This window comes from Pararge aegeria, chromosome 23, assembly GCF_905163445.1.
Source record: "Pararge aegeria chromosome 23, ilParAegt1.1, whole genome shotgun sequence".
In the NCBI taxonomy this organism is placed as follows: Eukaryota; Metazoa; Arthropoda; class Insecta; order Lepidoptera; family Nymphalidae; genus Pararge; species Pararge aegeria.
Genome location: NC_053202.1, coordinates 8,563,511 through 8,707,689, shown reverse-complemented (window position 1 = coordinate 8,707,689; position 144,179 = coordinate 8,563,511). Strand labels below are relative to the sequence as shown.

Here is a 144,179-nt window from a genome sequence, read left to right as displayed (position 1 = left end):
AAATTATGTATCAAATTGGTACTCCCGGAGACACACGCCACACCACTACACAAATCGACATCTAGCCCCAAAGTAAGCGTAGCTTGTGTTATGGATACAGATGACTGAGGAATATATTTATGAATAATATATATAAATACTTATCATATACAGAGAAACACCCCAGTCGCTGAATCACAGAAACACTCAAAAATTTTCCAGTTGTGGGAATCGAATACTTCGTCGCAAGGTTGCCTGCCTTTTGGTATTCTATAGGATATATTTTGGAGAGTGTGCTCAAGAACTATTTGATCTAGTTCCCCCTGGCCTTTTTACCATTGATCCGCGAGGCACCGTAAGGATCTGCATCCTTACGTGGTCGATATACCACGGACGCGTAAGAAGCGCTTCGCATCTTCGTTTCTGATCCGCACCGCTAGGATCTGGAATGCCCTACCAGCTTCCATATGAGTACCTTCAAATCAAGAGTGAATAGGCATCTTTTAGGAAAGCGCGTTCCACATTAGGCTGTATCATCGCTTACCATCAGGTGATTGCAGTCAAGCGCTCGTCTATAAACATAAAAGAAAATAAACACTACTTTTCAGGCTACATCACAGTATGGTATAAACTTAAAAATCACGTAAGAGCAAAAGTGATTCGGAAATAATTCTCGTCGCATTTTAATTGGCTTAGATCTCTTCAATTTGTATTGTGCACGCTATAGTGTGATCGTGGATTATGTTTCAGCGGAAATTGATTCGATATGAGTCTTTAAAATTAGATTTCCTGATTACATAACGATTATAGCTTGGAAAAAGAAATGTTAGTATCGGATAATGCAGCATTGTTTGTAGACAACTGGATAGACAGACCACTTTAGAAAGAGTTGCAGGTCAGGTCGTAAGCATGGAGATCCACATGGGGTCACTCGTGACGGATCGTAGAAGGGGGAATTCGGAAGTGATATCGGAAACGAAAGATTGTACGCCATATTAAAGGGATTTTGAAGATTGCATGCAACATGTATTGCATGTACACTCGTGTCAGTCGTGAACTCTACCGACGTCGGCACAAGCTACTGGCACGAACTACTAGTGCGAGCAACTTTTTTTTTTATTATGAAAATACACACGTCGCCGTCTAGCCCCAAAGTAAGCGTTGTGTTATGGGTACTAAGATAGCTGACGAGTATTTTTGTGACACATAAATACTTATAATATACGGATAAACACCCAGACACTGAAAAACATTCAGGTTCATCACTTAACACAAACATTTTCCAGTCGTGGGAATCGAACTCACGGCCTTGGACTCAGAGAGCAGGGTCGCTGGCTAAAAATTGCTCTAATTCAATTGAGACAAGTTCAAATGTTCGTTCAACAGACAGGCTCACAATGTCTGTTCTATTTTTAAATTTAAAATTTTTATCTAATATAATTAATGAGCGACCATGAATCGCAGTAACTCTGGTGAACGATATACCAACATGATGGTTATCAAAATTAAACAAAGTCAAAGTCAAAGTCAAAAATATCTTTAATCAAGTAGGCCTATAGGTGGCACTTTTGATGCGTACATAAGAATCTTAAAACTAAAGCTACGAGGGTTCCAAACGCGTCCTGGTCTAAGAAGAAGCCCACAACAAACTTAGCCGGGTTTTTTTTTGTTATCACCATCTCACAATGTCATTTTAAATTATTAGAAGTGCAACCTGGCTAGAGCAATAATTGACACCCAAGCTTTATTATCGATTACGTAGTCCTTTATACTATAATAGGACTTTTCTATAAGCTTACTTTTAAGACATCTAAACATGTATTCATGAGTTTTTAACCAATGTTCAGTTATACATAAAATATTAATATTAAACTGATTTAAAAACAATTCGATCTCTAATTCCTTTCTTTTAATACATTGAATATTTTGGTGCACCAAGTTGATATGAAAATAATTTATTGTATGCAATTCCTTACTATAATTTGTTGTATTTAAGCAAGAGGATAAAACAGGACATGACAGGAGACCCGTGCTTTATAGTGAGCAGTGGCGTGCATAGAGGGTATGCGCAGGGTATGCAGATGATATCAAATAAAGAAAATATCCAGTGTGAGCTATAAAAACTTTAAGGTGGGCTTTTTCTAACTCTTACAAAGCCTATCCCTAAGGTTTTCATAACTCGTAACGGAGATTTTTTAATTTTATATAATCTGCATACCCTGTGCATACCCTCTATGCACGCCACTGATAGTGGGCAGGTAATGGATTGATATAATGTCTAGCGTTTCCAAAAGTTTAATACAATGACGTAGTATGGAACTTATAGAAAAAAAAAACTATGTCTTGTTGTGTATGCAATGTATTACTCGTGAACATTTGCCATAGTTATTGAAAGGGCGCGGCAAATAACCCTAAAAAAGCTTATTATTTTATGTTGTATTCGATGTCAAAATCTGGCACATTTCTTATAACTGGCAAGATATCAAACTTATTCCTCAGTTCATTACAACAACAATGAAAACATTGTTTTGTATACGTATGGCAGCCGGCGCATGCGCAAATATAACTTGGTCCTACCATACATCCAAATTAAAATCCACAGCATTATCCAAACCCAATGGACACAAACATTTACAATAAAATCCCGTAACATATAAGAGAAAAAGAAAATATAAAACACAATCAACATAATCTATAAAACACGACTTGCTGTAGAAAGCTTATTATAAAACAATAAAATAGCCTTTATTTCTGGAAACATGCGTTAATTCCAATTTTAAATATTTCAGTCAATATTAAGAATAGAGAGACATTTATAAACATAGTATAGTAGGTCATGAAATAAGCAAAACCTTTAGTGATAACTCATTAGAAAGAGAGATCGTACACCAGCGAACTAGGTGCTTCCATTTTTGGCGGCCGATTGGGGCAGAGGGCAACGACCATGCTTTGTGAGGCTGGGGGTTCGATTCCCACAACTGGAAAATATTTGTGTGATGAACACGAATGTTTTTTAGTGTCTGGGTGTTTATCTGTATATTATGAGTATTTATGAACCTATAATAATAAAGGTCCACCTATAATGTGGAATGTTGAGTGAGAGAGACAGTCAATGGTCTTCTCGCGAAAAGCTTTGACCAACATCTTAAGAAGCTTTCGCTTGGTAGTTGGATCAAGGGTCGGATACAGAAGGCAGTAGTGCTTGAAACGGCGCGTATTGTGAGGAGGTTCCTCACTCTGGAGCCCTGACCGCTGGTTGCTTGGGCATACAAAAGCAAAAGCAAGCGGAGGCTGGATTTTTTTTTTTCTTATAAATTTTTAATAGTTGTGCCACTGAACTCTTTTATAAAGAGTTCAGTGGCACAACCCACGATTTTACTCAGATTACAATCCGTTAAAACAAAAAATAGTCGTGTAGGGGCGCCTGCCAGATTTGATACATCAAAGAGGTGTGTAAAATTTTTAATAAAAAAAATATTTGTAAATTATCGCAATACAATGTTATGATGATAATCATTACTTACAATCCGTTAGGTGCCTACTACAGAACACGGATCTCTTCCCAGAATGGGCGTATGGTATTGGGGTATGGGGTATAGTCAACCACAAAATTTTTAAAGAACTCAAGTGGGAACTGTGTGTTTTCCTGAGCTTTTACTCTCTGTCCTTTCAATGAAATCAAAATTAATGAATCTTTTATCTTGAAACGAGCAATTCTTGTATATATAATTAATTGGAATCTCGGAATCGGCTCCAACGATTTTCATGATATTTAGTATACAGAGGGTTTCGGTGGTGATAAATCGATCTAGCTAGGATTGGAATCTCGGGCAAAAACTGCAATAAATATGGTTGCTTAATTAGGGCGTAATGGGCGTTTTAAGTTTTGATGACCTCCCTGGCGCAGCGTTGAGTGCGAATTTTTAATTTCAGTATTTACCCTGGTCTGGTATCTAGTTACCACTCTAAAGACAAACGTGCCGCTAAGTGACTTAGCGTTTCAGTACGACGCCGCGTAAAAACGGATAAGGGGTTTGGGGTCAATACTGATGAAACTGCCAAAACCCTAACAGGTTAGCTATTTTTGTAGTTGAATTAAAAAACAAATAATATTAGTAAGTATTCAGCATGTAAACAGTCACGACAGTAAATAGAGCCAGTACAGGGTTTTGTATTAGATAGACTGAACCCAAAATCGGTAAACGTTAGTAAAAAGCAGAAGTAAGTATTACGCCGCCAAGCCATTCTTTTTTAATCTATATATATAAAAGAGGATGTTTGTATATATGTCATCGATAAACTCAGAAACTATTTGACCGATCATTATGAAAATTGGTATGCTTATGTATTTTTTCACGGAGAAGGTTTATATGCTATGCCCATTGATGTAACTCCCCACCAGGCGGCGCTGTCAAGTATCGACTTCCGCCCCGTTCAACCGATTGTCATAAAAATTGGTATGACCATGTATTTTTCCACGGAGAAAACGAACATTCTATGTCCATTGATGTAACTCCCCACAAGGCGGCGCTGTCAAGTATCGACTTCCGCCCCGTTCAACCGATTGTCATAAAAATTGGTATGACCATGTATTTTTCCACGGAGAAAACGAACATGCTATGTCCATTGATGTAACTCCCCACCAGGCGGCGCTGTCAAGTATCGACTTCCGCCCCGTTCAACCGATTGTCATAAAAATTGGTATGACCATGTATTTTTCCTCGGAGAAAACGAACATGCTATGTCCATTGATGTAACTCCCCACCAGGCAGCGCTGTCAAGTATCGACTTCCGCCCCGTTCAACCGATTGTCATAAAAATTGGTATGACCATGTATTTTTCCACGGAGAATGTAAATATGATGTCCATGTTATTAAATATCATCATCATATTCGTAAGTAATAATTTCGATAAAGAATACAAATTTAAGTAAGATTAATTATAAGTTACAGTGTAAATAGTTTTATAAAGTAATAATGACATAATAGGTTTTGAGTAAACAACTTCACACTTCTATTAAATATAGAGTATGAAACTGAAATAGATTTTTTTTTATCAATATAACCTGTTTTTGTCTTTATTATTTATAAATAAAAATAACATAAATTAAGCTGTCATTTCAAGCTGAGAAATTATTTTAATCGATTTTTAATTAAATATAGCTACAATTTTAATCTACATTTAATCATTTATTATTCACATTTCTTATTTACAATAACCGTTTTATTTTAATTCATTTTTTTTAAATATAAATTTAATTTTATCTTATATTTTTAGAAAGAAGTTTATTTTATGAAAAATCCCTAATTTTTTTGTTTTAATTAAATTTATCTTTTAAAACATTAATTACATCTAAACGCGAGTGATAATATCATTAATAATTACCATGTCCAAGCTATTGGTTGTACAGGATATTGCAATAGTTGTCTCTGTTTCGTCAACGTAATCTTAGAAAATATTTTTTTTTATTTCATACGCACTTCATCGATTAAAAAACTAAAAGTTATCATTTTTGCTTTAGTACTCACCGATTACTTGATTGGTAATTGTATATGACCAATTTTTTTCACCAAACGCATTATCAGCATAACTGCACAAATTTTCGAAAGTATACCTAACCTACCCTTTTTGCGTAAAATATTTATTGAGCAGCTGATAACTTGTATATTATCAAAATATATAAAAGGTCACTGACTGACTGACTGATTGACTGATCTATCAACACACAGCTCGAACCACTTGACGGATTGGGCTGAAATTTTGCACACAGATAGTTATTACAACGTAGGCGTCCGCTAGGAAAGGATTTTTTTAAATTCCATCAGGGTTAAATATGGGATGAAAGTTTGTAAAAAATTCTTCATTTATCAATTTATTTTTCAAGCTACATCAATTAAACTTTGATTTTAAGTTTTCGATTTATAATAAAGAAATACGTATTTCATAGGGGATCAAAATTTATATGAAAGTTTCTGATTTTCTAAGTAATTTCCGTTCATATTTTTCTATAAGCAGCAAGACCTTTTTTTAACCCTTTGTAGTAAATTTAACAAATCAAAAATAAAACTTAACGTGAGCGAAGCCGCGGGCAAAAGCTAGTAGCAAATAAACTACAATTACGCTTATGAGAATTGTCACATCATAATTTGGAGCCAGAAAGCGAGTCGCTTCTTTCTAATAGCCACGTGAAGCGTAAATCCGCTTTTCAAGTGGCTTTGAAAAGCGAAGGTGGGTAACTAAACATAGCCCACTAGATAAATACCCTTATGCCCGTTTTCACTAACGACGTATTAGGCATTGCCTAAGTAACTTCTTATCCAGTTCGGTGGGCAAGAACATCGCCAACCCCACGACAATGCTTCTCTGCTCGGCATACTTGATGGTGCATGTCAACTTGCACTAGTACTCTAAGTTGATCAAGAACGCCATCAACAAGTTAGTATTCATCATCACATATAAATCTAGATACTAGAACTGCCCTTTAGCACTTTAATGCCCCTTTTCACGAAAAACTAACAAGGCAATGCTTCAGTAAGCAACGAACGCGTAATCAAAGAAGATTCCTAGGCATTTAGGAACATTTAGTAACATTTCTCCAATTTTCACTAGGTAACTCACATAACCTAACTTGTCTATGATTCTTGCCAGTATATAGTATTTTGTGTTTTTATTATCTTATTTTTCATTTTTCATATGCAATTTAGGTTATATTATAATCATCCGCTTTTATTTTGAATAAAAGAGGATTTTTATTTTTTTCATTTATCAAGTGAAAGTCCTTTTTACAAAGGTTGCCTGTAAGAGATTGTGTACGGCAATAAGGCCGCCTTTGCATGTCTACATTATTTTCTGTATACTCCTTAATGTTTCTTTTCCTGTGTGTTTACGTGCAATAAAGTGTTTCTTCTTCTTCTTCTTCAAGTGTTAAGTAGCGAGTTATCTAAACATTACGCACCGCCGAATCGGTGTCGTAACTTTAGATAGCGCCTCACGTCGTTACTCATCATCTAAGAGTTGGTGAAACGGTTTTTTACCCTACGCATCCAAATCATTAAGCATCAAATTTGAGCGTTTGCTAGGTTTAGTGAAAACGAGCAAAATTTATGTTATAGACTATCTCATAAGCGTTTGTTAAGTAAAAAAAAAACCGTGTGGTGATGCCAGATCAGAAAACAGTTATCACTACCCCTTCTCTTCCCGCGGGTGTCGTACGAGGCGACTCAGGGACTATAACGGAGAACAGACAGATGCTTCCTCTTCCTCTATATTTCCAACAGGACAGCAGTGGACTTTTATGGGCTATTTATGTTGATGATGCAAACTGTTTCCCATGAACCATGTTGCTTTGGACAATATTGCCATGTTATTTGATTAGGCACGTACTTATCTCAGCTACCAGAACATTTAAAAGAGAATGCCGGATGAAGTATGGGATTTGGTTTCACATAGTATTTATACGGTGCCTTCGTGGAATTTATCTCATTTTTAAGGGTTTAATAATTACAATGCATTACCAAAAACTCTAGTTCGCCGGATTTCACAGTAACAAGTAAATGAAGTTCGTGAATTACCAGGTTATTTTTGATACAAGCGATTATTGTACCTACCTATTGATGGTACTGTTCACAATATATATTTTTCGTTTTTTATTGTTTTGACGTACACAAGTGACGTACCTCTTTTGATTTTTGCGAGTAGATTTAAACAAGATGACAAAAAGAATAGAACCACTAATTTATTTCATTAAAAGATTTTTTAACCGTTGAAGTTAAGGCTTGGGATTTGAGAGGTTTTTTAAAAAAAAATAAAAACTTAATTTTTGATACCAATTTGAATGACTAAACGAAACCGTGTTCCGCCATTCTTCTTTGAATTTTTATTTTTTATATAATTAACTAGCTATCCCGGCAAACTTCGTACCTCGGATAATTTATTTTTTATGAATGTTATATTTTAATACTTATTATCCTATTCCGGTGTAAGAGGAATCCAAAAAATCAAATTTCATAAAAATTGGTCCAGCCTTTCTTGAATTATAAATGGTGTAACTAACACAACTTTCTTTTATATATATATAAGATAAATACGACAATACACACATCGCCATCTAGCCTTGATTGGCCGGATACAAGGTATTAAGTAAGAGTGGGTAGTAGTTAAAAACGGGTACAGTAGTGCCCCTGTGAGTTTAGTTTCTTATGAACTTGACCTTTTCACTGCAGTGCGCTTGGCTATTTGTCAGTCGTATCGGTACGGTGAACGGTATCATCATATTTGCAGTGAAACATGAAATTGTAAGTAAGTTTTGACGCATGACTGGTCTTCCTTTAAACCAACATTAGGAGCTACGTGACAGGTTTCATCAAAGCTCTGTAGCCTTAGTACAAAATTTCTCACCCATGATCATCGGAGTAAAATAGATCTTATAAACATCATTGTAAAGCTTAAACTAGAATTCCTTAGCTCGGACTTTTGACGTTTGTGAAATAAAAATCTAAAGTACAGGATTTGCGACTCTAGCTCGAGTTATATTAAGTCAATTTTACTTTGACAATACAGTGTTTGATATGCGAAAACAATTCCTCGATTGCGAGCGACTATATTGCTACGTCACATTAAGAACTCGAGAGATTGTGCCGTGTGGTGACAGCTCGTAATACAGTTGTCACCACCACACTTCTTCCCGCAGGTGTCGTACGAGGCGACTAAGGCATTATAACGAAGAACGGGCAGCAGCGTCCTCCGTGCTACTACTACCATCTACTGCGATCACCAGCGTAAGCCAAAGCGTGGTGATTATGGGCAAACCCTTCCGTTGGAAGAGGCGTTTAGTCCAGGAGCTCGGCGGTAAAGTTTTAGCGCTATGCTTATTTCTGCAGTTCTGTTCTATTCTATTCGGTTCTATTCTATTCTGTTCAATTCTATTCTATTCCATTCTGCTTTATTCTGTTCTATTCTATTCTGTTCTGTTCTATTCTATTTTCTTCTATTCTGTTTTGCTCTATTATATACTATTCTTTTGAAAAAACAGAACAGAATAGCACAGTACAGAAAAGAATAGAATAAAGCAGAACAGATTATAATATAATATAATCGAAAAGAAGAGAAAATAACAGAACAGAATATCCTCCCCTTCACACTAATTTGCACGTATCTGTCTTGTTAGTCTATTGGTTAGTATATTAAACTACGGTGCACGAGGTCCTGAGTTCGGTCGATTTCAGAATCGGAATTGTTATAATTTTTCCGTTAACATTTCTCAGTAGAAACCTTATTGCTAGGATATTGGCGTTCGGCCGCACAAATCCACCCAAATGTCTCGGGGTGTCACGGGGTGATACACCTTCTCTCTTATAGGAGTGACTTCTTACTATGTTTATCCTATCCCTATCTTACAATTAAAGCTACATAATAGTAATGTCTTAATTTCAATCTGTCTATGTATGTTCCGGGGGCGAGGGCTGGTTATCCTTAACACAGATAAAATCTAGCCAGGGTAGCCAGTTCGTAAACTTATTATATGTGCAATTTTTATGAAAGAAATAAACGATATTATTATTATTATATCCGAAAATTAAACCTAGGTTAACTCGTGATCCGTAGGTAGTCCGAACTGTTTGACTACGGACAATCATTCATTATAACAAGTATAAATTTGGGTAAACATTAAATAGGAAATCTAAGTAAAATACCTACTTAGGTTATATAGTGCCAGATCAGTAAGTCAAAATCGTACCTACTTACCTGCCTACTTTAACAGTCAAATACAATAATACAATTGTTACCGAATAAAAGTACCTAGATCCAAGCTCAACAGTACAAAAAACTTTATCTATCGTAACGGTTAACACGTAACATTGAATGAAAAATAACAAAAAAAACATTATTTCTAATGAAAGAAAATTATTTAAGATGACTAGCCGATTGGATTTTGGTCTTTGCGGACTTTCGAATAAAAAAAGAAAAAAAAACAGCACACTCTAGCGGCGAACGTTGATTTCATTTTGTTGTTCGTTGTTTTGTATGGTTGTCGTAGTGTTTGTTGAAGCCAACAATAGATGGCGCTGATCACAAAAGCTTTTTATACACCGTTTCTTACACTAGATGCCGTCAGCCGTTATGTTTGTAACAAAACGAAAAAGAATAATTTCACTATCGAGACGTGAATGAAACCAATATATTGTTAATCAAAAAGCTGAGTTCTTTGTATAGCTATGTTTATTTAGTTTGTACTTATATATTTCAACAAAGCATTTACTTTCTAGGGCACTTCTAAAAGTAGGTAGGTAAATGGCCTATATTTTTACGCCTCTGCAGTGTTTCTATCTATATCCTAGATGCATCTAACGGTCTAGTTATTAGCATGTACGATGGTCACGAGGTCCAGTTCCTGGGTGGAGTTGTAACTTGTTAGGTTTTTATATTAAGGCATTTATTTATATTATGAGTACGTAGGCACCAGTCTCGAGACTCCATCACTATCATGTTGCAAAATCTGTAAAAGCCTGTCAGCTAGTCTCTTGCAGCATGGTGGGTTTAAGCTTTAATTCTCTCTGTATGAGAGAGGAGGCTTGTGTCTATCAGCGAGACATTAAAAGATTGAGAATGATTACAATCCCTTTTATTGATTTGAGATAGCCCAGCAATCCGAATTGGAGCAGCGTGGTGGGTCTATGCTTAATAACCGTGTCCATCAGCAGTATTTTAATAGGTGCATGAAAACGACTAAAGTGCGTGAATATAATCTTTATTTCAAGTAAAACAATGGTAAGAGTGAGTAAATATATCTTTCCAGAAATGCTTAAAACGATATCGTGTATAAAAAGCATTCAAGATCCAGTATAACAATTATTACAAAAGTCCTCTTACTTCGCTTGCATAATAGAAATGAGATACTCAAAAACTGACACACATTTTAATCATTTCGAAATGAACTGTATATCTACAGTTTTAAGGTTGAAAATGCATTGTGTGTGAGTAAAAAGTGTTGGTAAAAATGAAAGTTTTGAAAGTTTACACCTGCAGTGTATGTAACCGAAAATTTGACTTGTCGATGTTTATTTATTGGATACTAGTTCTTATTCGTGACTAGAACTTTATTACCTAACCAGGCGACATCGTTAGTAAATACTTATAATATGACCAGCATTGGACAGCCATCGTTTGATGTTTTTTTATTTTTTTTTACTGTTATAATGAAACAGTATTATATATTCATCATCATCATCGTATCAATCCATTACCGGTCCACAACAGGGCGTGGGTCGCCTTCCACAATGAGAAGGGGTTAAGACCGTTGATCACCACGCTGGCCTTTGCGGATTGGTGGACTCCACACACCTTTGAGAACATTATAAAGATCTCAGGCATGCAGGTTTCTTCACGATGTTTTCTTTCACCGTTAAAGCAAGTTATATTTCAATTGCTTAACGCACATAACTTTGAAAAGTAAGAGGTTCGCCGGGATTCGAACTCGGCCCCACGAAAGTGAAGTCGAAGTGCTACCCAATAGGCTATCGCCAATTCTTTATATATTTGAAAAAAATATATTTAAAAATCAATAAAAATTACTTGAACTTAATATAGCCACTTAACACTGAAATAAGGAAATTAACGCCCTCAAAATTTCTCTTTTGATTTTAAAATATATATATGATAATAATTTTAAATATAATAACATATATTCATTTTTATTTGTGTACCTATATATACTTTTGAAAGGATTATAAAAAGACCGATTTGGTTATTGTTTTAGTTTGTTTACCAAAATTCAAAGTGTGTTTAAAAGAAAATTAGAAAAACCCAAAGTTACAGTGGAAAAATTGAAAACCTTTGGAACGGCAATTGCTTCTTTGGTTTTCTTTCATACTTTTACTGGATAAAATTTAAGAAATATTTGTATATTGAATGTAAGTTTTAGTTATTTTAGGAGTCGATTGCAGCTGGTAATGCACGCGTTGAAGTCTAATGTACTACGATAAGAAATTAAGTATATTTTTGGTCATATGGATTTATATTAAGTACACAGTTTCAAAATTAGGTATTACTATTTAATAAGTTTATTTTTCAATGTAATACTTAACCTAAATATAATCTTATTTCTGGCGGAAAAATGTACTAAGCGTCTCTTCCTTTGCCAGTTTAGCTTCGCGATTCGTGGGGCTTTCTTTAAATATCTAGGGCTATAGTTTAAAAATACAATTAAATTTATTAATTACTATTATTATTTTAAAAAGAGTTTAAGATATAAAAAAGTGTGAAGTCTACCGAACCGCACTTGGCCAGCGTGGTTGACTGTGGCCATAGCCTTCTCATTGTGACACACACGCACACACACATACCCACATACACATACACCCACACACATGAAGTAAATTAGTTTATCAAGAATGCACTGATTTTAGTGCCTAATCAATATTAAGGAGGGTAGGTCGCTGATGCCTATAGCACAGGGTTACCTAAATAAAGCAGCAGATGCCGTCCATACTTTTTGTTTGTGTATTACTAAATGTAATCTTGTTGCCACAATAAATCGTTTATAAATTTTTTTTTCTTAGTGTTAGGAGGCCCTTGGCCTTCTTAAGTCGGTAATGGATTGTTAATAATGATAAAGACGTGGTATGATGTTACGAGCATTTACTTGTTAGAATAGGTGCGAAGAAAATCATCGTTAGTGAAATAACAAACTGCAGATAAGAAAACTCTCGCACGATATGATATTCACATACAATGCGTACAAACCATGTCAGTAGGCTTTGCATTCCAATGTACACCCTAAATACATAAATACATAACCAACACGGGAAAATCGGGACAGATGTTACAGCAATTTCAATCTTAAACTCTCACAGATACGGGTTACAATCTCAATTGCATTTTGAATCGTATACTAGTAGAAATACGGCGGTGAGTTTTATATAGAAAGGTATTTGTGTTTTGCCGTGAAAGTGCGTTCTTGACTTCCGTTTTGAAGATCATTGCTAATGTTTACCTGAGTATTAACTTGAACTTTATTATGGAAGCTCAAACAGATGTTAAGTTTGTACACTGTTTTGAATCATGTGTGAAGTATATATTTTATTCATTTTAATTATTGTTATTCAGGGCTCCCCTTTCGGGGGGCCGAGTTCGAATCCCAGCACGCACCTCTAACTTTTCGAAGTTATGTGCGTTTTAAGTAATTAAAATATCACTTTCTTCAACTTTGAAGGAAAACATCGTGAGGAAACCTGCAAGCCTGAAAGTTCTACATGATGTTATCAAAGGTGTGTGGAGTCCACCAGTCCCCAGTGGGTGGACTACCGACTTAACTCCTTCTCATTGTGGGAGGAGACCCGTGCTCTGTAGTGGACCGGTAATTGGTTAATATGATGATTATGATATTTGGATTATTAGTATTTATGTATATTTTTCATAAAAATATTCATCATTATCTTAGTAGGTACTGTATATAACATAAGCAACGCTGACTTTGGAGTTAGTCCCACAATTAGGTTAAGGCCGTAGTCCATCACACTGGCCCAGTGCAGATTGGTGGACTCCACACACCTTTGACAACATTATGGACGGCCGATTGGCGTAGTGGGCAGCGTTCTATTCCCACAACTGGAAAACCTTTGTGTGATGAACATGAATGTCGTCAGTGTCTGGGTTTTTCTGTTTATATTTATATTATAAGTATTTATGTATATCATTCATAAAAATATTCATCAGTTATCTTAGTACCCATAACACAAGCTACGCTTACTTTGGGACTAGATGGTGGTGTGTGTATTGTCGTAGTATAATTTTTTTTTTTTATGGACACATCATTAAAAATTTTAATAATTGAATAGTAAAATTTAAAACATGACTGTCAAAAGAAGTGGGTACGTCAATTGTAACAAATATCATTTTGTTGTAAAAAAACCATAAACAGTATAAAAGTTCTTATACAGTAAACATTTTTAGAGTTAAGGACTAAATTGTATCATTGGAAGTACTTTATTGTTAGTAGTACGTAATTGAATTTATTTGTCTAGATAAAAAATAAGAAAGTCACATATGCCATATGGTTAATAGTACTAAGTAGTTGGATATCGTGTAAGCATTCAAGTAAAATCTCACTTCCGCGAGAGTTGCTACTCCGTCCGGGTTCAAGAACCAACTCTCACCGGACCGATGTGTATAACGCCATCGGGACATGAGCTTAAAATCATCATTAGCCAATAAATTTCCCAGTTTTGGGCATGGTAATGGTGCTAAAATATAGTATTAAAAAAAATACGCACACACTTTCGGATGAAGGTAATCGTATTTTTTTTATATTATGTTTACAGCGTGTAAATGAAAACCGAAATATTATTTCACAGGCTTCAGAGGTAAATTATGTATTATCGCTGAGAATTATTTTTGAAAGCGAAAACCTAATGGTTTAAACCCTGCCATAGTTTTTACTGATTGAAATCAGATACAGCCCACAACACATGCAAAATTAAAATCAAGTGACTCCTGTCAATTTATTAGGTACACGTCGCGTAGTGTACTATGCACGTGTCGGTCTTTGATCTTTAATAGGGTTGTCATAAATAAACAGTTGTGATGTGAATTTTTTTTTATGGAAAAATAAATATACTTCTTTTGATTTTATATTTTTACATGGTGATTCCTTATGAAATACTTATGCATCCTCCAACAGTATTTCGTAATTTAGTTTAACGGTGTATACATCGACATATTGATGTCGATGTATACACCGTTAAAGGCTATTGAGCCTTTTAAAGTCCACTACTAGACCAAAGGCCTCTCCCAACGGGAAGGTGTGTAATAATCTAACCAGACGGTCTCTGCTGCCCGTTCTTCATTATATTCCCTAAGTCGCCTAGAACGACAACCCTTGGGAAGTGGAGTACTCAGGACATAATATGACTTGCAAGAGATTATTCTCTGAAGATTTGGTTTGAGTTCACGGACCTACTTTCTCTACATGCGAATATTACAGCAGGAGTAGGACTGTTTTAAAAATATCAGCTGTTGACTTTTGGCTGTTGGTTCCGTTTTTTTTAATACTGCGGCAACCTTCAAGTTTTCCCGGGATTAAAAGTATCCCATGTCAAATACAAGTGATATTTGTGCATTGATCTGTAATATCGTTTATCTGTAACATATTATGCCGCTTTTAACTTATCAGGGGTGTGTGGATAATATAACTACCATACCCCTAAGTTAGACTCTAACATCATTGACCGCATCATTACTTAAAAGCTAGTGACTTAGTCAACGTCTAAGTAGTATTGGAACAAAATAAAATAAAAAACACATTTTCACATCGATAATATAAGTAGGTAATTTTATTGTAAAGGCAAACATAATGTAATATCTCAAATAGGCGTGAATTATTTTCAGATGTAAAAACATAATAGTCACAGCATCGCAGCGGTTACATCACGGCTTGGTGAAAGTCGGTCCTTGAACCCGGACGAAGACCAAATTTTCTCGTCTAAAAAGTGAAGTGACACTTAATTCACTTTTCAACTGACTTTAAAAAAGTAGTAGCTTGTATGTTTGACTGTATGTATTTTTTTATTTTGTTTCTCACCCTTTTCTTGTTCAATTGTGGCTCTTTTTGAAAGTGCATTATTCCTTATACAGCGAGTTATCTTAAGGCGGTACCATAATCACCTAATCACCGTCACGATATTCTGAGAGGATTCCGTGGAAGACAAACAATCATCATAGTCAAACGCAGTGCGTTGCGTTTAAATGTTTTATATCACATGAAACCTACAAATATAATAAGCTGTAAGCTGTAGATGGGAAACCATTCATTAGCTGTAATTTAAAAACCGTTCATTTATGAAATTCCACGGGAGTGGTTCCCAGGTACTTTTTCTAAAATTACGAACAGTGCGTGTTGCCAGTGATGGCTAACGTCTCTGAAACTTAGTCACTTTAAATGGGCCTAAGAAGAAGGCTTAGTCACTCAGCGGGCGATAGAGAGCCATGCTAAGAGTATCTCTACTTGATCAAATCAGAAATTAGGAGATCCATCGAAGGACTTTAGCTCAATGAGTCACGAAATTGTAGTGGGAATGGGCGAGACACATAGCTTACGGAGTAACGATGGACGTTGGTGTCCCAAGGTGCTGGAATGGCGACCCTGCACCGGTAAACGCAGCATCTGTCGACCTATAACGAGTTGGATTGATGACATCGAACGAGTTGCTGGGAGCCGATGGAAACAAGCGGCCCTGGACCGTCGATTTTGGAACTCCCTACAACGGTCCTATGTCCAGCAGTGGACTTCAATCAGTTGAAGTTATTATGATGACAACTCTACACTAACAAGTAGTGAAAAAATTGTTTACATGGATTTTAGGACTCCCTACAGAAGTTCAGCTGATGACGATGACGACGCGATACATTTCGTCAACAGTGCAGTGGTTTAGCCGAGCATAGATAACATAATTTTTAAATACAAGTATGTATTGAATAATCGTTCAAATACAGCGCAATACCACCTCCCAGTCCACGGTACAAATCATTATAGAATCGAATACTCCGTACACAGTAGGTATCCGCAAGGCCAAGCCGCGTACTTTCACCACTTTCAGACGCTTTCACTCGGACATCCGGCTGCCTGGTTGCGAAACGGTTGACGAAACGAAACATTTACAAGTTCTTATGTAATCGGGTTTCACTTGTTTGGGAATTGAGACTGGCTTTTAGTTTGTAGGTGGTATGTTACGGTAGGTATTTTCGAATGTTGTTTTATACACAGTGATTTTTTTAACGTCGACCCTTTCATGTTATCCAATCTACAGTTACTCTATGCAATATTTAAAATAATTAAACTTTACTTCAAACTACTAGTGACAAAAATTAAATCGTTAATGCCTGCATTTACATATTCAAATTTTTTTTTTTGCGGTTTGAGGCAATTGAAATGATACCGATGCCGCACCGCGCCCCTTTCACTCCATATAGGATACTTCTTACTCTTAACTATAATTTTAATTTATTTATTCTTCTTCTTTTTTACTTATGAATGAAACAATATACATTGGGCGAATTAATGATCGGTTTGTTTTGGTTTCGAAAAATATTTTGACTGTAAGATATCTATTACAATATAGTGTAAAACTTATAATTATCAATATCGTCCCATTGCCAGTCCACTATTGGGCAAGGGACTCCACTTCGGATGTAAAGTATTTAGGCTGCAGTTCGACACACTGGCTAAGTTCGAGTTGGTAGACTTTTTGGTTGGACGCCTTTGATAACATTATGAAGATTAATGTTCTCAAAGGCGTAGCAAGGGAAGGCATGTAGGTTTCCTCTGGATGTTTTTCAAAGTTAGAGGTGTATATCGGGTATAGAACTCGGTTCGCCCCGAAAAAATCACCGAAGTTCTGGATTAGGTTTACGGTGGTTCTGTTAAAAATCTAAGTACCAGTTTGAAGTTCAGAACTTCATGTGCACGCTAAGCCATCGGTCCCGGTGATTGTCTGTGTGGTTTAAAATGTGTTTTAAAATAATGTTTAAAGCCCAAAAATCCGCATTGGATCAGTATAGAAGATATTTGCTCAACTTAAGTGATACTTGTTATACAAAATAAAATAAATAAGTATAATTTAAATTGCTTACATCTTGAATCGTTTTTGCGTTAGGTAGTCAGTTCATTAAGAAATGTGGTATAATCATACAACGATCGAGTGGATTAGGTTGAATCCGAGCAGCAAGACTAATGCCAACCCAACCACACGGATCTGAAACGTGGTGGCTTACTATTGGCCTGATAAGAACGCTCAGAGTCATTCATTGGGCGATGTAGAGAGCTATATTACGAGAGTAGAGATATCTACGTATCAGAAATGAGGAGTGAGGAGATCCGTAGAAGAACCTCAGTTATCATCACCGAGTCGCAAAGCTGAAGTGGTCATAAGCGGGTTACACAGCTCGGAGAACCGATTGACGTTGGTGCCAGCCAAGGTGCTGGAATAGTGACCTCGCACCGGTGAACGCTGCGTTGGTCAGCACAAATGAGTCGCTGGAAGCCACTGAAAACGAGTGGATTTTCGAACTCCCTCCAAATGGCGTATGTCCAGCAGTGGACGTCAATCTTCATGTGATGATGATGATAAAAGTCAAGAACCCATACGACGCATTTAAACTTAAAAGTATCAAATAAAAGAAAACGGTTATTAGAAAATTACCTTACTATTTACTCAATCAAAACGAAAACACCTGTGCCCATTAAGTAGGAAAAAAAAAATCTATCGCCGCCTTGGAATTTGGGCCCCTTTCTCTTTGCTTTCTCAATGATCAAACATAGCAGCACAGTATAATCTTTGTTTAGAAATAACGTAAACAGCATAGATAATCCAAGGGATTTTCATCTATATGATTTTGTGAGTAGAGACGATTTTCCTGGAACTGTTATTCGAGTTGAGATGTATTATTAGGTGAAAGAACGAAGACGGGACAGGTGGTAACGAAGTTTCCATTTTTTTGTGTTTACATCGAATTTAGATTACACTCGGCTTATGTACGATTTCCATATGAATGAAAGCAGTAACATAAATAATAAGTTAATATCTAAATATCTTCTAATAAAAAGGATTTAAATATTAATGATATCAAAGTGTGATAGATATAAAATAATGTTGGATGGTGGTAATAATAATAAAAACAGAAGAATTTAGTGTGCCCACTCATTTTAAGACCAATTCCTGTTATGAAAACTCTTAGCTTTAATTTTAAGGTATAGGTTATATTAAATTTTAAAATATCAAATCTACAGAAAAATATCTATTTATGCATGAAAACTCCCTAAGGCATCATTTAAAAAAAAATACTGTTGGCTTAGTTTGTTGTGGGATAATATGAAAATTTATCAACACTATAGAAAATGTAGTTATGTTTTAGATAATCAGAATTTTGTAGCCTTTGCGAAAGCCTAGAAGAATTGCAAAGGAGGATATGGGTGGAAGCTAATAAAGATTTTCACATTCCTTCTTTAAGAGCGTAATAACGGAACCGAACTTTGTATATTTTTTTCTGTGAAGAAAATATTACAAAGATTTTGTCGGAAGTATGGTCAAGAATAACATATTATTTTCACTGTTAAGGACAACATAGATTTAATAATAGTATATGTTGTTTGAGATTCAATGTAAAACTGAGCATCTTAAGTTTGTTCGAAAAATTTTAGGTTGGTAGATTCATTGGTGAATTAAAACTTAGCTATGATGTTTCATTTGATGTTCTTAGTTTGACATTGTATATAGTACGCAATATTTCTAGGTGTTTCTCGATAATTTGATGTTTGCTACGTTCCAATGAAATCATGAAAAATCCATATTTGGCATATATTTTTTTTTGTATTGGATCAATAAACTGGTAACAACCAATGACGTTGTCATGAGAATACCATAAATAAAAGAGAAAGACAGGAGATTGAAACCTTCTGTAAATGACCACAGCATGCTTAATTAAAAATATATCTTAATATATATAAATCTCCTGTCACGATGTTTGTCCGCGATGGACTCCTAAAATACTTAACCGATTTTAAATTAAATTGGCACGCTGTGAGCAGTCCGGTCCAACTTAAGAGATAGGATAGCTTAGGTCTTTAATTATAAAATTCAGAATTCATTTATTTCAAGTAGGCCTAATATAAGCACTTTATAGTCGCAATTTTATTTTATTGCAAATTGTTTGTCTATGATTAATTGACAGTCACAACTCACATGTTATATAGGTATAAATACTCATTTAAGGCTTAGCGATACTGAATACTTTAAAAACAAAATCAAACGCAGACGAAGTCGCGGGAAACAGCTAGTATGATATAAATTCTTGAATCTGACTATCCTATTTAGCAATAAAGTTGTCATCATCGCTCCTGTTACCGCAGGTGTCCTTTTACCTGTATGTGATGATGCAGTCTAAGATGGAAGCGGGCTAACCTGTTAGGGGGTGTGATAGTCATACCCCTAATAAGTTTCTACGTGACATCGCATCGGAACACAAAATCTCTTAGCGACACGTCTTTGTCTGTACGGTGGTAACTAGCCAGAACAGACCAGACAAAATTCAGAAATTATAAATTCCCAAACTGCCTCTTCTGGGAATCGAACCCGTAATAGTCAAGAAATTGATATGATATGCTCTTTAGTAGTTTATCTATTGATAATTTATTTTGGATTGGAGGTTATGCATATCATGAATTTGTTATATTTGTCACGTATAACAAATTCATCGTATGCATATCTTATGTCGAATTTTCCTCAATAAATATTAGGTGCGTTTCATTTACTTAAAGGTAGGTATTACAACAAAAACAAGTCATAAAAATACAAAGTAAGTGGTAAAATATAACTATAAAATGATAAGGAGTGAAAGTGTCACACACACTTCGATTTTGTGAGTGTAGTGGTAGAGAAAGTTGGCGGCTTTGGAATGCGCTTTAGGAAATGTATGGAGTCGAAGTTTTAAACATTATATGTAAAGAATTTATTTATAAACTAAAGTTAATAGAACGTTTATATATTATTTATTTGTAATTAAGATAATATTTAATAGATCCACTAAATATTATTGAATACATGTAGAGTTATGTATTGTATAAGAACAGTGCTATTATTCATAGTTATGGTAATACGCACTTCGAAATAGTATTATATTTATTATGAAAAACTATTTATGTTGCATCTAATACAATGTTCTAAAATTAGAGCTCATTTTGATTTTTAACTTCTTTCAAAATGCTCCGTTCTTATTTATGCAAGTACCAGTCAAAGTTTTATTGGTAAATTGATGTAGAATAAAATACATTATGATATTAACTTAGGCAACCATGCTTTTAGAAAATGAAGAAACCATATTATTCTCAAGTTAAAAGTTCTTGTATTTTTTTTTATTCAATATTTTATTTCATAGGTACTTGATTGAAATTAATGTATACTTACTAAAAGAATGGCTTTAATAGACATTGATTGCCATCTCTACCAAAAAAGTAAATTTATCTATAGACAAAGGAGCTCCATAGCTTCTATGTGCTAAAGAATTATACGCTAGTGTGGGTAAGTGAAAGGCGCATACATACACTCTCGTACTCACGCAAAGCGAGAGTGTGTGAGTGAAGATGCAGTGCCACTCTTTTTTTACTACGAAATTCATTGAAAACCAGTATAAAAGTGGGTCTGTACGTCAATGGTGCTTAGTTTCTAAATTGATACAGGACGAGCATGTCATATGTTTTTTAGGATGAAACGTTTTAATTAATACCGATATGATATTTGATATTTGATACTATAAATATCAAAGCTGTACTTTAATATTTAAGTATGAGAAATCTATACAATTTGGAATAATTACTCATCACTACACATAAATAAATAAACAATGAATAAATATACTAGCTCGAAAGTAAGCTTGTGTTATAGATACTAAAATAGCTGATGAAGCTATAATATATAAAAATATAATGTATAATATTTTTTATGTCATCATTTGGATAATCAGTTTGAATTACTAGAATAATTTGGCGTAGTTTAATATTGATTTCTTACTTAATATTATTTTATTACTTCGAATACTTCTGGAACCCATAATATTAATAATTATGATAAAAACAATACGAAAACTTTTAATTACTTTATATTATATGACTATAGAATCAAAATTAAGAAATTCCTCAGAATATTTGTAAAATGCATAGTCATAGTAACATTTGTTTTAGAGGGAATTTTGTTTTAAGTGGATAGTGAATGGTGTGATAGATTAAAAGACTCATACCTCTTTTAAGTTTCTACGCGACGTAGATTAAAAAAAAAAATTGGTTATGGGTTTGGTAGGGGTTTGTTGAATTTCCAAGGCTAAAACCAGCCGTATATCACAATAGAGTACTGTAATTTATTATATTCTACCTGTTTCCCTGTGCTTCAATTTATCAAATCTTTAAGACTAGGGTACAAGGGATATTTTTACGAGGTTAAATGCTTTTTAGTTCAATTATAATAATACCTCTGCACCTTTTAATCTGTCATTGCAATTATTTGGGTAAAACGAAAATTCAAGATTTTTCCATTATAGTTCTGTTTCTAGGGATAGGTGTTGCGATGCTTTTTTATTATATTAATTAATGTATTAAACTGATGACCCACCTGATGGTAAGTTGCATTAATAGCCCTTTTACAATCTACCTGAAGTGTAGATTTTAAGCCACACGTCTCTGTAAATAAACCGTCAACCACGCCCTTCCGATATACAGCAATACTACTTGACTTTATTAGAACAATTTTTGTATTACTAGACAATTTTCAAGGCCTCTGAACCATAATAAAAATATAGTTTCTCCGCAATTTACGATTCAAAGTTATAGCTTTCCAATAAATTGGTGATTTTAAAATGGGAAAACTAGGCGAAATAACTGTTAACTTTCTGTAGAGTATCATTTTATTATATTTGAACCCCAAACAGATATCATCTTAAGAAGTAGAAAGCATAGTCACGTCAAAAGGTCTATATAGGTACGCAAGACGCTTGGAAAAAAATAGTTTCAGAAGAGTTCCTAATAGATGGCGTTACTTGTAACATTGTTCGGTTTGACAATCATTCTGCTACTGGAGGTTTTTAAAGTAGACTGCCGTAACAGCGACAAATAGCGAAAACGCAACCGAAGGCTAAGCTTGAGTCGGATCTCCACACAGATGGTTCCGTACAAGTTGTAATATGAAACACTACGTAGTACATAGTATTAACATTTATCATCATCATCAAATCAACCGATAGACGTCCACTGCTGGACAAAGGTCTTTTGTAGGGAGTTCCAAATGCCACGGTTTTGTGCCGCTTGAATCCAGCGGCTACCTGCGACGCGCCTAATATTGTCCGTCCACCTCGTCAGGGGTCGACCTACGCTGCGTTTACCAGTACGGGGCTGGCATTCCAGCACCTTGGGACCCCAACGTCCATCCCTCCTCCGAACTATGTGCCCTACCCATTGCCACAACATTTATCACGAAAACATAAATCACGTTTCTTCATTTAATTCTCAATTTTTGATACGTTAATAAAAAATTGTTGTAAGCGATTTTGTCCACCTTTATTTGAGGCTTTTAAAAATCCCGCAGGCACTTTTTATTACCCGGGATAAAATATTTCCGATGGCAGTCATTATGGTGCAAACTAATTATGTATTAAAAATGTCACCGAGGTAAGTCAAGGGGTCTCAATAAATATACTACGACAGTACACACATCTTCATCTACGAAGATTGCATCAAATGGCAAACAATTACCTCTTATACGAGTTATATATCAAGTAGGCAGTGCTTTTATATGCGTATGAAGTGCACGCCACTGTTTGATATGATGCTATAAAAATAGAAGCCTATGAATATGGAGCCTCTTCACACACCCGTTCTGCGATCTCCTTCTAAGAGATGACTCCTTTGCAGAACTCGGCCATAGCTTCTCGAGACCTTTCGCTGCACAGCAAGCACGATGTTCGGCAGCCCAACGTCCTAGCCGATTGCCCCTTTTTTCTGGCGTGGTTTGCAGGACGGAGGTTATTTTTTTGGCGTGGTGGAAAAGCTTTATTGCTACCTCCGCCCCTTGGGCAGGACGGAGTTTATGTTGGACTCCCCCAAAAGCCTAACCCCTAAGTAAAAACCACCACGGCATATTCCTCTTCTTGGCTTTGTTAGATGCCTGGGGAACCCGTTGTATACCTCCCGGACATCTACCAACCACCCCAACCGATTGCTGGGCTGGGCTGGGCTCCCACGGTAACGAGGAGGGGATCGTTGCCGATTGCCCTATCTACGGCGCTGCGGGTTCAACTTGCTCAACACTCAAGGCACGACTGTGTCGGTTCCCTTCTCGCGACTCAGTTCAGGTAATGTCCAAAGTAGCCGTAGCCGGTCATCACCAGTATCGCGACCACTGGCCCAGGACCCGAAGAATGGCTTCTCTGGGTCGTTAGCCATAGAGAGGATATCAGCCAGGCTCACTTTCACTTTGCAGCCATCTGCAGCACCCGGCTGAAGTCTTCGAGAGACGGTCTTTCCCCTCTTACCCAACCCTCTGCTATAGCGCGGTGCATCTCGCTTCCAACTCCCACGGGGGAGTTTCACCAAAACGTAGGCAGCCGCAAAGGCAACAGTGGTATAGGCCCCGCAGATCCCGTTTGCCACCACCCTTTGCGGCCTCCGCAGAAGGGGCCCTGGACATAACCTGCCATAACAAGCCTTCTTCTCACAAGCCCTCAAAAACTCAAATTCACTCGAGGAGTGAGTTGAGGGTCGGAAAGCTTTACCACTTTAGGACTAATTTTGCTCCACTATCAATAATAATTAAATATACTACGACAAAACACACATAGCCATTTAGCCCCAAAGTAAATGAAGCTTGTGTTATGGGTACTAAGATGACTAATGAATATTGTTATGATTTTTTTTAATATACAGATATACACCCAGACAATGAAAAACATTTGTTCATCACTCAAACATATTCCAGCTGTGGGAATCGAACCACGGCCTTGGACTCGAAAAGCAGGGTTGCTGCCCACTGCGCCAGTCGGCTGTACAAAAGGGCATTAACTTTTTCAGTAGGCTTTTTTGTAAAATAACAACAATATAAATTTATTCAATTTTATTTCTTCACTGTTAAAACATAAAACTAGAAATACAGTCTTCTTTTATTAATTAAAAAAATAAACGTAAGCTTAGTTTAGTTCACAAAATGACACGAATGAACCCGTAAGTGATAAGAGGAAAAACAAATATAAAAAAATCTAAAATCTATTAATAAATACATCAAAAATGCATGCACTACCCTATAAATAATAAAGAGCATAGAAGTACCTTATTCTGACATTATCAATTTTTTTTTAAATTTTCATCGTCTTGAATGGTTTTTTTTTATTAAAACCTATTAAAAGGAAGAAGGAGGAACTTATGTTATAAAGTTTTATTTAATCTTAAATCTTCAAAAAGATCTTCTTTGAAGTATTAATTCTTCCTTATTTATACCCTGTTATTTCCAAAATGTTTTCATATTTTTTTATATTAAATTTTGTTTAACACATAAAAGTAATAATTATTAAATATCTACAAATAGAAAATAGTAACCATTAAAAATATTAAATAAAGTAAATTTCAAAGTAAAGAAAACGTGATTGTTTCAAATTATATTAATATTTGCACCATAAAATTCAGCATCCTAATTAAAAAGAATTAATTAAAGCTTAAAATGCACCTATTATTATTTACTAAATAACATAAAATCTACAGCAGGTATAGATATTTTTGATATATCAAACAAAGAATATATTAAAAATATCTTATAGCAAAGATCATTGGAAAATTCTTGTGCCATTTTCACACTAACCATTTTATTTTTTTATTTTCATTATATTTTCGTCTCACTATGCTTGTAAAAAAAGTTTACATTATCAAGCACTGGTCGTTAAAAATCGATAAATACATCGTTAATTTACTATGGCCTAACACCAAAATCTCTAAACTATATTCTGCACAAACTTCGATTTAAAAATTAAATTAAAACCGACTAAAAAATTTAATATCCTATATTTTTGACGCATTTTCATGGACTAAAATGGAGTTAAAATTTAATTTTCAGCAATATTACATTACTGAAAAATTAAATTTTACTATCATTACACCACCAAAATATTAATTATTTTTTGATAAAACACTATTATTCTGGAAAAATTATGATAGCTTTTTAAATTTTATCTGGTTTATCCTACCGTAAGTTTCTGACGGGTAATGAAATTACTTTTCCTTTAAAATAGCTGACATAGTTTGCAAACAACCTGGTTACATAAGAGTTTATAATATAAACTCTCATACACATATATTAACTGACTTCAAAAAGAAGAGCAGGTTCTCAATTCGGATGTTTTTTTTTTATGTCTAAACGAAATTTGTTCGTATTTGTTTGTACATTATTTAATAGGCTACTTATTTTGTTTCCGTTAATGTAATGCACTAATAACATCCCCGGTACTTTGTTTAGAAATTCTTATACGCGGTGTTGTTTCAAACGATTCTTGATAATTATCTATACTTATTAAAGAATGTTAGGCAGTATGTTACTATCAATATCTGTTCCACAAAGTATATTTAATGTTACTAAATCTTTAAGTCGGTTTAATTTAACTAAATTACATACCTATCCAGTAACCATTGAATTAAGAATGTACAGAATCCTCATTCAGCCATTATTGTATGCAGTGCATTGTGTCTAAAAACAGTGAAAACGCCTTGTGCACTTCTCACTTTACACCCGTGGAATGTTGCTAGCTCACAAATATTTTTGCCATTTTCCCATATTATGGTGAACGCTTAGAACATTAGTGGTATGTAATCACTGTCAACTGCTAAATTGTATGAAGTGACTAACCGTTTTTTTAGAAACCATTCTAAAGTGGAGTGGTTTTTGATGCTTCAATATTAGTGTACACGGTTTCTGTATGTTCTTAATTCTGTGCCAGTTACCTATACTAAACACTAGGATTCGTGGATTTAGGAAGGTATTTGTGCTTTATATGCTAGGTCGTTCGCGTCTTGCGCGTTTACTGATCTGGCGTAAGGGTACGTCGCCGCTTGCGCCGTAGGGGACGTCCACTGCTGGGGCGCCGAACCAAACCCAGAAGCCTGTGGGAGAATAAAGACATCATGAAATTCTTAATCAGTAGTCGAGAATTTTGACATATTATTTAACGAGTTATTGCCCGAGTTCTTTTCCCGCGTCTGATACGGTTTTTTACAAATCCCGTGGGAACCGTTTACTCATTGTTCTGGAATAAAAAGAAGGGAAGAAGGGGAATTTTACTCTCCGGCTTTTCAACTAACTCTGAACCAATAACCAAGTTCATTAGTTGCTTAGTTAGGGCGTGAAGGAAGGACAAACAAACAACCAAACACAATTTTAAAAGTAGAGCTTTTTGTGACCGAGCTCTTCCGGGGAAGTATATAGTACTTCCCCGGACATATTATTTAACGAGCCCGGAAATATTATTTAACGAGCCCGGAAATATTATTTAACGAACTATTGCCCGAATTCTTTTCCCGCGTTTTTTACAATTTTCGTGGGAAACGTTCACTAATCTGGCGATGGATTAAATGGCCCATTTTCTAGTTCGTCAATAATACAGTAAATATGACAGTACAGTCTTAAGAGTGACCGTGGAAGACACATCATTCATACCGGATCATTCATACATTCATACCTGATAACACTATTGAAACAACAACAAAATATTAGTTTGTATTACAACATATTCATCATCATCATCATCATCATCAGCCATTGTGCGTCCACTGCTGGACATAGGCCTCTTTCAAGCAGCGCCAACTTTTCCTATTTTCGGCTTTCCTCATCCAGTCGATGCCTGCCACTTTTCGGAGGTCGTCGCTCCATCTAGTAGGGGGGCGTCCGACACTCCGTTTACCGACACACGATCTCCACTCGAGAACCTTTCGACTCCAACGTCCATCGGTCCTCCGACAAACGTGACCAGCCCACTGCCACTTTAGTACGCTAACACGAAAGGCTATGTCAGTTACTTTAGTTCTTTGGCGAATCACTTCGTTACGGATCTTATCCCTCAAAGAAATACCGAGCATAGCTCTTTCCATAGCACGCTGAGCGACTTGAAGTTTGTGAATTAGCCTCGCTGTCAGTGTCCACGTTTCGGCACCGTAAGTCATGACCGGCAGGACGCACTGATCGAAAACTTTTGTCTTCAGGCATTGCGGTATGGGTGACGAGAAGACTCGGCGGAGTTTGCCGAACGCTCCCCAGCCCAGCTGTATTCTTCTATCGATCTCCTTCTCGAAACTGTTTCTATCCAACTGAACGATTTGTCCAAGATATGTATATTCTTTAACAGTTTCGAGAATTTTACAACATATTAGTCTTTAAAAACAAAAAGTGGATATAAACAGTTGACTTACAAGAAATGGTTATAAATTAGTGACATCTGCATATCGTCTGCGAAAGGTGTAGAGGTCATTTGTGGGATTGAGTATACGCTTTTATAATGTGATTCCTAAGGTAATTTTTGACCTACCAATGCATAAGTATAAAGAAAGTGTTAAAACACATTTATTACAGGGAGGTTATTATACAATTGATGAATTTCTTAATGACAAGGTTGCTTGGAAGCATCCGGCTCCGCTTACATCTCTCACAAGATACAAAAATGAATTTTAAAATGTAAAATGTAAATTGTTGATATTGTAAAATGTAAATTGTTTGAAATTGGAAAAAAGCAACTGCTGAGTTTCTTGCCGGTTTCTTCTCGGTAAAATCTGCCTTCCAATCCGGTGGTAGAGTCATTACACGCAACAGACTTGACGTTTCAAAAGTGCTTATATTAGGCCTACCTGAAATAAATGAATATTGAATTTTGATTTTTTTTAAACATTCTACTACGAGCTATTTGAGCACTCCTAAAGTTACTAAAGCCTTAATCAATAGAAAGTGAAAAAAGAGTTATCTTAGTAAATTGAAACTAAATTCATACCTTGCTTATACTACCGAAACCTTCTCCACCAAGGTATTTGTGCACTCCTAAGGCGGTTGCAGCGAGGAACGCCAGCTTGGCCACCACCAGGGCCTTGGTCACCATCAGAGTTAGAGCACCGAATAGCAGACCAATTACCGCTACCACCTTTACGCCAATACCAGCGAGGAGCGGTGCATACTTCTTAATTTTGCCTCGTGCTGGAAATTATTAAATAAATTTATCGTTATCCAACCACACTATATAAACATGTTTAGTCCTTATACAGGATACGGGTCTTTTTTTCGAAGTTATACATCTTTTGGCGCGTTAGGGAAAAAATGGTGAGAGTAATTATTTACGATGCGCGCGCACACCGTCACAAAAAACGACACCATGAAGTAAGCTATAGTCAACATTTTAGTTTTTCAAAAAAAGGTTTGACAGTTGACTTTCAATAATTCAAACAATACATTTTTTCTATTTTTGGTGCCATTTTCTCTACAAACGTAGAATAACGTGTAAGATACAATTTACATTTTTATCTTGTTACGCAAATGAAATGTAACTTCTAACGCGTGTACATAAATACACACAGGTTTATTTTTATTACACTACAAGTTAGCTCTTGACTGCAATTTCACCTGGTGGTACCCATACCGTTAATCGGTTTTTACGCTACATCATACCGGAACGCTGAATCGCTTAGCGACACATCTTTGTTGGTAGGTTGGTTGTAGCCACGGGCAAAACCTCCCACCAGACCAGACCAGAGAAAATTCGAAAATATTAAAAAATTCCAAATATCCCCCGAAACCGATCCCGGGATCTCAAACTTACAACTACAGCGCTCATCGCTGGGCCAATGAGGTCTCTTCCCTGAATGATAAGGATTTGGGCTTTAGTCCAACGGACTGGCCCAGTGCGGATTGGTTGACATAACACACCTTTGAGAACATTGCGGAGAACTCTAAGGCATGCGTCAAGATGTTTTCTGTCACCGTTGTTTCTGTAACCCCTCCATCTAATTGTGGGAGGAGACCCATGCCCTTTAGTGGGCCGGTAATATGATGAAATACTTAAATACTTAAATAAATATACTACGACAATACACACATCGCCACCTAGCCCCAAAGTAAGCGTAGCTTGTGTTATGGGTACTAAGATGACTGATGAATATTTTTATGAATTATATATACATAAATACTTAGAAAATACATATAAACACCCAGACACTGAAAAACACTTAATGCTCATCACACAAACATTTTCCAGTTGTGGGAATCGAACCCACGGCCTTGGACTCAGAAAGCAGGGTCGCTGCCCACTACGCCAGTCGGCCGTCCGTTAAAGCTTGTGAATATATTACTATTTATCCTAATAATAAAGCTTAAGAAATATTTCTTTCATCATCATCATCATATTACCGGCCCACTACAAAGCACCCTCCCCTCTCTCTCTGGTCTCCTCCCCTCAATGAGAAGGGGTCAAGGGTCGTAGTCCGACACGCTAGCCAAACCCAATGCGGACTGGTGGAATATGGAAGTAAAATTCAAAATTGATTTATTTCCAGTAGGCCCAGTTATATGCACTTTTGAAACGTCAAGTCAGTATGTATGTATTCGACCACCGATTCGGAAGACAGATTCCACCGAGAAGAGCCGACAAGAAACTCAGCAGATTGCTCTTTTTCAACATCATTTTGCAGTTAAAAATCTTTTAAATTCACTATCTCAAACTCAAATTCGAAATTCTTTATTCATGTAGACCTATAACAGGCACTTATTAATCGTTCAAACATATATGTTTACATAATTGTAACAGATGGTGATAACTTCGTTCGCCAACTTAAACCTAAAGCTACGAAGGTTCCAAACGCGCCCTAGTCTAAGAAGAGCCCACAACACACTTAGCCGGGTAATTTTTTTTTTATTTGTTATTACCATCTCAAAGTAAATTTATATTAAGCTATGTAGCTAGAGCAATTCACACCCAAGCTTTTTTATCGTTTAAGTAATCCTTAATATTATAATAGGATTTTTAGATAGCTTATGTTTTATATAAACTTTGAACTTAGTGAGATCTATATCTTGTGGGAGAAGAGAGCTGAGACTGCTTCCAAGCAGCCTTGTCGTTAAAAAATTCATCAATCGTATAGTAACCACGATTTATTAAATGTGTTTTGACACAGTGTTTAAACTTATGCATTGGCAGGTACAAATTATTACCTTGGGAATCATAGTTAAAAATGTTTGTCTTGGTATGGGACAAATTTGCTTATTAGACGTACGGGGACGATGAAATGTCGCGTTTTCTTTTTGTTTGTAATTTCACTTTCTAAAGCCAAGTTAACTATGTAGGATTTCTAATTAAAAATCAGTCGTATTCGTGTGCGAATTAATCGAACATGTGTAACAAACCAAACATATCATATTTGGAATAATTAGTTTCTTTTTTACCACGCAATTTGTGAAACGAACCTAATTAATTATCTCATTCATTGCATTGTTTCATTTGTCTTACTAATCTCACTTAATGTGGTAATGACAGATTTGTTTCTTTTTTTCTTGTGATATTCGATGAGAATTTATCGCTTTGTTTATTACTTGTAAGTGACGATGTGATCTCAGTCGGTAACTCATCTGAAAGGGGTATAGCAATACCTACTAGACTACAGAATTATGTTTCCGTAAAGTGATAAATCGGCATATAATATCATTTTATTAATATCTGACATCCAAAGTAACATAATATACACTATGATACTGTGAGAAAGGCCTCACATTGGTGGCCTTGACCCACAATGAGCGCTACGTAATACTGGCCGTAATATGTAGCCTGATGTAACAGGGCATTGACCTTTGAACAGTTTTCATTCTACGTACGGGCATCTCGCGTGTATGTGCGTTGATATCAGAAAATAGTTAATGAGTGATATAATCTTTAAGTATTGTATTATTTTAATTTTGTTTTTAATAAATAAAATACAATTAAGAATTTACTTTAATAGGATATTTTTTTTAATTTATAAACTTTGTGCTTATACTTTGCTATCTCAGATATCAGTGTTTTTATTTTAAAATTAAATTAAATAAAGTAATATACTCGTAGGTTGATAGCCAAGTGGTTAGGGTTTGGACTCCATTCCGAGGGGACTGGTTTCGATACTACGTTTGAAAAAACACTCGCTTTAACGGTGTAGGAAAATATCACGAGGAAACATTATTGCCTGAGAGTTCTCTTTATCCATCTTAAAGACGTGTGAAGTCTACCAATCCGCACTTGGGCAGCGTGGTGGACTTCTGCCTGAACCCGTCTCATTCTGCCCAGTAAGTAATGGGCTGATGATAGACGATAATCGTAAATATCGTCGTAATAGACGATAATTGTATCAATGATTTATAAATATTTGGCAAAATTTAAAAGCAGGTCGGCTACTTCAAAGACTCGGCACGTACTAGAATAGTACACCAGCATTGTACATTGGTGCATCACGATATGGAAGATTCCGATGAATAATACTTGGCATTATAATTTCCTTTATAATAACTTTCATAATATGTCCATTAATTTATCTACAAAAAGTTTCCAGAACAGCGTGTGGATTTACTGGAAACTATTTGATGAGACGTAATTTAAATTGCGACTAGGGACTATTACACAGTAAGTATTTAGAAAAAATTACCTTCTTCAAACGTTCTTGCGGCCTCTTTCAGTTCACCAGGTTCAAAATTAACCTTTATTTTTTCATCTCCTGTTGAATCTCTGTAACAAAATGAAAATGAAAAAAAAAATCAATAAATACTTACTAGCATGGCTACTAAAAAAGAGCTTGTAAAATATACAGTCATTCTCACACACACACACACAGTCACACACACGCACACACACACACACACGCACACGCACGCAAACACACAGAGTCACACCCTAACGCCGATACTGCAAGTCACAGGGTCGTGACTTGAAATATCGACTCTAAAAAATTAAAAATGATGGAATTTAACCAGAAATTACCTTGAAGAATAAAAGGCAGTACAATGAAACTGAGCTGATCCAGCCAAAATGCCAACGGTCGTATAGCGTAACGTGTAGCCTAATTAAAATTAATAATGATGGAATTTAACCAGAATTTATCCTAAAAAATAACATAGCTAATCCAGCCAAAATGCCAAAGGTCATATAAATCGCTGTGGCATTATGAAACGTATCAAGTTACAAACAATTCTCAATGACAACAAACACCGCCCATACAAAACTTATTTAACATACAAAGAGACAAGCTTTCACTGTAATTGTATTATAGTTACAAATCTCAGATTATCTTCAGTCATATTATAACAGGCTTTTTATTCTTTAATTTAATTCTTTAAGATCACCAGTCATTAAAAAAGATAAAGACAAGTTTCTAGAGATTAATGCTGCAGAAGACATTGCCCCGTCATTGTTCAGTGAGGGATGGAAAATTAATGTGTACTTATTAACAGTTAGTAGTAGTGGTATCTCTATCGTCTAATCTTTAAAGTCAAATAAAATTCACACTATCAAACTATGTCCACTTTAGGAACGTGAGCCCTGTCTTTTTTAGTGACTCTACCTTTAGCCAGATTAGCCGGCAAAAGGCTCACCAGCGGCTATTTCAATAGCCAAATAACATTCCAACATTCAATTTTTAAATTCCGTGTTATATCTTCTGAGAGATGAAAGTGAAGTCGGTGGCTTCCAAGCAACCTTGTTATTAATAAATTAATCAGTTGTTTTTTAACTGCACTGTAATGGTAGGTAATGGATAGGTTTTTAATTTGTTTAAATTTACGCATTAATGGCTTGGGGTTGGGTTTGGATCGTTTTTACTAACGACGCACAAGGTATTGCCTGAATTGCCTGAGATACCTAGGCACTAATCAACCGTTCACCAATAGTTAACCCCGTTGAGTTGGTGAAATGTTTTTTTTCCATAGACATCGCTTAATTCATTAGGCATTCGAGTCAGCCTAGGTTTAGTGAAAATGGGCATCAGCGGCATTTTGCTACCTTGTTGTTTTTACCTACACTTGGAGGAAATATCAATTTTTATAAATTTAAAATAAATATAAAAATTTTCAGAACCGACTGGATTTGAACCTGCGACTCCCTGGCTCATTGTGTAAACTTTCGCATTACTAGGTTCTTTTCAAATTGGATTTTTTTTAATAGTCATAATGCATGACCAATCAGATGAGCTATAGTGATAAGTGTTAAACCATCGCTTCTAAACTAAGCCACAGTTCGCAGGGATGCAACTTGCAAAGGAAACGTCCTGCAGAGTGCAACACTGTTCCCATCAAACTGAGGAGTCAGTGCTAAGCCCGGCAAACAAAACACAGCATTGAAACACTGCTGCTTAGCGGCAGAAATAAGCATGGCAGTAGAACTTCTCCGGACTAGCTCAGACAATAAACTCTACAACTACTAAACCAAATATTAAAGCATATACATATAATTTATTAAAATTTCTAGTAAATATTGAAGCCGAAGTTATTTTGTGGAATTCTATTTGTTAACATTTAGCTAAATTTGCTATACTCCTAGAAATACAGGGGAATCTATAGGACGGTGTAATTTATAATTTCTTCTCTATGCTCTACACCAAATAGATCTTATGCAATGTACTCTCTACGCACGTTTCTCTCTCCAGGTACTAGGAAGTTTCAGACCGTAAGATATCGCCAGCTTAGGTTATCTTACGCCTCAGCTTTGTGTTCCAATTCTAGGCATAGACCTACTATGTCATAAGAGAAAGGTTTCTACTACTATAAACCGACCCCAATTCTTCAATCAGGATAGCGGTTTTTACCGATTATTGCTACATCTAGTTGATAACCTGGACTGATAGCTTAACATTCTCTAGGCACGGAGATAGAAAACGAACAGAGGTCCGTTCCAGGAGGTGCAGCGCAGCATATCGCTTTTTTAACTTAGATCATCAATAAATAGTCTATAACAGTCCACTGCTGGACTCGCGCCTTTCCCAAAGGAAGGAGTTTACACGCTGGGCAAATGGGTTGTTTAACGCAGTAGATAGAAGTTGTAGCACAGAGGATGCTCCCCTTACTCTGTTATATTCCCCTTAGTCGCGTCGTACGTTCACCGCCCGAAGAGCTGTTCTGATATGCCGTGACAGACGGCCTGATCATTACACATAATTATATGGTACAAGCTATGTCAAAGGAACTCCACAGTACAAAGGTATGTTTGTAGAAACTTCTGTCCATGTGTCACCCTTTAGAGTACACTAGTGTGACGGAGCCATTGTTTTGTCGGTTTCTCCGTAACGCGTCGGAGCATGAAAGCAAATTTGTTTAACATGCCCATGGACTTGAAACTGTTCCTATGTCATATTATTACTGTTTTGGGTTTGATTTTAAGTGAAAATCTATGAATATATTGTGGCCTTATATATACTAGTCGGCCGTGGCTAGTTACCTAACGATTACTATACAATTGAAGAATTTCTTGATGACAAGGTTGCTTGGAAGCATCCGGCTTCGCTTTCATCTCTCACAAGATAGAAAAATGAATTTTAAAATGTAAAATGTAAATTGTTGATATTGGAAAAGAGCAACTGCTGAGTTTCTAGCCGGCTTCTTCTCGCTAGAATCTGCTTTCCGAACCGGTGGTAGAGTCACTACACACAGACACACACTTGACGTTTCAAAAGTGCTTATATTAGGCCTACTAGAAATAAATGAATTTTGAATTTTGACGTGTTGCTAAGCTATGTAGCGATTAAGGCACGTCCTTAATCGCTACATAGCTTAGCAACACGTCTTTGTCAATAGGGTGATAACTAGCCACGGCTGAGGCATCCAAACAGACCAGACCAGAGAAAATCATAATTCGCAATAAACTCCCAAATGCCCCTCTAGCCGATCTAAGTACGTGGGTGAGACCTTCATAATCTTTCAGCTAAACTGGTGCTTAAAATTTAATTACAAAACACTTATGCCCGTTTTCAACGCATAATATAAATGCATATATACGCATAAGTAACGCATAATATTTGAGATTCCGATGCATACATCAACTGTTCACCAACAGTGATCACCTAAGAATTGGTGAAATGGTTTTTTTCTCTAGACATCAGGTTTAGTGCCTAGGTTTAGTGAAATCATCTTCACCAATATTATAATTGCAATAGTATGTTTGTTTGTTTGTCCTTCTTTCATGCCCTAAAAAAGCAAATGTTATGGGTACTAAGATGCCTGATAAATATTATTATGAATAATATACATAAATACTTATAATATTCAGATAAACATCCAGACACTGAAAAACATACATCCATGTTCATCACACAAAGATATTCCAGTTGTGGGAATCGAACCTACGGCCATGAACTCAGAAAGTAGGGTCGCTGCCCAGTCGGCCGTCAGTCGTCTTTATCCCAGGAAAACAGACGGGATTGCTCTCACTCTGGATTTGTAAAAACCGTGATAAAGTTGAACGAAAAACGCGGGCAGCAGCTAGTTGAAAATTATGAAATTATCATTTAAAATGGAAAATAACTCACTTTTCAATAGCCACCCCGGAAAACAGTTCGATTCTGTTATCATCAATGGAACCAGGGGCCGCAGCGCAGGCTGCCACCGCAACAATCAGGAACGCACAAAGCACTTTCATTTTCGAAAAAAAAATGGATCGTAATTTAAAAAAATAGATCCTTTCAGATCGGTGGTTTGGGATCAAGTAAGATGCGTTCGGGATAGAACGCTTTTATATAGGTGGTGTTTTGTAACGGCTGAGGATGAGCTGTGTGACGCGTCTTGATACTCGCGTGTTAGAGATGGTTTTGTGAGTCTATGGAATTATAGTTAAAGGTCGGGTTGTTGTCATTGTATGATTATAATCATGATAAGTATACAACAGGCTAGTATTTTTAAAGTGTTTATTTTAAATAACTTTATAATATATTAAAATATTTTATTGGTTAGTTCGTTTTGCATAATCCGCTATGACATAATTTTGCTTTAAACTTACTTCGTCCAATTTTAACAATAATTTAAAATATTAAACTTTATTGACATTGGTATTTTATTGTTTTTATTTTCAGGAAATGCAAAATGCACATTTATTTAAAAGCCGTTAATAACGCAAAGTTTTTTGTCCACAGTTGTGACTCAAAAATGGCGCTTCTGTTGTTATTTATAGATAGGCTGATTATGTATTGAGCAAACGGAATCATCATACCCTCAGTCTATTAAAGTTCAAAGGCAATTTTAGAGGACAGAACACCACGCTCCACCTTATGTGGTTGGTGGGTCAGCAGACAGACATAGACAGCAGTGATTTGTTTTAAATTACCACTGCAAAGATTTTCTTGACTTTTACATAGTTTGTAACAATATACAGTTTGCATATTCATCTCAACTAATAGACGACACCTGATGGATATAGGTTATGGCAGTAGTATCTTTTGTAGGGATTTCCACTTTCCACAATCTTGATTGCTCCATCGACTGTTTGTGACGCACTGTGTGTACCCAGTGGTGGGATTCACTCTCTGTTATACCCTTCATTTGATAGCCTAAGCTTAAAAAGCGGCTGGCTTTGTCCCCCATTCAGGTAACTATGGAGATACGATTTTTCTTTCTTTCTTTCTTTCTACTGAGTTCGATTCCCGGCACCTCTAACTTTTCGGAGTTATCTGAAATTTGAATTAAAGCAATTAAAATATCACTTGCTTGAACGGCGAAGGAAATCATAGTGAAGAAACCTACAAGTCTGAGAGTTCTTTATTATGTTTTCAAAGGCGTGTGAAACCGCCGTTTCGGTATAACAGCCAAAACCCGCAAAGTTTAAGAAAATACGCTTAAGTTTAGTTTCAAATATCAAAACACTCCAATCGCACTATAGAGGTTAAACGTTCATTCATACATGAGATGCGTACGATGGACATACAACGCAGAGGCGTGACAGCTTCGAGTCTACCAATCTTTAAATTCGTTTAAAGTGCCTTGTTTTGAACCTTATTACTTTGTTTATAGAGTTTAAACCAAGTGCATACAAAAGTTTGTGTATTTCCTCAATTGTTAATGCAAAATATAATCAGCATTACATTTCTTTGATAATGTTTCACGCTAACATTACAAATACAAATTGTATGAATTCTTCAACCACCGCACCGCACCGCATTGGAGCAGCTTGGTGGGTTAAGACCCACCAAGCTATATATATTTTATTACAGACTATAGGGCCTCCCACAGTGAGAAGGGGTTAAGGCCGTTATCTACCACGCGTACTGGTGGACTTCACTCCCCTTTGAGAACATTGTGGAAAACTCTCGGGGTATGCAGGTTTCCTCTCCATGTTTTCCTTCGCCGTTGAAGCAAGTGATATTTTAATTGCTTAAAACAAACATAACTTAGGAAATTCAGAGGTGCGTGCTGGGATTCAAACCCGCCTCGAAAGTGAAGTCGAAGTGGGCACTGGGGTTCCACCGCTTACAACTTCTGGTTGTATTATCATCATTTTGTCGACCTTCCTTTGGCGCATTGTAAATCCAGTTCCATTTCATCATTTTTGAATTGTCTCTGGAACCTTCTTTCTAGGTTATTTGTCACCCTACCCTATTATTGTAGTTTTGAACAGGTGGGTTTCTTGTACCCTTTTCAAGTTACGCCTAATCTAAGGAGATTCGTAGGTTATCATCAACTCAGCATTCACCATTAGTTATCACCTAACAGTTGGTGAATCTTTTTTTTTCTATATACATCGCCTGATCATTAGACATTTAATGTAGGCATTGTCGTGCATAGAGTGTATGCACAGGGAATGCAGATGATATAAAATAAAGAAAATGTCCAGTATAAAAAACTAATGGATAGGCATTGTAAGAGTTATAAAACGCCTACCCTTAAGTATATATAACTCTGATTATTATAATTCTGTAAAGTGTATTTTCATTTTAATTCTCCATTTCATTTAATTTCACGACTCCTGACGAGAAAACGATTTCTAGCCTGGAGACTTGTCCGAAGAATCCAATAATTTCTTTATTTGTTACGTATTGTGGACGGCATGTTGGTGTACGATAAAATTCTTAATTATTAGCCATAACAATGTTAAGATTTCTACAATTTCGATAAATAAATTAAAAGAAAATAAAATCCCATGTAAAGTTGGATACAGGCAATGAGAAGAAGAGAAAGTAGCATTAAAAATAGTCCAATCTAATAGTTGATACTTACCTTCAGTCGCGGAGATGGGCCAAGGACAAATTTACTTTCTCCAAAACTATTAAGCCAAGTTCACATGACGTAACACCAGTGCTACATAGAGGTTAGTTTATCCCCACTAATATTGAAATAAAATGAAAATGAAATGAAAATAATTTTCTTTTCATTTCACTATAAGTTAGCCTTTAAGTGCAATCTCACCTGTTGGTAAGTTATGATGCAATGTAAGATGATAATGGGCTAACCTGTTACACTTCATATATATATTATATACTAGATGTTGCCCGCGAGTTCATCTACGTTTGATTTTGTTTTTTGATGTGGCATTCGATTGCCATCCAAGTATTCTAAGTATTTATGTATATTATTCATAAAAATATTCATCAGTCATCTTAGTACCCATAACACAAGCTACGCTTACTTTGGGGCTAGGTGGCGATGTGTGTATTGTTGTAGTATGTTTATTTATTTATTTATTTATTCAGTATCGCTAAGCCTTAAATGAGGGGTTTGCTGCTGTCCGCTGAGGTTTTCTGTCCTCTATCTCTAACTACATTCATCAGATGTGCACAAAGTTTTGGCAAAATTAAACACATATTATAACCTCTATAGTACAAAAATAAATATTTAAATCGGTTATAATTTGTCGGAGTTATGGTGTAAAATCGTCAAACACTTTCATCCCCTCTCCCAAAGGAACCGAGCTTAATGTCGGGATAAAACGTATCCTATATTACTTCTAACACTTCCAAAAATATGAGTACAAAGTTTCATGAGGATCAGTTAAGTAGTTTTTGCGTGAAAGCGTAACAAACGATCTTACATTGACATTTATAATATTAGTAGGGATATTCTATATAGCAATTATATTTTTTTTCTTCTGGCTTTACACAGATTACTCAATGTCAGTGTCCTGCAGTTATATTAAACCCATTCTCCTAATCGGTTACAACGCGGCATCGTACTCGAACGCTAAATCGCTTAGCGACACGTCTTTGTCTATAGCGTTGTATTAGCCACGGCCGAAACCTCCTACCGGAGCATATCAAAGCAAATTCCGAAATCATAAATTCCCAAATTACAACTGCCCTATCTGCCCTGCTCCTATCTTAAAACCACAGCGCTCACCTACTCGGAAGGTCGTCAAAATGAAATGCAAATAACTGAAATGAAATGAAAATGAACTGAAATGAAATGGAAATGAAGTGATACAAAACGCAGCAATAGAGCAACGTATTGAGAGATATTGATATAGAGAAAATAGCATGGCTAGTATTAGTCCTAAAATAAGCTTTTGCTGAAATGAAATAAGAATGAAACAAAATAAAATGACATCAAATGAAAATGAAGTGAAATAAAACGCAGAAACTTTGTCCTATTGCTGCGTTTTATAAAATTATGTATCGCATTACAAATAAACTTTTGATTTCACCAACATTATCTTCTCCCACAGCTTTATCGACTCTTAGAGCATTGGTGCACAGGTGGAAAAAATATCAAAATCATGTCTTTTTTTATTCCATTACAAGTTAGCCCTTGAGTGCAATCTCACCTGGTGCTAAGTGATGATACAGTCTAAGATGGTAATGGCTAACGTATCAGGGAGTATGTTAGTCATACCCCTAATCGGTTCTTAAGCGACATCGCACCGGAACACTAAATCGCTTAGCGGCACGTCTTTGTCGGTAGGGTGGTAACTAGCAACAGTCCAAAGCCTCCCACCCGACCAAAATGGGAATGTTGGTGTAAGAATAAACTAGTTTAGGCAGGTGAATTTTATCCCTTGTCAGCGAATTAAATCGGGGGATAAATAAATAAATAAATAAATAAATATACTACGACAATACACACATTGACATCTAGGCCCAAAGTAAGCGTAGCTTGTATTATGGGTACTAAGATAGCTGATGATTTTTTATGAATGTAATACACAAAAATACTTATCATATACAGATAAACACCCAGACACTGAAAAACATTCATGTTCATCACACAAACATTTTTCAGTTTTGGGAATCGAACCCACAACCTTGGACTCAGAAAGCAGGGTCGCTGCCTACTGCGCCACTCGGCCGTCATATACTTTTTACGGGGGATATACTTTTTCACCTGCCTGTGCTGATGGTAAGTTATAGTGCAGTCTGTGATAGTAGTGGATTTACCTGTTAGGGGTATGACCGTAATATTATACCCACATCTCTATCAGTTTCTACGCGGTATCGTACCAGTTCATAAAATACAAAGCCTCGTCTTGGGGTCTTCAATTTTTGCTTGGGGATTAATATTAATTGAAGTTCAATATAAACTAGCCCTTATCAATGAGCAGCGCTCAAGGCCGTGACAATGAACCTGACGATGCCTTACTTTCTATTTATACTGGACATCGTATATACAAAACAGTAGATAAAACTCTTAAGTGAAAACACTAATGTATGAAATTTGAATATCTAATATAAAGTGTTGAATATTTAGTATTATTATTATTTTTAAATGTTATATTGTATTATTCAAATTTCGGCTAAAACCTTCTCACTGGGGAAGGAGACTCGTGCCTTGTTGTGGGCCGGTAATGTGTAAATATGATGATACAAATTTAATACTTCTCATATATATTTGTACGCGTAAGAAGTTATACTTCTTTGGCGTAGAAAGCTAAAAATATTTTCAAAAGTTTTATTCTACGTTTGTATAGAACTGTAACATTAAAAAAAAAGGTATTTAATACATTGAAAGTTTTATAATCTAGTTATCTCATTATCGGATCACCAAGTCTGAAAATTTGACTTTGACAATTGAAACTGTACACTGTCAAACCTTATAGCTAACTTCGGGGTGCCGGTTTTTTGTGACGGTATGCACGTGTTAGAATATCATAAAATAACAACTTGATATTTATCATATTTAATTATGATTTATTGTAAAAGTATATTTCAAAGTTAATATTAATATCCTCACATTAAATATAAAGACCATTTTTATTAGTCAACATTCAGTGATGTCACTATACTTGAAGAATTAATAAAGGTGTCACTATACCGCTGTTAATACACAACTGTCATTATACAGTTTTGTAATTGTATTTTAAAAATAATATTTAGAGTAAGTGAAATTAATATAAAACCATTGTTGTTAAAGTCATCATACAATGATGTTATTATACTTTAAGTATTAATATTTGTTCATACAATTGTCATTATACAATTGTGTCACTATACTTTAAAATTAAAGCTTTCCGGAAATGGATATTAGTAAAACACGTGATGTCGAAAAGTATAAAACTAATGTGCCTTGTCAAAAAAGGGGCAGTCTCTGTTTTGCCAGCAAACAGTTGGTCCTTCACGTGGGTTACTGGTTACTGGTTACTGAGGCCACCACGCTGGCCGAAATACTAAAGTTAAGTACTTTGCATATCATTTAATTACTTTTCATACGATAAAATATGTGTTATAAAATTAAAGATATATAAGAAATAATTATAATGAAATATTGTAAATGTGATATTTAAAAAGAAGGGTTGCTCTGGAGTTTCTTTCGCCACTTCTTCTCTATGACATATGACCCCTTCCGAAGTGGTAGTAGTTTAAAAAGAAAATATTAACGAGAAGATTAATGTGAAATATATTACCATCATACTTTAACGGAGTGTTCCTTGTTTTATTTTTATCTCATTTAATTTGGGTTTAATTATTACTTCAATCAGAAGAATAATTGTTCATTCGTTTAAATAAGATCGTTATATCAAAGGCCTTCCTACCTAAATTGATAAAAATCTATTACACGCGCATCGTAAAAAGTGAATTGGCGGACGATGTATTCCCCTCTCACTCGGTTTTGCAACTACCTTCATCTGGTTTCTGTAACCTTGTGCGCGTGCATTTCGTTTCATCGTATAATTTCACTCGCATGATTTTGCCTAACGTCGCTCAAGAAGTATAACTTCAAAAAATTACATACATACGCAATAGTATTCTGAATTTTACATGACGAAGAAACTAAGTCTCAAACAGCTCTTCTAACACTGAACGCATTGGCTGTCTCTACCGGGTAAAGTTATCTGTAGAATATGCACATACTACCTTAAAATCATGCGCTCTTTGTGACGAGAGATTACTTAATAATATATAACTTGTGCTGACTATATTATTATTATATAATTTGTTGATGTTAGTTATTTCATAGCAAAGGACCACGTTTCAAATATGGGCCTCATAAGAAGGCTCAGAGTCACTTAGCTTGGATTGAGAGCGGTATGGTAGTATAAGGAATGAGGAGATTCGTAGAGCAACCAGAGTTCGCGAAGCTGAAGTGGTAATGAGCGGGGCACAAAGCGTGGGTAACCAATGGACCTTGGGGTCCTAGTTTAACTAAGATTTTGATATAATCGCAAACTCGTTTTGAAACTCAGTGTAGAAGATAATATTGACATATGCTAGTTGGCATGTTACATTCTTGACGTCGCCAGATAAAAATAATCTAAAATTTTCAGGTTCTTCTAAAAATGCCGACAGAACGTGAATTTTGAAAAATTTTCATAGCTATGGGTAGACGCAGGAGAAAACTCTTTCCGAAACGTAAGAGATCCGTGTTCAGCAGACCGCATCCCATATAAAAGAGGACACATGGGGGTTATCATCGTATAAACATTTACATTAATAATCACCAAACCTTACTTTAGAACCTTTACATTCTTTGAAAAATATATCTCATATAACTAGCTTGGCCAATAATTCTGCTCCGTCACTCTTTTTCGCCTGACAAGCATATTTCTTGCCTGCCAGACGTCCGATCCGCAAAAAGTATTTAACCTCACGACCCTCCGATCTCAAATCCTTGTTTTTCATGATGGCGCTTCGGTGGCATTCGTAAAACATCGCTTAGTTGTCACGTGGCGCTACCGTTTCCGTTCGAAACAGCGGCAACCAGAAGTGCGACAATACATAAAACGGAATATGAAACTAAGACACAGGAGGATCAAGGTGTTTTTACAAAAACACGACTCCCGAACGTTTATTCTTAGGGGAATACGAAAAATGCGGTATTCACACTATGTCAGACAGAGTGTGGGACAAAATAACAGAGAACTATACTTTCAATTCCAACATTTGTTTTCACATACTCAATCTATCTGTAACTTTGCCCATGCGTGTAATAATTATAGTAATATCAGTATTTGTACAGACTTTATATGTTATTAAATAGCTACATTGTTAAGTAATACGTTCAAAGATTGTTATATATTGGTTTAATAAGGTGGTTTCGGGCCGAATTTTCAATCGTAGGATGAACTAACGAAAATAAATTTGGTAGAAGAAAAACACATGTCACCGACTTAATTCCTCCAACAAAGGCTATTCATTTGTTTGTTGAAAAACCAGCCCTAAACATTTATAATTCATGGATTGCAATACATACATTTATTCTTTTAATTTATATAACAACAATAAAAATATCATTATTTACTCAGAAAAACGTATATATTTCATGAGTGTAAAGACCTGTCTCCTGCGGTAGTTTAAACAGGAGGCAGTGTCTTCCGTATATCTGTGGTCCTAATAACAAACGTTTGAAAAATTAACAGGCAAAATTATATAAATGGAGTTATAAAGCATTAATTTGTAATTTGTTTTTATTTTACATGGTATAGGACAAATGTGAGCGCTATTAACTTTTCTCACTGAAAACAATAGTTAGTTTATGTAACATATAATTTATCATGTTATAAATAGTCAGTTGGTATTTTAATTTATTTTAAATGTACCTAGAATCAGTGGCGTGCACTTCATACATGCACAAAAGCACTGCATACCCAAATTATTTTATATAACCCTTATTGGAGGGGAATTTTATGCGATGTACCTGTTTTATGCATACCCTGGCCAAAAACCTTGTGCACGCCACTGCCTACCATAATGACTAGTCCAGCCTATACAGTGACGAGGTAAAGCAAAGAAACAATCGTCCAGTAGTATCAACCACAAACCATTAAACCACAAGTAATTCTAACATACAATATTACCTTATTTTGCCTGTTTAGTACGTTTAACTACGGATCACCAAGAGAACCCTCTCCCTTCCATGAGATAAATTAAAAGGATGATAAAGTTGAGAAAAAAACCAAGAACGACACTTTCTCATTTATTTATGTTCTCCTTTTAGCATCTAATGATCAGTGGCGTGAAGAAGAAAACTCTCAGTACGAGTTATAAATATTTAAGGGTAGGCTTTTTATAACTCTTACAATGCCTATCCTTAAGTTTTTTACAACTCTTACTGGAGATTTTCTTCATTTTATATCACCTGCATACCCTGTGCATACTCTATGCACGCCCCTGCTAATGATTCATCTTAAGTTTTTTATTCTCTGGAATTTGAATAATTAATTTTGAGATCTATTATCTACTTTTCATATTCTTCATAGTTTTATTTTTCATCCAGACTGCACTTATGTCTATTATAGTTGAAAATACTCGCACTGTCAAGCTTGATGAATTATTTGATCAATTTGAGTAAACTTATGAATAGTAGAGCTGAAAAATAAAAATTGGCTTAATATGTGTTTTTAACCGTGTGTAGTGGGCTCTGCTTTCTGAGTCTATGGCCGTTTGTTCGATTCCCACAACTGGAAAATGTTTGTCTGATGAACAGGAATGTTTTTCAGTGTCTGGGTGTTTATATGTATTTTATAAGTATTTATGTATATTAAAAAAAAAATCCTCAGTCATCTTAGCACTTATAACACAAGCTACGTTTCTTTTGGGGCTGGATGGCGATGTGTGTATTGTCGTAGTATATTTATTTATTTATAGTTCGCACTGTACAGTCAACTGTCTTGAAACTAATAAGGAAACAACATAGATTGAAAAACTTTTTATACTCTTTGCTCAAAAAACAATTTGAAATAAATAGAATAATCTAAATGTTTCCATAATATATTTGCGGTTGGGTGGAATACAAAAAATATAACATCAAAATTCATTAACTTAGTCACACCTACCTTTAAAGGAAATGAATGCAAGTGTTTTGAAAGCTACTGGTATCAGTACACTTTTCGCTGCTAGAAAACCTATTATAAGAGGTACCAAGTACTTTTTCATCATGTTCAAATGTTTGTTTTTCTTTTTCTTTCTCTTCAGTAATTTGTAAATGCACTTTTTTAACTTTGAGTGTTTCTTTTTATGAGGCCCTTTTGCAAGGCCCTTCTTGCTTTTCGAATTTCGTTTTATTGGCTTTTCAGTTGAGTTTTCTTGAATAAAATATTTTAAAGGTATTAACGTTAAAATAAACTTTTTAACAAACGACATTATCATAGTCGTGTTAGGACAATGTGAGATGGTGATAACAAAAAGAACACCCGGCTAAGTTTGTTGTGGGCTTCTTCTTAGACCAGGGCGCGATTGGAACCCTCGTAGCTTTAGTTTTAAGTTTACGATTGTAGTTATCGCCATCACTACTCACTGCTATGTACACATTTTGTATATAATAACGCATCAAAAGTGCCATCTATGTGCCTATTTGAATAAAGAAATATTTGACTTTGACTTTGACTTTGACATGTTTTAAGGTGATATGTCACTTTATAGCATCTCAAAAACTAAAAATTTTTAACAAACGACAATTTTATATGTTAAAAATATGTGTAATGTGTATATGTCCTTTGTTAAAAAGCTTACTCGTCGAGATGCTATAAAGTGACCTTTCAACTTAAAACATGTCGACTAAGATTTTAAACATAATCAGAAATACAGATTGAATGAATGAATGAATGAATGAATGAATGAAGGATTAATGAATACACTTTTATTGTACACCACAGAGAAAATTTACAAAGATACAAATACAACAGCACAATAAGGTAGAACGGTAGAACAGATTCTATATCTATATATAATATAGATATAGAATCTGTTCTACCGTTATTATATATATATAATAATAAGCAAATTACTTTACCTAGACCCATCCACTTAAAAAAGGTTAATTATGTGCAAGTAACAAAAGATCTTCAGCTTACAGACTGGTCAAAATTGTATGAAAAAACTAACGCTAATAAAGCCACTGATGAGTTTATCAATATTATAAACACTATTGTGTCTAAAAATACAGAGCTGCGTACTATCCATCATTCGCAATGTATACTTAAGCCATGGATGACTGCAAGCCTGATTAGATGTGCGGAGAAACGTGATCGTCTCCATATGTCAGTACGTAAAAATCCGAACGACCAAACTCTTTTAATTGACTATAAAAAATACAGAAATACCTGCAATAATATCTTACAAAATCTTAAGGACGAATACGATAGAAAAAGACTATTAGAGAATAAAGACGATCTGAGAAAGAAGTGGGATGTTCTTAAAGATATTTGTCATCTTAATTCTAAAAATAACAAAAAATGTAACAAACTTATAACTGAAAATACTCCACAACCGACACACGTACTTAACGAGGCAAATAACTATTTTTCCACCATAGGCGAAAAGCTTGCAAGAACAATTCTGGATGAGGTAGGGAAAACTGAAGCTGAACTAGCAAAAAATATCTCAGCACAGAGTGTCAAAAACAATAGCCAGTATTCTTTCTTTTTCACACCGACTGATGAACTAGAAATCCTGAAGATCATTAGCAACCTTAAAACTAGATCTGCTGCTGGCATAGATACTATCACAAACGAACTTTTAAAGACATGTAAACTTGTTTTAGCTAGTCCTATTACATTCATTTGTAATCTTAGCCTATCTTCGGGGGTAGTACCAGATACGTTTAAAATAGCAAATGTGTGTCCTATCCCAAAGGATGGAGATCCCACAAATGTGTCAAACTACAGGCCGATATCTTTACTTTCTTGCATATCCAAAATAGTTGAAAGGGTTGTTAATAAAAGGCTGTTGGATTACTTGGAATCCAGAAATCTTCTTTCAGAAAATCAGTACGGTTTTAGAGCGATTCGTTCTACTGAAGACGCGGTCACTGAACTAACTAATTTTGTTTCTGCGAAGTTGGATCAGGGAAATAGATGTATTGGTGTCTTCCTTGATTTAGCCAAGGCTTTTGACACTCTGTCTAGGAAAATCCTGATCAAGAAATTAGAAGCATTGGGAATACGTGGTACTCCACTGCAATGGTTCCAGTCGTATTTAACGGACCGCAAACAAAAAGTTACGGTTGATAACCTATCCAGTAAAATAGCAGAAGTCAAATTCGGTGTGCCTCAAGGCAGCGTATTGGGCCCAACCCTATTTTTAGTCTACATAAATGACCTATGCTCCCTCAACGTCAGGCAGGCAAAATTTTTCACCTTCGCGGATGACACGGCCGTAGTCTTTTATGGAAATAGCTGGGGCTCAGCGGAGCGGTTATGTCAACAGGGTTTGCAAGAGGTTTTTGCGTGGCTCAGAAATAACTTGCTTACCGTTAACACAAGCAAAACAAAAATTATCTGTTTTAAAATATCGAGTAGAACTGATCCCATAGATACAATAAAAATTAAATTCCATACATGTACTGACTACAAAAATGAGAGCTGCAAATGTCCCATGCTCGAACAGGTAAGTATTTTAAAATACCTCGGTGTTGTAATAGATGAAGGGTTGCGATGGGACAAACAAATTGAAGCACTAAGTGGTAGGCTGCGAAAATTTATGTTTATATTCGGAAGACTTAAAAATGTGGCTAATGCAGAAATAATAAAGCTTGTCTATGAATCACTCTGCCAATCACTACTGAACTACTGCCTACCAGCGTGGGGTGCAGCTGGTAAAACCTACTTACTCAAACTTGAACGTACTCAAAGAGCCGTCTTAAAAACTGCGTACAAAAAACCTTTTCGGTATCCTACTGACAGCCTTTATTCAGAGTGTGGGTTCTTGCGTGTTAGACAGTTATATATAAAATCCGTTATACTTCGATTTCATAAGTCCGCAGCCTTAACAGTTATAACGCGCTCACGCCTTCAACGGTGGAAGTTTCCTTTTTTGAGAACGAAGTTTGGACGTAGATTTTACCTGTTTGCTGGACCATTCCTCTATACGAAGGTTAACAGAATACTAAAAATTGTAAAAATGTCACGATATAAATGTAAAAAGACACTTGATAAATGGTTAATTGAATCAAACTACGGAGAAACAGAAAAAATGCTCACAATATTAGAATAAATATAACATACAATAAACACACAGAGAGACACACGCATGCACACGCATGCACACACAAACACAGTCATACACACAATCATACACACGCACACACATTGCACACATTAAAGAACAATTTTTTTGTCATTATTGCTCCAATTGCTTTTTTTGTATGTTTTTGATTTTTTATTTTTATTTTATTATTAAGTTACCTTTATTGTATTCAACCTGGAAGGAAGTGATTTCCACGACACAGGGAATCCTAGTGTGGAAATCACGGACTTTATCTGTATTCTTTGGATTACTTTTTATGTGTTTGTTTGAAATAAATAAATAAATAAATATCTATTTCAGAATTTGCGATTCTAATAAGACTGACATAGGCCATTTTACTTTGGCTAAAGCTAAATTAACCTTTCAACTGAAAACATGTCTTCACTAAGATTTTAAACAAAAATTAGAAATATATATTCTAATTCTCTTTCAGAACTTGCAATTCTAACAAGAGTGACGCTAGGCCATTTACTTTGGCGGTAAAGAGATTTATATTCGGAACGACTCCTCGATTTCCAGCGAGTGAATATTTTACTTAGTGTTCAGATCTGCCGTCTCCACACGATACGATATAATTTTCACTTTATAAATTGGAAAAATAATAATTAGATTTTTTTACCTGTAAACGATCTTCCGAAGTCTCCATGAGTAAGAAACCACTCTAAAGGTGCAGTAGAGTTTATATCCATAAAAGTATTCTGCTTTGGACCGAAACCAAAGACAGTTTCAGTTTTAACTATTCCATAATTATTTGAATTGTCAATAATGATTCCAGGAGATAGCATTTCTGAATAATGCTGTTGAATTTTATACTAGTTTTCTCTTTATATGTACGTAATGCATTAAGTGTATGCAAGTGCTTTATGGGGAATTTGAACATACCTTGTTTCTTTTATAGTTTGTAATGAGTTCAAAGCCTATGGAGCATTGCGTTTTAATTGTCGTTAATGTTTTCACCATTACCAAGTACTTACAAGTTCAACTGTCACATAAGCGAAAGTAATAGCCATGTCTCAGAGCTTACTAGCATCACTTAAAGCAGTACTATTTTCATATCGCTGACGCTCTTGTTACAGAATAATGATCCTTATTTAAACGATATAAAGGTATGCCGTAAAAACTGTAATATTATAATAATACTGTAATTAGTGATGTTAAATAAACAAACACGTACCTAAGTCCGAGTTCAATTCAGAGCTGGACTTTTAATGGATAGCGGTATCAATATTTAAACTAAAAGACTAGTATTTACATATATTCATTCATAATTACACCCGTAGTGTTCCCTAAAAAAATGGGTGTAAAAATACAAATGTTCCTTTAAACAACTTATTTTCTAGGACAAAAAGTAGCCAAAAATCAATTGGATTGGTTGATCAATTGTCTGTCTATCTGTCCGTCCGTCCATCAGTCTGGCCCTTCCGTTCGTTCGACCGTCTGCCTGTCTCTCTGTCTGTCGGGCATCACGCCGACACTGAATGAATTTAAATGAAACTTCGCATAATTTGAGTTCATACTTGGAGGTAGGGCAAAAAATACTTTTTATTCCGAAATTTAGGACCCTTGGGAGAAGAAATGCAAGATTTTGACTAATCATAACAATTATTTTTGAACTGGAAAGTTTGCTGCTGGTTACTGAACAGTTTTAAGAGAGAAGCCCTAGACCGCTACGATTGAAAAAAAAATATTTTGTTAACCTTCTGCATACGAGTTAAAAAATAATGTGGATTGACTCTTCCTTTTACGATGACTATTAATTATTTGTTAGTGATCGTAGCTGGGACTGCCAGTCTGCCAGTGCCAAATTTATTATGAAAATTAAGCTTTATTTGCTATATATAGTCCGCGAAAAGCAGGAGAATCTGTATGGTGTAATTTATAATTGAATTGTAATTTGTTTATTCATTGTCAAGTCAACATCTCCTGAGGATGTTCCGGTTTCGGAGCGAAAAGTGTGTAGAGGATACATTGCCGAAGATCTGTTTGGCGTGGAGTATAAGGATTGAAGAAATTATAAATTAAATAGGTGCCAATAAGTGCCAAATTTCTTCGAACTTCGAAATCACGTACTATTTAAAGTATAATATTTTTTTTTAATTTTTTTTTATTTAACTATTGATTGAAAACATTAATTTTTTGGTAAAATAATATATTAGCAACATAAAAAACACCCAGATTAAACCGGGTGCCTAAACCGCCTACTCATATTCAGGCAAAGAAAGAAATTTTGATTTATGTTTACTCTTAATATAATCACTGGTTATTTCCTTTCTAAGCCTACTATCAAGATTATTTATTAAGCGAACTATTTACTTTGTTGGTTTATCATATTGGTTCTTAACCGATATTGTCACTTACTTATTTTCTAAATATTTAATTTGTAAATATTTCTTCACCTTTATTTGTCATCTTCTATTGACTGCCTCGTTGATTAGTGAAACGTGCATACAAGGTATCCACAGGGTATGCACTAAGTTGGAAGATATTATAAACCAATTCGGTTATTACCGGAAAACCCAAATAAAATGACATAAAAATGAATCCTAGCTAGATCGATTTATCGCCCCCGAAACCCCCTGTATACTAAAATTCATGAAAATCTTTGGAGCCGATTCCGAGATTCCAATTATATATATACAATAATTGCTCGTTTAAAGATATAAGATAAAATAAATCTTCTGTACGAGTTATAAAAAACTTAAGGATAGGCATTGTAAGAGTTATAAAGAGACTACTCTTAAGTTTTTATTACTCGTACTGGAGATTTTCTTCATTTTATTTCATCTCCATAGCCTCTATGCACGCCACTGACTAGTGGTTAGCATATTCAACTACATATAAAGAGGTCCTGGTTTCGAATCCCGAGACGGGCCAAGCATTGTTAGGCAGTGTGTAATTTCTGTCTAGTATGTAGTAAAATATCTATGTATTTTATGTGTATGTTTAAATAGTAATATGTACTTAAGTCTATACATTGACATATATAAATATATATGTTTAACTATATACTCTTATATGTAGTATTAGTATGTATTGTATATGTAATGTATATAATTAGCACAATTTGGGTATTGCAGTTTTCCGTTTTCTGTAATATGTTTCTTCAACCAAAGGTTGTCTGGAGGTGATCGCTTCAAGCGATAAGGCCGCCTTTGTGCATATGTATACTATCATTTTTGTTTTTTTGTTAACCTGGCTTTCTAATTGTATGTGCAATAAAGACTTTTTCTTCTTCTTCTTCTGTTAAAGAATTTTCGATTCTGGAGTTAGGTAATTACAAAGTATTATCACTTGTGATAATAATCGTTAAAGCCCGTCAACCTGCATTGAAGCAGCGTGGAAGGTCTTTGCACTAAAACCGTCTCTCCTATTAGAGATAAGGCTTATACCCAGTAGTGTTAATAGGCTGTGGATGTTGATGATGAATTGACGGAATAAGCAGATGACCTAAAAACAGAACAAAATTTAGTAGGGCACGCAAGAAATACGACCTGCAACGTGCCACCTGTGTCCATTAACCTCAGGCGTAGGTGCTAAGCCCTATTTGAATGTGAAGCTTTTGAATAAGCCTGTTATTAATAATAATAATAATAATAAATATACTACGACAATACACACATCGCCATCTAGCCCCAAAGTAAGCGTAGCTTTTGTTATGGGTACTAAAATGACTGATATTTTTATAAATAAATACTTAGAATATACATATAAACACCCAGAAAAATTAAAAACATTCATGCTCATCACACAAACATTTTCCAGTTGTGGGTATCGAACCCGCGGCCTTGGGCGCAGAACGCAGGGTGGCTGCAAACTGCGCCAATCGACCGTCAAAATACACCGGCGATTGCGCGGTGCAGATTGGAACACAGAATTGCAACAATGCTCCTTGGCGGTGGAAATAAACATGGAGCATTGGCTTGCACTTCATACAGGCATGAAAGCACTGCCTACCCTAAAATTGATATACAACTCGGATAGGAAAAGGATTTTTGCCATTTGATGCAATCTTCCTGCTGTAAACATACCCTGGTAAATAACTCAGTGCACGCCACTTGGAGGATAGTAGTATTTCCCCGGACTTATCGACGAGGCAGTGATAGTCTGATAGATAGATGTGGTTCGTTAAGCTAACTTTTGTGAGTTATTTGCGTTTTAAGCGATTAAAATATAACTTGGTGAAGGAAAACATCGTGAGGAAACCTGTATGCCTGAGAGTACTCCATAATATCCTAGAAGGCATGTGGAGTCCAGCAACCCGTATTGTGCCAGATAGGTGGACTACGTCCTAATCCCTTTACATAGTGAGAGGAGACCCGTGCTCTTAAGTGGGCCGGCAATCGGTTGATATGATGATGATGAAAATGAATCGACGAAGTCTATGTGGGTAAAGCCCCAGGTCACAGCCGATAAAAATCTTCATCATAAAAATTGTCTATTCTCACCAATCAAACAAATGATTAGAAAATGTCATCGCCCGATGAACTAGAGCGTGGATTATTGGTGGTCGCTGGCTATTCACGGTCACTAGTCAACAGTTTTATTTGCCCAGCCAATTATAGGGGGAATTAACTTCCCTATATTATCTGATAAATTATTCAAATGCTTTAATTATTTGGAATAACTTCCGACAGAACAAATAAAAAAAGTAATTGTTGTATGCAATGTTAAGGAAGGAGAAATTGTATATGCAATCACTAATAAAGATAATTTACTTGTAGTTATACGAAAACCAACAGGCATGTTTAAATATACTATATTACGGCATATGAAAATGTGTAAAAAGATTATGAAAAAGAAGTTATGTAAACTTTGATGCATTAATTGCAATCATATTAGTTGATAAGCTATTATCAAAATGTTACGTTTTTGGTCATAATATACATTTGTAATTTTCTAAGAATCTGACTTCAGGACCGCTCATAAATTACACAAATATTTATTCTACTCAAAACTTAATTTCTTACGATCAAGCTTTTTCGGCTCATTACAAAAATTCTGGTTCAAAACAAACAACCAATCAAAGCATAGGTATATTTAAAAATAATTTTGTGGTATTTAAAAATAATACGAGTCGTGAGCATCGTTTATTGGTAACTATATAGATAATTCAATCGATTTTCATCTCGATTATTTCGGTATATAAAAACTATTTAATAATAAATTATTTAATAAATAACTTAAAATTATAATATCAATTATTTAATCATCGAAAGCTATTTACAAAAGTTTTAAAAACTGAAATAATAGTATAAATAACAAAAATAAAAATAGTATTGTATTTGAAAATAAAATTAATCGGTGGATAACAATCAATAACAGACACTATAGTAAAGATCACAAAATGTACGAAAATATAGTCATTAACAAAATAAAACCTACAAAATGGGAAACAATGATTAACATTATAAAATTATTATTTTTAATTCTCTATCTAAATCTGATGGCATCTGCGAGAACGTCGACTTTTAATTCTTATGTCTAATATCCACCCTTTTGCAAGCCCATAACAGCTGCGAATAAGGCAAAGAAGAACCCTGCCATTCCAGTCGCGCCTACTAGCAGAATCAAACCACCAATCATTACTGGAACTAGGGCAAAGTACTTCAATTTGTACGCTAGAAGTAAAGGCATCATGTATTTTGAATATTTCTTAGCTTTCTTGAGTTTGTGCTTGATTCTGTGACCACTAAGTGCTCCTCCTTTTCCAGAATCATCTTCAGTTTCGTATTCTCCATCTTCATCGTCCTCACTGTCTTCTTCGTCTTCAGCTCCTAAGATATCTGAAATTTGCAGTTTAAATTAATTAATTATCAATGCACAAGAAGTATTAGCTAAAACAGTCACATTTCATATTTATTGAGATATACGGATAAAATGTTAGCAATGATTTATGATCCATAAAATATTGTCACTTAGTTTCTGGCTGTCGCTAAGACTACTTTATAAGGTGAGCACACGCAATTATTACACACGCATAGTTTTTTTAATTTAACTTATCAAATTAAAAGAAAAGTTAAATCTTTACGTGCTTTGGAAAATGTTTAAATTACAAGATTAACGTTAATAATTATAAGTGGATGCTTGCAAATTATTACAAATGCGTACTACACTTAATTGTTGTTGCGTTTTTCCTAACATTCCTTAACATCAAGTATAAGGTATATCAGAGAAAAGAAACCGTTATTAAATAAATGCGTTACTTTGATGTTATCATTATCTTTGTTTTCAAGGTGTTATAATTTCATATTTTCTTTTGGAAGTCTGTACTTTTCTTTGAGACTACTATCAGTAACTAATTAATATTGATATTTTTAGACAATGCTTAAAAAAAATATTGACAGTCTTATTTTATTGCATTGTTTCCTAAAGTCTGAATTCCTTTAAAATTATTATACAATTGTGGTATAAAAAGTTAATGGAGTATAACCAAAATTATAATAACCCAATCAAGTGCAATAAGTTTATCAACCTACAATTCCTGTACCTGTAACAGAACTAATTAACAATTAGTGCATTTAAGACACGCAATTTATATGCATCATTGCAATGTTAATGTTTAATATTGCTCACTGAATAGTAATTAAACGTATATAAAATGTATGAATCAATTTTACTAATGGTATGAGGAACTGAAATTGACAGCATTTCATAAATGGTATAATAAAGTTCGTTGCATTGTTGCGTGACGCTACAAAAAGATCACGCGATACTGTTACAAGTCATAATGTATATTTACATTTTACTGTCCACAAGCGGAAAAGATTACAGCTTAGAATCGATGAAATTTAAGCACTCCTTGGTTCGGAGAACAGCGTTCGACGGCGAAGCTATAATAAATAGTAATGACAGATAGATACTAGGGCATTTTCAAAATTAAACGTCTTGTAGCAACTTTCTGTAATCTTGTCCTACAGGTTTGGTCGTTCTACGACAGTCTTACCTATTATTTCGTATCTGATTAATATTGAAATTTATTTGAGTAACTAAACATATTATACATATGCATATTAGAACTCAGAAAATTATTTTTTCCAAACGTTGTTTATGTTTAACTTGTGCGTGACGATTTCCATAATTAACAAGTGTAAAAATAAGAAGAGTATCATAATATTAGGGGTGGAGTTAAAAAGCGAATAAGTTTGACGGTAAGATCAATAAGCATAAGGCGCATAGTGCAACTAAATGTACAGTAAAGGTTCCAGTAATTACACAATTGCAAGTTAACAATGCCACGCAATCATAATTAAGTATGAAAATGAATTCGAATGTAGAGATGTGCTGATTAAAACGTAACACAGTAGAACGTGTAACTTACACGACAATGATCTTCTTGAAGCTGATTGTGGCTCCGGTAATGCTTCAGGCTCCTCAGTGATTGGATCTATATTGACATCAAGTGATCTTTTCTCTAATCCCTGACTCCTTATCAAAGGTATCGCCTGCGGTTCGAACGATCCACTTCTGAGGGGGTTGTACGCGGGTTCCTTAATCTCCGTACTTTTCTCTTTGGGAATCGCGAAATAATTGCCAGGGAAAAGTATCTCCGTTTTATATTTATTATCCTGTGTATAATAGACATTCTTTTCTTGTGGCGTTTCTTCTACTCGCTTCAGTGGTATCGCTCGCGGTCGAAATGCGTACGGGGTAAAATTTTTGGAAACTCTAGATGTCCTTGCTGAAACTGGGTCACTGCTGTAACTTGAAGGTATCACTATAGAGGCACTGGTCACATTCACAACTGCCGAACCATCACTATTTGAGGCACTTGACAAAGACCATAGTTTAGTAAGCTTATTATCGTAGTCTTGATCAGCTGACGATAGGACAGCGTAACACAAAATCACTATCGTTTGACACCGCACCCTTGTTTGGAACTTCATGTTGATCGATTATTGATCGACCGATTGATTAGCAACGCGTCACTGGTTACACAACAACCCTCACTTCACTTTCTACTAAATTTATGTCTACTGTCTCACCCCTCCTCGATCCACCATTTTGTACCAAGCGATCGCGCAAAACTGAATCACTATCGTTGAAAGACGTTATATTTATACATGTGTAACTATAAACTTGCGTTTTTCCCGACTATTCACGGTCGGACGGGCTCGCGGAACCTAACTTAACTGGCAATAATTCCGATATGGGCGAAAAATAGAGTCAACCGAAATATAACAAGACAGCTCCTGCCATAGCAGCATACGCGTCGTTTGTTCCGGTAATGGCCCCGGTATCATTCACTATGGCCAATTTTCCCGAGATAGAGACCCCACTATCTAATTTGTGATGTCGTTACAATTTTGTCATTATTTCATTCAACATAATTTTCATGTCAAAGCTACTTCTGTGGAACGGATTGTTTATGTTCAGCGCCCAAAATAAGATGTCAGTTTTTAGACAATCTATGTAACAATACCTTAACGCAAATCATTATCATCATCAGCCTTTTAACGATTGCTGGACACAGGTTGCATCTCTCATAGGGGAAACGGTTTTAGAGCATAGACCCACCACGCTGCTCCAATGCGGATTGGTAGCTTAACGACTATTATTACAAGTACAAGGTAAATGATAATAACCGGCACCAAAAGCTTAACGGCTTCGTTTTTTTGGGGCATGGGTTTTGATATCATCAATTGTATTACTCCGGGCTGATACTGGAAATTCTTAAACAGATAAAACACAATAACAATTATTTTGGTTAACTTAATTAAAAAAAAATGTTAACCCAATGCGAAAATGTGTTTGTCCTTACTTAACGCCCTAACTAAGCTACCTATCTACTTGTGTTTTTAGCATAGTGTTAGTTGAAAGAACGTAAGCTACAAAGGCTACTTTTTATCCAGGAAAGTAACCGAATAAATGGTTTGAACGGGATTTGTAAAAGACAAAGAACACGGACCACAGCGAGTTAAACGTATTTTCGAAAATCAAACTTATGCTCTTTGCACTAAAGTGGCAAAGGTATCTATCTAATTTAGGTATATCGTGTTTCAGAATGCCTTCAATGAATGCAATTGGGAACTTATGGATCGGTTTCACACGCTCAGGTTGCCTTTAAAATATCACTTTTAGTGATAAGGCCGTCTTTGCACCCTAGCACTAAGCACTATTACCGTTATTGACTACCTAAATGGAAAATTATTATAATTATAGACATTCATGAATTCATTTTATTTATTCAGTATTAATTTATTATTTTATCTGATGCTTTTATTTCGTTTTTTTTGTGTTTTTTACTTTTAATTAATTATTTAAATGTGACTTGTTAATTAATGTAGAAAATTGATATAATCATTCACGAATAATTTTTGCACGCCAATCTTGGCAGGATATGTGATACTTCTAAAATTAAATAACACCTATGTAAACATGTTGCATGTACCATATGCAAGCAAAATAAAAAATTGATTGATTGATTGATTGATTGTTTTCCTTGTGTTTTTCATATTGTGATGTGTTGCAATAAAGTTTTTCTATTATATTCAATTCTATTCTTATGGAACAATATGGATGTTAAGGAAGATTACAGTTTCATTCACAAACAATACTTCATATATATTTTAATTATATAAGCCTGATAGGTAATTAAAAGCTATTGATTAACCAGCTATTGATTAGAGTCAATCGTAACAACAACACTCAAACAACACGCATGTAAGTCATTAAATAATTTTTTTTGACAGGATAGCATTTTTAAGGAATGCAGTAATGTAATGAACAACAATTAGGTACACAATTTTTTCCACTAGCAGTCTATAACTAACCTCGAACTTCTGCCTACTTTATATTACATCATGCTGACTTTAACTTTTGACTCCTAATCATGAAGTCATAAGAATCTTAGCGTACTCTTGATACTTGTCTTTCCTAAACAACAGGTAACATTCTGATGATAAGTTATTCATCTGTATCATACAACAAGTAGCTATAATAAAAATATTCGAATACTGAAGTGTTAATGGAATTATTGATAATTAATTGGTTTAATGTATTTCTTTATAATAAGAGGGGTAATAATAATATCAACATTACCATATGTTAAACATGTAAAAACCACTTTACTTTTAATCACTAATAGTGAGGAATTGAATCTGGTGGACACGGCAGTTTTTCTAGGAATAACGTTAATTGCTAAACTTTAATTCCGCATGTAAATAATTTGTCGAACAGGCTAAGTTCTGCCGCCTATGCAGTGAACAAGATACGCCACATGATGGACATAGAAACTGCTAGGCTAGTCTATTTTAGCTACTCTCACAGCATTATGTCATATGGAATTTTACTCAATATTCTATGTCATATTTTACATGTAATGTGCGTACATTACATGTAAAATATGACGTGATCGAAAGTGCCATGTATGTGCCTATTTGAATAAAGAAATATTTGGCTTTGACTTTGATTTTGAATATATGTGTATTAATAAACGGGGGTCAGCTTTTCCTATTTCATGTTCCCGTGCTTTAGCAGGTAGACAAGTTCATTATTTCGCTTGACAGGTACCTATATAATTTTTTTCTCCTGTCTGCGCTAGCCCAGCTGGAGGGTCTGCTGAGCAGTGTCATTCGCAGCAGCGCATTCATGACACGGCGGGGCTGGTTCCCTCCTTGCGACGCGGGTAATGACCAAAACAGCTGGGGCCAAGGTCAGCCTAAGTTTCAGACCAAACTTGTGAACCAAGTCAGTTAATCAAATCTAAGTTAATAAAGATGTTTGCAGCATTAAGGCCTTCGCTCATTTATCAACTAAAAAACATTCCAGCAACATTAGTGATTATGGTGTCCCTATCCAGGTTTTCTTTGTATTTTTTTTGGACTAGGTATTCAAAGTATTTACAACCCTATTTGGACCCGGTAAGAGGTGCTGATGTCAGTTTGTTACCAAATTTGATAAAACTACATACCCGTTTGTAATGAAGCGCTGTTTTTTCAGGCAGGATGACATCTGATGGGTCCGATAGTTAATTCATATTAATAGATGGCTAAAGATAATCAATCAATTAAATCGCATATATATTGCGTGACACATATAACATTGTCTTCCTATTTTTATAGATAATTGTTTAACTTTGGTTTGTGCACTTTTGTTTCCGCCCACGTGCGTGCGCCACGCGCGACTTTGCGGTGGCGCCATGTTCCGGCAATCTGAGGAAAGTTTGTTATACTGGCGCTTTAAAACGCTTGGACACTCCTCGTTTGTATAATTTTTTAATTTAATTTGATGTATATAATTTTTTGTAAAGCTAGATCACCCAGACCTGGATTACCCAAGCCTAGATCAATAAGATCTGACCCAAACAGAATGAATGAAAAAATATTACGCATAATTATTGGGGCAACATAAAATATACGTAGGTAATATTTTTTCGGCTTCAGCCGTGACTAATTATACCAACCTACTAACAAGAAGTGCCGCTAAGAGATTTGGCGTTCCAGTTCATTACCGCGTAGGGAATTATAGGGTAATGGTATACCCATATAATCATCGTTTATCCCCCTCCATCTTAGACTGCATCACCACATATTACCAAGTTAGATTTCAGAGCTTATTTGTAGTCTTTGTCGTTTTTGGTAGAACAGCAGCGAGAAAACTTTGTCTGGTGGGCTATTGCCGTGTCAAGTTACCACCCTACTGACAAAGACGTACCGCTAACCGAATTAGCGTTCCGTTACGATGTCGCGTAGAAACCGATTAGGGTAATGGTTTTATTATAACTGCCATACGCCTAACAGTTAGCCTGTTACCATCTTAGACTGCATCATCACTTACCAGAAAGTGAGATGGCAGTCAAGGGCTAATTGGCAGTGGAATAAAAAAAAAACTTTTTTCAGATTAAATTTTTTTATGTATTTTCAAGTCCGAAAACAAAACCATATTTTTTATTGATAAATGAAAATGAAAATATAAATTAGCTGTATGGTAATCTGTAATGGTATCTTTCGATAAATACCTGTCATCATCATCATCACATCAACCCATTACCGGCCCGCTACAGAGCACGGGTCTCCCACAATGAGAAGGGGTTAAGGCTGTAGTCCACCACGCTGACTGAGTGCAGCTTGGTGGTCTCCACATACCTTTGAGAACGTTATGTAGATCTCTTAGGCATGTAGGTTTCCCCACGACGTTTTGCCTTAAGCGTTGATGCAAGTGATATTTTGATCACTTAAAGTTGAATTAAGTAATTATATACCTATATACGACGTATATTACCAGCGGTAGTAGCAATAGAGAACAATAAAAAATTCTCGAATCTTCGAATTCAAATCAATATACCGCGTACTAACAAACACCTAAACATTTGATCGGTCCTGATTACGAAAGGCGTGATCTCACTTATATGACATAAGTGCTTGACAAAAGCTACCAATAAACGGTATGGACGGTAATGGACAAGAAAACATGGCACGATTAGTATCCTTGCTTCTAATAAATCTTTGCCTCAGCGGTTTTCTGTGCTAGTGTAAATGTCTATAATGTGACATTATTCAATTATAGTACAATGCAAACTTTTTGTGAAGTCGATCTTTGATAATGATTATCTAATTGGCAGCAAAAGTGAATTTATGTAGACGTGACATTTGTTGTTCAGTTAATTAACGTGCCTTATAAAAATACTTTGTAAACGGGCTATAATATTGCGTCTTGCTGTTAATCTTGCTGGCAAGTATGGCTCAGAAATTACGGTTGATTTGCAAGGTAGAGGCAGCAATTTAGCGGCATTTAAAAATAACTTATAGCAGCCTCTTTATATGTACCTTTGTAAATGAGATTATGAAGTGGGACTTTGATAAGGAATTAATAAAAGTTGGTTGAAGTGTCGTATAATATATTATTAAATCTTTTAAAATTTACTGAATGCTACAGTAGATAAAGATCAAACTGCAGTGAAAAATTTTTGGTGCAATTATATGATTATATAATTGGCAGTCAAGAAAACTAAATTTACAAATGGTGTCTTTATTTTTAAGTTTATTTGCAATGTGAAAATCGTAGTAAAATGGATTTTAAGATATTATTTTTTATAATTCGGAGTAGTTACTTACTTTACGTTGCTTTATAATTAGACATTTCTGCTTGTAAATTGCACTAAAACTATACTGTTTGCGTGTGCTTTTGGAATGAAGATTACTATTCGTATTTATTGCTGTCTAGAATTGGCTAATTTATAGCTCGCGCAATCAAGGATCAGCAAAGCGTCAATTTTTGTTTTTTTTTCAACAGCCTCCTTGATCTAAGCTAATGACATAAGATCATGTTTTTGACCCCAGGTGGAACCATTAATAATTGTTAGGTATTAAGTTTTTTTTCTTATGAGGCCCAATAAGAAGACTCAGAGTCACTCAGCGGGCGATGGAGAGAGCTATGCTCAGATCAGAAATGTGGAGATACGTAGAAGAACCAGAGTTACCGACATAGCTTAAGGAGTCGCGCAGCTGAAGTGGCAATGGGCGGGGCACATAGCTGGAAGAAAAAATGGACGTTGGGGTCCCAAGGTGCTTGAATGGCAGCCCCGCACTGGTAAGCGCAGCATTAGTCCCTAGCGAGTTGGAAGGATGGAAACATTAAGCGCGTCGCAGATAGCCGTTGGATCCAAGCGGCACAGAACCGTGTAATTTGGAACTCCCTGCAAAAGGTTTTAAACTAAGATTTTCGTGATTAATCAACATTTCTTAGATATAGTTCAACGGGTACATACAACGATAATACGATAATATTTTTGAATTTGTCGATATTTCGACCCAGTTGCATGGATCGAGGTCACGACGGGACTGCGTAGGTACGAGATGTCAAGTTGAATGTCACGGGCAGAATCTAACTACCCGCTTTCGAGTTATTTTTGTCGGTATTGCACGAACTTTTCGACATACTACACTGGCAACATCACTTTTAAATTGAGAAGCTGTACAATGCTTTCTTGGTTTGCATAATTCTATCACTGGATTCCACACACTTGCTAATTTAAAACGAAGTTTTGTGCTTCCCCGATCGCTATATATGTTTTTGTGGTCCCTACCAAAGACCGATGTCCAGCAGTGGACGTCTATCAGTTGATATGATGATTAAGTTTTTCCGCTTGAAAATCTTTTAGTAGTTACCGGTGGTTGGGAATTAGCAGGCTCCGTCCCTCGTGTCTCATAAAGCACATTTTGACAGGTGTGTGGAGTCCATCAACCTGCACTGGGCCAGCGTCATGGATTACGGCCTTAACCCCTCCTCATTGCGGGTGGAGACCCGTGCCCTGTAGTGGGCCGGTTATGAGGTGATATGATGATTGAGGGAGTTTTAAAAAATTATTGTAATTCCTTTTTGTGATGGCCGCCATCTTGGATTTGAAATATATCACAGTGTAAAGTTTTCTACTAGCAAAGCCCTTTCATTTGATACCCATTTTTGGAGAGCCGTGAAAAATATGTAATCCGCCATCTTGATTAATTCACTTAAAAAATTAAAAATCAAAATCGATTCATCCATTCGAGCACTGCGATGCTACATTGCGATATACTCCGATTTATCGAACTCGGGTTAAATAAATAATACTTCTCAGTAATCAAAAATATATTTTATATTCGATAAGTTAAAAATAAGTTAATAAGTTAAATAAGTTATACACACCAATACTTAAGGCTAAAGTAATCTTAATTTTTATAAAAAATACTTATAAAATTGCTCTCTTTTGGAGAACAATAAGTAGTTAGTTATTATCTTATTAAAGACATATTTTTCAAATAATGTTTAACTGAGGAATTGTTGTAAAGACAATTTTCAAAAATATTCCTCATCTAAAAATAATTGGAAAACAGCGCTAAAATAAAAGAATATGTTATAATATTTTAAGAATAGTGAAGTAACCAAGCAGTGCTTTTTGGTTCAGTTTCTTTAATGTAGGAAAAATTGAATTCAGTTATAGATAATCGTATACATTTTTGTAATAAACTCTCTAATTATATCAACATCTTATCGATACTTTAATATGCTACTGCAGATATGTAATTCAATCATTTTAAAGTTTTCATTAAACGTCAGCTTATTAATTTTATTATTACATAAAAATATTTAAACGATAAAAAAGGTTGAGTAGCTAAATCGATTTTTTGATATTAAAAAAAAAAGAGTACCTGAAGTCCAGGGTTTTTTGAAACTTCATCAAAACTGTTGCTTTTAGCTGTATCAATTAATATATGATGATTAAATTAACTTTCTTGAATGTCAATCATAATTTATTGAACGCTTTCTATTTAAATAAATAAATTAATACTTAAAGCTTATACCGTATGCTAGCTATCATTTATGAGTAATATATTATTTATATTGTAACGTGTTTATTGATACAATTTTATGTAAATTCATTCAAGTGTATCAATCATTGTTCCACTAGTTGTCTTCAAAGTTTTATAAAGTAATATTAAAACACTGTAGTGAGTATGTGTGTATGTACACATAATCATAATAATATTATTATTATCAGCGACTTGAAGCATTGCAATTCATGTAATGTATTGTATAATTTTTATTCGCATAAATTAATCATAAATAATACTATTCACACTTTTATACTGATATTATAAACATAAGTTAATGTGAAAGTGTTGTTGCTGATGTGTCCCTTTTTCACGCAGCAACGGAGCATTGAATTGACATGATTTTAGCATAGATAGTTAAAAAGCTGGACCCTGTAAAAGTCTAGTCTTTAAAAATAATTATTATATAACTAAGTGCTTCGGTATGGTATACCTACTTAATAATAATATAGCTATAACCACAACTGTAATTGTAAAGCACAATTTGCTGGAAAATAGACATCAATTTTATATTCAGTAAAAAAATACTTATGATTTGGCTTTAATCTACATCTTATTATCTTCACTTTTTTAATGTCTCATCTTATCTTTCGGTGAGAACATTTTTATCCGAAACCGAATCAATAAATGTTTATACAGTGAAATAATTTATCTGTGAGGCATCTAAAAATTGAAGTTAGTCCACTGTCTGTCTGTTCAAATATTTCAAGTTATGAAATCTGAATTGGAATCTTCTGGTCAAAGATCTCCAAAAATATAAGTCAAGCACAGTATTATTATAACAATAGCACTTAGAAGGACAAACCTGCAAGTAATATAATATGAGTTGAAGTATCACCCAAAGAAAAGCAATAATAGTGTATGCCAAGAGTAGACACCCATTATTTGAAATGTCGAAATTTTAGAAAAAGAACCCTTTCGATTTATGAGTGGAATAAATAACATCTACTTATTACTACTTTAAGCCAATCACTGATCTATTACTCCATGATATACACGCTCATCTAGATGTGGATCGATTGATCTAAGATCTTGGACGAATCGAATGCTGGTAGGTAAATCAATTGACCAGCCATCAAATTTATACGTTCATACAGAGGTCATCAATCGATTATCGATGGATTCTTACTCTGTAACGAATAGAAAACAATTGACTTCGATCGACAGTCGGATGGCTGGGGTGACACCCATGCTACTTTGCCACCTGAGTAGTGGTAAGATAATAGCTAGTCTATTTAGTAATGTTTTTAGACTACGTTGGTTCAAGACGGCATTGTAAGATACGTTATATCACTATCAGAGGTAACATTCTATGTTTGTAATTTTGAAATATTTACCCTTACTTAGCTCATATTATATGTATATTTAAAGAAACACATTACCAAACAAACGTTTAAATAAATCTGTCTGTCTGTCTGTTTGTCGAGGGACCTAGAATTGGCTGAACCGATTTAAACAGAAATTCTATAGGAAGAGGATTACAAATCATTTTATATAGACACTTCAGCTGAAATACAGAAAAATTGAAGTATTTGAAATATATTTGTTTTTCGTAACGACTGGCTCACTTTTGAGACTAATTTTATATCACTGGGAACGTGCTGGCAAAGGCTAGTACATACATAGTTGCTGAATAAGCTAAGCTTATTTCAGCAAATCTAAGTTATTTATACAAACGCTGAAGCAAGATCTGCGTAGACAGGAATAATAATATATGAAGTAAAAATAATAGTTTAGTTTCGCTTCTTAATATGCTCAGCAACTTTGAACATCCTGGGTGGAAAAGCACCCTGAAATGGTTGATGGGTCACCCTACTAATCCTTTTTGTACGCAGCGTATGCTAAATCGTTGCTGAATGATCTCTTGTCCCATCCACTGCTTCCGCCACCACCACCTGATGACCACCCGTGGCTCTCGTGACCACCACCTCCTCCGCCACCACCGTTCTTCTGAGCGATAATCTTCTTAAGTGCGATGATGCCTGCTAGGAGTAGGGCAATCTGGAAGAATAAGAAAGGTTTTCATTTAATTCTAGATTATTACAAATTAAATTTTCTGTTATTTTGCACTGCTATAAAATCTGAACCCTATGATATTTTTTTTTTATAAGAAGATTGTTCAGAAATTCTCAGTATGTCTCCTACCTTAACTAATAATTCTTTATTTAATATCGAGAATTATTAACAAACATAACAACGTAATAACATAATAAGTAATAATAAAAATACATAAATAAGTTGTTGATTTTAGTAAAAATAAGATTTCAGCCTTCATAGTATTTGTAAAGGAAGTCAGAAGTAAACGCACTAACGGCTTGCTTTGTGCGTTGAACATTTACACGAGTAAAATAACAAATAATTCATCTAGAATTACATAATAAAAATAAAATTTTGATTAGTGTGATACTAGAAATCAAATTTCTGGATGACTGTATTTTCCGTCATCAGAGACAATATGGAAAAATTAGTTTGACTACTCTGTTTGACCAACCGGAGGTACCCACTAAAATACGACTCATCTTTATTAGTAATATTTTTTATTCAAAAAATGTTCGCGATCTCTTAAAAGTAAACCACAATAACGTTTCCTTTTTTATTTCTCATAAATAATATACAATTTCTTATATTAATAAATTCTTATTTTTCGTTTTCCCATTTCCTTACTCGAAAGCTATCAATAAGTACATTTTTTTTTTGTAGATACATACCTAACCATACCTTGCCATACATTTCTTGTTTGAGGTAAGTTTGGCTTTTTTTTCTATCTAAGAAATTTTACTGAACGTGCAAAGCGAACAACTATTTAGTCAGAAATATGGCTAAAAATAACATATTTCTTCACTAAGACTTAAGTTCTTTCAAGGTTATTTAGCAGTAACCTCAACGCGTGCAAAGACGCGGGGAACAACAAGTCATTCATGGAGCCATAAGCCGATAGGTTTGGATGATAACTGATTAGTAACGGTAGGTATTTCTGAAAATTGAATTAATAATTACTATATTTGTCTATAAGAGTTCAGAGATCTTTTACTGTACTTTTTTGTATAGTAATATTTGACGGATATTTGATTTAGATGTCCCACCTGATATATCGAAAACCATCGCCTATAGATAGAGTAAAAACCTCATGTGCCTGTAATTACACTGGAACACTGCATTCTAACAATGCTGCTTAGCGGCAAAAATAAGCGTGGTGGTAGTACTTCCCCGGACGAGCTCTGTCACAAAAAGCCATACTACTTCTAAAACTATCCTCATTAGTTAGTTAGTGTTAGCGGTTGCTCCCCCTGGCTGATACCTACGCTACGCCATAAACATGTTGTAACGTCACTATAAGATTCATTAATATATAATTGCTTTAATCGTTTTATTTTGCTTTATACAATTCGTAATAATACTTGTCTAAATATTTAATGTTTTCCAAATAGAACAATAGCAATATATTTTGTGAAATAACTTACCGGAAACTAAAATCGTAAAATATTACACAAGTAAACTTGTCGCACTCAAATTTTAAAATGGGCAAACGGTTCTTTTTCAACCACAAGAGCGAGCGTACTACTTTCCCCGCATGAGTAAAACAAAATAGTATGTGCAACAAGTGCGACATCGATTACCCACTCAAGCGAATGACCGCACTCGCTTCTCTCGTGCGTTCAACTTCGCTTTCGTGGGCAATCGACAACTTGTCGCACTAGTTGCACAATATACTATTCCATTACTGAGTTTAATTCTTTGTTACTATCTAGTTGATCTAGTGGTTATAGTACCTAATAAATACCTGACTACTATATTTTCAAGTTCTCAGTGAATCCCTTCAATAGACCTACGTAACAATAGCATTATGTTAACCCTTTGGCTTTAAGCCTATTATCCAACTGCAGTGAAGCCTGCAGTAAGCTAAACACAAATATCTATAGGTAAATGATGTATTCAAATAGGTCGCAATATGGAAATGTATTTACCATTCACCAGGCAAATTACAAGAATTTAAAAACCTTTAAATTTTGTATAGAAGCAGGCGTTACTTTGCGGAAATCCATGATATATTATCAAAATTAAGCTTAATTTGCTATACTCCGCGAAAAACAGGAGAATCTGTGTGGTGTAATATATAATTTCTTCAATCCTTATAGTCCACACCAAACAGATCCTCGGCAATACACCCTCTACGCACGTTTCGCTCCGAAACCGGAGCATCATCAGGAGATGCTGACTTTACAATGAACAACAGTTGTTAACAATTGTTCATTATTTATTATTTATCCACTTTGGAAAATTACAGTAACACAAGCCACGGTGTATGTCTATTGCCAGCAGGCTGTATCTCATGAATCGTAATACGTATATTATGCTGTGTTTTTATGTGTTCGTATTTTATTTTGGACCTTTGAGAACCTTATGGAGAACTTTCAGGTATGCAAGTTTCCTCTCTGTTTCTCCTTCGCTGTTAAAGGAAGTCACATTTAAAAATGACTTAAATAAAAAACCTCAATATACAAGATCAATACACAAATATTGTACATATACTTGATACCTATTAAAATTAATGATAACAAATAATCATTTTAGTTTGGTACAAGCTATTAATATAACGAAGGTCATTTGCCTTACCTCGAACACGCAAAAAATTGTACCAGCTGTAACGCGGCTCCCAATCTCCAATCGATTGTATAACTATGTTTTTCGTGACTTTGATCGCATTCAATAGAAACAGCGTAAGCCTGGACATTTCAAACATATATCCTTAGCCACCTAGCTTCCATATTTAAAAGTGAAACTTAAAACAAACGACGAATTGTTTAAAAATAATACTCTAAATCCTATATCTCCACCTTTCAGAGTAGATTTACGGAAAACCTTGCCAATATCACTAATCCTGCAACTTTGACTTGCTTGTTAAAGTCTCATCGAAATAGGTTTAGCCATTTTAAACTTTAGCCCGCACAAACCAGAAGATATGCTAAAATTTTAGAAATTCGTACTTCCCCTCGCCTAACTATCACTCAAATATATTCGTTGTACTAGGAGCTAATTCAAACGATCAATACACAGAAAATTTAAATAATATTTTCTACAACTTAAAGTTAACTACTACTACTACTAACACAAAACACAAAAATACGGCCAAACTAAAGTATCTTATCCGCTGATGTTGACGCCATGTTTTTTCTTGAGCGAAATCTTTATACAATTATTTTTTAATTAATTTACAGGTGCATTTTTCTCATCGATTTAAATAAATCTCTTACGGCGTGAATTAAACACAAGCCGCACGAGATTTACTTGAAACGACAATAAAATATATTTTCTCGGCTTCAGGGAATTTAAACTGTAAACTTAGTTACGCTGAGCGAATTGTACCGAACTACTGTCAGAAAGCGAATGTTGCCTGCGGCGGGAAATAAGTCTCCCATAGCAGTGTTTTGTTATATGGAAATTTTTTTCCCTACAAATCTTTACATAGTATAAAATAAAGTCGCTGTACCTGTTTGTACGTTGATGTTGAACGTGTATATGTTGTACCTATATATGCATAATATATAGGAAAAAAATTAAAGAAATTCAAAGATTTGTAATGTGTTCCCAATCAACAATCAACCCCATATTTTGTAGCAGTATTGTATCGTTAATCTACTCTTTGGGCTATAGGCATTTCCAACTATGAATTGCAAGTACTAATATTTGTTATTGGGTTCTATAAAGACATACTCGTTTTAGTCCAGATATAGATTGACTTTTACCATCCAGTGCTACCACCACCATGTGATAATAATTTTTAAAAACCATGTGGAATCCTCAACGCTGCTCTGAATTCCAAAATGGCAATTTAACAAAGCGAATGATCATGATGGAATTGGTTTGGCAATGTCTAAAGAACTATTCAAGTAGGCTCTCAGACATAGACTTCTTGTTCAGGTTATTTCTTTATTTACATATTAGCCTACCTTAACTTTTTCTATATATAGCCTACGTTATTTTTAGGTGGTATTAAATTCTTAAATAATTTATTTATTTAATTTTACTCTCATAAGATTCTTGGCCATGGAAAAATGAGACATAATAATTTTTTTTATAAAATTAAGTACCTATTGCTTTTGTTTTAATACTGTTGTTACGTAATTTTGTACGAAAATAATTTCGTTCTAAAAATTGTAAACGTCCATAAACCTAATCATTAATTATTACTTGATAAAATTTGCCCTATAACAGGGTAGTCACAATTTACCTGGCAACATTACTTAACTCAAGTGAAAAAGTAAATGGTCCATCGAAGGTCAACAATAATACCGACGATGTTAGTAAATTCCTGTTTTATCTTTCAACACCAGCCGATGTAGGCCTTAAACAAACTAGATAAGGTTCAAAATAAGTTATTACCTTGTTACTAAGGAAATAATGTTTTGAATTCTTGCTTGAAGTCAACGAACTTTGTGAGCAGGTTTTATTTGAATTGATAACTTTATGTAATAGCATTTTCGTGCTACGAGTAATTGAGAACTGATTTGGTTGAAGGCGATACGGTGGGCCCAATAACGTTCGATAGACTGTATGTATATCAATGGACGTTTATAGCGCAGTGGTGATAACGTAGTTTAAAAATAAGAGGTCCCAGGTTTAATTTGGTAATTAGAACTAAAAACGTTTTGAGGTCACCAAACCCGCCGTCAATTAATAAATAAATATAAATAAATAAATATACTACGACAATATACACATCGCTATCTAGTCCCAAAGTAAGCGTAGCTTGTGTTATGGGCACTAAGATAACTGATGAATGGTTTTATGAATAATATACATTAACATAAAGATAAATACCCAGACACTGAAAAATATTTATATAATATGTTCATTACACAAACATTGCCCAGTGGGAATCGGACTCACAGCCTTGGACTCAGAAAGCAGGGTCGCTGCCCACTGCACCAATCGGCCGTCAATTAATATACACGCCATCACCTAAAAGGTTAGCCCACTACCATCTTAGGCCGAATCATCACTTACCATCAGGTTAGATGGCGGTCAAGGGCTAACTAAACAAATAAACTAGTATTCTTGGTACTTGACCCGCCTGAGATGGCAAGAACTTAAGAGCCATTCATTTAACTTTCCCAGTGTTCAGAGAAATGGACAAATTGTGGGAACATCAATGCACGTTACAATGCAATGATGGTAGGTATAAGAGCAAAGGTCATGCACGGATATTTATAGGTACTGAGAAAGTGTCTATAGCGTCTTTACAGTCTCCTATTAGCATTAGGAGTCAAACTTGAAACTCTCTTTAGCACAGCACTGTGATAACTCCTTTGCAAAAGCAGCTGATATCGAAACTATATTTATATTGCAGAAAAGAGCTGTACGGTCAATATATAAACTTAAATCACGCGAATCCCTCCGTGAGAAGTTTAAAGAAATAGGCATACTTACTGTAGCTTCACAATATATTTATAACAATATAGTATTTGTAAGACAACATATTAGTCTTTATAAACAAAAAGTGGACATAAACAGTCGACTTACAAGAAATGGTCATAAATTAGTGTCTTCTGCATATCGTCTGCGTAAGGTACAGGGATCATTTGTGGGATTGAGTATACGCTTTTATAATATTATGATTCCTAAGGTGATTTTGGACCTGCCAATGCACAAGTTTAAAGAATTTGTTAAAACACATTTATTACAGCGAGTTTACTATACGATTGATGAATTTTTTAATGACAAGGTTGCTTGGAAGCATCCGGCTCCGCTTTCAGCTCTCACAAGAAAGAAAAATGAATGTTAAAATGCAAAATGTAAATTGTTGATGTTGGAAAAGAGCAACTGCTGAGTTTCTTGCCGGCTTCTTCTCGGTAGAATCTGCCTTCCGAACCGGTGGTAGAATCACTACAAACAGACAGACTTGACGTTATATTAGGCCTACTTGAAATAAATGAATTTTGAATTTTGAATTTTTGAATTTTGCAATAAAGCTTTTGGTTTGATTCCAGAAGTTAGGTTATAACGGATCACGATTGGATCACCGGGTAGGGCTAAAAGTTCGTATCGGATTTTTTCTTCAATAAATTCTGAGTAGGAGCCCAGAGTTAGGATAATATCATCATTCAACCACCGTGCCTTAATTATTATTGAGATTAATTTTGGGGCCTTCATTTTTTTCCTATTACCTACAAGTGAATTTACTGTAACATACATGTAATTATTTTTTTTGTTTATTTATACCTGTTTATTTTAAATAAAAATACTTTATTAATGTTTAGACTTAATATATAATATTGCATGGGATTATTGGCGTTACCTAGACATTGACCCAAGAGCCTTGAATTTGAGCAAGTTACCTACAGGACTAAACTGACGTCACGACTTGTAAAAGTTACCGTTGTTGTGCCAAATGCCATATTGGCATTTGACACAACAACAACAAGTAATCATTGAAAAAATACTAGCATAAATCGACATTCGAATTATAATTGGAATTTTCGATTGATAATAATTGGTAGAATAAAGAAATTTCCATGCACTGCTTCGCAGAATTAAAAAAAAAAATAACAAGCACACCAAGAGCTTCTGTGAATTATGTATGGCGTCTTTATAATTATTTTTGCACTTGAAAAGTTCTTAAATTCATAACAACCAGACGAGTTCCAACCATTATTTTCATATGAAAAAAGATACGCAATACTAACAATTGCATCCAGACAAAAATGTCTAAATCATTACATCAATACAAATATTTCATTTGGCATGAATGAGTGATAAAAATACCTTTAAATGGCCATTCATTTTTAGGAGCTCGTCCGTTTTCACGCGCTTTGCGTGGGATTTCCGCATCTGGTCCTTATTTAAAACATTTCCCATTTTTTTTAACTGTAATAGCCTAGCGCTTGACCAGAATCTCACCAGATGGAAAGTGTAGATGTGGCCTAAGATGGGACGTGCTTGCCGATAAATGCCTATTCATCCTGGTTTTGAATATAACCAAGTTGTAAGAATAATGCGAAGCGCATAAGAAAAGAAGAAGCAAATCGCTTCATAGCAGAACATAGTGAATATAAAAAAATACAAGCAATCGAACATACAATATAAAAATCTCATACTTGCGTAAAGTCAGTTAGAAATTAGTCTATCGACTTTGAAATAGACGTATCATTAAGCCAAATTAAGTATTTTCTTGTCCGTGCATCACGTTTTCCAAGTAGGTTAACATTTGCCATCACGTACGTGACCTTTCAGATGATTGCAACTAATCTCGAATTGCGAACTCTTACTGCTTTCTCTAAAGTCGATAGAAAAACTTTTTGAAAATCTCTTTTTTTTTTAATGTAGTCATAGTTGACGGACCTAGTAGATGATGCAAAGTGGAAATCATTGCATAGTAATATGGTAACACTAAGTAGGGCATGCAAGGAACTCATCCGCCAAAATGCCACCCTGTGTCCATCAGTGGCCTGCACTTCATACATGCACAAAAGCACTGCATACCCAAATTATTTTATTTAACTCGTATTGGAGTGGAATTTTTCCATGTGCCTGCTTTATGCATAACCTGGTCAAAAACCCTGTGCACGCTACTGGTGTCCATTAACCTGAGGCGTAGGTATTACACCGGCAACCACGCCATTCAGTCCGAAACCAGGATTACAAAAATGCTTTGCGGTTGAAATAAGCATGACGGTAGTGCTTCATACTATTAGTAATAATCGTCACGTAAGGAAATAGCGTTATGCCTCCGCGAGTCATTTGTGTATGTCCGGCGTAGTTCGGATGTGAATGTAATTTTTGATGAGCGTCCTGCGACCTAGACCCGAGTACACTTATAGCTAATCAACCGCAAACTATTAACGTCCAACTTCTGGGCCCCATAGGAGAGATGGTTAAAGACCATAATCCCATCATGCTGCTCCAATGCGGGTGGGTGGGAAAAATTATAACTAATGCTTGGTCGCAATCACCTCTATCTAGACGTCTCGTATCTCTATTAAGATGAATTCAGTTGTAGCCGATTGTTGCTGTAGTACAGGTTACTACAATATATACCATGGTATTCATTTCGGTGGAACCGAGTTCGATTCCTTGAGAGCACCACTTTTCGAAGATTTGTGCGTTTTTAATATAAGCAATTAAATATAATAAATAAATATACTACGACAATACACACACCGCCATCTAGTCCCAAAGTAAGCGTAGCTTGTGTTATGGGTTCTAAGATAACTGATGAATATATATTTTTTTATGAATAATATAAATCAATACTTTTAGTCAAAGTCAAAAGTCAAAGTCAAAAATAAGAACCACACGGTAGTGAGATGATGGCGATAACCACATTCGTAAACTTAAAACTAAAGCTACGAGGGTTCCAAATGCGTCCTGGTCTAAGAAGAAGCCCACAACAAACTTAGCCGGGTTTTTTTTTTTTTTTGTTATCACCATCTCACAATATCATTTTAAATTATTAGAAGAGCAACCTGGTTATAATATACATATAAATACCCAGACACTGAAAAACATTCATGTTCATCACAGAAACATTTTCCAGTTGTGGGACCCACGGCCTTGGACTCAGTAAGCAGGGTCGCTTCGGCCGTAGTCGGCCTTCATATCACTTTAATCTTTGCGTGAATCTGCATGCCTTCTCCATAATGGTCTCAAAGGCGTGTGAAGTCTGATAGACTTCACACACTCCGCATTTGGCCAGTGTGGTGGACTACGGCCTAAACGCTTCTCATGCTGAGACAAGACTCGTGCCCTGTAGTAAGCCGGTAACAGGTTCTTAAAGATAACAAATTGCAAATAGCCAAGTGGTTTATACCTCGGGGGAACTGAGTTCAATCTCCGGCAAGTACCAATTTTTTTCTTGACGTTGAAGTCACGATTGTAAATTATTGTAATAGATCCGGACATAATACCTCAACGAAGACCCAAAAGCAGTTTTAAATTTTCTGATTTACTTGCTATGTTTATTTAAGCAATGATATAGCATGACACGATTTTACGGTGCAAGAAAACATCGTTAGGAAACCAGTGACCTGAGAGTTATCTATTATGTTCTCAAAGACGTGTGAATTTTACCATTAACCAGTGTGGTGGACTACGGCTAACATCTTTCTCATTCTGAACCCAGACCGTTGCCTTGTAGTCATCCAATAATGTGTTGATAACAATGAAACTATGATAGCTGATTAAGTTTAAAGTGCATTGCGATCAACGCACGTTTCTAAAGAAACTTATCAACATGTGTACATTTCAATGTATTTCCACAATTATGTATGCAACAATAATTCCCAAGCTAGTTCCTATTTCTTGCTGCGTCGAAACTATGTCGCGCTGCTAGGAAATCAATGTCACTATCATAGAAAACGGCATTATGTATATGGAACGATATGAGGCAGATCGTAAGAAAATCGTTAGCATACTGTAGCGATTCGATGCTTCCACGTTTTTTTTATTTTGCATATTAAAAACTCATTGGTCTTGTGGTAAGCGTGTTCGATGGATCGAGCGTTCCAGGAATCAATTTCTGGGTTGTACCAGTAATTGTTAGGTAGTGTGTTTCTAACAGACTTTTATTTTTATTTTTTTATTCCACTACAAGTTAGCCCTTGACTGCAATCTCACGTTGTGGTAAGTGCAGTCTAAGATGGTAGCGGGCTAACCTGTCAGGGAGTATGCAGTTCATCCCCTAATCGCTTTCTACTCAACATCGCACCGGTACACTAAATCAACTAAATTGCTTAGCAGCACGTCTCTGTCGTTAGGGTGGCAACTAGCCACGGCCAAAGCCTCCCACCAGACAGACCTGAGAAAATTCAGAAATTATCAACTCCAAAATTAACCCGTCCAGGACCTCCTACTTAAACTCACAACGCTCACCTTCCACCGGGAAGGTCGTCAAAAATTACTCTTAATAACAATCCGGATAAAACGTATCTTATTGTGTTTTCTTATGCCATTAGTTGTCTGGGTAAGATCGCTTTGTAGTGTTGTGTTTTTTTGTACTTTTGTGTTCATTTATAAATTGACTTTGTTGACCATGCCTTTGGAATGACGTTAATTTATCAGTTCGGTTTATTATGACTAACTTTTGATTCCTTCAGTGGGAGGGGAAGGCTGTGCCTCATACATAGACCGCAGTGGATCCTTAAAAGTTGATAGCGATAATGGTAATAATAATCCAAGCGAAAATCCATGATGGTGTAGTGGTTAAATTGGACGAGTTACACCAAGGTCACTGCTCTGATTTAATATAATCGAGTTTAGTCTGTAAATTAAACTTCTGAGTTTTCTAAACAAAGATTTTTGTTATAACCTGTTAAGCAAACGTAGTTAAGTGTTTCGTTCCTTTATTTTTTTTGATGATGTTACTCTGCCTTAACCTATAACTGGATTAAACAATTAATAACAGAAGTTTCGTGCTTTTATTCGAACTTTAAAATGTTCATACTGCGAAGAAAAAATCATCCTTTTACAATCCGTACTAAAATATATTTCAAGCAATTTCAAAAATTAATTTATCTTATTTTAAATGTAATAGAGTAAGTGTTTACTCAGTAACTCAGTAAAGTGTTTACCTAGACTTACTCTATTTACTGAGATAAATTAATAAGGCGCGCGCAATTTTAATTTAAAACTAATTTTGGGTTTTGTTTTGGTTGAAGTATTTATTATATCCGGACCTATTATAATAATTCACAATCGTGACTTGAACGCCAAGAAAAAAGCTTGTTACTATCCTCTGTATGATCAGCAAAAAAATATCTATTTCTATCACTGGCAAGTATTTAAACTTTATTATTATAAAAACGTAAATTTTCTCGAAATTATTATTTAATATAAAAAAAGTCTGACGCCTATGTACGGCGTAAAATGTTGCAAGATTTGAAATTAATAGAAACATTAAACATAAATGTCAAGTTAATAAAAGCGTATTCAAAAAATTGATATAACCTATAATGTACTATTCCAAAATAATTATATATCATTCATGTATAAGCAAGGATAATATTCAATTTGTCCTTGAAACTTAGGTGAAAACAATTTATTTATTTAAACATAAAGTAAGCTTTCAAAATAAGTATCACTTTTAGGCTCAGGAAAAATTGTAGGCTCTTCCTTTAAAAATTATAATTTTACTTAACAACTAGTTTCTGTTCGTGATTTTGTCTAGGTGGACTTAAGGATTGAGTCTAGAGGGAAATCAAAAGTGCGATACTAATAAATTATGAAATATAGCTATTCCTGTATATTATATCAATTCAAGGTCAAAACAACAACATGAAACCTGTGTCATCTCGGCAAAAATGATTTAGATAAGATTTTTATTCAAGATATAGAGCAACCTATATTTCGGCCAAATCAATTCAGTCATTATGGCGTGAAGGAGTAACACACACAAACTACTCTTATAACAATAAGATTTTAGTAGTTTTAGGTTTAAAATAACAGTTCATCCTATCTTTATTAGCTAATATATGAACATATTTCTAAAATTGAATTGTAAGTATTGACGATATTTAAGTTTTCTTTTCTACTTTTTGAAAACTTACGTTTATTTTTTTGCAGACGTAACTTAAGTACATTGACATTGAAACCACAGTTTTGTGGCGAATGGATGATTTTCACGCTGTGCTACATTATGATGTTTTGTTTGTATTTCTTAAAAATACGAAGTCACAAAAAAAATATTTTAAAAAATCTACCCGAAAGCAAAGTGCAGTACTAGTACTTCTTGGTTTATTTAAATTTTTGGATACTCACACACACAGCAGGTTACAAAGACTATTGGACTTATAGATGACACATAAAGTAAGCATCCATTTATAGATTTTTGAAAAATCATCAAAAAATAGGAGTTTAACATGAGCCGGCTAAGTTTTAGTAATAAATATGTCCATGGGATGATGCCGAGAAATCCGATCACTGAGCTGAGAGAGTTATGCCTGTTACAATTAATAATGCAGGGTTAATAACAAAAGTATCTGTAATTTTTTTCATACAAATCTCTTTGTACCTCCTTATAAATTCTGAAAGATATACTGCATTTTTTCTAACTTATGTTAAAATGTAAACAATGTTTAATGCTTTTTATTGTAAAGTATGTTTTTAAAATAGAAGAAAAACAAATGTGTTGAAATAAATTAAAAAACATTTATGCTTTTATTATTTTTAAAACGATCTTTGCACTAGAAAGTAATTGAAAGATTGTATTCATAAAAATTTAGTGTACTAAAAAAACTATGACGATATTGAAGTGTATATAAAAGCGACATCTCAAGAGGTTCATAATCTTGACACGAATAACATAAGTAGCACAAAGATCTGTGCCTCGTAGATCATGACAAAAGTTCCCACGTTCGTGACAAAGGCGGAAAAAGAAGCATATCAATTGTGTGACAATTAAATCACTAATTACATGTTTTCACTTTGATGACAACGCCGAGAATTCAGGACAAGCTATGTGAGCTTTTAAATGGAGCTGTGGAAAACGTTTACCTACATAGATTCGATTGTATGCCTAATTGATTCGCATTCAGCAAAGTCGTAGACAAACGACCTAACTATCTTTATATCTCGGTCTACGACTAGACGGAATGATAGGGTTTCTTTAAAAAATAAACGCGGACGGATTTTCATTTAAAATGCATTAAAACCTTAATTTCCTTTTTCGAGAATTGTACTGTTAAATTAAAAAAATTTGAATTATTATTATATACTAAACTCTCACACTTGTATTATTATTATTCTCAGAGGAGAGCCGTGCCCTGTTTCATCATAATCATCCGCGGCCTATTAACGTCCCACTGGCACAGGCCACGAGATGGTTTTAGAGCATAGACCCACCACGCTGCTCCAATGCGGGTTGGTGGGCCGTGCCTTGTAGTGGGCTGGTAACGGGTGGATAATGATTAAGTTATGTGGTGTAAAATAGGAAGCTTAATCAAGTACCTTTGAAACAATCAAAGCCTTTCCGGCTAAGACGAAGAGACCGGCCATCGCCAGTGGTATCATCGCAGCCATCTTGCCCGCAGCGCCCATCATCATCATGCCCATCATTTTCTTCATCTTGCCTCGACCTGAAAACACCATGTACAACACATTTAATAAATGTTGGTATATTTTTATTACGTGAGCAAGTGGCAAAGTTAGTTGCTGTCTTGAAAAAATAATTTCTTTTACGATACAAAAGTTTAATAAAGTACACGCATCAATTTAAAATCTAATTTTAAATAAAATAAAAAATATTTGGATGAAATCAACAGTCAAAAAATGTTGAGAAACAGTGCGACGATTGTATCAAGCAATATAAAATGTGATAATTCTTCCTTTAGCGAAAGAGAAACTGAAGATGTACCTACTTTATTTGATAGTAATATAATTTTAATTAATATAAAACAAATTACATTTCAAGTAATGCAATCTATTCACCAATAGGTACAAGAGGTTTTTATTATTATAAAACCTAACTACTGAGTCGATTTTTATTAAATTGAATCAATCTATGGGACCAATCTTAAAGTACCTATATAAAGTAATTTAAATCGGTTGATAAATGACAGTGTGACAGTGAGATGAAAAACTAAAAAATACAACCGAATCGATTACCTAATCTATTTTTTTAAGTCGGTTAAAAATGTGTTTTTTAGTTTAATCTATACAAATATTAACGTTTGTGAAATTGTGACGTTGTAAGGGGTAATCTTTGGATCTACTGAACCGACTTTCAAAATTATTTATATTATAAAAAGCTACATTATTTTAGAGTGTCATAGGCTATATCTTAAACTGAAAAGTCAAGAGAGCTTTGCGTAATAGTCAGATCTGCAAAGGAAGTCGGAGAAAAAACGCTCGAACGAAAACGTTCCTTAAGAATGCTGCCTTAACGATGAGAGATATATGATTAAGTTCTATAGAAAAGCTGTAGAGCTGGATAATGCCTACAAAGAAGTCCGCGACAGGATATGTATAACTTTTAAAGGGTCTTGGAAATGGTCGTCATTTCACTAAAACCCGCGTTGAAATTTATAAGTAGGCACTCACAATAATTTACAAGGAAGAAAATGCGGTAGTTTAGTACAGTGGAGATAAACAGTCAAGTCTTAAGGGAATGGGAATAATTAAATTCAACGAAATTAACAACCTTTTTTCTATAATACGATAATATGTACGTAATTTATGAATCCATTTTGTCACTGGACATTTATAAGGTAAAATTAAAGAAAATGCCTTTTATAAACGGTCACGCAAATGATATCGCATACAGCTATAAAACAGTTCCGACAACTTATACGCCAAATGCTAATGGGCAGTTACAAACAAACCACAAAGCAAGGGATTTCACTTTTCTATCTTTTCGTATTTATACTTTTATGTATTTTTCACTAAAATTAAAAAGTTAACACATAGGTCGTTATGTATTTGAAAGTGTCGAAATCCATCGATTATCACTCTATTGTGTTTTATAGATAATAGCTTTCACCATCTTCAACATCTTAACAATCATAGTTATGTGCGTTATGACAGTTTTCAGTGGTAATATGCTTGTGATTATTGCTTTTTATGTCTTAAAAACGTGAGATAGAAGTGACATTTAAAGACTAGCAATATCAATAACATGATATCTTAAGTACTAGAAAGCACCTATATAGACTAATGGCACCAGAATTGAATAGATCGTTGTAACCAACCAGGGTCGCATAACGTTGGTAGGAGTATTCTGTACAGCGTAATAAGCTATGTTTAAAAGTACTGAAAATGGATAAAAAAATACCGCGTTTTCGATTTACGCCCAAAGCTAACAATCTATCGAATCCAGAATGTTCCGTCTCCAGGTTGTATTGAGTAGCGCTATCCTTTTCTAAATTGAAGAGACGGAAAAGAACATCACCACTGAATTCAATCTGACAGGTGAAGATTTTGGATTTGACTATTAATTTTGGGTGTTAGTGAAAAAACTATCACGAATTGTTCTCGAAATTGTAAGACGAAATGGCATTCCATAAATGCTTTTTCTCTTGTCTTTGGGGTGAAAACTAAATGACGGTGCAAATACTTTACATATCTCATTTTAGGGTGTATTTATAAGTCATCATCATCATAATAATGATGTCGCCAATCTAGGTTCATATTTCATTTATTGCATTAACTGTACATATAATGGTCTTATGAGCTAAAAGTTTGGGGCTTACAGTTTGCCATTTCAGGCGTGCAATATTATTTAAGCAGTGAACTTAGTCACAATCTCTACCAGACCACGCTGGCCATTTGCGAATTGGTAGACTTCACACTTCCTTGACAACATCATGTGGGTTTTACTCTCAAGCATTCTGGTGCTTTACGATATTTTTCTCAATCGCTGTAGCATGGGATATTTAATCGTTAGAGGTGTGACCAAACCCGGTCCCTTCGAAAGGTAAACCGAAGCCTTACCCACTAGGCCATCACCGCTTCCATAACTTTGTTGCCTCTTTATAAAAAACACCTACCTCTTAAATAATAAACATGTTGTAGCATTGCAGTAGTTACGCAGTGAATATCACGTTCAGGCATTTAGAAGGTTATGTGAGCTGAAGCCTTAACATCACTGCTTTTCTGTTCTTAACGCCACGTTTTATAAAGGGGCTAGATTCTAAATGCTGTTAATCAGATAGTACCTATGGCAGTTACCGTAAAGTTTTATAGCTATTGAAAATACACTCCAGAGTCAAGTAGCAGCCGCCAGCAATCAATAACTACGTGAATTAATAGGCTTACGGTTGCTGTAGGCTGGCTTAATGTTTAGTGACGCCGGTAACATAACTACTAAAGCTCAGTTATAATAACAATGCTTAAAACTTTTCGGTTGGTAGTGCAATCCTTGACAGCCGATTGGCGCAGTGGGCAGCTATCCTGCTTTCTGAGTACAAGGCCGTGGGTTCGATTCCCACAACTGGAAAATGTTTGTGTATTGAAACTTTATTGTTTTCAGTGTCTGGGTGTTTATACTCGTATGTATATTATAAGTATTTATGTATATTATTCACTCAAAAATATTCATCAGTCATCTTAGTACCCATAACACAAGCTACGCTAACTTTGGGGCTAGATGGCGTAGCCTTCCCGGGGTAGTCATACCAGGCGACTAGGGAATGTAAGAGTGAACGGGTAGTAGCGTTTTCTGTGCTACTACTATTATCTACTGCGATCACTAACACGTCTGGCAAACCCACCCGTTTGGAGAGATCTTGAGTCCAGTAGACTGTTATAGGCTATATTATACTGTCTATAATATTTCTCAATCCAATAGATATTCCCCTTCTTTATCCAATAGATATAATAAATATCGATGTGTGGATTGTTGTAGTATATTTATTATTATTTTTATATTTATTTATAAACCCTTAAAGCGGTGCTAGAATTCATTATTCTTTCTTTACTATGAGAGAGATCTATTCCTTACTTTATTAGACTAGACAGATGATGACAGTGGTTTAACTATTTATCTCCAATTTTCTTTTAATATCTGAATGATAACTCGCTACAGAAAGCTCACGGAGCAGTATTCACATTTTCTCAAAAAAAAAAAAAAAACAAACTTCATTTATTTCAAGTAGGCCTAATACAAGCACTTTTGAAACGTCAAGTCTGTCCGTGTGTAGTGACTCTACCACCGGTTCGGAAGGCTGATTCTACCGAGAAGAAGCCGGCAAGAAACTCAGCAGTTGCTCTTTTCCAACATCAATAATTTACATTTTACATTTCAAAATTCATTTTTCTATCTTGTGAGAGATGAAAGCGGAGCCGGATGCTTCCAAGCAACCTTGTCATTAAGAAATTCATCAATTGTATAATAACCTCGCTGTAATAAATGTGTTATAACACATTCTTTAAACTTATGCATTGGTAGGTCAAAAATTACCTTAGGAATCATATTATAAAAGCGTAAAAAATGGGGTTTACAACGATTCACATAATTATTAGAAATCGGTCCACTTGCAACTAAACGGACAGTAAGATGTTAGATGATGGACAAGTAATGACAAGTAATATAACGGATCATCAAGTTGAATTCACAAAGCGTTTGCAGTTTCACTGCGGTGACGATGTTTTATAAATACTAAGCTGTTTTAATATCTTGTCTTGGTACGACTTAAGATCGTCATGGGAGATCGGCGAAACGCCATTCAATAAGCTTCGATTAAGGTTAAGAAAAATCTTAAGAAAAAAATGAAAATTAATGTAGTAAAAGTAGAAAAGAAGAAGAAGAAGAAACACTTTATTGTACGTACAACATACAGGAAAAGAAACAGTAAGTAGGTATGTAGTAAAAATTAATCTTTATTGTTTTCTTGTTCGAGGTATTTAAATATAATTTTTTATACTCTATAAAGGCAGACAGTACAATCAAAATGTATACTGTATTATGAAAATAAACCAAAGTAAAAATAACCTAAGACATCATCGATTTCAACGCAGCAAGGCATTATCTTAGACAGAAAGAAAACTAATTAGCAAAGGTCAGTTCTAAGATTCCCAGTACACACATGCACTGTTGTTTGTGAAAATATTTTAACAGTATTGTTTAATTGTTATCTAGATTTATAAAATCAAAGTCGAGGTTAGTTTGAATTAAAATTTCCATACATGGGTGGATCCAAATCTTTCTACTGAATTTTACGTCAGTTTTTCCCACAGACTGAGCTGAGATTTTGCATGAACATATTCTGGAATTGATGGTGATACATTTTCAGTTCCTGATAATAACAATGTGATGTTTGGTAACGGTATATCAGAATAAAGATGCCACCAACCGTAGCCTTCCCGCGGGTGTCATACCAGGCGACTAGGGAATGTAAGAGAGAACGGGTAGTAGCGTTTTCTGTGCTACTACTATTATCTACTGCCATCACTAACACGTCTGGCGAACCCAACCGTTTGGAGAGGTCTTTAGTCCAGCAGTAGACTGTTATAGGCTATATTATACTGTCTATACTAATTCTCAATCCAATAGATATTCCCCTTCTTCATCCAATATATATAATAAATATCTATTGTTGGGAACCTGTGCGGAACTGCTAACTGCTCAATTGACAGCCGTTTGGCGCAGTAGGCATCGACCCTGCTTTCAGAGTCCAAGACCGTGGGTTCGATTCCCACAACTGGACAATGTTTGTGTTATAAAAATGAATGTTTTTCAATGTCTGGATGTTGATATGTATATTATAAGTATTTATGTATATTATGTATATAATATTCATCCGTCATCTTAGTACCTATAACACAAGCTACGCTTATTTTGGGACTAGATGGCGATGCGTGTGTTGTCGTATAAAAAACAACGTCGTAAAAATTACAACAAATTAAAACAGAATTAATTAACTCACTCATGTACGAAGTTTAAGCGCAGCTATAAAAACTAATTAAACTCTGTAATTTAACGTACGTTGTACATCAAAGATTATCTTTGTACCCATGTTTAGATTTCGTATGATGATTTCGTTAAATCATTTTATTATGCAAAACACATGTTTTTTTGAAATACGAAAAGGGTAAGACCCTTCGAATCGAAGTGTAATGAAAAAGAAGAACGAGAACCTATTTTATCAAAAAGTTGTATCATGTTCATGTTTCAGGCTAACAAACAGTTTTGGTATATCCTATCTAATTAGTCAAGCTATAGTAATATTCTAAGCATGTGAGTAATCTAGTTTACACATTATCTATTTCTAATCTGTGAATTAGTAATTTAAATATCACTTAATATCTTAATTGATAAAAAGTTTTGATAAAATAACACTTGGTTACACTATTATTTTTTGGGCTAAGTTTTTGTTAAAGCAAAGCTTTTTAAGACTATTTAAATTTTGCAAGATAAAGCGATGAATTACTTAATCATGGTTTCATTGTTGTTTAAATGTACAGTGATAACCTCGTTATGGGTTGTAACAGTGTCACCAGGAGGTGGGAGTTAACGCAAAGCTTACCAGGAATTGACCCTCATAGCCTTACGATATCAGGAAGGAATGAGAAGGAGTCTGTCCTAAAGACGGCTATTGTGAGCTCCATACCTCGTCTTAGAATGAGGTTTGGCGAGTTTGGATTCGTTGGCTTGTACCGTCTGCCTTTTTGACCTTGGATAAGATGTCCAGATGACGTTATAAATCACGCATCTCATCTACACCGACGAAGACGCTGTGATGTTCAATCTGTGGCCTAGAGTGGAGACCACAAACAAGTAAGTGCAGGGTGGAATACCCTCCAGTATGAATAGAATTGGAGACATGAGGAAGGCTTAAGACAGGGTGTGGTGGCGCTTTGATTATTAATCTTCTAAAATATGAAATTTGAATCGAAGACTTCTTGTAGGACTTAAAAAAGTCAGGACATATTTAACGAAATAAGGCGTTAGATTGATTAAAATGGAGATTGAGATGTTGTTTTTGAAAACCATATTTTTACGAAAGAGAAATGACAATAATCAACTTCTCTTTAATTATGAACTTTGTTTGTCTGCATAATACTTATATATTAGGAAGTTTTCTAACAAAGTCTGAGGTTTGGACGGCAATATTTGGATTCGTATTAGTTTAATAGACTTATAAAGTACTTAATATGTACAAAAGGCTAGCTACTGGAAGGCTTCTTTTAGGACTTAAAATACTCAGGACGAATTTAACGAAATAACGGGTTTGATGGAATAAAATGGCGATTGAAATGTTGTTTTCGTATACCATATTTTTAAGTGATAGAAATGGCAATTGACATTAGGTTCAGAAATTTTAATTATTACTCATCTTCATCATAACTTTGAACTTTATCTTTGAATGTTTGTCTGCATAATGTACATTAGGAAGTTTTCTAATAAAATCTAAAGTTTGGACGGCAATATTTGGCTTCGTATTAGTTTAAGACCTAAAAAGTTCTGAATATGTACACAACCACACATTTAGCTAGCGTCAAGGTTACTCAAGTATTTAACGACTGACTTTACATTCGCAAAGATACCTCAGTAATGTTGTAGTTACAATAGCGGTATCAAATGTATAGCTTCAGTCCCTTTTCTAAGAGAAAGTACGGTTAATGCAGGACGATGTTAAAAAGGTTAGTGGTGGAAAGCTCGCAGTTCTAATCTATGATTCTATAATTCATACTTAATGGTTTCGAGATACAGTTTCTAGGACATGACATGAGTTATTCTTGTTTGTATGTTCTCATCAAATGAATGCGCTTTAAATTATATCAATTGGATTATATTTGATTCAATGGGACTGATTGTTCAGTAAATAAATAAATACATATACTGCGACAATCCACAAATCACCGTCTGTAAGCTTAGCTTGTTTTATGGGTACTAAGATGACTGATGAATATTTTTATGAATAATATACATAAATACTTATAATGTTATGTATATTATAAATATTTAAATACCCAGACACTGAAAAACATTATCACACCAACATTTTCCAGTTGTGGGAATCGGACCCACAGCCTTGGTACAGGGTCGCTGCCCACTGCGCCAATCGGCCAATCAGAAGTTATAACTGCCTTATTATTTAGTATATGGTCTGAGTTGGATCGTAGGTCAGGCCTGAAGTTGGATTTTTATCAGAAGGTAATTAGCGTTATTTCATCCCTTAAGTTGAACTTTTGGTTACTTTCGAAAACCGTTACACTAACATGTTAGTTAAAATAGGATTATAAATGCCTTCCCTTTAGGATGATCAGAGTCGATGTCAAATGCGTGTATACATTTATCTATTTACTAAAAGAGGACTTTTTTTATTTCCCTTTTAGATAGAAAAATGTAGTGATTTTCCAGCGTTTATAAAGATTATTACCAAGGTGTGTTCGATCAAGATTCTTCATAGCAAATATAATTATTTAGACAAGTTTCATACTCGTTATTAAAGATGTTTCAACGCTATTGCAGTTGAATAAATGGGAGTGAGATGAACAAAACATTTATATGTTATTTTGTTTTATATACATATTTTTAGATCTACTTTTACATTTCTGGGTAGGCCAATGGGGTGATAAGTCTTTCAGTCCTAACAGGTTACTCATGTATCGACAACCCAAAATCTTTTCCGTATGAAAGTATAAGGGTGTAACAACTATCTTTAAGGACGATTAACTAAGTAACGCAATCGATTAAAACCGAGATACATAAACTTTTTAATTGCAAATGACGTCACACTAGCACGTAGCACTCATATTCAGTACAGAATAGAAGCATGTTTTACAACTGTTTTTTTTTCTATATAAGTCAGTAAGTAAAAAAATGGCTATGCAAAAGTCTTACCTTCTTCAACACCCTTGTTCAGTTCATCTCCAGACATTCTCGGCAGCGAAAGCTGGACTGTCCTCGAGTTGGCAAACGCAGCTATCCTGTCCCAAAGCATCTCTGATAGAATTTCATCCTTGCTGTCCAGATTCCTCGGCAAACTCGCTTCAATATCATTCTCACTGACTGGAACCACTTCAAATTCCGATGTTTTCACAATATCCACTCCATCAACGAGCGGTATGGCTTCCATCCGAGCTGCTCTGTCGAAGAACAGTATCGCCTTCTTCTTCAAACAGGGTACGATCCCATCAGAACGTTGGCAGTCCTCGTATATCCTCATTACATATCTCATTCCAAAATCATCTTTGGCATTCACCGCTACTATTAAAAGAACTAAAGGGATGAATTTCAACATGGTTTCCGGATGCAGATGTTCACGGGATGGTACAATAAAAAAGACTGTTCCACACTTTGAAGGCACCGCGTATTTATAGGCTATGTACACTACAAATGAATTGTGCCTCTGAGATCGGGGGTACGCTCTCCGAGGGTGCCGTCACACTGAGGATCCCGTGAGTTAAATGCGCGTCTAATGCTCGTTGAATGTATGGATGTATCGTGTTGCCGGTCGATGTGCAACTGTCTTTTTCGTAGTAGTTTGAGTGAGCGTGTAGCGAAATGGAAAATTATTGTGCTAGTCTCGGTAGGTCGTGGTTAGATGTTGGAATAGGTGTATGCAGATATGGTAATTTAAAAATAGAAAAAAAATATACTACATCTTTTTTTTAAGCAATAAACAGACGTAGTTACATTGTTTAGCAACAAATAAGTACACTTTTTCTTATTTTACGGGATGTCTGGAAAACAAATTTTCTATTGAAACTGAATGAGCTAAATTTGGAAGGAGTTAATGTAATTACTTAATTAAATAACCCAACGCTCAACTTTAATGAAACCTTGTCATGAGTAGTGTTGAAGCCTCAGCTTGTTGAAAGTTACATGATGGGTATCAATGAAGACCGAAGGCAGAAGGGTAATCCAGAATTTAACAGTGCGTATTCAAAGGAAGGAAGCAAAACTCGTTGTTCGTGAATTCGTTTTTTTTTTAAGTAATAAATCATATATATTTATAAGGCGTATTCGTTTAATGTAATTAAAATATGTTTGAATATTTGAAAATCTTATAAATGTTAGAAATTATCTTTGGCTTCGATTCATTATTGCAAAAACAACTTATACACTAGCATATATATAGTTTATTTAAATTTTTTTTAGTAGGTAATAATTGACCAAGCAGATGACCCACTTGATGGTAAGTGGAAACATATCGCCTATAAACAAAGCAACACTTCCCAGGCAGGCAGTGTTACCCTGTGTTCACTAATCTGTAGGTGTTAAGATCATCCCTCATCTGGAAAGGTACTGGATCTGTAACTTACTCTATGTGTTTGGTAGTAGTTTACACACGCTACTGTTTTGTGCGGCTTGTATCCAAGGAGCTCATGCGACTCGTTTTCCCCTCATCGCCAAGTCATCATCATCATCATATCAACCTATCTCAATGAGATGGGTTTAGGCCGTAGTCCACCACGCTGGCCCAGTGCGGATTGGTAGACTGGTAAATTTTCCGATCATTATTTGATACAAAATAATCTAATTCAAAATCATCAAAGAATACAAATTCAAAATTTAATTCAAAAATCCTTTATTTCCAGTAGGCCCAGTTTATAAGCTCTTTTGAAACGTTTATTCAGTCTGTTTGAAGTGACTGTACTCTACCACCTGTTCGGAAGGCAGATTCTACCGAGAAGAGTAGGGAGGAAACTCAGCAGATTACTATTTCCAACACCATTTTATAGTTTAACAATGTTTAAAAATCGTGTTGTAACCACGGTTGATTAAATGTGTTTTAATATATTATTTGAACTTCGGTAATGGTAAATCTAATATTATGTTCGGAATCATAAAAGCATATACCTATCCTATCCTATATAGGGTACATTGCTGTAGACCAGTTTGGTGTAAAGAATAAGGATTGAAGAAATTATAAATTACACCATACAGATTCTCCTGCTTTTCGCGGAGTATAGCAAATTTCGTAACGCCCGCGATCATTTTAGCGGTAATTTTTTTTTTAATTTCGCGGGTGCCATTGGTTTTCCGGGATAAAAAGTGTCCATGATCAATCTCCAAGATGCAAGCTATATATTTGCTAAATTTCATTACAATCAGTGCCGGAAATAGATAACAAACAACAGTAAGACACACACCATCGCATTTGTTATGTAAGTATGGATTACAGCCGCTATATAGCTTGGGAAGTAACGCATCCATATTCGCGTGGCTCCTCGTCTTACACCACCTCGCATGCAAACTACGCGGAATAAACCAAACATGTCTTAAATAACCGATTGTTTATTGTTAATTCGTATGTTCCTGTTTACTCGTAACGTTGCCAACCAGATATTAGGAAATACATATTCGCGTAAAAATATTACGAAAAGTAGGTTTTTAATGTTCCGATAGCATGACTAAGTTTTGTGGAGTACGTCAAAAATAAATAGTTGGAACGCCAGTCATCCATAACAATTTGGATGCGGTAAAGTGCTGCCATGTGAGATAGGTTTACACTTGATCACCACCTCCTCTTCTGTGAACGGGCAGCAGTGTCCTCTGTTTGCAGTCTGTCTGATAACAGTAGGTACTATCACGACCTACTGTTATCACCAACCCGTCTGCCCAGCGTGTTGATTGATGAGCAAACGCTCCCGTTGGGATAGGCCTTTTGTCCATCAGTGGACTGTTAGAGGCTTCTTCTTCTCCAGCCTTTTTCGACGATCTTGGAGTAGGCCTCCTTTAAAATTCTAAATTCATTTATTTCAAGTAGGCCTAATATAAGCACTTTTGAAAGGTCAAGTCTGTCTGTTTGTAGTGAATCTACCACCGGTTTGGAAGGCAGATTCTACGGAGAAGAAGCCGGCAAGAAACTAAGCATTTGCTCTACTCCAATATCACTAATTTACATTATACATTTTAAAATTCATTTTTCTATCTTGTGAGGGATGAAAGCGAAGCCAAATGCTTCCAAGCAACCTTGTCATTAAAAAAATCATCAATTGTATAGTAACCTCGCTGTTATAAATGTGCTTTAACACATTCTTTAAACTTATGCATAGGTAGGTCCATAATTACTTTAGGAATCATGTTATAAAAGCGTATACTCAATCCCACAAATGACCCCTGCAACTGTCGCAGACGATATGCAGATGTCAGTGATTTATGACAATTTCTTCAACATCTTCCTCTTCTCACAACATGGAGCCGTTTGGATCCAATCCAATCAGGCTACCTTCTTCACATCGTCCTTTCAGCGTATATGTGGACGTCCTGCAGGGGGCTTTTCGCCTTTTCATTCCAGGAGATGTTTGCACCAAGAGTTCTCCTTCTGAGTTATATGTCAAGCACAATGTATTAATGTATGTTGATCAAGAAACAAGCTAATACAATCGTGCTAACTTACGAGTATAATCCTCCATGTCTCGTAAGACAGAATAGTAGTATAAGAGCTATTCGTGGCAGAGTTCGTCTGGGGAAGTGCTACTTGCTTATTTCTACCGCCAAAATGCATTACCGTGTTTGGATCCTAAAGGCGTGTTGGTGTAATTACAGATACATAAGTCATCCACGGCACAGGTTGATATACACAGGGCGGCACTTTGTATAACTTTTACAATTTATCCTTTAAACCAATGCACAGTGCACAAAAAAACATAAATATCAATTAGTAAACATAACTTCGCTAACTGCTGTGACATAAGGTTTGTGATTTTATCCATCAATTAAGACAAACATGCATAAGATACAGTTTTTTTCTATTTAATATATAAATAATAAAAAAATATATATATACTACGACAATACATAGTACATCCCCAAAGTAAGCGTTGCTTGTGTCATAGGTGCTAAAATGACTGATTTACATAAATACTTATAAAATACAGATAAACACCTAGACACTGAAAAAAATTCATGTTCATTACACAAACATTTACCAGTTGTGGGAATCGAACCCACGACCTTGGACTCAGGAAGCAGGGTCGCTGTCCACTGCGCCACTCATACGTGTCAGTTGTGTATATAACACAATGTATATATGAGTACCCATGGACACATGCATGGCGCAATACATCACGAGCATGTCGAGGTTATCGGTGACGCCAACCCAAAAGTTTTCCCCTACGGCTTAAAAATTTTACACTTATAAAAAAAATCATACCAATGAACACGCGTCTTTATAGACTCCGACACCACCTCAATGGGAACCGATATCACGTAAACACAAAGATCATCATTCACTATTTACCTACTTACCGTAATGTGCATGCATATCTCATGACCATTAGTGCATTGCTATCTTGATTATAAGATTGCTTGTAATTATGTATGGTGTTTCTAGTTGTACAGCTTAAAGCTTATTCAGATTTTCTTCTTTGAAATGGATCGTTTTGATTTGGTACACTAATTTTTGAATAGGTTTGTTTATTCGTTTTACATAAATATTGGATAGAAGCAGGCATTTCTTTCGAAAATCCATGATATATTATGAAAAGCTTAGCTTTTCGCGGAGTATATTAAATTTTTTGTCAAATTAAGTTTACATGACTCTTTGTCAATGCTATGTGCACTTGCATATCAGTCCAAGTATTTGTGTGTGTACTATGTTTATAAACGTATAAACATAGTACACACACAAATATATGTATGTTGTTAATGCTCTTAATAGATAAATAAATAAATAAATAAATAAATTAAGTTTTTTATGACGTGAAATATTTAACAGTTTTTTTTAATAACTTATGGATAAAGATTGTATAACTGAACCTATTGATTAGGGCTTCGAATTTCGAGTTTGATATTTATGACGCAAAATATTTCACTGTTCGGAGTTATGTGCGTTTTAAGAAATTGAATATCACTTGCTTTAACGATGAAGGAAGTCTTGAGGAAACCTGCATACCTGTGCGTCCTTCATTATGTTTGAAAAGGCTTGTGCAGCCTGAACACTCCTCACTCTGGGAGGAGACCTGTACCCTATTGTGGCCCAGTAATGAGTTAATAATGATGATAATACCCCCGATTACATTTTAAGCATCAATCACTTGCTTTAACGGTTAAGGAAAACATCGTGAGCATACCTGAGAGCTATAATGTTCCTAAAGACGTGTGAAGTCCACCAATCTGCACTTAACCAGCGTCTTTGACTACGGCCTGAACCCTTCTTTCTGGAAGGAGATCCATCGTGCCCTGTAGTGGGATGATAATACCAATCATGCCACATATAGTGTCGACTTAGCGCAGCGGTATCCGTGCGGTGCAGCGGTTTTAATGTGAATGATGATACCCCAATAGTTTTCCAGGCTGCCTCGAATAAATTTAGTCAGGTTTCGTCTGGTGAAGCTTAGTTTACAACTGGTGAACCATTTACTGATAAAGGCCAATAAACTTCATCATACCAACCGATTACCGGCCCAAGCCACCTCCCATAATGAGAAGGGGTTAAGGCAGTAGTTCAGCACGCTGGCCCAGCCCTTTGAGAATATTATGGACAACTCTCAGGGATGCAGGTTTCCTCACGATGTTTTTCTTCACCGTTGAAGCAAGTGGTATTTAAATTTCTTAAAACGCACGTAACTTAGAAAAGTTAGAGGTGCTGGTATTCAAACTGGCCCCTCCGAGAGTGAAGTCGAAGTCCTTCCCACTGGGCTATAACCGTATCGCTTGTCCAATAAACTTAATGACATGATACTGTTGCAAACAGTTAAGAGGTATGAGTTCAGTAAGATATCGAAACCTTTCAAGGGAAGTAGGTACTCCTGTACTTTTTAAGTAACACAAAAGGTATAAAATAAAGCTAGGATAACTTCCTACAGCAAGTATACTGCCTCAAGTCATATCGCTGACTATGGGCCTCATAAGAATGCTTGAGAGTTGCAGAGTCACTCCGCGGGTGATGGGGAGAGCTATGCACGGAGTATCTCTGCGTCTAAATCAGAAATAAGAAGATCCGTAGAAGAACCAGAGTCGCAAAGCTGAAGTGGCAATGGGCGGGGCACATAGCTCGGAGAACGGATGGAAGTTGGGGTCCAAAGGTGCTGGAATGGCAGCCCCACACTAGTAAGCGTAGTGTCGGTCGACCCCCAACGAGCCGCTGGACACAAGCGGCACAAAACCGTAGAATTAGAAACTCCCTTCAAAGTAATTATATCCAGCAGTGGACGTCTATAGATTGAGGAAGCATGGGAGGTATAAAGAAAACGGTTGGTACCTATAACTTCTAATTATGCCTATCTTTACTAAGCCCACAATTATTATGCACGTTACCGCTATCACACCGTAGTAAACATAAAAAATAACAACTTTTGGGTCTGAAACTGCAGAATTATGTATGAAAGCAACGTTTAATTTCTCTAGTAAAAGTACCATACTTTCGCTGTTTAAATGATGTCTGAGACTAATTATTTATGTCCATAACAATCTTATGGAGTCTACCCACTGAAAGCTCCGATCCGCAGCTACAAGTTTAACTGTTGGTGGTTTAGTTGCCGGCAACGTGGGATGCTAAGTTCAAGCTGGAAAATTCAATTTCAGTTGCTCGGAATCTGCAGTTTACCCAATCGCCCTTGCGACTTGCGACAACAGTAAAGCGTCTAGCGACTAACAAACATACATGGAAATATAACAAGCGATTAAATTTTAAGCATTAATATCACTTGCTTTAACGGTTAAGGAAAACATCGTGAGCATACCTGAGAGCTATAATTTTTCTGAAGACATGTGAAGTCCACCAATCTGCACTTAACCAGCTTCTTTGACTACGGCCTGAACCCTTCTTTCTGGGAGGAGATCCATCATGCCCTGTAGTGGGACGATAATGATGATGATAAACCAATCATGCCACGTATAGTGTCAACTAGCGCAGCGGTACTATCCGTGCGGCCCAGCGGCTTTAATGTGAAGACTCCTTTAGATTGTAATCGATATAATAACATTTTTTTATTGCTTGTTCTAGCACAAGCAATAAAAAAAGTACGCGAGTTGTAGTAGCGGTTGGTGCTGCTAAGGAAATACCAGCAGTATGTCCTGAGGGCGATCAAGCCTATAGAATAGATAAACTTTATTGCAACACAACATAATAGGAAAAATACAAGGAAAACAGTAATAGTACTTAGAGCTAGGGTGCAAAGGCAGCCTTATCACTAAAAGTGATCTTTTAAAGGCAACCTGAGCGTACGAATAGTTACTTATTAATATAGTTATTTAGTCTTTGCCAAAAGTTATCTTTGTAGCTTCTTCAAAGAAGACTACTAGAGAAACTAAGTGCTTACACCAATTTTCGGGTGCGTAACCTTGACATACGGACAGTTTAAATTCACTACTCTTCCCACTTCCTGCGATTATGTATGCACACGCTAAACGACCTATTGTTCGTGAGTTTGTACTTACTTGATGTCGGTAATAACTGGTTTATATTTGAATGCCTCGTTGGTCTAGTGGTTAGAATGTTGAATTACCAATTTTACGAACGAACGAACACGAACCCAGGTCTTCCCAATTATAGTGTAACATGTTAAATGTATGAACGCTTCATAAGTGCCTGTGATAAGGTCTACAGGAATAAAACATTTATGAATTTGAATTTGGAATTAGAATTAGAATTTTCTAAGATCACAGTGCTCACCAAAAACCCTTCAAGGCGATTACGGAGATAAATTTAGGCTAACGCAGTCCTCCCTAAACCTCATCATTGCATTCCATCAAGCACAATAATCATTAAACACATGCCTCTCTCATAAAAAAAAATATTTTCATAACATAAGTGTCAAATTAAAAAACTACGTGTCACATTAAATTCCCTCATGGTACCCACGAATTGGCTCTCCAAATTGTAGCCTTTCACCACTCCGAGCATTGTGTACCTAATGAGAGTTAAAGGTCGAGTGATATTAAGAGTTTTTACTGTTAGAAGATGTCTTTTAGCTTTAGACTTTGAACACTCTTCTGGGCAAGAACCTTAATCCGCTTAACTCGTAATGCAATATGCGTTACTGAATTATATGAATGTTATTCTGTATAATGTTGATGTAAAACTAATAGTTCAATCGATAAATTTCTACAATAGCCTGTAACAGTCAAATTCTGGACTAAATGTCCCTTCTTTTGTCCCTCCTAATGGAGGGGTTTTTAATAGCCTTATTTTTTTTTTAATTCTATGTTTATTCCCGTCTTCATTTGATCACTACAGTAACTATTTTTTATATATATATTTTGTCGCAATCTTAACAATAGTTTCGAGTATCTTAGGTAAAAACCTAACTAATGTTTACGATGAATCGCTGTTCGATGGTAAAAAGGCAACGTGGGAACTAGATCAAACAGTTCTAAAGAAGAATACACACGTATACTACGACAATACACACATCGCCATTCAGCCCCGACGTAAGCGTAGCCTATGTGATGGGTACTAAGATAACTAATGACTATTTTTATGAATAATATACATAAATACTTATTATATACAGATTAACACCCAGATACTGACGTGTTGGACACACAAACATTTTCAAGTTCTGGGAATCGAACAGCATCTCTAAAAGCAGGGTCGCTGCCCACTGCGCCAATCGAAACACTCTTCGCAATGCGTGTATACCTCTATACCTTAGTGTAAACGCAACTTTCCAGTAAAGTAAATCTGCTAAATTTGTAAGGAGTTGCCGAATTTTGATTTTTACCGTCCTCCATATAGCCATTGATATAATATGTTAGCGTCCTCGGTATAAAGTGACCAAATTAAACTATTTTTTCCTACTTGTTTCAAATTGCGAACCATCTTCTCATTACTTTTAAGTGTAAAGTATATTTTAAAAATAGAATAAAAACAAGTGAATTAAAAAAAATAAAAGAGGTTTTCTTTACGAATGTTTGTTTTTATTATTTTTTACATTTTGAAAACTGAGCAAATACTAAAAAGTAATGGAAAGAACGTATATGTAAACGTGAATATTATGACGTTTATAATATAACAAACATCAAATTCAATCGAATTCAAAATCTTTAATTCGTTTAAATAATTGTAGTTTGGTTAAGTTAGGTTAGGTGATCATAGTTCAGCTTTGGTTCAACCGTCTGAATCATAGTTTTTGAAATAAGATTATATATTTTAATGAGCTTAGCTTAAGCAACAAGCAAAAACATAAAAATGCTACACATGAATGAGTTAACGTCGCTTCCGTATAGAGTACAGATACAGGTGTTTTGTGGGGAGTATTATTTTTACCCGACTACGGCAGTGTGAGGATCCGAACTGGAATAACTGACATTGTTTAAAGGGCAGCAGCCCTTAAATGGAGCCGGATGGCTATTTTGTGGGGATTTGGAACCGGGTCATGAACAAGGAAACTTCGACCACCAGCTCGATGGCGTGATTTTCATGGCAGCAGAGAAGAACTGGATGCAGCCAGCAATAGAAGATGGCGTGGTAATGAAGAGGCCTTGGTCCAGTAATGGGCAGAAATGGGCAGAAATGGACAGAAATGGGCAGAAATGGGCTGACTATGATGATAATGACGGTAGTGTCAAATATCATCACCGGCCCGTTTACGTTTACGTCACACTATAAGTGGTCAAAAGCCTGCTCTCTCAAAGGGCGTGGATTCTACAGGATAGACCCACTAAGTTGTTCTCATGCGGGTTGGTGGGCGTTTATGATTATTATCACATGTACCACGTGATAGTAATAGGGACGGATGGATCAATCTGCTTTCCAAGTAAGTGGATTCCATAACATACCAGTCGTATGAAGTCAGATTTTAAGAAGAAAGACGAATACCCAATAATTCTTGGCCCGATCCGAAAATCGAACCCGGAACCCCGTGATCGGTTGCAGAACATACTCACTAATAAACCAACAAGTCTAAAAAAGTAAGTTATGATTTTATCAGTATATTTATGTTCTAAAATGTCCCAATCAATGAATTGTTATAAATATCACATGCTTCATCTTTTAAAACAAATGCAACTTTGCTAAGTTGGAAGTTGATGCCGGGAATTTTACTTAGTACCACCGAGAGGGTACAACCTCCCAGGCGCAACAGTCCTCTGAATTTAAGTAGTCGCGGGTTCAATTCCTGGCAGGGCCAATTTGGAAATTTATAATTTCTGAATTTTCTCTGGTCTGGTCTGGTGGGAGGCTTTGGCCGTGGCAAGTTACCACCCTACCGACAAAGACGTGCCGCTAAGCAATTTAGTGTTCCGGTGCGATGTCGCGTCGAAACCGATTAAGGGTATACCATACTCCCTAACAGGTTAGCCCGCTATCATCTTAGATTGCGTCATCATTTACCAGCAGGTGATATTGCAGTCAAGGGCTAATTTGTACAGCATTAAAAAAAAGGTGACCCAAGTTTGACACGCTAGGCTATCCCATAACTTAAGTTTAATTTGCTTATATCCAGGCAAATTCCCAAGGTGCAATTTACTTATCTGTGTACACCACATTAGTTCATTTCGGTCTGACACCGAAATATACTCAGAGGATGTGAAACATGTACGCTTTCGTTGCGGAAAGGGAGTAGAGAGCGAATTTTATAATATATATATATATATATATATACTAGCTGTCCCGGCGAACTTCGTACCGCGGATAATTTTTATTTTAAACATTTTTCAGTGGACCAAATTGTGAATCTAAACCATCCTCGAATCCCCTTGAACTCACTAAAATTTTTATCAAAATCGGTCCAGCCGTCTAGGAGGAGTTCAGTGACATACACACGCACACAAGAAATATATTTAAAGATAGATATTTTTTTTTATGATATAGAGCGATATTTTGGAAGATATGGTGTAGTGCATAAAGATAAAACGTGGCAGTAAATATAGCAGAATTAAAACGTAGCCTAATTTTAGCACATATACTACATTTTATTCCAGAAAATTCTAAATAAATTCGAGGGCAGAAGCTTATACATAATAATACATTCAAAGAGTATAAATTCAAAATTAGTTAATTGATGGTACAGAATTAACAACATTTTACAATGAAATGATTTACCAGTAGAAGCTACGAATAATTCCATAGCTGGAATATCACTTTGCTATAAAGAGTCAGTAGGATAAAAAGTTATTGAGATTGCCGCGAAAAAACTGACTAACGTACACAAAGAGTTTTTACGACCACGTTTCTGAGTCCCCTGTAGGTGTACTTACTTTCATTGCTACGGCCGCTATAAAACGCGCGCGTAGCCTTGCACTTGGCATTATTGCACAGACTAGAGCTGGGAAATGACTTCTGTTTGCTTTAACATAACCTTCTCATTCAGCCTATTACCTACTACCCAATGCTGGGCATATCATAGAAGAAAGGTAATTGGAGAATTCACCCACCATGATGCAAGAATGCGGGATGACGGACTATAGCTATTGTTGTTTTGACGACATTTGACGACGACGCAGCGGTGAGCGCTGTGGATTTAAGCGAAAGGTCCCGGGAAATTTTGGAATTTATAATTTTAGAATTTTGTCTGATTTGGTCCGGTGGGAGGCGTCTGCCGTGGCTAGTTACCACCCTACCGACAAAGACGTGCCGCTAAGCGATTTTGTGTTCCGGTACGATGTCGCGTAGAAACCGATTAGGGGTATGATTACCATTCTCCGTAACAGGTAAGCCTGCTACCAGTGGCTACCAGTGCATAGAGGATATGAAGACAATGTCAAGTATGAGTTATAAATACTTGAGGTTAGGCTTTTTATAACTCTTACAATGCCTATCCTTAAGTTTTTTATAACTCGTACTGGAAATTTTCTTCATTTTATATCATCTGCATACCCTGTGCATACCCTCTATGCACGCCTCTGCCCGCTTCCATCTTAGACTGCATCATCACTTACCACTAGGTACGATAGCAGTCCAGGGCTAACTTGTAGTGAAGTAAAAAACAATCCCCAAAAAGGATACAATTGAATAAAAAGTTTGTGAGTGTGATTGAAGTAAAACTTATATTATTATTTATTGATGAAAGAGTAAAATGTTCCTGGGACTCTGCCATTTTATAAAATATTACACTTTTCATTTTATATCTTATTTAAAACTCATTAATATCACTTTCACATTTTATAATTATTTTCATTTGTTAAATGGAATAATTGAGAGTAGAAAATTGAAGGTTAGATCAGCACATGTCAATATATTATAGAATGTCGCAATCGTCAGAAAATTTATTAATAATTTATTTATCACAAAAGTAATAAATAAATAAGTATATTTAGAGATTCTCAAAAAACTTTTTTTTTAAAACTGTTAAATTTTTATTCTCTTTGCTACTCACAATTGATCCGTATATTTGCCACAAGCTGGCGTATACGTCAAGAAGCGTAAAGTATATGACAAATGCTTACGACCGATCCAAATTTTTATTTGTGAATAGCGGAAACTACACAGACGTCTGACGTAAGCGTTACTTCCATCAGAAAAAAATCTGAGTTACTCCCTAATCGCGCCTAAAGAAGTTTACTTCAAAAAAACCCTTTCATAATATTCTTCTATCATTCAAATATCACATTAAATGTCACATTCATTAAGTCGGGGCAAAGGCTGGCAGAGTAAATGACAAAACTTTACTTATAAATATACATATTTCATCCAAATGTGGGTATAAACCACCGGTATAAACAGTTTAATAAAAATCAACTGTATCTTTCATGCATGCAAAGAAGATATGGAATAAATTATCACTACAAAACACTATATAAAGTGGCATGACGAATAACGAAATTACCTGCTTAGCCGCAATCTGTTATACATAACGGGGTAGATTATCAATTAGCGATAGCTGCATAAGTCGCTGCAACACGAGCAAAGCCGTTGATCTTTCCTACTGGCATTGACATTAAGGTATTATGCCACGACTAAAACTATAGTAAACATTTTTTAAGTGAAACTTCTTTATCGGCGTGGGGGAAAAAATTACCGTCACATTTTTCGGTTACGCGTCACATTTTTTTCGTTACGCGTTTTTTTTCTTGTCCCCACCACGGTCGATTCGAGTTTATTCGAACTTCAAATGTATCGCAAAATTTAAACGGCTGAACACGTAAGAAGGAGGGATTTATCATAATACTAATGATGTTGTTAATATTGTAACTTCATCGATAGATTTTTCTGTTCTTTTGAGCCATACATAAGTCAGGATTATGTATGGCTCAGTACCAAATGGAAAATGGGACAAATGTTTTGATTGTTGCACTTTATATATCTCCAAAGCAGAAGTTGAACGATATTATTAATTTTCTTCGCCATTCATTGTTGTCATACACAAGGTGGTGCCTCTTTACTCGCTTACAATAATGATAAAATACCGATTATTTTAAGTGGAGATTTTGATGTCAATTTTGCATGGGAAAAATCTTTGAAGCTAGTTGAATTTTCGAAAGATTAATTGAATTTTATATATTATTAAAAAAAAGTCCTCAAACCTCAACATCATGATCCGGCACTACAATTGCTGGAGTTTTTTTTGGAATGTAAACAATATTTGACGGCCGACGTGCGCAGTAGGCAGCGACCCTGCTTTCTGAGTCCAAGGCCGTGGGTTCGATTCCCACAACTGGAAAATGTTTGTGTGATAAACATAAGTGTTTTTTAGTGTCTGGGTGTTTAAGTTTATATCTATATTATTAGTATTTTATTTATATTACCTATTCATAAAAATATTCGTCAGTCATCTTAGTCCCATGTTCATCCCATAACACAAGCTACGCTTACTTTGGGGCTAGATGGCGATGTGTGTATTGTCGTAGTATATTTATTTATTTATATTTATATTTCAGTTACCATAAGTCATAATAATAATATTACAATTAAATGAATGCTGTATTATCTTAGTAGTAATAAAGTAAAATGACATAATTGTATTATTTGTTTTCATGTCCATGATAAGAAAAGCCTTTTGTTAAACTTTATCTAATTTAACTTTATTTAAGCAATTTCTGTGTACACTATTACACGCAAACATATTTTTTTATTATTACACTACGGGTTAACTCTTGACTGCGATCTCACCAGGTGGTAGGCAGCCTGAGATAGTAGCCGGCTAACCTGTTAGGGAGTATGGCAGTTATTACCCATACCTCTAATCGGTTTCTACGCGTCATCATACCAGAACGCTAAATCGCTTTTCGTCACGTCTTTGTCTGTAGGGTGCTAGCTAGCAGATCAGATGGGAGACAATTCAAAAATTAAAAATTGCCACATGTCGCCTGCCGAGGTTTGAACCTGGGACCTCTCACTTGAATCCACAGCGCTCACCGCTGCGGCGTCGTCAATATATTCCCAAATTTCCCGTGCTGATACGAACCTCCAACTTAAAACAGCGCTCTCCGCTTTGCCAGCAAAACCTTGTAAATTCTCAGTATAGAATCATATTTATATCATAAATGCAAAATTGTGTCGGTTTGTGTATTTCTATTTTACTTATATTGAAGTCAAATAATGCATAATGCTATTTTCACCATAAAGGTACGCTATGCTGAAAATGTTCTTAGACATGCAGGGTTTCCTCACGATGTTTTTCTTCACCGTAAAATATATTTTTGACAATTGATATTTTATTAAACTCGGATCCCTGAAAGAACAGCCGAAGGGATAACCACTTTAGTGCTTAGTTATAATTGGTATTTTTTTTGAACCAAACAAGTTTGAAAATACAAGGATGGTTGCATGTCGTTACGTAGGCCCCTTTATTTCCTTTTTATAAAGAGTATCCCATGTATATATCTAGAATATAAGCTATCTCTAAGCAAAGTTTTTTCCAGTTTGGTGCAGTCTTTGAGCCGAACTTAGGTAACAAAAACAGTACAATATTTACCTCCTTTCCTTTTTCCCAATAGTAAGTACATTGTTAAACTGTATAGTCTCTAATAGATGACAAAAACTATCTAAACGGTTCTTTTAATCGCGTCAGATTTCTATATCTCTATCTAGTATACAAGCTACCCCTGTGCCAAATTTCATAAAGATGCAAAAGTTGAGCCGAAAATAGGTTACAAATAGAATACTATAAAGCACCAGTTCATAAGAATCCCCTTTTATTACTAGAATAAAGAATATCCTACTTTTCCTAACTTCAAGCTATATCTCGTCTGAAATTCGACAAGACGGTGAGTCACAAGAAAAAAGAAGTAAAATAAAACGTGTCTGCCAATCACGCAGACACTCGTTTTACCCCGAGTAAAGAATATCTAGTAACCGTCTTTAAGTCGCAAGCTCCTTCTGCACCAAGGTCAAGCTCAATGTTGACCTGGTCCGCGCTGTCATAGGAGAGTTCCTCTGCATCCTAGGGGATCTATAGCTTTAATCTTCAGAGCAAACGGTAATTTATGTTACATTTCACAACCGGGACTAGAGGCTTAACGTGCACTCCGGAGAACGGGATTGGACAGTACCATTTTTCGAACTACAGGCTTCTTTACTTTCCTGGCTATGGTTTGTCATTCCCGCACTAAAGACTGGACTAACAGTCTAGTTATTTATTTATTTAATCTCTTATTTGTACTACACTACGAAGTTAGGAAAATAAAAGAAGAATAGAAATACAAAGATGGAAGTTATAAAAGTTATTGTTATATACTTAGTTACAAGAACAAACAGGTGGTCTAAAGTTATTTCATATGTATTACGTTTAAATAACTAAATACGTATAAAACGAAATTTCACAAATAAGGATAATATTATCACCGTATCAACCCATTCAGGCCCACTATATGGCACGCGTCCCCTTCCACAATGCGAAGGGTTAAGGCCGTAGTCCACCACGCCGCCCAGTGCGGATTGGTGATAATATAATAAAATATCATAAATACCAAAGAACATAAACAAGAAGAACAAAAAAAAAAACCATAAATGTAGCTGTATGGTTAAAAGGATTGCTAACCAATAAGCCCAAGAGACCAGCTCCAGAGACCAGCAGTACCTGTTAAACTACTACAAAAATGGAATCGTATGGACACTTTCAAAATACTGTACTTGATAAAACTATATTAAGTGCAAGAAATTGATGTCATGCCAGAGATCCTGATTATTTTTAGGAACCCAAAAAAAACCCGGTTAAATTGCGAGAGTCACTAGAAAACAAAGATTATAGTGTTTTAGAGCGGACGATAATTTGCATATTAATATCAGAGTCAATCAAGTCATCGTAATATCATAATGAGATCATTACGCATCCTGTAATATGCAGCAGTTAAACTTTCATGCAAAGGGTGATTAATAAACGCCCGTTTTGTTAATGAGTAATAGATAATAAGAATGAAGAAATGTTTTTAATGTTTTTTTAACCTCGACTATCTATTCCATAAATAATATCAACATATTTTGTAATAATGAATAATAATGTCAATATAAAATATTAATAACAATATATTTTCATTTATTCTAATTAAAATTAAATAAATAATTATCTGCTTAAATTATTCCAAATATGTAAGACATAATATATCATACAATAAATTAAAATTAATAAAATAAATTCTTCTTTTTTAAACATGTTTCCAACACTCGCTTATAAATATAAAAAAAATAACTAACCCCCTTTTTAACGTCTTTCAGGGTGATTTTTTAAAGTCTGAAACAGATATATTACCATTTTAATAGTTAACTTAAATACCAAATTTCATAGTTATATTTTATTAAAGTTAGGACTATTTAAATTATATTGCCAGAGTCATTGTATTACATCCATACAAAAACATACTAGTTGACTTCAGAATCTCCTTCTGATAAAGTCGATTTAAAAGTTACGGACGTGCAAACAAACAAACTCTTAGCTGTTGCTTGCATTCTTCGTCCGCGTTTATAACGGTAATTTTTTTAAAAATCGTGTGGTAACTGATTGTTTCCTGTGATGTTTGATTACGTTACTCTCCGTCTTTGCAACTAACTCTATGCAATTACAAGTATCAAGTTGGTAAATTGCTTTGTGAGGGCGTGAAGGTAAGACAAACAAGCAAAGAAACACATATTTGAATTTAGAATTCTTATTAATATTATAATTAGTAAGAATTCTAAGGTAATTTTTAACCAAATCTAGCAACTTTAAGGAAATTCTAAAAATCTCAACGACCTTGACGTTTAGCACAATATCCTTAACCAGATCGCTTGAGTTGAGTTTGTTACATTTTCTAAAGTAATTTTCAACGAAATGTAGCAACTTTAAGAAAATCCTTAAAACCTCAACGACCTTGACATTATGCACCGTATCCTCAACCAGATCGCTTGACCAGCACATGGCCACCTCCCGCACACTGCGACAGCACCCAACGAGCACATCCACGCCTCAGTGCACGACGATACGATGCAACGATTGCACGCTCTGAAAGATTTATAGATAAATGCAGTTCCCGGTGAAAATAGATAAATGCCACTGCTCATGTGTTTTCTACACATTTCAATAGACGCAACCGCATTGACTGGACACAAACGCTGACGGGACGGCCGCGGTTTTTTGTCACGATGGTTCCCCGCGGGATACTCCTGTGCTTTTGTGTCATCCTTGCTACGGCTTCTGCCAACACCTTCGGAGCCGGCATGAAGATCCTCGGAAGGATGTACGACAACTGTGAGAGGTCGCAAGAGATCATCAAGTGTTTCAAGATCCAAGCAGTGAAGTTGGTAGATCGTGCCGCCAGAATGGAGACGCTGCCGATCTTCGACGGCGTTTCCTTAGTACGGAATGCGGAACAAGGCAGAGCATTCCCCTCTTCTGTACCAGAAGGCGATTTGAATTCTTTGACTTCAGACGAAGTTGACAAACTATTGAATCTGGCGTCATCGAAGCTGATCCAGACGCATCGGGTCATCTTGTCACCCAAGAGCATCGGGGTCGACATTGGCAGATCATTAAACGAGGCGAGAGGCAAGCTGAAGAAAATGATGGGTCCAATATTGGCTGGTGTTGCGATTAAAGGCACATTTGTGGCCATGGCATTCCAAGCAATCGCTCTGATCGCTGGTAAAGCATTGTTAATAGGTAAGATCGCCCTCCTTTTGTCCGCTATTATTGGATTGAAGAAACTGGTGGCTGGAGGAGAAGCGCATGAGAAAACAACGTACGAGATCGTCAAGCATCCTCAGGTATCACAAAGTCATACATACTCGTCATCCCATTATGGAAATGACTTCGATACCACAGGTCCAGGTGGCCATTACAGGCGAAGCGTTGAAGAGGAAGCTGCCGCTCAAGACAGGGCGTACAGAGCCTATGCTAAAACGCAGTAAAGAAGTAACCTTAAAGATCTAAGACCCAGAAGATCGCTTACGACTCCCTTTACAAAATCAGACAACGACACGGCATTTCCATTCATTATTACCTCCGAAGCCTTAAGGCTACTTTGCACTCGCAAGTAGGAGACAGTGTATATTTAAGGTTATTTAATTCATACGACACTTAATTTATTTTAGACAAGGGTTTATTTAACTTAATACGTTTTCAAATACGTTTGTTTAACCAACATATTTAATCGCATGAACAAGTATTCAGTGTATCTAGTTATATGTGAATGTTATAGGTTTTTATATAGTATAATGTCCGTTAAATGATTTGAATGTAATCAGTTTGCACCAAATATTGTTAATGAATTTTTTTTATGTTTGTGTTAGATTTAATATTAATATTTATTATTAGGTTAATATTTATTTTGATAATGATTAGGCTAGTCGACGGGTACTGTGCATTTTCCATTCCTGTAATTCCAAATGTCCAATTTTGTAAAAATAGGTTAAGATTATTGTTATATGAAGTTATTAATAATTATAATATTTAATTAATTTAGATTGGGTACTGCTTAGTAGTTCAAGATCAAAAATTTATTTATTTACATTAACCGGGTCCTATTACATATATTTATTAATATTATTGTATTTATATAAAAAATGTCGCTAAAAGACAAGGATGTTACGCGAGTACCTTTCATAAAATTATTTTTGTTTACGTATAATTTATAATTATTTAACAAAACAACGTATTATTATGTTGATAAAATATTATAATGTATTTAGTTTTACTATTATTATAGTATAATTACACCTAATTGGATGATTATTGTATACCTACATAAGTATATATTATTTTATGTAATGCAATGTATTATACAATATATCATAAATGTTCTTAATAACAGAGAAGATGGGAAGACGATAAATATTTTTAACCCGGAAATTGTTTTATTTTGAAAATTTAATTGGTAATTTTATCATGGTCAGTATATGTATAATAGAAACCGTATATATAAATCAATGTTTTTAATTAATAAATCTTTAAAAATTAACTTCAAGTATATACTTACATGCAAGCTGCTTGGGTATGGAATTCTTCACAGCTGAATGGCTTAGGTGATTTTATTATTTAATTACGATTAAAATATACCAGATAATCCAACTAGGCAATTTCTTATTAGTATGTCCATTCACCGGATATTTAAGTTAATACGAAATGCTGTATCATCATTCTAAGCCTATTTATTTCACTGGATACCTCATCATCATATCAACCCATTACCGGTCCACTACAGGGCACGGGTCTCCTCCCACAATGAGAAGGGGTTAAGACCGTAGTCCACCACGCTGGCCTAGTGCGGACTGGTGGACTTCAAACACCTTTGAGAACATTATTGAGAACTCTCAGGGATGCAGGTTTCCTCAAGATGTTTTCCTTCACCGTTAAATTAGTTGATATTTTATTTGCTTAAAACGCACATAACTTAGAAAAGATAGAGGTGCCTGCTGGGATTCGAACTGGGCCCCCCGACCGGCCCCGGTGGAGGCAGCTGACGACCACCACCAATCTTTACCAGCCTACCGAACAACACGTGCCAAGCGATTTAGCGTTACGGTACAATGGCTAAATGCACGTAACCAAGTAATCGCATACGTAAACAAGTTAGCCCAATACTAAGTGTAAAGACAATATTAATATGTCTACTGTTTTCTCGTCCAATTTTTTTGAAATAAGACAAGAAAGTGGTTATACATAATGGTCGTATTGCGTGCATGATAGCCCTATGGGCCTCCATTCATAGGAGGCCTTTTAGAGCGTAGCACGTTGGCGGATATTACGTTTAATGAATCTGGGACCTTATACTGATTAACTGCAATTTTTGACGTCAATTTTGAAACAAATGTTAACTAGAACTGGGTCTTGATTTTACGTTATATTATTTATAATGTATAATCAAGGCCCCGTATGTAATACTACCACAAATACACACATCACCATCTAGTCCCAAAGTAAGCGTAGCTTGTGTTATGGGTACAAAGATAACTGATGAATAATTTTTATGAATATAATACGGACAAATACTTATAATATACAGATAAACACCCAGACACTGAAAAAAATCATGTTCATCACACAAACATTTTCCACTGCGCCAGTCGGCCCTCAAAGTTTCGGTTTATTAGAAGCTGTTTTTAATTAAGTACCATTCTACCGACAGTAGGTACGGTACCACCACGCGAGTTAGCGTTTTGATGCGATGTCATGTCTACGACAATAATTTTTACCCGGAACGGTATGTCAATACAGGAAACTACCGTAATATATTCCTTGTTAACGCATGTCATCATTAGTCGAATCTCAATATGCACGCTCAAATACCAAGCAAGCAACCCACTACAGGGCACGTGTCTCCTCTAAAATAGAGAAGAGTCGAAAAAGAGAAGGAAGGAGAAGGGGAGTACTTGAAGAGTCTGATTTTTTTATATTCTTAACATGTTGTGGCCTATAGTCCACAAAACTGGTTCAGATCGGATTTGTAAAGTTTACACGGCCATAGAAACGGTGATAGCTCAGTGGGTAGGACTTCGACTTCACTTTCGGGGAGGCGAGTTCGAATCCCAGCACGCAGCTCTAACTTTACCAAGTTATTTGTGTTTTAAGCAATTAAAATATCACTTGCTTCAACAAACATCAAACAAAACAACAAGCAAACATCGTGAGGAAACCTGCGTACCTGAGAGTTCTCAATAATGTTCTCAAAGGTGTGAAGTCCATCAATACGCACTGGGCCAGCATGGTGGATTACGGCCTTAACCCCTACTCATTGTGGGAGGAGACCGGGCACGGGTTGTGGGCCGATAATGGGTTGATATGATGATGATGACACGCCTTTAAAAACACGTTGGTACATAGTCGTTGAGAACCGGGTTTCAGAATGAGAAAAATATAGACCTTAGAACACCACGCTGCTGATTGGTAGATTGATGCCCAAGGCTGTGGGTGTTTGTATGATGAACATGAATGATTTTCAGTGTATTGTATCTGTGTTTATACTCGTATGTATATTACAAGTATTTATGTATATTACAAGTATTTATGTGTATTATATTTATAAAAATATCCATCAGTTATCTTAGTACCCATGAGACAAGCTATGCCTACTTTGGGACTAGATGGCGATGCTTGTATAGTCGTAGTATATTTATTTGTTTATTTATTAATTTTTAGGATAAATGTCCTGAATACTAACCTAGACATTGCCTTGTTATGACGCCAGATTAAAATACCGTTATCACCACACCTCCTCTTTGCGCGGGAGTCAACGAGGCGACCAAGGGAATATGACGAAAAGACAGCAGCGACCTCTGTGATACTATTACCATCTACTGCGAATACCAACCCAATGATGTGATTTGTGACAAACCCAACTGTTGTGAGAGCCTTTTAGTCCAGCAGTGAACTGTTATAGGATTTCGATGCTAACGTAGATAACCTGCTATGAAATTTTCAAAATGCATTCAATCCGTTCATTAGACTCTGCGTGCCACGCGAAAAAACAGACAGACAAACCGAAAAAAATGTTTTTAATGTAAATAAATCTTCCAGTTACAGTTTTATTATAACTATAGATTACATTAATAAAGCATCAACTGGAGCAGATCCGTCCAGTTACTCAGCCCAATTCTGTACTGAAGCTGTTACTATAAGAACAATATCGAGAAAGCTTGCCATAATGTTGGAAACACGCAAAATATGAAGCTGAGCATGTAGGTTTCTCACGCGATGCTAAACACTCCGGCGATAATGCTATTGAAAAAACGATGAAAGTCAAGAAAATTGCGAGCAACGTAGTGGTGGTTCATTATAAATCGGCACTCACGAGCATTGTACTAGAGACGAAAGAAAACTCGGTGGTAATTGATCTAACGGCAAAAGATGATGTATTAACTCCATAGATTACATATATGGCTGTATCCTAACTATTAATTTCTATTGTTAATTTAAGTTCTGATCTATAGCACAATCTAACTAGCACCCAAAATTAAAAATCATTAAAATCCTAAATTGAATTTATTAGTACTATATTTTTCAGTAAGCAATTTCGTAAGCACCATTGAAGCCAATCTGTTATCTAAATGAGATTACATTTATTTAATAAGGTCTAAGATCCTACTACATTTTTGACATGAACATGAAATTTTGACAACAAGTTTGTTTTAAAACACTTAGGTACTCAATAGGAAAAGATTATTTTTATATTGGTTTTGCAAGGGGGCTAAATAAGGGGTGAAGGTTACTTTGAAAGTCCGCTATTAACTTCTATCTATAAAAAAATGTGTGTACTTTAGATAAAATAAAAGGAAACACATGTTTCACATTTTCTCAAAATTTACCTCCATCCAGCATCTCTTTATCTGCCAGGATGTAAAAAAATTCACGCATGCGAAGTTGCGGGCACCCACTAGTACCTATGTAAATGCGATAATGTGTTGTCTTTCTCTTACACATTGATAGATTGACTTGTTTTTTTTTTCACACCCCATAGGATAAATCAAAAGAGCAATTTTGTTATTTCTGTTGTTTATTTGATAGTAAGGTACCTCCCTACCAACAAAATATGCCGCAAAGTTATTAAGTATTCTGGTACGATGTGCTTAGAATCAGAATAGGGTTATAAATTTACTATAACTGCCATACACATAACAGGTTAGCCGACTTTACCACCTTAGCCTGCATCATCATTTACCTAGATTGAGAGAGCAGTCGTGCTAAAGATGCGGAATTAATTTTGATGCAATTTGTTGATAACAATTTTTACAAGTTAGATCCAATCATTCCGAAGACAAACTAATTTATAAAATTTAAAAAATTGTTTACTAATTTGTCCTGATTTTTACGCAGCAAATTTCGCATTTATCGCATTTAGGAGATAGTAGATAGAAGGATAAAGTAGATTCTAGCAGACGAGTAATATTTTCAATTGCAATTTAAATATTTGGGCTTAAAATCACAAATTATTGGTTTAACATTGTGATTTATTGATGAGAAGCAGTAATAGCCCAGGGGGTAGAACTACTTCACTTTCGGGCGAGTGCTAGCTCCCAGCACGCACCTCTAACTATTCAAAGTTATGTCCGTTTCAAGTAATTAAAATATCACTTGCTTCAATGGTGGAGGAAAACATTGTGAGAATTCTGCATGAGAGTAGAGTTCTCAAAGGGATTGTGTCAAAGGAGTCCACCAATCCGCTACGCCAGCGTGGTGGTTTACGGTCTTAACTCCTTCTCAATGGAGGAGGAGACCCGTGCCCTTTTGTGGGTTGATATGATGATGATGATTGTGTTTTATGCACTCTACACTATGAACCTACTAATTCAAAAGTTTTCTTTCTGTAGCTCGATAAGTATGATTAGCTAAAAATCTGCCAATATCACTGACACCTTAAAATAATAGTTATAGAGGCAAGATTTAGTTACTTAGCCATTCGGGATTAGAATGAATTTTTCGGCCTACTAAAAGAAATGCAATTTATGAAGTCATTCCACGAACTATATGCGTTTAAAATTCGTAAAATTCTGAACCGGCTTAACTTCGCTATTTTAGGATATAAGTATGCCCAAAACCCACTTAAAATTAAAGAATATCAGTCCACAGCTAAAAACTTGCCTTCGTATATAGAATACAGCAAGACCAGTACCGAATTCGTACTGATGATATTATGATATATCAAATCTTATTTATTCCCACATTTCTCTTCACGTTTCTATCGGATACTGGCAGTACTGGCCGAGTAATAAGTGAATTAATGGAAGTTTCGAGTTATTCAGAGCGGAAAATCGCATAGGCAATATACAGGTGGCCCCTTTTACACTTGAAGTACCATTGGAATAAAAAAGGAAAACTGCAGTGGGTGTAGATTTAAAAGATACCGATGAAAATACTGTTATTGTTACAGATTTACTGTTTAATTTTATTGCTTTCTGACATTCGCGCCCGCATATGTGCTGAATACAACGCAATATTACGATTATTACCTGTCATCGACATATTTCACAACACTTACCCGGTATTTAAGAACAAGCTCATCGCTTACCTATCGGTGAGCCCTCCATTACGTCCATAACACCTATTCCTTCCTGTCTTTATGATTAATTTTGCTGTGATTACATGTCATTATTATTATTTTGCGAATGTCATGGTCACTTGTTATCGATATACATATAAGTGAATGTGTAAATTATTGTACAAGTTTACATGGTATATATTGTTAGCGTCCTGAATAAATAAATAAAAAAATAAAATTAATTCCGATTCAAAGATTTCGGTAATAAACCTACCGTGTTTCTTATACGCATTACAAAGATCTGTCGTTCTCCGTTTTTTCCATAACAAACTTTTATATTTTGCAGAATTACATGATATATTAATATTTTAACTGAAGAGTGAATAGGCGTCTTTTAGTAACCGAACTTTACCTAAGTCCATGTCATAGCCTAACTTCAGTTATGGCAGGCAAACACACTTTTAATAATATCCCTGAATACTTTGCGCTTGAAATTGGTCATGTAGGTGACAATAATATTAAACAACGTATAACGGTAGTTTAAGTAGGCCTAATACAAGCACTTTTGAAACGTGAAGACTGTCTGTTTGTAGTGACTCTACCACCAATTTGGAAGGCAGGCAACGAGAAAAAGCCGGCAAGAAACTCACCAGTTGCTCTTTTGCAACATCAACTTTTTACATTTTAACAATTTAAGAAGGTAGTTTGTTCCCTAGAACATGAGATACGTCTTGACACGAATATCACGAGCAAAGTCGAGTGAAACGGCTACTTATTAATAAAACACAGGTAATTTTCATAAAATTTTATTAATAAAATTAATTAAAATACACAAATTACGATGATGTGGAAAAAAATAACAATTTGTGATTTTCGTGTACTTGAAGGCGCAATACTTTTCTGACTCATTGACTAGAAAGACCTTTCAGATGCGGTGATAAATGGTGCAAAAGAAGGCAAATGATGTGCAGCGTCCGTATCAAGAATTATAACTAAAATTTATTTGGTAGATAATTATAACAGAACCAAAATGTATGTGTGAGAAGCTGAAATGTTTACGGAGATTTTTTTTCTATACCAAACATAATATTACAAAATGCGCTGTTACACTAGACAGGGGGCTTACCGTCATCGCGTAAAACAATTTTTTATGTACTTTAGTAACTAAGAAATACGTCATCGCGTAAAACAATTTTTTATGTACTTTAGTAACTAAGAAATAGAACAGGTATGAAGATTGACATCCACTTTTCTGTTACTAAATACTGTCAGAATACCCTAGCCTTAGTTTTAAGTTGAATGCACCATCACTAACGTTTGTGTAAACATGTTAAATGTATGAACGCTTCATAATAGCATGTGATAAGGTCTACATGATTAAAAAATTTTGAATTTGAATTTACCCGAGTCAAAAATTTATTAATGAATTACCTTAAAATTCTTACAATATTGTTTTTATATACTTCGTATCTCTAAATTCATAATCGGACTCAATTGAGAGTGTTTAGAATTAATATCAGATCTAAGCTACAGCGCAACGTGACTGGATTTAACCTAGTTCTGTTAAAATCATGTCAAATGAATGTTTTAGATAAATCACATCTCATCCAGAGCTGATCGGTGTCCATTGGTAGTTCCTCGCGTTTATAACCTTACCGTCATCTCTTTGATCGTTTCCGTGGTCTTTGTTGGTGATAAATAATCTTTCTAGTCTATCTCTTAACTCATCCGGGGTTATAGGCGATGCCGTTGTTTGTACTTCGTCTGATTTTTCTTTATAATAGTGATGATCACCGTGATCAATATAATCATTGTGTCCGTGATCGCTGTGATAGTTGTAATGTTTTTGATCACGATAGTAACCTGAAATGTCAAATAATTTAAACATTGTAGTACTTAAGATTTGAAACCAAAATTTTCTTGGTTAATCAACATTTCTTAAATATAGTTCAACGGGTACATACCACGATAATACCACGGTCCATGCAACTGGGTCGAAATATCGACAAATCCAAAAATATTGTCGTGGTACGTACCCGTTGAACTATATTTAAGAATTGTAGTTCATAATATACATGAATGCTGGTTCACATTGAGCAAGTGACATTATCTAGCTTGATAGCTGAAGTTTTTACATTTCGTTTTTATTTGGTTTTTATGGTTTTTCATCACAGATCTAATACATAGCGTGTGTGTAGAAGTTAAACCTAACTTAGGCTTAGAACACCAACAAAAAAATACAGAAGGACTTTACTTGTTTTACCTATATTTTGGTGTCTTTTATAAGTTATCTATACTAATTATGTATATTAAAGAGGTATATCTTTTGCGGTTGTAGGGGGTATTTTTGGATCTGCTGAACCAATTTTGATCATTCTCTTACCAGTAAATTTTTTTAGTGTCACTATATATTAAGCTGAAATAAAAGGACTGATTTGTAAACTACGACAAACTACTATGTCGGGAAAAACGGACGAACGACAACCTTCCTTGCAAACGCTGCCCTAATGATGTGAGAAAAATGATTGAGTTGTAGAGATAAGTTGTAGAACTTAAAAATGCTTACATAAAAGTAAGTAATACAAAGTAGTTTTTAATATAACAAAAAAACCAAATTTAATTCAGCCCGCGCGAAGCCTAGTAGTATATAATGTAATAATAGATAATCGATGGTTAATAGAAACAGTAAAAATTAAAATAGCCAATCTTATAGAAAAGCCTTCTACAAAATAGAAAAAGATTTTTTTAAATATTAATATTTTGTTATTAACTAAAGCCGCATAATTAATTTAATTAGTAATTGTGAAATATTAGAAATATTAATATTGTTTATCGGTTGAGACTACTAATATAACCTCTTAGGCAGAGATAGTCAGTATTATTTTGTTATGGCTAATATATGTTCATTAGTAATTATGAAATAGGTATAGGAAATATTAATTATATTATTAAATCAGCTCAGGACATTATTTAAGTTTACTGTACGTACTCACTAAGCGATAGTAATTTAAATTTTTTACGTTACAATCCTATGTTTCCAAAATAGTCGGATGTGGGTTTTGTTACACTACAACTGCATGAAGTAATGTGACCTGTGACCGGAGAATTAATTGTCATAGCACAGAAAAGATACAGAGGAATCTGTTTGTGGAGGGGCGGGGGGTTGAAGGATCTTTTGGCTTCAATGGTAAGGAACCTATAAACTATCGACACGTTGTCTAGACAATTGTATTTACCTCGAGTTCAAAGTTGTCACACTCTTTATTTAAGCGAGCAATTTTTAAAATCTCAACAAATAAAACTCTAATAGTGTAAAATAATATCTTAGTGACAGCAATATACCTACTTAATTGACTTTTGTAACTGTAAAACAAAATTTGTAATTTTAAATCTTAAAATTGTAATGTAATTTTAAATTTATTTTTAATTTTTTAAAACAATTGCATACTGTCTGTGACAGTCGATTGTGAAAGGACTGTTTAGTTAAATGTTTACTTGTTATGTACCCACAATTTGGCAAATAAATAAGTATTATTATTATATTATTATTTAAACTGTTGTCATAGTCATCATGTAAGGCGAGTCTTATCATAAAATCCTGATTATAAATTTCTAAAAAGTTTATAATGGCGTATGGGTTAAAAGAGAACAATGAACTATATCATTTACGTACAGGCCTGATATCACTTATTCTTTTTATTATGGACCTAAAATCAAACCGAAAAAATTGCAGTCAAGGGCTAAATTAATAGTTTAAAAATTACCTCCAGAATTGCCATGGTGGCCGTGATTATATCCAGTGTGTTCATGCGAAGAAGAAAGATAAGATGAACTGGGGCTTAAGAAGTTTTCAAAAATATTCTGCCCGCCATAACTTGTCCCTCGAGTAGTAAATAGTGTCACAGCGAAAACTGCCAATTTTGCTAACAAAAAAGCCTTCTTGCTTGCCAACAGCAGCAGCCCAAGTAACAGGGGCAATAACGTTGTTATATGGAACTTGATACCAAGAAGGAATGGTAACAGTAAATTACGGGTTAACAGGCGACCTGAAAAAAACATATATAATATATACTACGACAATACACACATCACCATCTAGCCCCAAAGTAAGCGTAGCTTGTGTTATGGGTACTAAGATAGCTTTTGAATATTTTTATGAATATTATATTTAAAATATACAGATAAACACCCAGACACTGAAGAACATCCACGCAAACATTTCCCAGTTGTAGGAATAACCTACGGCCTTGGAAAGCAGGGTCGCTGCCCACTGCGGCAACCAGATGTCATATAATAAATGTATGTTCTTTCGTTATACATATACAGTGTTACAAGCAGTAAATCTTATATTAATATTAGGACATATTGTTTTAGCACCAAACTGAAAGGTTGTATTGTTAAGCATATTCCACGCATTGTAAACACATACAATACATGCCGCTGATTTTCGGCAAAAAAAAGCAAAACAAATAATATCATCACTATCTCATTACCGGCCCACTATTGGGCACTGGGCACCACGCTGTCGTAGCGCGGATTAGTAGACTTTACAGGCCTTTGTGATCATTATGGATAACTCTCAAGTATGCAGGTGTCCTGCGGTGAAAAAGAACATCGTGGGGCAACATTCATGGCTTCCCCACGATGTTTTTCTTCACCATTAAAGCTTAAACAGCACGTACTTCTAAGTCAGAAAATCAAATGGCACAAAATCGTCCGAAAGGTTGTAAGTGAAAGGGGTCACGACCCTCAGCAATGAGGAACACGACGTAGAGAGAGAGAGACTTCGAAGTCAGAGGTACGTGCCGGGGTGGAACTCAGTCCCAGACAGCCAAAACCATTTATAGGTACCTAAATAATAATAACAGCCTATTCGAAACTAACGTGCTAGTTCCGAGCATCCACAAAAGATGGCGCGCAATGCCAAGTTCAATGCTACAGCAGCCTTGACTTTCATCTGAGAAAGTAGTTCTTGCGCACAACGTCAGATGGCACTTATTAAGAAAAGTATAAGTTTAAAAAAATATTTTCAAACTCAATTAATTTCTATAGCACAGTAAATAAACTGTTTGGTTTTCTTAGTTCTATAGATAAGTTATAAGTTCGGAACTAAGGCTAATGTAAATTTTTAAATACGACCTAATAATAATAATATGGACAATAGACCTTTATTAATGATCAATACCTCGTTGCTATATTGGTTAGCATGTTCAACTACTGATCACGAGGTCTGGGGTTCGATTCTCGGGTCTAACCAAGAAAGGTTAAGGTTTACTGTTAAACATTCTCTGTATCGGTTTGAAATTGACGGTGCGTTATGGTTATTTTCACTTAAATATAAAGGCCAGTAAAGTATATATTTAAGCAACGTGGTGGGTTTGCGCCCCTCCTCTATAAACGACGGCCTTTGCCCAGCATTGGGATGCTCATAGGCTGATCATCATATCAAAACATTACCGGCCCACAACAGGGCACAGGTCTCTTCCCACAATGAGATGGTTTAGGCCAAAGTCCACTACGGTTGCTTAGTTGATATTTACTTAACACTTACTTACCCGTAGTCATCTTGCCGTGCACAAAAGATCTGTCTTTAGCTCTAGGGTCAATCACAAATTCGAGGATTCCATTAGCGAGAGTTGGTCCGATCCTCATGACCAGACCTGGGTAGAACTTTCCAAGATCCCAATGTAATGAGCGCTTGGAAATTAAGCTACTGGCATCCTCTATTATAGACCTAGAAATTTTGGTTGAATTTAGTTTTTTTATAGCATTATTACTTTTAGTATTGAACCTAGATTGGGATCTGAAACCGCGTATTTAACCTGCATCTAACCTCCCTCAAATTTTAAATTTAGTTATTCTAAGCACTTTTGTAATGTTTAGATTGTCTCTTTGTAGTACTATTGGTTTAGAAGAAATACACTACCGAGATATCGGCTAATTATACCAATTATTTTAGAAACCTAATTTATTAAAATCACGTTTTTAAAACTATAGCCCTGAACCCAATTTAATGCGTAAACTGAGCTAAGCTTACCAGATCGCATTCTGTTTTAACTGTGAAATTGGACGTAAGCAAACGATTAAGCAGTCGCTATTTTTACTTTTGAGCCCGTGGACAGATATTAATCCTAACTGAGATTATAAATGCAAAAGTGTATTTCTTTGTTTTTTTGGTTCGTCCTTCCTTCATGCTAAATAAAAAACAAATCATGATTTTCAGCAGAGAGGTAGTTGAACATACTGAGCGTAAGGCTACTTATCCCAGTAAATAACCGGTTCAAACGGGACATAAAAAAAATTAAAATAAACGCGGGTAACAGAAAAACTATATTTAAAAATATTGTTTACCGAAAATCCATAGGGTCTTTATCCAGAAAATTACCGATGTCTCTGGGCAGTTTCTCGTCTCGAACAAAAGACACTCCGGTAACCAAACTGAACGAATCAGTTTCATCATAATCATTCAGTTTGTTCAGTAGTTCTTTGCCAAAGCACACACCCACTTCTGAACGATCAGAAACACTTAAACACTCATTCAACTGCGATCCTTCTTCGTTGCTCCTTTTAAATTTCGCCCCATTTTTTATTTGCAACTGTATAGGTATTATTTCGACAATCACTGCCAAAATTATGAGAAGCGTAAATTTCAATGAAAATTTACGTATCATTTTTTCCGTTTCAATAATTCCAGCTAATAAGAACTCATCTACATATTATCGGTAGTGTTTTAAAGGCACCACTGTTTAGCTCAATTCAGGTATTACGTATACTTTATTGTAACAAAACCTGGTCTGTTTTATAGACTTTTCTTGTTATGTACGAGTGAACTTTGCCATTGTTCCGCCGTCACGGGGTGTTCCCACGTCTGGACAACGGTAACAATGAGGTGAAAATTCGTGGTGTAGTTATATGCCATGATGTGAGAGTGCAATTTACATGTTACGGCAGCTTATGCAATCAGGGTACATAACTGGCTGTCTAAATGCGCGATAATATCTATACCTTTGAAGTAAATCTGGGAAGGATTTGCAAAAAGCCCATCAAAACGGACAGAAACCACTAGTACTTTGCTAAAAAAGCGGTGACACTTCGGTCTTTCGGCCTCCTTAAAATCGGCTAAGTACCAGTTGGATTCTCAGGAGTTGGTGTTTGAATTGGTTACCGTACTATGGATGCACCACTCGCTTTAACAATGAAGGAATACTTAGTGAGGAATTCTCAGTAAATACTGAGAGTTCTCCATTGTGTTCTCAAAAGCGTGTTACTGTAGCCTATCTCATTCTGACCAGTGCCCATCGCTGGGTCAGTTATGGGTTGTATTAACAGGAACTTATGTTAAAATAAACACCACCCTCATGTGACCCAGACTTTCATTGGTTCTAGCTTCGAGACTCATTGAGTTATGTCGATGTTGGATCTAAGTATTTGTTAATAGTCAATACCATGTTGTGTTTCAAATTGCATCCATAGTACGGAAACTAATTTAAACGCCAAAATAAAACATTTTTTTAGAAATTTGCAACGTTTTCGGTACTCCTTATCCACCATTTCCAATTTAATTGTAATGATGTAGAATATGCTTAATATATCCTGTTGACCAAGGAGGCTGGAGGACCGAGGAGACGGTTAATCTAGGAATAAGCATCAAGTATGGGCATGTATTTGTTATTGAATTACAGAGGTTCTCTGTATGTGATTATAGCATATTGGATAGAAGCAGGCTCCTACTATTCGCAATCCCATAATATATTATGAAAATTAAGTTTAATTTGCTATACTCCGTGAAAAGCAGGAGAATCTGTTTGGTGTAATTTATTATTTACAACAATTATTTTTTAACAATTATACTCATTCGTAAAGTCATCTCCTGAAGATGCGAAACGTGCGTAGAGGGTACATTGCCGAGGATCTGTTTGGTGTTGAAAAACAGACACCATACAGATTCTCTTGCTTTTCGCGGAGTATCAAGTCATTTTAACCGCTGCACAGATCTAGAGAGGCACGCAGACGAATCATCCCGTAGAATGATGAATTACCTTATCCCAATAAGATAAAATAATTACAATACTATTAAAATAATACAATTTTTTTTTTATAAAGATTTAAACATTCAGATTTAGATTTATTCAATAAGAACATATCATAAGTTTAAACAAAAGACATTTTCTTGTTAAGGGTGAAAATAAATTTCTTCGCTTAACAAAATAGCTGCCCTTTAATCTGCAACCCACATTCATATTCACATTATTTAAAATAAATTAAGCGTAATAATGTTTGCTATCCATTATTTATTTTTATTTATTTTAAATAATGGATAATAGCCATTATTAATTTAACTACTGTTAGATAATGTATTTGTAAAGTTTAGCCGTATCCCGTAACAACTTCTAACAATCGATAGCTTCGAATATAATATTGTCGATAAACTTTTTAACTACCATTACTACACGCTCAATTTTCATATAAGAATAACAAATAAAGTTGTTTTCACAAACTATAACCTAATATACCATTAGGAACAACGTAAAGGCCTTTGACCTGTTCATTGTCTAAGAACCTGCTCGTGTCTTCTTCCGACCAGTCTAAATTTCCATTTATCTTTACGAAAACATCGTCTTTATTTTTTACTCGATAGGGTTCGATATCTTCTATTTCACAATTCGGTTTAAGTCCTTTGGTACTTGGATAAGTTAAAAGTGAAAGTCGACAATACAAATTTTTTTCTTATGCGTCCGGTTTGTCTTTAGTAAAAGTTTTGTTTCAATGATGATGTAACATTTTCTCGTTTTACATTTAGTGTGTCATTGTTTTTACTTCATTGACTTGTTTAGTTGTGGTTTTTAATGGCATCTGTTGTCAGAGGTCAGTAAACTTCAGCATTTGAAAACAACGAACTCTGTAACTTTGTAAATTAATTGTATCTATCTATAGTCCTGATTTAAAATGATAATAAAATTATGCTAGGAAAGATTACTAGTAGACGTAGTGTTCCATAAACTGAGTTGAGATTTGATGAACATATTTGCCCTTTCTCATAGGAGAGATAAAATCACCAAAAATGTTATTAAAACTCAATGAATTGGGTAAATTTTAAAACTTCTAACAGTTATCTTCTTTAAAACGTTTACAGTAACTTATTGTTGTATATATAGTAAATTCAATGCATTCTTACTAAAATCAATGCAGTAATTTAAATTTCTGGAGCTTATTAATAATAAAATTTAAACAGCAAGCGAGATATTTTGCATAAATTTTTGTTATGCGTTACATCATCAACTTTCCATGCAAACGTGATTTCCAAAATTATATGCTTTTTCACTCCGCCTCCATATTACTTGACCTTATGTGAACATTAGTCATTCCACTTTCGCCGCTGTCGCCGGAGGGCTGATGCCTTTTCGCGTCTCTTCTGTTTTATGCGACCTCCCCCCCTTTCATTTCACAAATTATCCCCAACATAATTTTTCTCTTCACGAGTTAAATTTTTCTCATCACTGCCTCTTATATCAAAAACATAGTGTCTATAATCGAATGATAAAACTGTAATTCAAAGCAGTATATCGCAAGCTCTTTAATCTTACCAACTTTTTTTTCTTCTCGCTAATTTATCGTAATCTCTTTTCTCGTTATCATAAGGTTCATTTTCGTATACATTTCATTTAAGTTTGCATCTTTTGAGGTTTTCACACATTGCTGCTAAATAATTTTCCCATTACTAACACTCGTGTTGCTTGGAGATAAGAGTGGTTTTGTATTGTTAATAATATATGGTTGTAATGCAATGTTTACTTAAAAGGAAAAGCGTACGGATGTGAGCCGGATATAGGGGATCATGTGAAGAGAAATTTCTTTAATTTTTTAGGTAAAGGAAGCCGTGGCCGGTTGTGTGTCACAAATATTTATATATATAACATGATGCACGTAACATCATGTTGTATGACGGCACTGTTAATTGTGCTGATGACCCCTATTGTGACACAGCTTTCTTTTTTGAAGGATTTTTTGAGAATTACGTAACCTGACGATGATGAGTTATTCTGCAATTTTTGAAGAGATACGTAATTTTATTTTAAAATTTATGACACAATAATGTAAATGTAACATTTTTTTCTTACACAAATGTGTGATAATAATTTTAGTTAACATAATACGATTCCTATACAATTTGGATTGGATCATGAAGTACAGTTATAATAATCCTAATGAAATAAACGGATTCGATTTTTAATAAGACTTTTAGTAGAAATCGATTGTTAATACAAGCTGTTTGCATTACTTAGACAGGTTTTTATAGATGTCTATAATGTATACCTACCATTGATCAAACCTAAGAAAATGATTGAATGTGATGAATGATTTAGATGCTAAGCTTCAATGGGGCCCACATATAAATAATTTAGCGAACAGACTTAGTTCTGCAGCATACGCGGTAAAAAAGATTCGTCATATGACAAACATAGAAACTGCTAGGCTTGTTTATTTTAGTTATTTTCACAGCATTATGTCATATGGCATTTTATTATGGGGTAATGCTGCTGATATAGATTCTATTTTCGTCCTGCAGAAAAGGGCTGTTCGTGCGATATATAAAATGGGCCCAAGAGAGTGATTAAGGGATAAATTTAAAGAAGTTAAAATAATGACGGTGCATAGTCAGTACATATATGAAAATTTAATTTATGTCCATAAAAATATATCAAAATTTAAAAAGAAAATGCACTGTAACAATATAAATATTAGAAGCAAAAATAAACTCGTTGTGCAGTTTACTAGGCTACACAAAATTGCAAATTCATTCAAGGGCAATTGTATATTATTTTATAACAAATTACCAAATGAAATCTTTGAGTTGTCTCTCAATAAGTTCAAAGTTTATATAAAACGTAAGCTTACAGAAAAATCCTATTATAACATTAAGGATTATTTAAACGATAAAAAAGCTTGGGTGTGAATTGCTCTAGCTTCATAGCTTAATTTAAATTTACTGGAAGATGGTGATAACAAAAAAATAAATTTACCCGGCTAAGTTTGTTGTGGGCTCTTCTTAGCCCAGGGCGCGTTTGGAACCCTCGTAGCTTTAGATTTAAGTTGGCGAACGAAGTTATCACCATCCCGTTACAATTATGTAAACAATTATGTATGAACGCTTCATAAGTGCCTGTGATAGGCCTACATGAATAAAGAAATTTTGAATTTGAATTTGAATTTGAAAATAGAATGGTCTATCAGAAATCGCTCTTTAGAAATAAGCACGCATTTTTTTATCTACGACTATTCAATTTTAAGTTTTTATGTTATTCGGTGTGTAAAGATGCGTTAACATACTGTATGTCTCAATAAATTCAAAGTTTATATAAAACGTAGTCTTATAGACGGCCGATTGGCGCAGTGGGCAGCGATCTTGCTTTCTCAGTCCAAGGCCGTGGGTTCAATTCCTACAACTGGAAAATGTTTGTGTGAAGAACATGATTGTTGGTCAGTGTCTGGGTGTTTATATGTATATTATAAGTATTTATGTATATTATTCATAAAAATATTAATCATTTATCTTAGTTCCCATTACACAAGCTACGCTTACTTTGGGACTAGATGGCGGTGTGTGTATTGTCGTAGTATATTTATTTATTTATTTATAGTAATATCCTATTATAATATAAGGGTTTGCATAAACGATTAAAAAGCTGGGGAATTAGCTGCTCTAACTTCATAGCTGAGTATAAATTGTCTGTGAGAAGGCCATAATTAGACGGCCGATTGGCGCAATGGGCAGCGACGATGCCTTTTACGTCCAAGGCCGTGGGTTCAATTCCCACAACTGGAAAATGTTTGTGTGATGAATTTGAATGTTTTTATGTGTTTATATGTATATTATAAGTATTTCTTTATATTATTCATTAAATATTCATCGGCCATCTTACCCATAACACAAGCTGCGCTTACGTTGGGGCTAGATAGTGATGTGTGTATCGCCGTCAGTAGTATATTTATTTATTTATTTATAATACAAAAACCCGGCTAAGTTGGTTGTTGGCTTCTTCTAAGAGCACCTTTTTGGATCCTTCCTTAAATTATTTTTAAGTTAACTTACTTATCACCATCATCCTACAAAAATGTAAGTAAATATGTAGAACGCTTCATCGGAGCCTGTAAATGGCCTATATATATAAAATGAATTTACATACATATATTATAAAAAATTACTACATTTTGTCATAATTTACATTCCTTCGCCGAAGCTTGCGCAATCAATAATAACTAAACTTAAAGACTGTAGGTTGTATTTAATATTCTATAACAATTTGCAATTCACGTATTCCTTTCACCAAAATGTTGGAGTTATTGGATACGTGCAGTCGCCGTTATCATTCATTCATGCAAAGTACAGCCGGCCACACAAGTTAAGTAACAAATGTTCAAAGATTCCTTCCTACCAGGCCAATTCCAGGTTGCAAAGCGCGGGGTGACTTAAAATCCGCAAATAGGAACCAAAAGATTAATTTGAAATTCAAGATGGCCGCCACAACAAAATGGCGAATTACATTTTATTTTGACTTACTTATTTTTATTTCGACTTTGGGCTTCACTAGTAGATTAATGAGAACTTTAATGAAAGTCGGGGTTTGTTTTAATTTTATATGGTTTTAATATATTTAAGTCTGTATCTTTTATATAAACTAAACAGTTGTAAGTACCGTTCATTCATGCAATGTACAGTCGTCAATACATTTTAACACTAGAGTTGTGCAACGATGCTTTTTGTTATTCCTTAAGCACTTAAGAATCTAACCTGGTGGTAAGTAATGATGGTAGCGTGCTAACCTGTAAGTGGTATGGCTGTTTTATTAAAACCATACCCCTTATCTGTCTTTACTCATTATCGTCCTGGAAACGTTTACCATTTCGCGGTATCCACTCTAAAACGCACGCACTAATTAAACGCGTCGCACGCGACGTAAAGTTTGGAACACCGATGGTCATTAACCATCGGTGTTCCAAACTTCAAATTCTTCCAAACTTCTTCACGCAGCTCTCTGAGTAGATCTGTCAGGATTAGCAGCTTTAAAACAAGAAAATTCGCTTCACTTTGACGTCATAACGCTTCGATAATCGAAAGCGTGTTCACGATTGCGAGCTTGCTAAGAGTACATGTGCCTAGTATTAAATTAGCCTACGGTTACTTATTCGATCGCGAGACAGTATTGTCACTAATTTGACAATACTGTTTCCCAGTATTACTAGTACCAGTATTATTAGTAACTAGATGGCGCTCGGTAAATTCCATACGAATCGTAGTTGACTTTCACGGGATCGAATAGTTAGAAATTTTACACTAGACATTCAGATCTTTCAAGTGAAACTGCCATAGTTTCGCTGATGAACACAGGATGTTTCGATAGTAAAACGGTGCTCTCTCCATGGTTAAACTCGACAGGTAGAATGGTCACAATCGTCATACAAATCATATAACAGGTTATACGTCCACGGTATGAGATTCTTATGGCACTTTCATATTAATTACGCAACTATGTATATGGCATATTATACGCATCCGTATAGAAACTTGTGGTTCGCCGATATGTAGGTAACGCGCCATTCATACATAATTGAATATATCATGCGTAAGACTAGTATAATAACTAAAAAAAATATATTTTATTGCCAGAACGTTTGTATAACATATAATATGACGGTAAATACAATAATTTAAATCAATAGGTTTTCTAGGTTTAATTTTTTAATAGCGTTGCCACCCACTTTGTTTCCACCGGTGCTTTAATAAAATTTTAGAACACAAATGCTATTTCGACTCAACTATGAAAAATATTCCCTCCCAGACTTTTTCATAGATGTGTATATATCATAGTAGGAACTTTAATCATGCAGTATATACTTCTTATGTATCTTACGGGTTTTCCGGTCTGAAGGGCGATGATGCCGTGGTGAGTAGAGGCATACTTGGCTCACTAAAGCCTAAGGTTGATGGACACAGGGCAACACTTTGCAGGACATGTTGAGATGATGCTTTTCCAATAACCATAATGTGGGCCAAGTTTCTGGTCTTTATTCTTACTCATATATAGTATATATCGTATGTTATACTATATATTAGTTTATTGTTCTTTTATATTTATTATTATTTTACGTGTGTATTCGTTAGTATGTATGTAATTATAATACACCCCAACAATCGGTTTCTCTTCGTTTTCCTAATCCTAAGGATGCCTGGAAGAAATCGCTACTACGCGATAAGGCCGCCTTTTGTATTCTACTTTTTAAGTTTTGTCTGGTGTCCATTGTTTTTTTTTTTCTTTTTGTGGTGTACGAATAAAGTGTATAAGTAAATTAAAACGTGTGTCTACACGCGTTAGAAGTTATATTCCTTTGGCGTAGCGAGATGAGAGAGAGAAAATCTTTTCAAAAATGTCATCTTTCGCCTTATTCTACGTTTTTAGAGAAGGAATTTAATACATTAAAAGTTTTATTATTACGCAATATCAGTTAGTTTAATAAAGTTTATTTAAATATCACAATATAAATATTTCTAGAAAATATACATAATTAAATTACTATTAGACTGATTATCGGACAACCAACATTAAAATTTGAGATTTATGTACAATTGAATCAATTGAATCAAACGGATACGCCCGCAGACTTTGACAATTGAAAGTGTACACTGTCAAACCTTATAGCTAAACTAAGGGTGTCGGTTTGTTTTGACGGTGTGCGCGCATCGTAAAAATTTACTCTCATCATTTCATTCCCGAACGCGCCAAAAGAAGTATAACTTCAAAAATAGCAACTCACTGTTAGACTCTGTTCTTATATCTTTCAACCACGCATTCTGTATATTATACACACATCCGTATAGAAACTTGAGGTGTGCCTTATGTAGGTGGCGCGTCATTCATTCATAATTGAATGGCTCATGCGTAACTATACTGGGTACTTTGCGAGTTGCACTCGCGATTCAGTTTGTACAATTCAAACTGCCGATAAACACCAATTAAAGTGCGTTTCTAAAGTCCTACTTCGAGAAAATAGGTAAATGTATTTTTAAATCTAGAATAAAATGACGGGATATAGCCTAACATAAACCAGAAACTTACAATGTGAACCTTACCTTTTAACATGATTAAAAAAGTGGAGATTTTATAAAATCGCTTATGAATACGGGGATAATATCCTTGTGCTACTTTCCCTATGGAGAATAATAGATCTAATCTCCATTTTTTTCTTTCTTTTTATAAAAATATACCTTCGATACTTTTAGGTGTTTTAGATTGAAATTGCCGATTTATAAACGGCGTAAATTAAAACCTTTTTTTGTTTTTTTTATTTCACTACAAGTTAGCCCTAAGTGATGAAGCAGGCTCACCTGTTAGTGAGTATGGTAGCCATACTAATCCCTAATAGGTTTCTACGCGACAAATGCATCGAACCGGAACACTAAATCGATAAGTTGCGCGTGTTTGTCGGTAGGGTGGCCAAGTGGCCAAAGCCGTGGCTAGTCTCACCAGGGAACTACTATATTTTTATTATTAGTTAAAAAACTCTAAATCAATCAATTTTGCAATTTATAATTTATACAATCTAAGTATTGAAGCACAGTACAAACCTAGATTTTCCTAACTTTCTCTGGACGCAAGTTCGAGTCGCTCTGAAACTGGAGTAATCTCTGTTGATGTTGACTTTGCGATCAATAATTGCGAGTTCATTGTAAAGTTAATCGAACGCGTCAGTGCGAGTGGACAGAGCATGGAGAGACTAAACCCTCACCAGTCTTATTTGATTGAAGCCGCTAATTTAGACCAGCTTGGACCTTGGCTTCCCTCGAACTGGAGGACCCTACTTTACAATGAATAAGCCATGTGGCAACGGCAGATCAGAATACTGTTGACACCACCCCTACTCTTCCAGCGGGTGTCGTACGAGGCGACTTAGGGAATAAAAAGGAGAGTGGGCAGTAGCAAAATCTGTGCATCTACTACCACCTACTGCGATCACCAATCCGTTTGCCCAGCGTGGTGATTGGCAAACCCTCCCGTTGGGAGAGGTCTTTAGTACAGCAGTGGACTTTTATAGACTTTGATGATGTTAAGTTAAGTTTAACGGTTGTATATTATAAACGGTTGTAGTCGAAAGGTAGCCGCTGGATCCAAGCGGCACAGAACCGTGGGATTTAGAAATCCCTTCAAAAGACCTATGTCCAGTAGTGGGCGTCTATCGGTTGATGTGACGATGATGATGATGATGAAACATTTGTATACAATCAAATTGCTTAGATTAATAATTAGAAACTTGGCATCCTCAATAAGTCAAGCGGTACTTCACGCCTGAACAGCTTCTCACCTTGTACCAAGCTCAAGTTTGATCGTGCACGGAGTACTGTTCCCATTTATGGGATGGCTCTGCCAAGTATCAGCAAGGCACCAAGCCTTGGATTCAGTGGATCGCCGTGCTAGAAGGCCTATCAGTGACGTAGCCAATAAAAAACTTCAAAGTTTGGAACATCGTCGCAAGGTCGCCTGCCTTTCGGTATTCTATAGGATATATTTCGGAGAGTGTGCTCAAGAACATTCTTACCGCGAGGCACCGTAAGGATCTGCATCCCTACGTGGTCGATATACCGCGGAAGCGTACGAAGCGCCTTGCATCTCCGTTTCTGATCTGCACCGCTTGGATCTGGAATGCCCTTCCAGCTTCCATTTTCCCCAGTGCCTACAACATGAGTACCTTCAAATTAAGAGTGAATAGGCATCTTCTAGGCAAACGCGCTCCACCTTAGGCTGCCTCATCGCTTACCATGCGGTTTGATTGCAGTCAGGCGCTCGTCTATAAACATAAAAGGAAAAAAATAATTTAGCACCGATAGCAATTCAAACTGAAAGAGAATTAAAAAGCTCTACTTCGTACGGACGATTAATTAAATCTATTACAGTATATCTTCATTATTATTAGTAGGTCATTATGGTAGAACGGATCTCGGCTTAGCGGTACGGTCATTTACTCAGATCTTACGGTTGTTAGTCAAAGGTATGAATTACCTCTTTACGTTACGAAGTGGACTGGTAATAGCAAGCTTCTAGTATTATATCTTATTACTTCGATATAAAACATGACTATGTTGCTAAGTTTACTCCATGCAACGAACATGGAATTAAAATTATTGATCCTTTTTTTTATTAATCACATCAATAGCCTACAGTCCATTGCTGTACTAAAGGCCATTTTTTTCTGCTCAGTGATTTAGCGTTCCGGTACGATGTCGGGTTACACCGATAAGGGGAATGGGTCTAATTTAACTGCCATACCCCTAAAAGGTTAGCCCGCTATCAACACTTACTCACTACTAGGTAAGTAAGATCGCAGTCAAAGGCTTGGCGTGGCAAGTCCTTCCCGGACTGTGTAGTTTCAGAGTTAACTGGTATTGGGGTGTAAATAATCACCATTAGTATTTTAAAGACTCTTGTCTCATAACGACTTATAGTTTTATATCGATGTAAGAGACAGTTGTAGAGCAAGAACTATCCATGCTGCTCTCTTCTTTCTTCCACTACAGGTTAGCCTTTGCCTACAGTCACACGCTGATATGTGATGATAACACAATGCAAACTTGTCTTATCATCGCAACGTTCGTGTTACGCATGTCGACTCGAAAACTTAAACGAGAAGCTGAGATGGCAATGCAGAAAACATTAAGAGCCACAATGATTTATAACTTAACTACAATTATGAAAATGAAGGTGAAATCGAGAAAAAAGACGCGGCGATTTTTTCAACTGTTAATTTTCTTACGAGTGAAAACAAAACTGCATTACCGCATGAATCAGAATCATTGAGTGATGCTAATTGTGCTGTATTCATAGGCGAGGAATGAAACTAGAATAAAGAAAAAAAGTATGTGCGTGTAACCTTTACGCGCGATTGAAGTAAAACTTTTATTATAATTTATTGATGAAATAGTAAAATGTTCCTGGGACTCCGCCATTTCATTTAATAGTCACTATTTCATTTTATATTCTATTTACAATTCATCTTAAAAATATTAAATTTTTCTTTTTTTTTTTTAACTCTTGATTTTTATTCACAATTGATCCGTTTGAAAATATTGAAAATAAATAATCCTGAGATTATAATTTTTGCCACTAGCTGGCTTATAAGTCAAGAAGCGTGGAGTATATGAAATATACTTACGACCAATCCAAATTATTATTTTTAAGTAGCCGAAACTACACTGACGTCTGAAAAAATATCTGAGTTACTCCCTAAAGCCTAAAGAAGTTTTACTTCAATAAAAATATATTTAATATTTAATTCAAATCCTATATAAATAACATATTTAATAATTAATTCTTATCCTTACGCTATTAAATATTTTATTTAATATTATTAAATCCTAACTATATAATATGATATTTTTTTTTTCATGCCACTACAAGCTAGCTTGACTGCAATGTTACCTGGTAGTAAGTGATAATGCATTCTAAGATGGTTGGATGGCTGATTGGTTTCTACGCGACATGGCTTATTTCTTCAGTCTTTGTCGCTAGGGTGGTAACTAGCCTGGGCTATAGCCTCTCACCGGACCAGAAAATATAAAATTCAGTAATTATAAATTCTCAAATTGCCCCTGCCCGTAAATAAACCCGGGACCTCCTACTTGAATTCACAGCGCTCACCGTTGCGCCAGGGAGGTCGTCAAAATATAATAATAAATAATAAATAAAATTTAAAAATAATATCGAAATTGTGCTTGTCCGTTTGTTTTTTTTTTTTCTTTCTACAACCCTAAGTGGTTACTTAGGATCGTTTAATTCGTGGTTACTTATGATTGGTCGATTGGTTAATCGACTTGATATTTGGCATAGAGTTAGTTGTATGGACGGATAGCATAACTATTTATCCCAGAAAGAACAACGATTCTCTCGGGATTTGTCAAATAACCGTAAAAACGCGGACAAAAATCGCGGAAAAAAGCTCAATTGGAATATGTATTTTACCGAAAAAAGTGAGCTCTCAAGATGTATCTTGAGTGAAGTTGCATGTCCATCCATCCTGCCTGACAAATATTCTGTAAATTTGAAGTCCAAAGTCAATAATTAATGATTATTTGGTTGCCTTGTTTGGTGGCCGAAGGACTGGCTCATTCTTGGCACCATTCAAGGACGGCATGACTTGTATTGTAGGTAATTAACTGAACTTAATTTTAAAGGTGATAAGTTGTACTGTTACATTTTGATTCACAACTGTTTAGTATCCATCCCATAATAAGGAGACGAGTAATCTCTTGATATCGTATGATATCGTTCAAGTCACACTTAAGTTAGGGTGAAAGACCAAGTGCTAGTTGAAAACTCTACATTTGAGATAGAGACAAAGAATGATAATGTGGGCTTCTTTTTAAACCAAGACACGTTTAGACCCTGTTATGAAACGTAAAATGTTTATATTTTATATACTCTCGACACCAACTGTGCTTTTCTTGATTACCAAAGGATTTCGATATGTATGAAAATTAGACTGCGACTATTAATTAATTCCTAATCAATTTCTACGATACGCGTTGGTAAGTGAAAATTGTTCGCATCTGCACACCAGAAAGTAACTCACATTGGTCACATGCTTGTCACGTTACAATCTCTCAAAGTAAGAAAGCAAAATTCTTCGTCGGTGACAAAAAAGTATCATAAATTCCACAAACAATGTTTGCTAACCCTAAAGTAAATTCATCATTATCGTCATCCTTTCAGCCAATCACTGTTGGACCTAGGTATTACAAATACCTAGGAGTATTACAACCTAGGAGTTCCAAAATCCATGAATCCTGGGTCGCTTGTTTCCAGTGGCTCCCAGCGATGCGCTTGATGTCTTCTATCCACCTTGTTGAGGGCCGTAGAACGCTGCGTTTACCGGTGCGGGGTCACCATTCCATGAAATGAAAGTAGATTCATCATCACCATCATATCGGGACACGTTTCTAATCCCACTATGAGAAGGGGTTAAGGCCGTAGTCCACCACGCTGGCCCACTGCGGATTGGTGGACTCCACAACCTTTGTGAGCATTATGGAGAACAGTCAGGCGTGTAGATTTCCTCACAATGATCCTTAACCGCTGAAGCAAGTGATATTTTAATTGCCATAAATGGTAATATAAGCTAGCTTTTCTAATTTGTGCGTGCTGGGATTCGAACTCGGTCACCTGAAAGTGAAGTCAAAGTTCTACCCACTGGGCTATCACCGCTTTGAAAGTAGATTATTGATCCAAAAATCTATTACTTGCCACCACTAGAGATTACACAACTATGACGTCGCATAGTGTAGGTTCCACCCAGTGTATGTATTAAATAGGCAGGTGATAAATTATGGAAAATCCTTCTTTTATAAATAAATTCTTTTAAAATTATGAGTTTCAAACAAAGTTTAGGTTAACGTTTCTTATGCGATAGTTCCACTATTAGATTACAAAATATCCTCCTACGAATCCTTACTAATATTATAAATGCAAAAGTGCGTTTGTTTAATTTTTGTTTGCTTGTTTGTTTGTCCTACCTTTGCGCCCTAACTTAGCTATCAATCAACTTGATCTTTGGCATGGAGTTAGTTGAAATGACGTAGAATAATATAGGCTTCCATGAAAACAAACCTTAGCTGAAAACTGTAATAAATGAGTACGAAGATTTCTGGCAACTGCTAGTTGTGTATCAAATTGTTATCCAAAGGTGTATTTATTTATGCATTAAAAGTTAAAGACGGCAATGCTTAAATAATCACTACCGTGTACACATTTCTCATGTAATGTACGCATCAAAAGGGCCATCGATGGCCGCCTACTTGAATAAAGATATATTTGACTTTGATTTTGACTTTGACTTATGTTCTGTAATCTAAGGAAATTCCTAGGCATACATCAACCTTTCACCAATAGTTAACACCGACAACCAGAAACAGAATTTAACGTTTTTTCTCTATAGTCAAAAAGGATGAGGCAAGTGGGATAATGTGTTGCAAAATCACTGCACAAGCATTGAGTTCTTTACTTTTAGTAATATTTGAGGGGTCAACCTGATGGTAAGTGGAAAACCGTCGCACCACCGTTACAAACGTATATAAATAGAGCAACACTCCGCAGGGTATGCAAAGAACACGTCCTTCAAATTGCAGCCCTGTCTCCGTCAACCTGAGGCGTAGGTGTTTAGTCTCATGTGCCTTTAATTACACCGGCAACCACGCCCTTCAGACCGAATCACAGCATTGATGGAATTCAGCTACGGTGCTTTGCAGAAATAAGAATGGCAGTATTACTTGCACGAACTAAATATCTCAGAAAAAGCTCTAAAAATACTTATATACATGCATACACATATTAACCATTAATATATAACCCTCCTTTTACGGGCAGTCGTGTTAAAGCAAAATCTCTAACGTTTTTTTAAACGGTATTTTTTTTTATCAGAAGCTCAAAACTTAGTTGCAGTTGGTATTTGATAAGGAACTATTTCTTGTTAATATTTTCCTCAAAACCAGCCGGCTGACTTATTTTAATCATTGAATTTGTGTTCATTATGGAGTACAATAATATGTCAATATTATTTTCTTTGATGTTCAACAAACTGCATATAAATGCATCGATGCATCCCTCTTAGCAGCGACCAGTGTACCGTGAAACTAAACGCATATAAACGCTAACTCTGTTCCAGTTTAGAGCACTGTGCCCAATCCACCACGAACGTGCGAACGACAACAAAATGGTGCCAAATTATCTCCTCGTCCTGACCTTGGCAGTGGCCGTCAGTGCCCGAACTGCGACCACAAACCACAACAAAGTTGAGGCGAGGAGTTCAGAGGACACCGTCGTAGGGGATCTCAAAATCGCATACGAAACATATAAAGACTGCAGTGGTAGCGACATCGCCAATTGCCTGAAATTCAAACTGGCCAAGGCCTTGAACAGGATATCGAAGAGCGACGAAATCTCCATCCTGAGTGGCGTGACGATATCTAAAAACAAAGACGCAGTCCAAAATGTGGAAGTTGAAGAAGCGATTCCGAGAGGTCTTGACGAGAGCTCGATGGACAACCTTATCTTGGACAAAATCGTTGGATTCATGCAATCTCATACCATCCAGGTAATTTCACAAAGACCTTTTCTTTAGTCTGCAATAACATCACTTCCAGAGATCAAAAATATTTCCTACAACTACTCAAATTCTTTGTGTTGTTCGAGCACTGTGATTATATTCTGTAAATTTAGTTCTCTCATTACTACTTCTAGATTTAATTCTTGCTAAATAATAAACATTCATATTTATTAAGTAACTTTAGATATTAATTGAAAATAGTCCAATATCGATAAACTTAATACAAAGAAAATAATCATTGGACGCTCAAAAGCTAGTTAAATAATATTTAAATGTAGCCTGCCTGCATGGATGTTTCGTCGTGGAAGAAATGTTTTTCTGTATCAATAATTTATCGATGGTTGAACTATTAAAGTTGCATTAGGAGATTATCTTGAAAGCATATTACAGTACATAATTAGACGTTTATTAAAGTAGTCGTTATAGAGCTATAGAGCGCTGATGTGGGACCTGAGACTTTGGCTTTCATTCGAGAAATCTACTCATTGTATTAAGCTATGGTCAACATCTATGAAATCATTGGTTAAAATTTATGTATTGCTTCAAGTAAGGAATAGTTTGCACACTTTTTACATAAGTAATCTTATTTTAACACAATAGTAAGACTTCAAATAGCGCTTTTCGTCTTCTTTACAATCCAACATTCTTCCAATATGTTTCGTGGCTCTTAAAATCCGATAAAGTAGTAAAGAGGATTCTCCTTTACAAACGTGTCCCAGCTTTGACATACCATCAGTTTTTATGATGTAATATTGTAATAAAACATAAGCCTATATTGAGTAAAAAACATCACTCACGCAGAGTACAAGTAAGAGATAGCTTTACGAACGCATTGGATAATTCTGCGAATTTGAAATTATGGACCTCTATCACCATATTTGGTGTGAACTTGTTGATCTCGGTTTCTCTACTGGTTTAATTACTATTTCTATCTATATCTGGCATGACAACTAATGTCAAGATTTCTAAAACACACGTTTTCGCTAGATAGACGTAGTCGCTATTTTGTGTGTAAAAGGTTTTTGCTTGGTGGATGATGGGTTATAATAATTTGATCGATTTATTTATTCGGATTTTTATCCCTAAATAGAGTAGCGCAGACAAAAACACCTCTTCTGCAAAAATGGTTATAGCTCATACCAAAATTTTAAAGATCCAGTAAAGTTCTGCAACTGCTCGTACTCATTTTGAAAAGATTTAGAGGTGAAAATTTGGAACGAAAATAAATTATTCTACAAAGAACTAGCTTGACATCCCTTAATATATATAAAACTTATTTTTTTATTCTTGATTGTCGTCATTGGATTTTTGTAGTCACATAAATTCTATCATTATTTCGTATTTTTAGAATATATAGTATTCTAAACAAAAATCACACGTTATTCTTGATGTCAATTGATGTGACTACTATATAGACTATACTAAATTTGATACCTCTTCATAACAGAAGTCAAATTTAATGTCACAAATACCTTTATGTAGAACTAGAGTTCAGAGTTAAACGTCAATTGTGTCAAATTTCATTGCTCTCCTATCAGACCAATTATCAAACTCTGATCTACCATCCAAAAGAGATTATGGTGAAATCAAGTTTAGGGGTATTTGCGAATTCAAAACGAAATCACGTCTAAACTGTTTCAATAACTCTTCAATAAGGCAATCCACAAACGCTGACACTATGTTTCCTATTCGGAAAAACGCGGGAAGCCTACATTTATATGACAGATATGGCAACTGGACAGAACCCCCTGATTCCACTAGATATTACAATAAAGTAGGAACTTGCATGCAGCTATTATTTCTAGGAAAATGATTTAAATCGGTTAACTAACTAGTAAGCAATCACAAATTGATTTATTATTATGATTATTATTTTTCATCAAACAGTGTATCGTGGGAACAACTTATGCCAATGTTTTTAACAATTAATGATGCAAACAATAATTTAAAAAAAATACTCGATCCGTCCATTATGGATAGATCCAGTAATGATGATTGTGAATGAAATTGAAAAATGAATGATTTGAAATAAGATTCAAGGATTGTGAGGCTGACAGGACACGAACCTGTATGTCTTCACTACCGTGGTCTTGACCAATTTGGTCAAGGTTAACTTACCCGTTGTTGTCAAGTATACTCATATGTAACATTTTCTGCTATCTTGTCTCAATGCTGGACTTTTTCTCGTTATAGATCTAAAGCTTATCGAAATCATTAACACTATTAAATGGTTGGTCGTTTGCACAACCTTATTATAGCCGTACTACGTGTACCACTAACCAATGAGTTATTAATGGTTGCATACGTACTAGTAACACTGACATAATAATTACAAGGTTAATGGCAGATTACCAGATACGGCGCCTGTATGTCTTCCTCACAGCGATTAGCATTCACACAGCATTTACTTTCAGATGTTACGGGTGTAAAAACAAAATTAATTGTATGTTATATCATTTTGACAATAAATCACATAGCGTACGTGTTTGGAAAATTAATGTTATTCTACAACCTTTCAATCATTGATTTAATAGGGAGACCTCGATAGTTTATCGCATGAGGTTATGCTGTGTCCAGCATAGTTGTAAGTTCTATACACAGTTTTGTAACGTAAGCTTTATGCTTCACGGAGAGTGAATATTGTCGTGTATGTTCTCGTATGTTATGTGATTTAGTCATCCTGATTTTGGAACTATCTCACGTATTTTTCATAAGTCCATCTACCCGTTATCTTAACCCAACCTATTTACTATGATGCAATTCTAATAACGATAGGCTTTTTTTTATTTTGATAAGTAAGATTTTCAAGACAATTTCCCAAATTTTCATTGAGCCAAACAAGAAAATTATTATAATAATATGATGATTTTAATAAGTAACAATCCATTATTTTGTTTCTCGTTTTTTATGATATTGAAGTCTTAACTATGCGCGCGCGCATCTTTTAACGTCAACTTTGACATATCTTCGTCCGTATTTACTTACTAACGTCAATTTAAGTCTTACATTACAGTGGCATACTTTATTAAGGTTGTTCGAAACCGAAAAAAAAATATCACGGACATCTTGTAGCTGTTTGATTACAATTAATAAAACTATATAGTAAATTTGTTTTTAACAATGAAAATTGTATAACGGTTTACTAACACGATGAATTCACATTAAGAGTTACACTGCTATTAAAAAAAAATTATCACTTGTAGAGCTTTTAGCATAAGCAAAACAGTTCTTAGTGTTTAATTACCTTATCTTAACTTTCATGCTAATCAAGCCCATCCAAGTACTTTAAAAAGGACACCTTTATAAAAGGTTCTTGAGTCCTATTACTTGTCTGGCTTCCATTTCTACAGTTCACTTTATTTTTAATAATGATTGAATAGTTTACCTAAATTGAAAATGCATAATAAACAAAATCTATTTTTTTAGCAAGAACATTATAAGGCATTTAAAAAAAATCGATCATTTTCTAAGGAATTCTTAGTCTACTATTCTGGTTTTTGTTCACTTAATTTTTAAACGCCAACTACTAGTTTACCTAAAGTCTAAATACTTAACAAATAAAATCAAGATTTTTATTATTAAGAACCGCGTTGTACATGGGTGTTAGATACAATTAATTATAATTTAATCACTGATTAGATTGTAATTAATTATATGTGACCATAAAATATCTTCTATTAACAGTAAATTATTATTTTTATTATCACAACATCACCATAGTGCTAACGAGATCTTTTTGGGTCCGAGCTATTCCATTAGATCTCTGTTGATATTTGCGTCTGTGCTCCTTTTATGTTAACTCTCTCTGAAAATCTAATCGTTTTAAGCGGTTTATATGTTGCACAAGTGCATCTCATTGTAATCGTGCGATTTTAATGTGTTGGACAGTGTTGGGGTCCTTAAAACTGTTATATGCACAAAGTTATATCTAATGTACCACAGCTCACTATTCCTAATAGGAACACTATTTTTAGCATGTAGATAATTTAATGTATTCTAAGTATTCTAACCAAGTTGACTGTCAACTTTTTTTAAGACAATTTTTTATTCCAAATTGTCAAAATTGGCAAAGTTAGACTTCATTTCAAAAGGGCATGTCAGGGAGGCTAGCAAAACGGACTAAAAGGTGTTGATGTCCGTCTTGTCTTGTGAGAGTCACATTAAGCTGTATATCCCTAGACTTTGCGACTAATATGCAACAATAACCACTGCCTCTCTGTTAGAGTTCTTTCTTGTAACCGAGAAGGATGATGGCAATCAATAAATACTAATTTGATAATAAGTACTATTTCTGTTTAATAAACATATTATTGGAATTTTTATTTGTATTCTGCACATATTATGGTTCTTAGGGTGGATTATGCTCCCCATGTTTCCGTTAATCGAAAAGCGAGAAATAGAAAATGCTCATTAACACGTTACATACCGCACGGCGACGCACCGTGACCGCTTTCACGATCATGTATAATTGCACGCAATTAATTCATTTTTGCCTTTTTTCTGTTACACTCTATTAAGTTTTCTTTGCGGTTTCTTTCGCTAATTAGTGATTTATGGATTCTTATTCGTAATTCCGCGTCGATTGACATGCTATTTTAGAAAAAGTTTCAAATGTTACGTGACATAAAATCATTTGCCTTTTATAATTAATTATTCGGCAACAAATTAATATTAAATCAGTTATTTATAGGCCATAAACTTTTTTTTTAATTTGGAGTTCTTCTAGATGTTGCTTCTTTCATTTTAATTTGCCACTTGCCTTCTTATTTAAGATCAAAATGAATAAATTCACTTTGATGTTTTGTTGTGTTTCACCTTCCTGTCTACTTTATTATTTAACATGTCCTCTTTCATATTTTTCATAAACTCTCTGTGTTTTAATAGATTACAATTTTTGTTTTCTAGTTTCGTTCGTATCTTGCAGATACATATCAATTTTTTTATACTTTAGGAAACTTTACACTGATAAAGTTGCATTTATCTCGTTCATTAGGATATTAGCAATTGGTTTTTTTTTTAAATTTTAATAAATAATAATTATGCGTATTAATAAAATTTTATTATGTTGCTTCAAACAATATCTCTATATACGAGTATATCATGTAATAATTAATAATAAGTTTTCCTTTTCCTCCACACTCGTTTTTTCTCGCACATCCCAAGATTAGTTGGTAGAAAATGCTTTAGCAATAAGTCCGCCTTTTATAAAACATATTTTTTTGGTGTGCAATAAATAGTTTAAATTAAAATAATTCAAGATTACCATCGCACCATCGGGATGCTCAGCGGTTATAACGAACTAATACTTGTTAAACCCCGTAGTGTTCCCACGCGGAAAGCTCAGCATATGATCGCCTGCCTATAGGCCTATCACAAGCATGTTCAGATATATTTCTTTGCATTATTGTAAGGTGATAAATAAATTTGTTAACTTACGTATTTTTAAATTCCAGGTCAAATTCCCAACCGGCTCAGATCTTCAACGCGCGTTCGCGGAAGACCGCGGCAGGAGGAAGAAGTTGGCTCCCCTCCTCGCTATCCCCCTTTTAATCGGGGGTATGATGGTCCCCCTGGCCTTTGGAGCCCTCGCTTTGCTGGCTGGAAAGGCTCTGATCGTGTCCAAGTTGGCTCTGGTCCTAGCTGGTATCATCGGGCTGAAGAAACTCTTGTCTTCGAACGGAACTGGTGAAGCTCACGAAGTTGTGGTCTCGGCTGGACACGGAGGCGCTGGGTGGAGCAGGTAATTTTTTTTACATTTATGTTATTTAATTAGTAGAAGCGATAAAGAATGTACAAGAAAATGGACAAGGGAATCCTTAACTTTTCCAGTGACCTTTATCATTGGGAAAGGTTAATAAGGAAGAAGAATGGGTAAAAAGTTCAAGGAAGTGGGACTAATACAAATGCTTTAAAATTGCATTAAAAATTAGGAAGTGTCAGTAAAGCAAAATCGATCTAGGTAAATTGGTTATTGAGACGCTCGAGTCTTGGCGCTTGAGTTATACCAAGTTATTTTATGGCGTTCTACATCATCAACACATCAAGCGATTGACAGCCACTGCTGGACATGTCTTTTGTTGGAAATTTAAACGTCCACACTCTTTGTACTTTATCCTTGTCCCACTTCTTTTGTAATTACCAAAATCTGCGGTTTTCGCTTGTTTCCTGCAACAATAACAGGTGGTACATTATTATACAACATTATTGTAGGTGCTAATGAAAAAAAATTAAAATGTAAAAACGTCAATGTTACAATAAGTAAAATTTTATTAAGTAGTGTTTACTTTTTCTCGGTTACCGAATAAGGCACATACTGCGGAATGTTTTTTAATATTAGATAATAAACGTTTTACATTTTAATTCTTATCATTAGTCATTGATAGCATAATAAAACTATGATGATTTTGATTTTGACTTAGAATATAAATTTTAATTTTCAGGTCCTTAGAAAACGCTCACGACCTAGCATACAACGCTTACACCCAATAGAGGATATCGACCCACCAAATAATAAATAATTTAACGAAATGTTAGAATTTCAAATTTATTAAACACATGTAGGTAATTTATAGTACACAGACCCGCCAACGTGAAAAGTTCTTTTTTACGATCGTTACATAAAAAGAACTCGATGAACAGACTGATAGAATAATTCAAAGTTCTCACCTTGTTACACATAAATAGTACACACAGTGAAAGAGCAAGAGAGACAATTTTATTCTCGATGGTAAAATGGGACTTGGTTATGGTATCATTTAAATTTTAAAGATTAAATACTAAATGGTACGATGAATGTTTAAATTATTATTTAAAAAAAATAACATCTAGTGAAAACCATAGTATGGTAAGTACAATATGACTATTTGGAAAATATTATTTATATATTTATGAAGATATAGTTTTTAATGTATGACATGGCAATAAATGGACTAAGATTTTGCAAATGGAGGAAACGGGATTTTTTTTCTATTTTAGAGGTACCTCAATACTCCAATACTTTTCTATATATTCGGTAGATATATACATTTTTTGTAGACATATAATATTATGTAAATATTTATGTAAATAATATTTATTTAAAGCTCGAGTCTTTGGAATTTGCTTTAAAAATAATTAGTGTTCTTTAAAGTGTTGCTAGTTTAAAATTGTATATACGTTATGGGCATAAATATATAAATACGTATTATTATTTATTTATTTTAGTTTTATATACTTATAATATACAAGTTTAAAACAATATAATTTATGATACATATTTGTTATACTATATATTGATATTTTTTATATTCATATACATTTGTAAATAAAATATCGCATTTATTTAGTTTATCGATATTTATTTTAATAGAATGTACTTATTATTTAACCAAATATATTTTTATATGTCGTCATTTTATCTACCACATTATTATTTTAGATCTCAATTATGTATTTAATTATATAACGCTTTATCATATAATAAGTATATATCTCATAATTATAAATGATCAACGCTCAGTCAATGTTATGTAAATAAAAAAATATATAAGAAATATAATTTAATATTTATTTATACTAATAAATGTTAATATTCAGTCATTTCACTAATTTATTGAACTTATTCAAGATGTTATCAATTAAACTGTTGGTTAATAAAATGCTTGTTTTATTTTTATAAAATCTTGTTTTTCAAAAAATCGCTCATTCTAAGTTATGTCCCATTGATTCTTACTGTGTGCACGATAGATAACAAGATGGATCCTCTATCTGGTTTCAATAAGGCTAAAACTAGTGTAATCACATGTGTGTTACATTAATAAGGACCGAGAATCGCGAATACTGTATGAAGATAAATAAATAAATAAATAAATATACTAAGACAATACACACATCGCCATCTATTCCCAAAGTAAGCGCAGCTTGGTTTATGGGTACTAAGATAACTGATGAATACTTTTTATGAATAGTCTACATCAATACTTATAATATATAGATAAACACCCAGACACTGAAAAACATTCATGTTCTTCACACAAATATTGTCCAGTTGTGGGAATCGAACCCACGGCCTTGGACTCAGAAAGCAGGGTCGCTGCCCACTGCGCCAATCGGCCGTCAAATGACAGAAGGCTACGCAGTTAGCAACTTTTAGAAAATTGTATTGATGGAAATAGAAGTTTAGCGATCACCAAATCAATGCCATTTTACAGCCACACATAAAACAATACAAATGGTACTAAATTAAAGGTTAGGTATGGCTTAAATGCCTGTATGAGGTGCACATCACATATAGTAATCACTGCCTTATAAGCCTCTGGACACTTTCTTCATAAAAAAATATTGGTACATTTAAAAATTACAATACAATACAATGTTACAACATAACGGGTCCAAAAAATTAAAATATTCACTCATGAATAATGCAGGTCAATTTGGGCGATATATTGAATGAAAATGTTACGGCGTTGTTAGTAAAATATAAATTAGTAACAGGTATTTTTACGTATATAATATTAATGGCATATAATATTATAGACACAATATTTTTTTCGATATTCAGATCCGGTCCTCGAAGAGGTAATATCTTCTCACAGAAGATAATACCTTTTCGAGGACCGGATAAAATAAAACGTTCTCTGTTTGAATGGCTAGACTTCTTTACATGGGACTTATCAGGCAAATTCAAAATTACACAGGGAGTAGGTGACTTTATATTTCGGAAAACTACTTATGCTTATGGAATGAAAGCCTGTACGAGGGTTCAATGTTTAGTTAAAGTTAGCGACTTGAAAATTCAGAAGGACCTGAAGTGTGTGGGTATCAGCTAAGAAATATTTGACTTTGCCTTAAATGTACGCAGGCTATTAACTTTTCTATGGAAGATATTCTAACAACAGGGTATCGTTTACGGGCATGATTTGTGGGTTCGGAATTCGTCGGATGTCTATTGAAGGTTGTAATTACATTTTAACTATGGAACTTCAAAACTTTCTCTCGAAGATCAAAGACCTTACAGTTAATACTTTAACATCATCTTCAGTTTAAAAGTGTTCTGCTGGAGAGAAATTGGAGCTAAAATCTACCAAGCATATCCAAAGGGGGCTGGTAATCATTACTATCAAAAATATAAAAGGTAATAACAGGAACCGAAGCAAATAGCTAAACGTGCTTTAGAAAGTATGTTGGTGAAAAAAGCCCATTGACTCAGGAAAATTCCTTGACGTTAAAACCTTTTTAGCTTATTCGGTATTGCAGCCTGACCCAGTAATCGAAACCAGGTCTTCATCAATTGCTGTCAAAAATGCAACCTACGCATTAGACAAGAACAGCAAACATAATTTTCCCGGCTCAGCTGAATACCCGAATTTCTTGACAGACTTATTTTTTTATTAAAATTATTATTACATTTTTATAAGTACTAATAAACTTAAATTTATTATCTCACAAAACTAGACGGTCAGTTTCATTGCAAATTGACGTTCTTAAACAAGAAATCACAACTTAACACTACACAACACAAACACAACACAACTCAATCATCACAGCATAATATTATAGAACAACAAAACCTGAGAAATAGACTAAACAACAACGTAATGTAAACTTGTATTACTAACCAAAAATGCTGACCTAGAATTATAAAGTATACTGACCACAAAAAAGAAACAATGACTCGCATAATAGTAGAACCGTAAAAAATAATGGGGTTACATCACGAAAGCTGCGGTGGTCAAGTTCTTTTATTCTATGTATGGGTTACATAAACGGGCTAGCTTTTCGGCAATATGGTATAGCTGAAGAATTGCCGCATCATAATGTAGTTACGAAATTATCTTCTTGTAGATGTTACATAAAATTGCGTTGAAGGATGATCTGCGCAGTTCCATTTACTATAATAAATATATTAGTTAACGAATATTAACTGCTTAGCGCATCAAATATAGCTAAGCAATAACCATATCGCACTGATACCGAAATAAAAAAAATAAACCCATCGTAAAATCGCCATAGATCACTGTTAATAATAGTAATAGTAAATTTAATAAAAATTGTTTTTTATAAAATTTACTTTTATTATAAAATTTAGTGCAACGGAAACGTAAAGGAATACAAAAATCGTATGGGTGGGATTTAATTTGTAACTAAAATAAATTATAATCATAATTAATGGTAAATATACTACGACAAT

General features: G+C 35.1%; 6 protein-coding genes across 6 annotated transcripts; 2 read left to right on the top strand and 4 right to left on the bottom strand.

Moving 5' to 3' along the window:
• Nucleotides 1-26,482: 26,482 nt before the first annotated feature.
• Nucleotides 26,483-36,168, bottom strand: LOC120634343. Its single transcript, XM_039904855.1, has 4 exons — nt 36,059-36,168; nt 32,192-32,271; nt 28,528-28,727; nt 26,483-26,653 (listed from the first exon to the last, which is right to left on the bottom strand). The coding sequence occupies exons 1-4, from the start codon at nt 36,166-36,168 to the stop codon at nt 26,522-26,524; spliced, it is 522 nt and encodes a 173-aa protein (XP_039760789.1). The 3' UTR covers nt 26,483-26,521.
• Nucleotides 36,169-54,388: 18,220 nt separating this feature from the next.
• On the bottom strand, nt 54,389-56,790 carry LOC120634414. The gene is made up of 2 exons (XM_039904950.1): nt 56,226-56,790; nt 54,389-54,690 (listed from the first exon to the last, which is right to left on the bottom strand). The coding sequence occupies exons 1-2, from the start codon at nt 56,788-56,790 to the stop codon at nt 54,389-54,391; spliced, it is 867 nt and encodes a 288-aa protein (XP_039760884.1).
• A 9,240-nt stretch (nt 56,791-66,030) lies between these two features.
• Nucleotides 66,031-87,937, bottom strand: LOC120634092. The gene is made up of 3 exons (XM_039904484.1): nt 87,491-87,937; nt 79,156-79,283; nt 66,031-66,216 (listed from the first exon to the last, which is right to left on the bottom strand). The coding sequence occupies exons 1-3, from the start codon at nt 87,888-87,890 to the stop codon at nt 66,031-66,033; spliced, it is 714 nt and encodes a 237-aa protein (XP_039760418.1). The 5' UTR covers nt 87,891-87,937.
• Nucleotides 87,938-104,912: 16,975 nt separating this feature from the next.
• On the top strand, nt 104,913-106,024 carry LOC120634313. The gene has a single exon (XM_039904812.1). It carries the CDS (start codon nt 105,039-105,041, stop codon nt 105,801-105,803), a length of 765 nt encoding a protein of 254 aa, XP_039760746.1. The 5' UTR covers nt 104,913-105,038; the 3' UTR covers nt 105,804-106,024.
• A 7,444-nt stretch (nt 106,025-113,468) lies between these two features.
• On the bottom strand, nt 113,469-118,536 carry LOC120634090. The gene is made up of 4 exons (XM_039904483.1): nt 118,217-118,536; nt 117,421-117,599; nt 115,630-115,911; nt 113,469-113,728 (listed from the first exon to the last, which is right to left on the bottom strand). Exons 1-4 carry the CDS (start codon nt 118,534-118,536, stop codon nt 113,469-113,471), a joined length of 1,041 nt encoding a protein of 346 aa, XP_039760417.1.
• Nucleotides 118,537-133,618: 15,082 nt separating this feature from the next.
• LOC120634331 lies at nt 133,619-140,511 on the top strand. Its single transcript, XM_039904841.1, has 3 exons — nt 133,619-133,999; nt 139,465-139,751; nt 140,452-140,511. The coding sequence occupies exons 1-3, from the start codon at nt 133,619-133,621 to the stop codon at nt 140,498-140,500; spliced, it is 717 nt and encodes a 238-aa protein (XP_039760775.1). The 3' UTR covers nt 140,501-140,511.
• The last annotated feature ends 3,668 nt before the right edge of the window (nt 140,512-144,179 follow it).

Coding starts and splice junctions, on each gene's coding strand:
- LOC120634092 (XM_039904484.1), bottom strand. CDS start 87,890: ATGTTGAAATTCATCCCTTTAGTTCTTTTAATAGTAGCGGTGAATGCC. Junction 79,284..87,490: donor GAACAAGGGTGTTGAAGAAG/GTAAGACTTTTG, acceptor TGGTGTTTTCAG/GTCGAGGCAAGATGAAGAAA. Junction 66,217..79,155: donor AGGCTTTGATTGTTTCAAAG/GTACTTGATTAA, acceptor TTATTCTTCCAG/ATTGCCCTACTCCTAGCAGG.
- LOC120634414 (XM_039904950.1), bottom strand. CDS start 56,790: ATGAAGTTCCAAACAAGGGTGCGGTGTCAAACGATAGTGATTTTGTGT. Junction 54,691..56,225: donor TTCAAGAAGATCATTGTCGT/GTAAGTTACACG, acceptor TGCAAATTTCAG/ATATCTTAGGAGCTGAAGAC.
- LOC120634313 (XM_039904812.1), top strand. CDS start 105,039: ATGGTTCCCCGCGGGATACTCCTGTGCTTTTGTGTCATCCTTGCTACG.
- LOC120634343 (XM_039904855.1), bottom strand. CDS start 36,168: ATGAAAGTGCTTTGTGCGTTCCTGATTGTTGCGGTGGCAGCCTGCGCT. Junction 32,272..36,058: donor TCCGGGGTGGCTATTGAAAA/GTGAGTTATTTT, acceptor ATTTTGTTACAG/AGATTCAACAGGAGATGAAA. Junction 28,728..32,191: donor CGCAAGAACGTTTGAAGAAG/GTAATTTTTTCT, acceptor AATAATTTCCAG/CACGAGGCAAAATTAAGAAG.
- LOC120634090 (XM_039904483.1), bottom strand. CDS start 118,536: ATGATACGTAAATTTTCATTGAAATTTACGCTTCTCATAATTTTGGCA. Junction 117,600..118,216: donor AAAGACCCTATGGATTTTCG/GTAAACAATATT, acceptor CAAAATTTCTAG/GTCTATAATAGAGGATGCCA. Junction 113,729..115,629: donor CCACCATGGCAATTCTGGAG/GTAATTTTTAAA, acceptor TTGACATTTCAG/GTTACTATCGTGATCAAAAA.
- LOC120634331 (XM_039904841.1), top strand. CDS start 133,619: ATGGTGCCAAATTATCTCCTCGTCCTGACCTTGGCAGTGGCCGTCAGT. Junction 134,000..139,464: donor TGCAATCTCATACCATCCAG/GTAATTTCACAA, acceptor TTTAAATTCCAG/GTCAAATTCCCAACCGGCTC. Junction 139,752..140,451: donor GGAGGCGCTGGGTGGAGCAG/GTAATTTTTTTT, acceptor TTTAATTTTCAG/GTCCTTAGAAAACGCTCACG.